The sequence below is a fragment of the Durio zibethinus genome, chromosome 24 (assembly GCF_047325235.1).
Source record: "Durio zibethinus cultivar Kanyao isolate XHJ-2024 chromosome 24, ASM4732523v1, whole genome shotgun sequence".
NCBI classification, from domain to species: domain Eukaryota; kingdom Viridiplantae; phylum Streptophyta; class Magnoliopsida; order Malvales; family Malvaceae; genus Durio; species Durio zibethinus.
The window spans coordinates 16438643-16582821 of record NC_143185.1 but is presented as its reverse complement, the minus strand read 5'-3'; the positions used below and the strand labels follow the sequence as shown (position 1 = coordinate 16582821).

The following is a 144179-nucleotide window of genomic DNA, read 5'->3' as shown; positions in this document are numbered from 1 at the left end:
TTCTTTTGTTAAGCTTTTTTTTACCAAACATGTATTTCATTATACGGCTCACATGACACACTGATTGAGGATGAACAAATCTGTAGTTCTATGAGATCCATGAAAAATTCTTAGAAGAAATATGTCATAGAGCAAATATCTTGATGTAGAACTGTATGATATGATTAATGCAAAAAAGAAAAAAAATGAAACAAAATTGAGTTAGTGTGAGGATATGGTTTAAGAAAAAAATATTTTTTATTTTTTAGTGTTTTTTTTTTTTGTTTTGAGATTTTTTTGTTTTATTTTGTTTTGTATTATACACAACTTTTATTCTTAAGTATTTCCTACTAGAAGGTGGATGAGACTTTACATAAGGCTGGTTTTTTAGGCGTATTATTTGCTTGGTTTGGATTGACAGGGTTTAAAGGTTCTCAAATTATTCCTCACTGTCGTCCATGTTGGACTAGTAAGGCACCTCGATCCTCACCCATTACAGCCTACGAACGAAAAAGGTTCAATTTGAGTGAAAGTATTTCGCTTGCTATTGCGGAGGTTATCACATGAGGGCTTAGGTACTTTACTTTCTCCTATAAAGGACGGAGCCCAGGTATAGAGCTCATCCATGAGATATACCGTGTCATTGTATGCAAATATATCCTAATTTATTGAGAGTAATATATACAAAGAAAAAACATAAAAGGCATAGTAAAAGAAATGTGTGTGAATTTTTTTGCTTTTTATTTTCGATTTGTTTTGTTCTTTTTTTTTACCTTTTTTACTAAAAATGAAAAATAAAAATTTAAGAAATTGATTAAAACTGTTTAAATTAAAATTTAAGGATAACAAGTAGTTAATTTTGGCCTGACTCTCAAAAACAAAAAACGTCCCAAACGGAGTCGTCAAGTTGTCATAACGGTTTTGTGTCTACCCAACGAATTTGAAAATGAAATAAAAAATAACGGAGTTGCCACCAATCTTTTTTTGGCTAGGTGCGATTGGACACCTACTAAAACATATCCTTTTAATAAAGTTTTAAAATTAATTAAAATTTATTAAAAAGATAATTTTACGATCTATGAAACAATCTGTGTTCGGGAGTCGGTTACGCGTAGAGAAAGATTAGCACCCCCACAGTGCCCGTTAAAAACGGTACCAATTAACAACGTGTTATCCTTTGATTTTGATAAAAATAGTCTAATTTTCGGTGTTCGAAAAATAATTTCTTTGATTTTTTATTTATTAGAAAAAAATTTTTATTGTTAAGAAAAATAAATTAAAACCTTTTCATTGAAATAATTCTTAAAATTTTCTAGTACGTTGGTAACATTAGAAGAACTTTTTCTCACTTAGAGATTTTTTAGGCATCGCTTCTCGGAATACTTTAGAATTTCATCCTCGGAGGCTCAAATTTACTTTTCGTAAAAACTGTCATGCATGCAATGCAAAATGTTACCATGTTGATGCATACATTTTATTCTCCTTTGTTAAAAATTTTATTAATTATTTTATTAATATTTATTTTTAATTAAAATTTTGAAGAAAAAAGAATTTAATTATATTGAAGATTTTCTATAAATATTTCAATGCACTGGTAAAATTTTACAAAAAATCTTCTAACCTAGGGATTTCTTAAAGCATCCCTACTCGAAATACTTTTAGAATCCCATCATCGGATAAAATTTCTTTTCTTCTCATTTTTATTACTTATTTTAATTTATTAATCAATTTTTATTTATAAAAAAAAAATTTTATTGTATTGAAAAATTTTTTATAAATACTTCAATACACTAGTAGTATTTAAAAAAATCTTCTCACTTAGAGATTTCGTAGGCATCACTATTCGAAATACTTTTGAATCTCATCGTTGGATAAAAATTTATTTTTCCTACATTTTTTATTAGTTTAGTATTATTATTAAATTTATTTTTATTTTCTTTAAAGTTTATTTTTAAAAGATTAACAAAATTATAAAAAAAAAACTACATATTTCATCATTTAATCTAACAAATATAAATATTTTAATATGCATAAATATTAATAAAATAATATAAAAAATTCAAAAAATTTTTTTTTTTACCTGAACCAAACTGATCAACGGTTGATCAACGCGGATCCGATCGGCTCGACGATATGGGTACGATTTGACTGTTCGAGTACGGTTCGACTGTTCGGGTGTGGTTCAGCTCGATCTGGGCACAATTTGGTTGGTTCAGCTGTTCGATACCGATTCGGCTCGGTCTGGTTTGGCGTCAACTGTTTGGGGTGGTCCGATTCGATTTTAGTGATTCAGACGGACTAGTCAGGGGCTGAAGGAGATGCAGGTCTGGGTCAGGTGCGCGGACCTTGGGTCGGGTCACGGGTTGACGTGCGGATCATCAGAGGTTAAAACAACGTTGTTTTGGGCGTTTATTGAAACGACGTCATTTTGGTTATTGACAGCTTATATAAAAGCCTAAATTTTTTTTCAGTCTTTTCTTCCCCCTTCTCCTAAAAAAAATGCCCTTTCTCCCTCTTTTTTTTTCAGGCTGACCTGGGGCCTGTGACCACCGTCATCGGTGTCGAAAAATTTTAAAATTTTCCAAAATGTTTCCATCAACACTCTAAACACAAATCCAACCTTTTTTTCACCAAAAAAAGTCTCAAATTCCTCAGATCTCTACTTTTGAAGTTTCGATCAAACATTTTTTTTCTTTTTTTTTTGAAACTAACTTTGTTATTTTTCTTTTATGCAGGAACTCTCGGCGTTGGGTTTCCCGTTCCAAGGGACTGAGTTTTTTTTGTATTTTTTTTGTTTTTTTTGGCAGAAAGATCATTTTTCTTTTCGCAGGGTTCTTTCTCCTCTTGTTTCCCATCCCCCTATTTTTGTTCTGCCAGGAGCTCTAGTTATAGAGCTCAGTAATGAATGACATAAGGCTCGGCATGGGGTGCAAGCACGAGCCCCATGCTGCCTTTATTTGGTTCTATCTTATTTGACAGTAAGGGTAATGGATAAGATATGGATAGTAGGGTAAGGGGGATAGGTGGTAAGGTATGGTGGTAGTGGTGCCGGGGAAGACACCACTACCATCCCTTATTTTTCTGTTCTGTTTGTTTTTTTGTTTTATTTTTTTTGGTATTTTTTTATATTTTGTATTTAATAATATTATTTTTTTTTTCAGACAAATTTGATGTCCACAATGCAAATACAAGTGACTTTTTTCATAATGCAAATGCCAATGTTTCTTTCATGTAAATACCCTTACAAATACTTTTCCTATGATGTAGATGTAATGATGTAAATGCAAATGTCTTTCTTATAATATAAATGTGAATGCCTTGGTTATGCTGCAAATGATGTAAATATGAATGTCTTTCTTATGATACATATGCAAGTGATGTAACTACATATGTCTTTTTCATGATGTAGATACGAAAATTGAATGTCTTTCTCATAATGCACATGCAAGTATGAATGCAAATGATACAAATGCGAATGTCTTTTTTTATTTTTGATGTTTTTTGTAGTATGCAGATCAAATGTTTTTTTCATGATGTAAATGTGAATGCAAATGCAAATGATGTAAATGTGAATACTTTTTTTTTTTGTTTTTCTTGAAGGATCTCTATTCAAATTTTTTATGCTTACTTTTTACCAAAAATGATCTTAGTATTATGTATAAAATGCTCAAATAATCTCTAAACTTTTCTAAAATGATTACAAAATTGCCTCACATAACATACTTTCGTAATCAATGAGAACAGTTAAAAATTCATAACTTTTGAATATTTTAAAATTTGAAATTTTCTATTTAAAATGCTTATGGATGGGGTAATCAGTAATTCAATTTGTTTCACTAATGGGTAGATCTTAAAAAAGGCTTAATAAGGGTTGCAAGGGTTTTTCTTGGGCTTACTAAAAATATAATTTTTCTAAAACCATTTTCCTTTATTCAAAATGTGATATTTCAATGTATGTAAAAACTAGCCATTATTTTTCGAAAAAGATTTAGGAAGAGAAAAAAAAGGATTTTTTATTTCACTGTTTAATAAAATGCTAAATCTTTAATGGGTATTGATCTTTCAAAAGGTTTTGCATCGAGACTTTCTATTCTAGATAAAACTTTGAAAATTCTAAAATTCTTTTGGGCCCTTAAAAATGGCTCTAACTCTAAACTCCCTTTTTGGATTTTCACTTTAGAGCTATATTTTTTAACAATGAAGACCTTGATAAAATCTTGCCAAATAATAACAAGTATATAGCTCTTCAATTCAATCCACATTTGATTAAAATATATTTTTTAAGATATGTAATGTAGGCCAAGGTTTAGGGTTCTGAAATAATGGATAAATAAGCTTAAAATATGTTATTCGGGGTAGTTAGGCATAAAATATGAAGTAGTCTCTGGATAAAAAGTCATGTGTCCTTTTTTTTTGCTTTTTTTTTTTTAGAAACATTTAACTTAAACTTTAGCATTCTACTTTCTTGAATTCTATCTTCTTTTGAGTTAGGATTTTAACTGAAGCTTTATTCACTTTTTACCTCAGATTCTCATATCCGAGGTGCATGTCTTTCTTTCTTTGCCCTTTTTTCTTTGAAAACATTTAACTTCAATTATAGCATTCTAATTTCTTAAATTGAAGCTTTGTTCACCTTTTGCCTCAGACTTTTATCTCTGATATACATGTCTTTCTTTCTTTACTTTTTTTTTTTGAAAGATTTGACTTCATCTTTAGCATTTTACTTTCTTGAATTTTTGAGATTCTAACTAAAGCCGTATTCACTTTTTGCTTTAGATTTTTATCTTTAAGGTGCATATTAGATGCTTTCAATATTCAATACTTTTCTTGAAGTTAGGCTTTTAAAGATATCCTTATTTTACCCCCAATGTAAAAGATGATCTTTGGTCGGGGTTCATTTTGAAACAAAAAATTTAATAAGCTTAAATAGGTAGCAAATTGATAATTTTTCTATATGTGAAGAATAGAGAAAGATGACCATTCATAATTTCAAATATGATCACTTAATTAGAAGAGCAAATTATTTGAAGAATAAGATAAAAGGTTTTTTTTTATCTTTTCCTTTATTTTTCATGTTATAACTATTAATTGTTTTTACGTGATTGATGCCCTATCTTATTTTTCACTCAAAGTTCTTATGACAATGAAAATCAGATTGCATAAGATGTTTCAAATTTGATTGCACAGTTTGAAAAGGCTTATGTGGTTCTAAATTGTTTGACATTTTTTGGTAAAATGAGAGGAAAAGGTATTAAGGCATGAAACAAATTATCTTAGGTGAAAGGAAATTTTGCTTCTTTTATTCAATGTGCCTTAAAACGTGAAACAATGGCTACTTGAGAAAAAAAATTCAGGCATTTTTTCATGTCTAGGGCTATTAAAAGAGTTTAGATAGTTCAGTCATATTGACAAAATTTAGACATACATTAAATTACTAATTAAAAATTTGAAAGAATATCTTACTTGGTTTTCTAAATTCATAATGAATTTTTAAAATTGACATTTTTGTTCATTGCCCACAAAAAGATTATTATCTCAATATTATCAAATGATGACAAAGTTCGCAAGTTGAAGTTTATGCCCTTTAAAAGATTATGACTAGTGATTGAAATTATTCAAAAAGATTGAAATATATAAGTAGTCAAAGAAAGGTGTGAAGGTATTAGATGAGTTTATTTTTAATAGTAATCACCAATTACTTTAAAATTATCGTCGTTTAAAAAAAACATATATTTTCCTTTGAAAAGGCCTATTTTTTTCAATTTTTTTTTGAATCTTGAAAACCACATATATGGGTTTTATTCTCAAACAATTGCGAATCAATTTTTTAAACTTATGTCACACGAAAGTTCAAAAACAATATTTACAAATAAATAAAAATCCAAAAATTAAAAGTCATTCTTTTTTTTTAGGGCATTTCTCTTTTTATGACTTGTAGGTCTTTATTCAAATTCAACAAATTTTTTATTTTTTACTTTTCTTTTAAAAAACTTAAAATTTTAAAACTAAAAAGGAATTAAAAATTTTCAATGTTAACAAATTTATGAGATAATATGATGTACCATATCCATTTATTCAATGCAAACATTCAGGTCTAATTCAAATTTCACATTCTTAATAGTGCTCTCAATATGATATACAAGCTTAAAAAAAGTCATCTACTTAGTGTTTTAGCTTTAGAATCTTGACCCTCAATTTCACCATTATCAATTATCAAAGTTGCCAACCAGCTTTTTAAATTTTACAGGATTTGCATCAATCAAAGATTGAACCATATATTTGAAAACAATGCAATTTTTTATGGAATGTTCTTTGACCCTATCATGATATTCACATTTAATATTAGGATCATACTTTTTTAGGTAAGGAGCTTTTCTAAACTTTGCAGAGATAAAAAAAATCATATGACTACTGACAAGAAATGAAAAAAGCTTTGTGTAAGATATTGGAAGCAAATGGTATTTTTGACTCTATTTCTGTTATGGCTTTATGGATGTTTTGAGTTGATCTTTCATTTTGTGAATACCTATGGTGAAAGATTTTGGGAAAGGGACATTTGAACATAAGGATGAAATGGTTAATGAAAGCCATTAGCATGAGGTGTCAAATTGTAAAAAGGTTGGGAAAGGTGTGGTAACCAATGACCATCCACTAGATTTTTATGTATCATGTTGAGATTTTCTTGATTTTGCCCTTCAATGATTATTTCTTGAGCATGTTCACAAAAAATACCTCAATTCCTTTCATTATGAATCTTTGCACTGACATATATGATTTTTCCCTTTTTTTATCCCGTCTTTGATTCTACTTATAGTAAATAGTATATCTATAAATTCTAAAAAGGCATTACCAATCATCCTATCATAGTAAGGAGAAGGAAGAATATTCGTAAATAAAAAATTTAGTTCCCTATTAGTGAGAGGTGGTTGTATTTGTGACACTACCTTTTTCCATCTAGCATCATATTCTTTGTAGCTTTCATTAAAGCTTCTTTTCATGTTTTGAAGGGTTAATCGATCTAGGGTTATCTCTAACATGTGGTGGTATCACTTCAAAAATGGCTAAGATAAATCCCTTCAAGTACGAATTTAGCCTCTTTCCAAACTATAGTACTAATTAACAGCTATCCCTATTAAACTTTCTTGAAAGATATGAATAAGTAATTATTCATTATAGGCATACCCAACTATATTGTTACAGTATTGAGTCAAATATATCTTAGGGCATCCATTTTCATCATATTTCTCAAATATCAAAATCTTGAACATTGTAAAGATAACGAGGATATGAACTAAGCTAAGCTCATTGGCATCAATATTCTTAAAGACATCATATTTTTCTACCGTCCCAAGTTTTTTTTCTAGTAGATTGTACTTGTTTTTCAATTTAGTGTTTCAACCAGTTCTGACACCCCTTTCAACTTTTCCTATTCTTTAGAATCATCTAGGTTGGGAATTATAATGGGATAATAGAGGGTAGCCTTGGAATTGACATTTATTTGGACTGGGGATGGTCTAGTACTAGTATAATTGTAAGCTACTAGTCTACTGGTAATGCTTATGTAGTATGAGGTTATGAGCATAAGGATGTGTGAACCCAAATGGGTACAATGGTTCCTTAATAACAACTTTTTCTCTTATCTTAGATGTTTCAGTAATTTTCTTTCTTTCTGAAAGCCTTAATAATATCTGTTTCAAACCCATTAGTTGTCTTTCAATATTTTGTGGTATTTTCATAACTTTTCCCCTCATATTTTCTTGAACCTGTTAAATCCTTTTTATTCTAGTCATTTGATCTTTCATGTTGTGAATAAAACTAAACTGACTCAAAAAATGTAGCAAGAAATCAGCATCATTAAACCCTTCTTCTTCGAAAGGAACAAGATTAACCCTATTTTTCATGACGATGAATATGCCTAACATGATCATAGATACATGAGTGGTGCCAAAACACTATTAAGATTCACAGATGCTTGGATGATGAACATTTGCATACATACGATGTTTAAGTAACAAAAATTATACCACCTATGTAAATATGTATGTAATGGGATGCAACATCATATTACAATGGTAGTGAGATGTATTCACATGAAATGCAATCTGTACAATGCACATTTTATAGAATCATATCATTTATGAATCTACTTGCATGAAATACGATGATATACCACATGAGTAATGAGAGGCATGTATGTGATAAATGAAACATACTTATATGAAATGCATTAACATATTTTATGCATGGGATACAATGTATGTACAATGCAATCCAATAAAATTGACACGAACATTTAGGTATAAGATGAAATGCATTTTCTATTTTTTTTATAATGCAAAACATGATGAAAATAACCATAAAAAAGATTAAATGAACTGCAAGGGATAAAATTAAAAATCACAACTCTTTTTTTTTTTTAACCTACAAATGCAAATCTTGAACAAACACTAAACCAATCGAATAATATGCCTCAAAGAAAATATATTGGATGGTTCTTTTTATCTTTTGTTATCTTTTTTTTTCTTTTCATTTTTTTTATTCTTCTTATACCTATTACTTATTTTCATACCATTCCTTGACTTCTTAAGACAACTTACTAAAAGAAAGTCTTATTTGTGACTCTTGAAATCTCTTAAAAATCTCATTGATAGACTATCTAAGATGAACATTTTTTATGCTTTATATCCAAAATGATGATGTAACAAACTTGAAAAACACGAAAAACTTAGTAAAAATTAGTAAAGACTTTTAAATGCAATGCAAAAAAGTAAATTAATGTTTTTTTTCTTTTCATTTTTTGCAAGCCCACCAAATAAAATGATCAGTTTCAAAACTTCCTTAAAAAAAAAAAGATCTGGGAACACAAACTAAATACAAAATAACTTGATTCTAAATTCAAAAGAAAATTTTAGTTGAAATAAAAGGATAAAATCTATCTTTTCTTTATATTTTTGCTTTTTATTAGTCAAAGAAAGAAATTAAGAAAACCTTTTTTTTTGGTTTTTGCTTTTTTTTTCTTAGAAGAAAATTAATAATAAAAATAATAATCAAAGAAAACATTTCCTACAAAAAAATAAAAACATAAGATTACCAATACTTCAAGAAAATTTTCTTTTTTTTATACTTTTGCTTTTTATTCGATCAATAAATAAAGAAATAATAAAAAACCCTTTTTTAAAATTTTATTTTTGTATTTTTGTTTGTTGGAAAATACTAAAAAATCTTTTTTTTAAAAAAATATTTTTTGAAGATATAAATTTTGAATAAGAATTAGTCGAATCGAACTCTATGTCAATTTATTAAAAGAATATTTTCTCTTATTTCTCTTTTTTTCTTTTTTTTTTTCAAAATTTTATTTTTATTTGCACTATTCTACACCTAAATAAAGATTGTATTGGGATGCTCCTCTCATGCTTTATTCCGGGTAATGTCTACGAAATGTTTAGCATAGTTCTACCTAGGGTTGGCACTTATGATTTACTAGATGCTTAGTTTGGATTTAATCGTATCTAACAGGCTCTCAAATTATTCCTCACTGTTGTCAATGCAAGACTAGTAAGGCACCCTGATCCTCATCCATTTTAGATTTTAGATTGAAAGAGTTCAATCTGAATATGAGTATTTTACTTGTCATTATGGAGGTTATCATCTCATGAGAGCATAAGTATTTTACTCTCTCATAAAAAGGTTAGAGCCTAAGTATAGAGTTCATGCATAATATGAATGTGTCTGGTATGAATGAGGGAATAAGGTATTATAATCCTTATTCTAGGTGCCTTATAATAACGTTAATAATAAATACCAAAAATCAAATAAATGGAAAATTAATAAAAAAAATGACATGGTTGAAATGAAATGCAAAATTTTTTTGTTTGTATTCCTTTTATTATTATTATTGTTATTATTATTAGTATCATTAAAAAAAACAAAATTAAGATTAAAGAAATTAAAGTTAAATACCAATTAAGGCCATTAAACCAAAAATGAAGATAACACATTATTAACCTTTGGCTTGGCTCTTTAAAAAAATAATATCTCCAGTAGAGTCGTCAAGTTATCGTAACGGTTTTTTAGGTTCGTTACATGAATTTAAAAATGAAAAAGAGTCGTCACTAATCTTTTTTGGCTAGGTGTAATTGGTCACCTATTAAACTTTATTATTTTAATAAAATTTTAAAGTTAATTAAAACCTTATTAGGAAGATAATTTTTTAGATCTACGAAAATAGCTCGGGTTCAAGAGTTGGTTATGCATGGGAAAAGCTTAGCACCCCATAGTACCTTTTTAAAATGGTATCAATTAATTATGTGTTATCTTTTAATTTGACAAAAAAAATCTTAATTTTGATATTTAAAATTAATTTTTTTTAAATTTTTTATTGTAATAAAACATATTTTAATTTTAATTTTAATTTTGGTCAAAATAAATAAAAACCTTGTTTATTGAAATATTCTCGAAAATATTACAATATTTTGGCAATATCAAAAGGAATTTTCTCACTTAAGGATTTTTTAAGAATTATTATTCAGAATTCTTAAAAATTCTATTCTCGAAAGTTCATTTTTATCTTTAATATTATATTTATAATGTATATAACAAAATATGATAACTATAATTTAATCCTAATAATATATAAAAAAATTCATTTCTTATTCTATTTATTAAAATAAGCGAGAAATTTTTATCAAAAATTTTTCTAAATACTTCAATACATTGATAGTATTTTAAATAAATTTTTTTACTTAGAGATTCTTAAAGAATCACTACTCAAAATTCTTTAGGATCTCATCCTTAGAGGTTTCATTTACTTTTATAATCGGTATATAAAAAAATAATGCATATGGATTAATTTGCGATGCTATAGAATGAAAGTTCATTTTTAAAAATGAAAAATAAACGAAAATTGTTTTATATTGAGAGTCATTTTAAATATTCTAATTCTTTGATAATATTTTTAGAAAAAATTTTTTACTTAGAGAATTATCAAGAATCACTATTTGGACTTCTCAAAGTCCTATTATCGAAAATTTTCATTTAATTTATCTTTTATTTATTTAAAAAAAAATTTATTATTATTTTATAATTTTTTAATTAAAAATAAATAAAAAAATATTTTTTATTGAATATATTTCTAAATACTCCAATACGTTGATAGTATTTTAGAAAAAAATATTATCACCTAAAGATTTTTAAAGAATTATTACTCAAAATTCTTTAATATTTCATCATCAAAAATATTTTCATTTATTTACTAATATTTCACAATAAAATTTTACACTAATATAATTTCTCATAAATAAATTTATTTCTTAAAAATGTATATTTTTCATTTGTTCATGTGTACACTTTTTAGATACTAACTTATATTAACAAACATTGAAACAAATAAATATAGGCATAGCCCAAAAAAAAAACATATCTAATTTAAACCTTTGAATCTAGGCCAAAACAACTTGATCACGGGTCTGACCCTTTTTTTCTTCTTTTTTTTTTTTTTTTGAAAGCTATAAAATACTTGTTTTTTTTTTTTTTTTTTATCTAATTCATTTCTCCTCTTTCATAAAATAATTTTTTTTTCTCTTTTCTCTTTCAGGAAAATCAAACCTAGTTCCTAGCTTCAGCCGTCGCGCTGCCACCTACTCCACCGTCGGTGGTATATTATATACATAGCTACATATATACCTATATAAATATATATAAATAGTATAATATAGGTACATATATAGGTATATATATATATAGAGGTATATATAGGTATATCTATACCTATATATATTTACTAAATTATGACTAATTTAATTTGTGTGGTGTTTGAAAGCCTTTTATCTAACCAGAATTTGACAAAAAAAATTTCCTTCAGATTTGACAAAGTTTAATGGTTTGGTTGAGTTGTAAGCTTCAAACTACATTTTTTTTAGTAAATTTTGTATAGGTACCATATTGGTGTATTTGCTAATACCCTTATGCTTGAATATGTTTGCCTGCATACATATGAGTTAATCATATCATGTAAAAGAATATGCTTTAATGGTGTAATATGACAATATTTTTATATTTCAATGATATTGTTATCCACTCTCTAATTTTGTTTATTGTACAAATTGATTGTTTACTATAAATTACTTTAAAAAAATTATAAATACAATTGTGAATATAAATTCTCATAGTCTATAAATTACCTATATATATTTATAAAAATATAATTTTGATTTTTTTAATTAATTTTTTTTATAGAATTATGTGCATAATTTGATCCAAAGAGGGAAAATATGCATTATTGGTTAGTTATTTAGAAGTCAGAAATCATAACTTTGAATTGAGTTGAATTTGTGTTTATTAATTTTTTGGCATTTTAAAAATCTGATTTTGTATGATTTTTTGTTAGGATTGATGTCATAATTTGAATTAATGACTTTATTTTATATGCTTCTATTTTTAAAATTAAATAATTAAATAAGTCTTTCAACCGTTTTATCTTAATTTAAATAAAATAAAATTTATTTCAAAATTCACACTCTTCAAATATTATTTATAACATTTAAAATTTAAATATCTTTTATATTAAATTCCTATATATGTTCATTTCCAATCTTCTTTCTTATTAATGCACCTAGTCAATTAATAATTTAATTTTAAAAATATTTGACATTTTAAAAATTATTCTTATTAAAAAATTTTAACCGTTTATGTTAATTTAAATAAAATAAAATTTATTTTAAAATCCATTTTTTAAAAAAATTATAATAAAAAATATTCTGTGCTTTGCACGGATTAAAAAACCTTGTGATCAATAAAATAGATAGTCATACGAAATTCAAGCTACTAATACTATATAACTATTCGATATTTTTCCTAGCAAAACCTAGAAAAAAAAATATTAAAATAAAACATTAAATTATAAAAGCTGAATTAGTTGCAACCAGGTTGGTTGCTTTGGGAAGAACGATGACGATTGTTACGAGTTTGCGACGACAAGAAGGAACAAAAATTCAACCGTCATAACAGTTTTTGTTGGCGATGATAATGATATTGTCAAATTTTTATTAATGAAAAATTTCTATGCAATACATTGAGACATTAAGTAAATAATTTTTTTTTTATTGAGAACATAATTTATATAGCAATTTCTTTTATAATCAATCTAAATTCTTTAAATCTTTTCTTCCTTTACATTGTCGTAAATAAAAATGACGATTGAAAATTGAAAATACAGTTTAACTAGCTAGTGTCTTCGCGTTGCTGCTGTTTAACAATAAAAATAATTAAAAATATTAAAACAAATTTTTATATACTGTTTCATTAACTTGTGAAATATTAAATTTTTTAAAAATAAATATAAAAATTTATCATGAACAATAAAAAAAATTAAAATGGATCGAGAATTTTACAACATAAATCAATAAATTTATAATCAAATTCTTTCCATATTTTTTGAATTTGTAAATTAAGTCTTTTAATTAATGGGTTCTAAAAAAATTATAAATTAGTGAGTATATTTATTAATAAATAAAAAAAGTTTAAATAAAAATAATAAAAAAATACTTATAAATTGATTAATGATTTTTTAGAGAAATAAAATTTGGATGAAAATTGAAAAATAAAAAATGAGTAATTTTTTTAAAAGTTTTTTTTTTTTATAAAGACTTGAAAAATCAATAACATTAAATAGTTGATAGAAAAATATTTAGATAAGAAAGAGAAACAAATTTCATTATTTTTGGGTTTAATGAATTAAACTTTTCATTTCCTTTTCATTCAATGAATGGATTAATTGTGATAATAAGATAAAAAAAATTGATAATTATTAGAATTAAATATTTGTTATTTTGAACATTTTCTTGAACAATTTTAGAGTTTTAATTTACAAATTAAAAGGTCAAATTAATTTGTAGAATTATCCAATCAAATAAATAAAAATTTTTTTAAAACAATAAAAAAATAATTTATTTATGAAGTTCACGTGTGTCGTCTTTTTAAAAAATTGTAACTTCAAATAAAATTATGTTAAATAATTTAAAAAAAAAAGGAAAGAAAATACAGCAAGAGCAGGAGCAGGTGGGTGACCAACCTTAAATATGAGCATGGTATAACCAGTCTTCAGTTTGATCTAAACTCGTAACACTGCGAACTCTCCGCCTTTGCTGCTGCTCTCTCCATCTCTCAACCAATGGCAGTTGCCGCCAACTCGCTTGTGTCTTTCACTCACGGCTCTCTGAGTCAACCCAGAAGACTCTCCCAAACTCTTCCTTCCCCATCTCTTTCTTTGCCAGGATCTCGTTCACTCTCTCTAAAACTCACCCACCGGTCCAACTCAGCCCTTCATTGCTCTTTAAATGGACCCGAAAGCACAGATAAGAGCACACCAATTGAAAAAAGTAAACTTTTTTTCCCCTTTTTTCACTTTTTTGAAATCTTTATGTTCTAATGAAATCTGGTTTGTTTATTTTTTCTTGATTGTTTCAGGGTACCCAGCTTTTCCTACTGTGATTGACATAAATCAGATAAGAGAGATTTTACCACACAGGTGAACTAAACTCTCTAGTTTTAGTTTATTATTTTTTTTGCTTTTCTTTTGCTTGTTTCTGTTATATGTTTATTGGGTTTTTTTTGTTTTTTTGGGTGAAGGTTTCCATTTTTATTAGTGGATAGAGTGATAGAATATAACCCAGGGGTATCAGCTGTTGGTATAAAGAATGTGACTATAAATGACAACTTTTTTCCTGGCCACTTCCCTGAGAGGCCTATAATGCCTGGTGTTCTCATGGTTGAGGTAAATGAATTTCCTTTCACTTATCTTTTTCTATTTTAATGATTGGCAATTTAATCATTTTGTTTATCATTTAAATTCTGCTAATTTTGATTTTATGGATGTTTTATTGCAAGCATAGTTTCTTTATCGAGGATGTCAAATGTAGGATTATATCAGTATGTATGAAATTATGTGGTTTTATCCGATGACTTTTTGGTTATCAATCTAATTAAAGGAGGTGTAGGGCTGCTACTGCTTCGTGATTACCTAAATTGTGGGAAATAGAAACCCTCTTAGAAAAGCGAAAGTATAATTGTTGAGATGGTCTGGTAGTAATATGGTGAAGAATAATAAATATTTCCGGCACTCTAAGCTGGAGGTTGAACTAGATATCTTGCAGAAGTTTACCTCAATTATGGAACCAGGACATCTGAGTTAGAAGAAAATTATGGTTATCATGAGAAATTAAGTTTTGTTATTTGTTTTGTTCTGACCCTAGTTCAGCAGTTCATGTAGCACATGCCAACTAGTTTAGGATTAAGGCTTAGCATGGTCTGAGTAGCCTGAATAAGAAGTGACAAAGTTTCTGGATTTTTAAATTAACAACAAATGCTTAGCCAAGGTGACAAAGCTGGAGTTATCCAGTGACCTGATCGATATGGACTCCTTAGCCAAGGTGAACTCCAAGTGAGACATTGTGGCGATGTCTCTCTTTCGAATGGGGCTAGACGGGAGATTGTTGGGCACTTGACTTAGCCTATGTGGGTCCAGCCCCATGGACATAAATTGGTTCAAGTGATAAGCCCTTTGTGTTTGTTTCTTCTAGTGGCCATGATTGTGTTACATAGCAAGATCTAATGATCAAGGTGGAAGGCATGTAAAGATTTCTTGCTTTTCCATTCAATAGTCTGATATCTTGCATTCTTTATTTTTCTCATTACTGCATGCAATATCTGTTGATTTATCTTTTTCGGTTGATTTGATTATCTTGAATTAATTGTTCTGTGATTATTATTGGCTAGAGTTTTGTTGTCTGTTATTTGTGGGTATTTTGTTGTTTTATTACCTGGGGTCCAACAACTTGAAAGCCATTATCAATTTATCACACACTAACTCAATGTTTCCTTCACATCCATCAACAAAAATTTGTACATGTTCTATTGCCTATTTTTGTTTAATCTTCTAAACATAGTTGGTTTTGTCCTACATTGACCATTAAAAATATAGCCAACAAAAGAATAAAGTACTCTTTAAGTCATGTCTGCTATTATGTCCCTTTCCTTATTAAAACAAAAAACTATGCGTAGGCACCAAAGTTGTGTGCTTGATCAAAGTTGCCTCAACTGAAAGGGGTGAAACACTTTAGTTGATTAGCCTTTTGCATTAATGCCTAGGTACATGCCTTGGAAACACTGGTTATTACCCATAAGGCCTGATCCTAGGTTTTGTCTTATGATGCTGAATTGCATTTTCTCTCCAAGTTTTGGCTTAAATCCTTCTTGTATCCCATTTTCCATATCTTTTTTTTCAACCCTGTACTCTGCTATCTTATTCCACCTAAAATTGAAATTATGTTCTTACTTGTACAAGATGCAGTCATACTCTCATTGCTAGTTTGGCAAGTTTTGCCAGTTCACTCTTTCATCTGTAGTTATTAGCAGCACATCATACTTAAAATTATCAATTTCATCCTTTATTAGTTGGTTGCAGTCTTGCAGAATTCCTTCCCCTAATTGCTACTTTACACATGCTTTTAGACGTTAAGGATCCATATGTCATTTCCTTAGTATTTAATATACTCAATGAACATAGGCTTGACTAGATAGATTTGTCACAGAATCAGCTGCCAAGTCTTTTTCACCCCTAAGTTTCCATTGCTTTTTCTTTTGGCCAATCCTAAGTTGTTATTGTTAGCTGACATGGATTTTTGTAAAATATGTTACCAAGAATATTATTCTGTTAATATATTTTGATTCCTTTGTTATTCAATACATCATTTTTATGTTGAAAACTAAGGTTAATTTAATTCAGCTCTTTCTTCCACATGTTTACAAAGATGTGGCAAGATTTTATGCTGTTTGAGATCTTTCTTTACCATCACGTTTCTTCATGTAAACTTCTCACTCTTCTATGTTCTATGTGTCATTTGCATTTACAACCTTTGATCATCCTATGATGGTTTGTCTCTGAAAACACCAAGTTTTTTTGCAGTCTTTGCACAAAAATCCCAAGATAACCCCTAGTTGCTGTATTTTTTTTTCCTATTATAAGATAGACCATGCTGCTGGCACATTTTATATGTTATATTGGAGCTGGACATCTGGTTTTTCTGTTTTTAAAACTAGTTGACTGTTCGATTCAGCAAACAAGCAAATTTTATACTTTTGGCACCTGGTAATTGGATTTTTCTTTCTTTTGGATAAATGGTAATTGGAGTAAGACTGACCAAGTTTTGACACATTTGAGTATTTGCACTGTTCTATTCCATCTGTGCATGGTAGCTAGTCCTTTTACTTGAATGATAATGCGAAGGAACTAAGAATAATATTTTTCATTACTTGCTGATTGCCTTTTCTACATTCACTTAGTTCCTGATTTGTTAGGGTGTTATAGTATAATCTCATTTCAGGAGATTTATGCTTTGTACAGTTCAAGAATATTTATTTCCAAACTAACATTAAATTGGCTTGATTTGACGGGTCTGTTACTTTGCCCCTTTGTTTTAGTCTAGGTTTGTGATATGATCTTTAACCAATGCTGGATATCTTCTTTCATTCTTCTGTTTATCATGTAAAATTTGCTGTTCTATATTTGTAAGGCAAAGTTTTCATCATTATCTAAGCCTCTAAGCCTCCTTTGCCAGTGCTACTTATTTTCATCAAGTCATCTTTATAGGTGCTTAAGGTACGCTTTACCTTATAGCATTCTTTATTCTGAATAATATTTGTATATGAAGGGAAAAAATGATTGCAATTAGAGAAACTACTTGGAGTATGGACAAGCATGCTGATAGAGATGATTTTGATGCCTTCTATTATTATTGGCTGATTCCATGATCCAAATGATACTGGGATGTCAATCCAATAGAGTAGAAAATAGATGAATGCTTTCGTGGCACTCATCATCTGTGATTCAGTAGACCTTGAACTTCATTTCTTCTCGGTTTTCTTCTTTCTATGTCCATCTCATGTTTTGGTGGCCTAAAGGTAGGCCGGTTGATGTTGCCATAAGGATGCGCCCTAGGCCTTCGTTACCAAAACACTGTCATCTCTTGCTGCAAGAGGTACCAATAGAAGCAAATTGCTAAAAAGTGTTTGGTATTTAGATCATCAATTTCCTAAATACTACACTGATCATTGCATCTTTACTATTAGTAGGTACTAATAGAAGTATTTGCTTGGTCCAGGCAATGGCACAAGTTGGAGGTGTGGTTATGCTGCAACCTGAAGTGGGAGGTTCTCGGGAAAATTTCTTTTTCGCTGGAGTTGACAAAGTGAGGTTTAGGAAACCAGTAATTGCAGGAGATACTTTGGTTATGAGGATGACACTTATCAAGCTGCAGAAGCGGTTTGGAATAGCAAAGATGGAAGGGAAAGCATACGTTGGAGGTGACTTGGTATGTGAGGGTGAGTTCCTGATGGCTACTGGTAGTGGTTGATAGTCTCAGTATTTTATCCTATGTTTCCTCCAATTTCCTGTGAAGTCATGAGACACGTTGCACCTGAGGCTTTTGTACTGTATGCATCCATTGCTAGAGAAGTTTTTGTTGTTCTTTCTGACAACCTTTTAGTAAGTTATTGTGTACTTTTGCAGACAAAAAAAAAAGGTTTCTTGAAGTTTCTTCTATCAATTCATGTAGACTGCATTCAGTTAGCAATTTCCAATAAAAGGAGGTTTAATAATTAAAAGAGAACATTTGTTCCTGTGATTTGGAAGTGTAAAATAAAAAAAAAAAAAGGAAAAAATTAAGCAAGGAAAAGATATTGCAGGGACCTTTTGGATACACTTTTTGCTAGGGCTACTTGCAAAGGTCAGTTAATTTCATTATGAATGAACTCTTAGGCAGGTTGTTTCACGAGGACTAGGAACAGGTTTTACTGAATAAAAAACTTGCTGTAATTTAAAGAGTGTAAAGCAATCAGATAAGCGGAGATGAGGGAGAAATAAATGGCTGACCCTTTTATTTATCAAAATTTGCTCCCTATGCTTTGTTTCTCTCCTGCATTGTCTCAAATTCTCCCCCAGTTTATTATAGTTTCTTGAAATTCAATGAAGTTAGCCAGCAGTTCCCTGTCAAGTATGGACCTTCTCTAGAAGGAAAATGCACTTTTAGAATCTCCAAACCAGCATTTACTAATGGAATAGTCTTCCTGTGTTTTCATTCATAAAAATTTTCTTCCAATGAACATTTTGTTAATCTTTTGAGTGCAAACCTTGTGAACAAAGCAAGATGTGTTGAAATTGAAAAGGGGTTATTATTGATGTCTGGGTGTTTTTTTTTTGGCTCCCAATAATGTGGCTGATGAGTGCATATTACCTTTAGTTTGCACACAATCTGTAGTGGGACTCGGTGGTAGGAAAGGCTGTCCTTTATGCAGCCATCGAGGCCCCTTGTCTATCTTATGCTTTTAAGTTGGTAGGAAACATCAATTATTACACCTCTTATTTCATGGAATCACTTGCTCTACGAGCATACACTTGTTTGCATGTGTGGATTTGCCCATCTTTGCATAAGTGAAGACCCTATTGCTAAAAAATTGGTCACTAATATTTGTGTGGACAAACTTAGTGTCTTTTGAGTAAGTCAACAAAACTCGCGTGTCAGTAGAGTACCAGATTTTGGTTAAGAGTACAAATCCTGACCACCTCAAATACAAAAAGAAAAAAAAAAAAAAACTTTTGAGCAAGAGAGATGCTAATTGCTTAGAAACTGGTAATATCTGCAATGGAATCAGCTCTTCTTTTGATAAAAAATACATGAGGGTTTTAAGGTTTAGGCAATGCATTATACTGCCCGTTAAGCAAATTAAGCTGATAAATCATAGTTCCATGCTTCTGTTGCTTTGAACAGTTGAAGATATGTTGATTAGAAGATCGAAAACTATCATGTAGTATATATTGTGAATCTTTGATTAGTTCTGGTGAAAGTTATAGTATCAGATATCCAGCTTCATCATCTTGGACCCCAGAATTTGATTTTTTTTCATGTAGTTCGTAATGGAAGAAAGCCATATAGGTTTTAGAAAGAAACTTGAGCATAAACTCTTCAGGGATAAAAATTTGCTGGAAATCTCTCTATGGTGGAAAAAAGGTTTTACCACTCATTTCTCTGATGAAGTCTAGCAAGAATAGTTTTACCTCCTGTATTCTTTAAATCCTCAATGCTTTTTTAAAACTCATATTACTGTTTTGCCTTCATTTTTATTCAACCGTGAAAGAAAGATGGGACAATACAAACATTTTTTTCCCATAATTTTTGCTTTGTCATCCCAAATTTTCACCTACATGCTGAATTACTGGACAATTTTTGTTCCACTTCCTTGTTAACAACTAGTACCAAACAAAGTTGATTTCCAGATACAGAAACTCCTGAAGGTAGAAGTACTCCTGCAAAAGAAAACTAGATTAAAATAAACCAGATTAATTAATTAGCAATGAATGAAGGCAATGAAATTACAAAAGTTAATCATTTTAAAATTATTAAGTTGATAAAGTTACTAGCAGCTACGAAGGTAAAAGGATCGAAAAGTGAATAGCGAGATGATTTTTTTTTTTTTTGTTGCTAATTTGGTTTACAAAAGGAAATAAAATATTTTAAATTATGGCATTGATAATTTTTGTTGTAAAAAAAATTAAATTATAAAATAGCAATTATTGTATTGATAAATTGTTATCACATACAAAATTTCCTGATTTTATATCCTTAAAGCCTTATGCAGCTGCCACGAAGTCAGGGATGATTGGATAGAACACCAAACATAATTGGCAGATCAAAACAAACACTTTTTCTTTTCATTTTTCTTGTCTTGTTCCACACTATGAACTAGATTGATCGAAACTTCGAATAGAGCTTTCAAGACCGACAGCTTATATTTATATTCTATTTTTATTATAATGAAATATAACTTATAATTTGTATATTAAAGAAAAAAAATAGCATCCAAGCAATCTCACTTTGATCGGCCAAATTAATCATGTAGGGCAATTTTTAATTTTTTTTAAAGAAAAAAATCTCTATCATTGAAATATTTTATTAATTATCAAGAATAATACTAATGGAAAATCGAAAGCTCTCAATTGGATTCCAGGACTCCTCAGTGATCGTTGGTGAGAATGGGACGGCTACAGTTCTGGAACTTCCCCAACTGGCAAAGTCTGTTGCTCCATTCCCCCAATAAATTAATAATATGGATTTTCTTTTATTTGAAGAATTAAAATTGATAGGTGATAACATTCAATTTTTAATTTTAATCATTTTCCAAACAAGGTCTAAAATTGATCTTGCTGCACAAATATGGCACTAAACGAGAAAAAAAAAAAGAGATTTCAATAAAAAACTTTTCGGCCATATCATTTCAAATGAACAAGTTTAAATAATTTTTTTTTTATCTTGTGATAATAGTGTATGATGGCTTTAGCAATTTTTATATAAAAAAGTTGTATTTTAAAAATAAAAAAATTATAAATATTAAAATCTGAAATTTAAATTTATTTTTTTAAGAATGATTGTATAAATTAATTAAATTAAAATTAAAATTCATATTTGTAGCAATTAAAAAAAAATCAGATTCGTTTTATCCTTGAATTATTATGAATTGGGGAAAATAAATGACTGTTTGAGAACGATTGGCTTAGCCAGAAACCAAGGAAGTGAATTGATGAAATAGGTGTGAGGCATGTTTTTAATTTGCGAGCGGAAATTAATTTCCTTATATCAAATGTACAAGTGCGCCCTAACAGTTTGGAAAACAAGAAATAAACAACAGATCAAAAGCATGAATAAATGCCAAAACATTAGCAAAAGTGAAAAGATCATCTTGTTCCCAAAATTAAATTTTTAATGTGTATGTTTTGGTCTTAGAATAATTTTAAAGTTATTAATATCATATTAGATAATGTTTTAGTTTTTTTTTTAAATATGGTACATATCAATAACAGTTGTTTTGGTATGTTATTTTAAATTTTTTTATTTAGTACAAACATGTTTATAAACGTATATAAATTTGTACATTATAATATTATTAATAATCTATAAAATAAATATGAAATATATTAAAAAATCAAGTAAATAAGTTTAAAAGCATAAAAAATAGTATCATAAAATTTTCATAATATTTTCAAACATTTAATCTGATCATATGATATTTAAATACGTTTTATTTTTTGTATAAATATTAAGATAAAAAAAAAGAGATGAAAAAAATTAACCAAGATTTTATGATTGTTAAATTTTACAAAAGGAATATAATTGTTTTCTTGAAAAAAAAATTGAAATACTTATAAACTTTTGTTTGAAAAAATAAAGTATAAAAAATTTAAAATAAAAAATAAATAAACTCAACTTTTAAATGTTATTTTATCAATTATTTTTATTTTTATTTGATTAAAAATAATTAAATAACAAAAAATAAATTAAAAATTACAAAATATATTTCACATTCACGTATCAGCTGAAACATGATATTTCATCAAAATTTAATGAAACAGGCCAAAATTAATAAAAACAATTAGTATTACCTAATATCAAATTCGATATAAAAAATCATCTTTAAATATATCATATTTTGAAATAAGTGAAACGTATCGACCAGTAAGATTGATACCAAGATGAAATTAACAACTATGTTAGATTCACCCCACCCCCTAATTATTTTATCTTTTCAAATACATCTTTTTTAATTCACCCTTTTTTTTTCTTGCTAGAGGCGTGCATGTTCAATTACTATCATTAACGTTCCATTAATATATCACTTCATAATAAAATTAACTAATTTTTAATTTATTTAAAATCATTAAATATAACACACTAATTTATAATAATTAAATATAACTCATACTCATTCGTAAGATCTTTTTTTTTGTTTCACATATACTTTTTATTAACTGTCAATAACTCTGATCATATCACTATTTATCGTCACATAAGATAAAAAAATGTATAAATATAAGATTCTGAAACTTTCTTTCTTAAGCTTCTTACACACTTTTTGCATCTTACTTTTTTCCTCCAACAGTGAAGCTAACGATGACACTGGCAACTAGAGCATTGGCCGAAACCAGTCTTTAGAGAGAGGCTCTAGGCTAAAGAAAGGGGGGAACGCAGAAGAAATAAGAACAAAAAGAAATAAAAAATAAAAAGAAATTGGGTCAAATCATACTTGTATACTACAACTTGACCCAATCCATAATCTTGCCAAGCCAAATTCTTGTTGAGCCTAATAGTGTGTTTGTTGCATTTTGGCTTATGTCTTTGGGCTTCAATTTACTGAGTATAATTTTCTTTTTTTTTTAAATTTATTATTATTATTATTATTATTGTTATTATTATTATTATCGTAGTCATGTGTAGCCTTTTTTTCATGAACATATATTTACATGTCAAAATATAAGAAAAGTACATGTTCTAAAGATGAAATAATTTTTGGTGAAAATTTGTATGTTTATGGTTGAAATTATAGTGTTTATTTGCAAGTAAAGAAATTATTATTATTTTGAAAAGACGTAGATGTGATGATATTTTTAAGTAAAACATAATTTTTGAGATTTTGACTAAATATTAGAAAAAATCCAAATAATATTTTTATTAAAGAATGTCATTTTCATTTTTAATTAAAAATAAATTACGAGAATTTCTTAAATAAAGATTAAATTTTTTAGAAATTTAGCTTAAATATTGTGGAATCAAAGAGATTTTTCCAACAAAAAAATAAATAATTTTTTTAACATTAAATATTTTTTTAATAGAAAGAGATAAAATTAAAGATTCATAAGATGAATTAAATTTGTCATTTATATCCTTTAATTTGTATTTGCATTATTTATTTGCTTTATGTTACATTACTTGTATTTTTTATTGTTAAAAGAAATATAAAGTAATAAATGATAACTTTGAAATTTTATTTTTTTAGAAATAAAAATTAGTATTTTTAAGAAACTAATTCTTGAGACCTTATCTAAATATTGAAAGATTTATCCATAATTATTCTTTATAAAAGAATATAATGTCAAATTTTAAGAGTTATTATGAGAATTTCAAGTTAAAAAATATTTTTCAAAATTCTCCCTAAATATGAGAAAATTTGAAAATGTTTTTGAAATTAAAGATTTTTATTTTTTCCCAAACAAAATGATTCAAAAAATAACAAAAAGAATTTTGCAAAAATAAATAACATTGAAGGAATTATTTTAAATATTAAAATTAAGATATATTTTTTTAAAATTTTAAAAAATAACATATAATTAATTAATATAGTTTTTAAAATGAAAATTGTGATATACTAATTTTTTTCACACTCATACTCATATATATGAACCTGACATTGTTTTTTTGTAAATAAAAAATTATCTTTTTAATAAATTTTAATTAATTTTAAAATTTTATTAAAAAATAAAATTTTTAGATAACTAATTACCTTTAACCAAAAAAAAAATAATAATAATGATTCCTTTTCTTTAAAAAATTTTGTCAAGCTATACAAAAACACTTATGACACGGAGTGAACAATGATTAACATTTGACATGGCAAATGAATGATGCTTAAGTATGATACCTGACAAGACAAATGAATGACACTTACATGGCAGTGTCTGTGTGGCACAACATTAGAAATAGGGATGAAAATATATATAAACTAGACAATATCTCAAGTGTTATTGCGGTTTTTAATTTTTTTTATTTTCCATACTATTACTTTCGTGGACTTTTGTCATGACATAAAATGAATTATTGAAAGTAAAAAATAATTCATATAATTATCTATTTGTAATATCAAATAATTCATATAAATCCTTGTAAAACTATCAATATAATAATAAAACTTTTTCTTTGCAAAACTTAAATATACAATCAAAGCATTAATTCATTATACAATCCAAACATTAATTCATTCTCATGGCAAAGCACCATAAACATTTTCGTCATAATCAACACATAATAGCATCTTGAGCTTAATAATTCAATAATTTTCAAAACATATACATAGTTACCAACTTAATAAACATTGCGTGTCCATTCCAAAACCTGAGCTTTTACACTTAAAGACAGTTCCTAGCATTAGATGCTTTACATATACATATTGGGTATTAAATCCCAACCAATATTGAAACCATTAAAGAAAAGAAAAAGAGAGATATCCACAAAGAAAAACATGAGCTTTATGAATTCTTCCTCATCAAACATCAAACATGGGAAAGATCAAAACATGTAGCATTGCTCTTTAATTCTATATGATTTCCTAGGCAACCAAACAAAAAACCAACAAAGATATAAAATAAAAATCAATAGCTTTTACATAACATAAAAACAAACTGATTCATTATCGTTTTCTTACAACGTAAGATTTTGGTCATAAATTTAACAAAGCATAGGAAAAGGATATATTTAGCATATAACTTCTTAATCTGTAATAACATTTCTTAACAATTGTTTAAATAGCATAAGACAAACTGAAATAAAAACATATAAGTTTCCTAAATGAAAACATCAACCCAATAGAAGGACTAACCAAAGGGCTGTGCAAAAACAACAATTTAGCATAACATGGACCATAGCATTGTTTAGTATCAGGAAACAAAACTAATTTATATGCTGTCAAAAATTTTAAAGATCTCAAACTTATTCCAATATAGTTCTATATAAGGAATTCATTTCTTATAGAGAAGCACCTGGTTTTTTTGTTGTTAGATAGCAGATAGCTTTTGCAACGGCAAAATCAATATCTATAAACATTAGCATTCAATTGAAAGAAAATTTTAAAATATGAGATTTGACAATAACATCTTCATATTTTCTTTCTAAATCACTAAGTGTCAGAGTCAACTATAGATTTAAAAACACATGGCATTGATAGCGTAATTAATTTTCTTTTTTACAAATCTATAGTTCATATTATCATAAGAACAATAATCATCACTATGTATGGTTTGAAAGTAAGGAAATGTTGTCCTAAACAAATGCATTGCATAATAGTTGAAGTACACTAAGTTTTGTCTTTTGAAAGAAAGGATTGAAAATAAAATATGTAACAATTTCAATAATTATGAAAAGAATATAAATTTGAATTGATATGCAAGGAGAGACAATTACATGTTCGTTTAAAAGAAATAAGCTACAAGCAGTTCTAAAAAGTGTGAGACATATTTCATAATCAAAATCAATATTAATATCTCTACAAAAGTCATTAAATGTATAAAGTAAATGGATTGAAGAGACGCTTACCTAACACTTGGAATATATAGATTTAATCCAATATGTTTGGTGTCCATTACATTTGTGGGAAACACATATACATCAAGAACAATGTGCCATTAGCCATTCAAAAGGAAAAAAAAATAATGTTTTTTTATCAACAGCAGTTTAATTTTTTATTCACTTTTATGGCTTAATTCAGAGATGACAGTATACATGCAAAATACTTTAATAACTACTATAAAAATTAGGTATTAGTTTCTTAACTATGCTAAATTTCAAATGTTAGATGCAAAGGTGAATTAATCACCAAAATCTGTATAGTTTTTGATAAATGCAGAATGAATGATATAACATAAAACATACGCTTATTCATGGAGGTTAAATGTAAGTTTATCATCCTATGTACCAAATATAATATAAAAAAAACCCTTAGTTAAACTAACAAACCACACACAGTCAGACACTCTTAGGAGTTATCTATTTATCTATAACCTCAGATCTTCCAATTAAACTTGAATAAGAAATCATATTCTTATTAGATGAGATATCATTGTTTTATTAAAAAACAACATAAATAGGAAACAAGGCAGATATTTGCTGTAAATGATAGTTAAGCCTAAGCCAGTTTTTCATTAGAATGATAATTCAACCTCAGCCAGTATTTAGCTATCAAAATGATAGTTAAATCTAAGTCATTGTTTACTCCTGGCTAAACAAAAGAAGGATTAGAATAACAGTAAAAAAATTACAAAAGTATTCTTTCAAGAATAACATAAAGAAAAAAAAGATTATAAAGGAAAAACAAAGAGGAAGAAAGGAATATATAAATGAACATATGAAAGAAAAATACCACAAAAATGCTAATTGATGGATCAATATATTGAAAGGAAAAACTATAGTTCTATATTAAACAATCTATATTAAATGAGCATGATACCTTCATCGAATTGAATTCTGTTACAGGAGTTACATTGGATCTAGCTAATGACTTCCTACGGCACAAATACAAATAACAGTTTTAAAACTTTGCAATGGACAAACATGAATTGTTGAAACAACCAACATTATTAGACTACAGTCTGCAGCCTTAGGAATATAAGGATAATACCACGGAAGTCTAAACAACTCAATTTTAATTATAATTAATCCAGAATAGAAGAAACCCATTATGAAATTAACAAACTAGGACAAAAAATCACATTCTAATCGAATTTGAACATTTCCGACATGGTATACAGCCAAGGAAATAAAAAATAAATAAATAAATGGGAAGAAATAATGGAGCCTTACAAATATACTTTGAAAAAGGAAGATAAAAAAATAGATCTGACCTTTTGTGTTTATGCGAAAATATTTACTCTGCAATAGAAAGAGAAAATAAAATGAGAAACAATATATAAAAGAAAAGAAAATGAGAAAAGAAAGTTAATCGAAGGAAAAAACAATTAAATGAATTGAATGATACAAAGCATAACAATATATTTTAGTTTTTAAAAGGAGAAAATCATTTTCTCTTACAAATTACACAACAAATATAAACTTTTAAAGAATAAAAGTAAACTTACTTATGCGATTCAATCGCTATAACTAAATCTGAGATCTCAAATTCTTTTTGGGTTTTCCTTCGGCTTGAATTGATTTTGTCGGCATTTGCATAATAATTGCAAAATCTTCCCTTGTTTAGTTCTTCCAAAGGGCATGAGCTCTTCATTTAAAAAAAAAAAAAAAGAAAAAAAAAAGGACTCTTCCAATGGTTTGCTTTTTGGAAAAAAAAAAAAAAACGATTCAGATGAAAACTAGAAAATAATCATACTTTCTTGTAAGTGATGAGAAAGAAATGGATGGAATATTAATTGGCAAAGAAACAAATGGGTTGAATTTTTTCTTGGGCATTTAATATCTTAATCAAAATAAGTTTTTTAAATTGGTATATTTAAACATGGTCTGGAAAGAAGGATGATTGGGAAGAGGATCAGAGAGGCGAGGAGCCATTTGTATTTTCAATATTATTGCAAAAACGTCCCCTTGATCATTTCTTTCAAAAGCCCAGAATCTTTCATTTTTACACACAAAGGTTAAAAACTCTCTAGATGATATTTTAATTGAAAAAAAAGAAAGAAAATAAATGCACATTAAATATACGGGTAGACGAAAAGAGAAATGGGATCATGGATGGGCTTGACACACGTAATAAAATATGAGATGAAGCTGACATTGGATAGCTGTAGATGGCAAATGGGTTGACGTGGACCTTATGTGACATTGTCCACTAGTCATAATTTTATGTATTACACAAAAAAAAAAAAAAAAAAAAGGTATTTTAACTAACTTCAAAGTGGCATTGCAAAAAAAAAAAAAACAATCTAACTTTAAAGAATGCCGTTAATGTACTTGTTAACAAAATCTTTAATAGATAAGTAATGAGCTATTAGTTCGTCGATTTTGAAATTAAAAATCTTGAATTCAAATCTTAATTACTATAAAAAAAAATAAGAATTTCATAATAGATATCATTTGTTTTTAAATTTCCTATGAAAATCATTTCAGTAAAGTTCCCAAATGATTTGACATTGAAAACGTCAATTGCACGAGAAAATTCGTAAATTTGACCTATGTAACTATTTTAAGCCTTAATTTCTGGTTAAGACAGGGTAGCCGTTGTGGTAGTAATAGTAGTGAGAGCTTGGTCTAAACAGTTCTCTTGTTTAGTATGCTATCAGGTCAATTTTTTTTGAAGTTCCTATCACCAATGACAAGAATCGTTTGCTTTAATTGTGCTTTTGCCAACAAATTTGAACAATTTAAATATGGTAATTGCATAACACGGTAGCGTTATTTAGTGGTTCGAGAACCAAGATGATGTCTCAGGATAACGGACGTCTTGAATTTGACTCTTCCCACTAAACGCTCTTGAAGATTTACTCCATCCATGTGACATGGGAAAAGTATATAAAAAAAAAATCTAATAATTGCATAATCTAGTAATGACTTTTTTTTTTTTTTTTGACAAGGGCTTTTCAAAGTTAATTTAGCTCAAAGAACACGTGTACGTGGCAACATAATTCTCTATTAGGGTTTAAAAATTGAGAGTAAAGCTGTAAGGTAGGTTACAATAAATGCTTAAAAGATTTGGTATCACATCCTTAATTTGTCTTCCAATATTGGTTTTTATTTGGCTTTTAAAAGAGAGCCAAATTTGTTTTTAATCCTTTTGCATACTGATTTTAGAGTTTTGAAAAAAATAATTTTGGAAAACCAATAAGAAATAATTTATATAAAACCAAAATTTGTTTGACATTAAAATGTTAAAGAAAAACCAATATATTTATTGAGTCTTGAGCTAAATAAATGGGGGGTAATTACGGGTGGATATTCAAATAAAGAAATGTTAAAGACTGTTTAAAATGATATTTATAAAAATATTTTATAAGTAATATTTTATCGCTTCTTGAATTTGGTTATGTACTTTTTTCCATCAAATTGATTATGTATTTAAGAACTAGAAACATTATTATTTTTTATGAAGAAACATTATTATTTTCAAACCAATAAAAAAGAACAGTTAAGAGAAAGACTAGCATAAAGTATAGATGTGGTAAAGTAAACTCAAATATGAAAGCACGTTCAAAAAACTCAAATCTAAACTTGATCAATCTCAAATTTATCAGAAAGATAAACTTAAATTTGAAGAAATTTGAATTTAAAATTATTTAAAATTGAAATATCCTGAAAAAAAATAATTTCAATTTGAGATTGATCTAATCTATATTCAAAACAATTTAAAATTTAATATTAATTAAAAATAATAATTATGAATTTTAATTAAAAATTTTTGACAACGGAGCTTGACATGAACTCAAGGCAATGCAATCCAAAAAGAATTCTTGTATGGAATCAATAGAAATTCAAAATAGCTCCAACTTTAAATGTCCCAAACAAAAAAAGAAAAAAAATTCAAATCCGTGACTTGAACGTAGGATGAAACCGACCCAAATCCACACATTTTCCACATACAACAGCAAATGAGAGTAAATAAATAAAATAAAGAAAACAAAAGAGCAAGAGAAAGCGTAAGGCGGACTTCATTGGGACCCTGTTCCCGCAAGCAACGGCCTAGATTCTCTCTCCCTCCCAATTCCCATCTCGTTTATCTTGTCTCCCCCTCCCTCCATCGCCTTTCCTTCCATTTCCACTCTCTCTTCCTTTCTTCTCTGAAAAATCACTACAGAGGCACAGCATAAAATACCCAAAGAAAAAAAAAAAAAAGGAAGAAAGCTAAGCCAATTATATAGAACACCATGTTGCTAGGGAAACGTTCACGCCATCCGATCGAGAGGACGACAAGCATGACAGGTATCACCGTTGATGTCTCCAACATAAAGGATGCCCAAGAACCAATTATATCCGATCCTCTCCCTTAAAACCCTTTGCGTGAATTCCAAAACGGAAACTTTGGTTACGATCAACGTTTGTTGGCCATGGTGTCCCAAAGAGACCCAGCTTCTGGAAGATCAGATTCTCCTAACCATGTTGTCGAAACTTCTCCTTTTTGCACTCGTGTTGCCTTTGTAAACGCCGCTTAGCTCCTGGTCGTGACATATATATATGTATAGGTATTTTTCCCTTTTTCTTATTATTTCTCTTAACTTCTAGATTGCTGTTCTTTTTTTTTCCTCTCAAAAAAGTCTTGTTTAAGCCCAATTTGAATCTTTGTTTTTTTAGACTATTTGTCATTGAATTTCATAGGATTTTTTCTTTTAATTTTTTCCAAAAAGATTTTGAAAGACCATATATATATATAAATAATTTAGCTAAGAAAAAAAGGGATCTAGAAGTTATAGAATTATTATTAAGAGAAGAAGGATCAAGTGCATTAATATTTTAAAATTGATTGGGTCGAATTTATACAATAATATTGCAGGAGGGATACAGCGTTTTGTAGTCTAGAGTGCAGGGAACAGCTGACGAAGCAATACGAAAGAAAAGAAAAATTGAACGTTGTAGCTGAAAAGAAAGAAGACGGCCATTCATCTTCAATCACCACCTCCTAGCAAAGCTTCTACTAAAACCGAGCCTGTGGCTGCTCCTCCAGCTTTGAAGTTGATCATCAGGATTCAGGAGGTGTAATCGAAAACCCAAACCCATCGGCCAACAAATAAATTAATAAATAAATAATGCAACTCGACCGTCTTTCGTCATCGTTTGTGCTCCTAGGCTCCATTATTAAAGCCCACTAATGTTTCACAGTATTATAAAAGATGATGATGATGAAAATAATATTATGAATCTGTAATATTGGGTTAAAAAAATTAAATATATTAAAAAACAAAAATATAGTGGGTGCGTATATATGAGTGTGTGGATGCTGCTGCAAATGGGCAAAGTTCTGAGCTTGAGTTCAGCATTTATGATTCCAATTCCAATTTTAACCTCTCTCCAAGGTCTAGAAGCTTTTCCTTTTCTACTTTCCTTTTTACTACACTACAAGTTCATTATGATCATGACAGCTTCCACTATACATTCACCCAATCAATTATTAATGTGGCAAAGAAGTAGATCATTACAAGAAATTTTATTTTTAAAGTTTAGATTAATTGGTATAAAATTTACAATTTTTTTTGCCACAGTAAACGGTTTTATGTTGTAAAAATATGACAATATAATCCTAACTTAAATGGACGGACCAAATTTGAACTTGTATTTTAAAAGTATCAACAATACTTTATTCAATTCGGTCGTATCCATTTAGATACATCTAATTAAACCTTAATAATAAAAAATGTATTTTGTGAGAAAATAAAATGAAAATTTTATAAAATATTTTAACTTTGGATTTTTTTAATCAAATTAGAAAGTATGATAATAAATTGCATCCATTAAAAAAATAATGGTAAATTTGTTCTAAAATTTGATCTATCATTCTAAATAGAATGATAAATTTAAACCTTTCTAATTATAATGCAATGAACATGCAAAAATCTTTAAAATCTGATTGTGAAAATTTTAAATTCTTCTATAGGATGATTTCAAATAAACTTGTACCTTAAAGAGTTTGAAAATAGTTGAGAATACATAGTTCTAGTGTTCCAAAAATTGAGGTAGTCGGAAATGTATTTATCCTAGCTATTTGAAGCATTGATTCCTTGTGGCCTTGCTTTTACATTTTTCTTCTATCGATTAGAAAACCCTTATGAATAAATGTCAGAACGGTTTTGAGATTACTAGATGAATTTTAAAACAAATGGAATTGTTACTATTTTTTTTGGCTAATTATGATTGACCATCTATTAAAATTTTATTTTTTTAATAAAATTTTAAAATTAATTAAATTTTATTAAAAAATAATTTTTGGGTTTACGAAAATAGTTTGGATTCGAGAATTGATTATGTGTGGAAAAAGATTAATACTTCCACAATGCCCATTAAAAAATAGTATCAATTAATTATGTGTTATCTTTTAATTTAAAAAAAAAATCTTATTTTTTGTTTTAAAAACAATTCTCTTGATTGCCTTTATTAACTTATTTTCATTTCTACTTTTGTTATTTCATCTCGTTTTCCTTTTTACAGATTTTTTCTTTATTATTATTATTTTATTTTTTAAAAGACTAATCCATTTTATTTAAGAAAAATAAATTAGAATCTTGTCATCGAAAAAAACTCTTAAAATATTTCAATGTTTTGGAACATTGAAATAATTTTTCTCACTTAGGGATTTTTTAAGAATCGCTACTCAAATTTCTTTAAAATTTCATTCTCAAAGACTTGTATCTATTTTTCAAAAATTAAATAATATGCAGGCAATGTAAAATGTTTAAATATTGATGCACATATTGTATTTTTTCTTTGAAAAATTTTTATTATTTTTTTATTACACACATTTTTTTAGAAGAAAATAGAAATTTTTATTATATTGAAAATTTTTATAAATATTCAAATACGTTGGTAGTATTTAAAAAAAAAAACATTTTCTCACTTAGAGATTTTTTAGGAATCGCTACTCGAAATACTTTAGAATCTTATAATCGAATAAAATTATCTTTTCCTTCATTTTTTATTATTTTTATTTTATAGAAAATTTTTTTTTTATTGTATTGAAAACCTTTTATAAATACTTCAATATGCTAGTAGTATTTAAAAAAAAAAATTTACCTAGAGATTTCTTAGGTGTCGCTACTCGAAATACCTTAAAATCTCATCGTCAGATAAATATTTCTTTTCTTACATTTTTATAATTATTTTATTTATTTTATTTGTCATTTTTATTTTATTTTTAAAGAAAAATTTTATTTTAATTTTTTAATGGAATTTAAAATTATCAAAAATCTAAACTTTATTTTTATTAGAAAAATTATTTTGGAACATATATAAAAAAATACTTAAAAAATAATAGTAAAAAGAAAAAAAGTAAATAAATAAAAAATACAAAAAAAATTGAACCAAACCAGTCAACAATCTAATCAATGTTCCAGAGCAGTTTGCGAGTAATTCAACAATCTGAAATAGTTTTTCAAGCGATTCAGATTGGTTTTTTAAAAGTTCAGTATTGGTTCAATTAGATCGGTCTAAGCTGAAGGAGAAAACAGGTCATCAGGTTGAATACGCTAACCATGGGTTGGATCGAGGGCATACGTACAAATCCTGAGCCCCTAAATGACATCATTTTGGACTTTTTTTTTATAAAAGATAAACTTTTTTTAAAAAATCATTTCATCCTTCTTTTTCTAAAAAAAAAAAACAAAATCTCACAAATCTTTAAAGACATTTAGCCACCTTTTTCAGAAATTGACTGGTGGCCATCGCTAAAAGGTTCGTCCCGATTCTTCATTTCAATTTTCAATCTCTGCTTTGCCTAAAAACCAACCCAAAAGCCTAGATCTAAGTTTGAACCCACAGTTTCAACACCAAAAACAACCCCTTCCACCACTCCAATTGTTGCCATTTCAAACTATATCCCTCACCTACTCTTAACCTTCTTCCTCACCTAAAAATCTAGCCTCAAAACTCCTCAAAATCACCTAATTTGAAAAGCTTTCTTTTTTTCGATTCAAAATTTTCTATGTTAATTTTTTTTTTGGTTTTGTGGCGTTGTGGTTCCCTTGTTAGAGATGTGGTTAAATTTTTTGTGTTCTTTTTCTTTGGTTTTTTCTTTGTTGGCAGTGGGTGATTCGACTAGAAGTGGGTGAGTAAGAAAGATGGTGATGGTAATGGCTTAAATGAAGAGACTATTTAGTACAAAAGGGTTTTGGTTGTTATGGCAGTGGATTGGGGTTCGAATGGTTTCGGTTGGTAAAGGTCTGTGAAGGTAATATTGGGTTGAATGGTGGTGGTTGAAATGGAACTTGGTGTGATAGGTGTGGGTGAAAGGTTAGTTGTGGTGTTGTAGATTACTAGGTAATTTTTAGTGATAAGAGTTTGGCTAAGGGTACTTTGGTGAGCTTATGGTGAACAAGTGAAAGCTTTTCTGATGAATGATAGGGATGATGATTTTTCACATAGTTTTTGTGTTAATGGTGGGTTTAATGGCTAGAGCTTCTGTGAAAAAAAATTTTTATGTATTTTTTTGCTTTGTGTTTCTAGGGAGAAGGTCAAGTATGATAACAAATAAGGATGACAGTAGGATTTTTTTTTCGATGAAAAGAGAGTTGCCAAATGCCTAGTAATGATAGAAGACTTAAAGATTTTTTTTTCTTCAACCTTTCCCTTTTATTTTGCTGTGAATTCCTTCCAAATATCAAGACTAGTTTGCTACTAATAATTTGGCTTGTTGTGGTTGCTTGTTGCTTTTGCAACATTGATGGTAGGGTAGTGGAGAAGTGGTTATTGCACCTGAGAAGTTTGCCCTCACATGGCATGAATTGCTAGTCACTAATTTTTGTTGTTTTCTATTTTTTTTCTTTTTTTTCTTTTTTTTTATAATTTTTCAATTAATGATAATAAAAACTAAAAATTAGATTAAGCTTCTAGGAAATGAATGTGGGCTTACTAGTTTTTAGGTTTCTAAGCCCATATTATGATTTAATCTAAGGCTGAATTGGCTCTTCAAATTTGAGACTTTACATTTTGCTTTTAGACTTTAGGCTTTTAAGGCCTATACGAAGGCCTATGCGACCTAGTTGACCTAAATGGAATTGGATTGGGTTTTGATCCATGCAAAATAAAATGAAATAAAAAATAATAACAATAAAAAAAATTAAAAATTGACTAATCCGAAACAAGTCTGAACAAACTCAATTCGATTTAACACTTAAGTTAGCTCAAATAAAAAAATGTAAATTATTCATAAAAATTGAATAAATTTGAAATGACCCAGATAAAATTGGGTGTCTACAATCAATACACACATCATAACTCCCACACCTATATAGCAAGAACAACACATTCATCCTTGGTGAATTCTTTTCCCTTACATTTTTCATATAATTAATTCTTTACGACTAGTCTATACCTCACAAAGCTTATTTTCCTGCAACTGACTCAAAAAAATTGTGAAAAAATTGGACTTCGACAGGAATTTTAGTTAGTAAAGATTCTGAATCAGCTTTACTTAATCAATTACCTATATAAAAGAGACAGTTATTTTTTACCATTGTCTTTTTTGTACATATATAAATTTAACCTTATTAAAATTAAAAATTCATTATTTTATCGACATATCAATTGTGATTTGAGAGAAATTTTTTTATATTTTGATTTTTTTTTTACCATAAATATGCCATTTTATTTTGTTAAACTGTTGTGGCCCCTCCTTTATAAATTATACTTTTTACATTATTCCATCCATGATGTAATCACGTCTCAATATAGAGGATACTTTTGTTAGATTTTATTTGATTTTAACTTTCATGAACTCATTCAATATATGAGGATCCTTATGCAAGCTGAAACATCTACAATCACTAGCAAACTTTAAGGAAAACAAAAGGTTCCAATTTATTGTTGGCTTATTCTTCATTTTAAAATTAATTTCGTTTCTCTTACATAAAGATGACAGCCATATTCCAAATTTGTTAATACTAAACTTGAAAAAAAAAAAGAACTTGAGATTATCCAAATTAACCTAAAAGCATTTAAATTTGAAATAATTCAAATTCAAAATAATCTAATTTGAGATTTACCTGATTAACATCTGTAAAACCAAAATTTAATATTAAAAAATATAATTTATTTACTAACTTTTTTGAATTTGAATCCGATCCAAATTCGAGATACTTAAGATTGAAACGATCTAAATTTGACATGATCCAAACTGTTGATATGCCTTATCCAATCTCAAACTGAATTTTGTCTCCACAAAATTGTTATAAAAGGTGCTTTGTGAATTGTGATTTGAAACACAAAAAACTAAAAAAAGGAAAATAAAAGAAAAAGAGAGAAAATAGAAGAAAAAATAGTAATTAATGATGGAATATAATAAAATAATAATAAATTTTCATGTTCATTATGTTTCATTATCAAATGTTTTCAGTATATTTTTAATGTTTAGTCTTTTTGGAATAGGCAAAAACTAATGGAATGTTCTCAATATATTTTCAATGTTTAGTATTTTTTAGAATAGGCAAGAACCAAGGAATCTGTGATATAGCTCAACTAGCTAGAGGTTATTATTACTAATAAAAATGAAAGGGATCCATTCCAAAGGATTTTTTTTTTTTAGTGATTATTGTATTGATGTGGGTTATTGTGTTGCTTTGGGACCCTTCGACATTGATGGAAAGGTCCTAAAGGGCCTAATGATTTGATCTCCCAAATTGCCTTTTCCTTTTTTACATATGGTTTCTTTACAATATATAGAATATTATATTTTTTTTCTTTGTTTATTATGCATGTATGAGTTTGACCTATTCATTAAAAAATAATTCTTTTTTATTACATAAAATCTTTTTTTGCTCGCACACTACAATATCTCAACCTTAATTTTTTGAATTAAAATGTCTAATTCTAAGGTTTTGGGGTATATATATAAATTCCTTAAAAGCATATAACATTATTACCCTTAACTATTTATTTGAATATAATTTGTTTACTTTGATTAATTTCTATAAATACGTAATTTTGTCAAAGACAATTTGATCTTGTTCAATTTTTATTTTGGTTAGAATGTATCAATTTAGAGTGATTCAAATATTGTAATTTGATTGGACTTATTTTGACTTCATATTAAATATTTAGGATAATTTTGCATGGACTAAAACCCTGTCTAATTCAAATTTAGGTCAATTGGGCCTAACAGAAATCCCAAAATTCAATTGTAGGCACAAAGATAAGTTTAAAACCTAAGCCCAATAAAGTCCTATTAATTTTTTTAAGCACCAAAGTTTTTTAAATTAGATTAATAAATGAGATGAAAAATGAATATAAAAGAAAAAAATCATAGCAAAGTTAAGCTTGGTAACCGATATTCTTTTCATCCAAAAATTTCTTCCTCCTAATTCTCCTTTTATTGCTAGCCTTTTGGTTTTTCCCCTTCATTTTACTCACTTCATTTTTAACTCAATTTTATCAAACCTTTATCATTTTCCCTACACCCTAAAATTAGCAAGCTCTATTATCCCAAAAGTCAACAATCATTGTCGCAACAAACCTCCAAAAACCTCAATCAAACCAACTCAATTTGCTAGACTTCAAGTACAGGCATTTCAAATTCTCTTACAAGATAAAAGCCTTAGATAATTTTCATAACGGAAAAAGCTATTTTTTAGAAAAAGAACACAAAAAAGAAGCAAAATACTATTTAATTGAATAGCCCATTCCTTAGCTTTCACAACACCACCTAAAACTCACCACCACCAATACCTATCACCAAAAATCATCCCACCATCCACCATTGCAACCACCATCTTTAAGGCATCCAAACCTCAGCACAAAACACTTAAACTTAGCTAAAATTCTAACTGCATCCTTAAATCGTGACCAATAACCATCGTAGCCAACACACATGATCATTTCCCTAACCAAAAATCACCTAGCCACCTACCAAAAACCCATATTAGAAAAAAAGACCATAAAAGAAGTAACAAAACCATAATAAACAACAAGAAATAACCACAATCCAAGAGTAACTCAAATAATTTCAAAACAAGAGATATGAGATGCTTTAGTTTTAGAGTTTTTTTTTTTGTTTGCTAAAAAGGTAGAGGTGAGCAAAGGAAATAAGAAAAAAAAAGAATAAAAGTAAGTGGTTCAACTGAAGCAATGGAAAAAGAGAGTTGTTCAATGAAGAAAAAAAAAAGAAAGAGGAGTAAAAAATGGAGAAAAAAGAAGAAGAAGAGAATAGAAGAGAAAAAAAAGCTTAGGCTTGGTTTGATGCACGGGAAAGAAAACAAAGAAAGAAAGTAAGAAAGAAAAATAAGAAAAAAAATGAGGAAGAAAAAAAATAAGAAAAAGAAAGGAAGAAAAATGACAAAGGGGTGAATGGTTTTTTTATAAGAAAAATAAATACATAAAAAAAGGAAAAGGAAAAAAAAAAGGTCAAACTAACCTAATCCATTATACTCTTACTCTGACCTGACCTACAATCTGGCCAAGCTTATATTTCAAGTTCGGTGGTCTGTTTATTGGACTTGTGTATTTCTTGACATTGAGCTCCAACTTATTATGTATAATTTGTCAGCTTTTAAACTCTACTATCATTATTATCATGTGTAGTTATTTTTTTTATAAACATATAATCATATCAAAATATAAAAGAACACATGTCTTGGATGTGAAATAACTTTTACATAAAAATTTAAATTTTTTGGGTTGAAATTGTAGTATATATTTATAAATGAAGAAATTAATATTATTATTATTTTGAAGAATATGAAGGTGATGATATTTTTAAATAAAAATATGATTTTGGAATCCCTACCTAAATATTAAAGAGAATTCAGATAATTATTTTTTTAAAAAATTATTTTAATTTAAAATATATATATGAATTTCTCCAATAAAAATTATTTTTTAATTCCACCTAGATATTTAAAAATTTAAAAATATAAATAATAAATAAAAACAAATATTTTTTAATACCAAAAAATGCCATTGCTATTGTGAATAAATTTTTTTAAAAAAAATATATAATTACTTGCTTTATTTAATTTATGTTTGTATTGTCACATGCATTTCATGTATTAATAATAAATGTGAAATAGTAAAGTAATAATTTCAAAAAAATTCTTTTCAAAAAAATGGAATAATATTTCAAAAAATGATTTTAGAACCTTACTTAGATATTAAAGGGAATTCAAGTAATATTTTACTAAGAGACATTATTTTCTTTTTTACCAAAAAATAATTATGAGAATTTCTTAAATGAAGGATTAATTTCTTAAATTCCACCTAGATGTTGAGAAATTAAAGAAAATTTTTCAACATAAAGAATAATAATAATAATAACAATAACAAATAATAGTAAAATAGAATTTCTTTTATCAGTAAATATTTTTTAAATAAATGTTAAAAAATTAAATATTTATAAAATAAATTAAATTGCTCATTTGCATATTTTAATTTATGTTTGCATCCAATATTTGTATCATGTTACATTGCTTGTATTTTATCATTGTCAAAAAATAAAGTAATAAATGTGATTTTGAAAGGTTTTTTAGAAATAAAAAACTAATATTTTTAGGTAAAAATAAATTTTGGGACTGGTTGCACTTAAATTTTAGTATTTTATCATACCTTTTAGGGTATTTTCTACTGAATATTTGCTTATTCGTTAAGAATTTATGACAGAAATACTTTTAATCTGTTAAATATTCAATATATAGGTAAAAGTATGGAAAAAGTGAAACTATGTAGTTTTGGAGTCATTTTGAGTGCATTTTAGTATAAAAATTCACCATTTGGCCAAACTTATGTGAAGCTTGCTTAAATGCCATGTCTGGAAAATTTTTTTTAACTTTACTTCATTACTTCCTTTGCTTATTTGAGCTTTAGTGAATTTTCATTCAAGTTTTATTATTTTACTTGATTAATTAGTCTATTTTTTAGCTCATTAACTTTTTGTCACCTTTGTAGTAAAATTACATGAGCTAAATAGGAGGCAATGCAATATGTGCGATTTTGAAACTTATAATTGAGCTAAAAATTTTTAGATTCTTACAAAAATGACTTAAAAATTAAAAGACTTCTAATTAGTTGGAAATTAAAGATCAATTATAAGATGATTAGTGTCCAAATTTGAAAATAAGGGACAACTCCTAACCGTTGAATGCACTTGGTGAAATTAAGATAGAGTTGGCACCAAGCTTGGATTCAGAGAAGAAAGCCAATGGACAATTGTTTAGTTGGCAATTTGGATGTCTCTTATTGGTCATAATTTTTAATTTTTTGAAGTTTAAAAAATTAAGGGAGGAAAGCTTGAAAAGAACTGAAAAGAAGATAGTAAACTATGAAGCTTATGAAGCAAGCTTTGATGACATAAAAATATTCTAGCTTATGTGGCATCTTGGTTGGTATTTTTCTATAATTTGATTAGTTGGAACATATCATCCTTGGCTTATAAAGAGGAGTAATGTCTAGTCAAATAAGGGGAGTTAATTTAGAAGTAAGATTTTATGATTTTTCATATCTTATATTTCTTGTTCATTTTCTCTCTAAGTAATTTTCTTCTTTTTTTAGAAGGATATTCGGAGAGAAAATCTTTTAATTTTCTCACAAAATTTATTTTTTCTGTACTTAAATTTTATGCATTTTAAGTGTCTTGCAATGTAATTTTATTTTCTTTAAGTTTCCTTACACATTTACATGTTTTTCCTTTACAATTTCAATGCTATTTGACAAATTCTATTTCTAAGCAGTGTTTGGTTTTTATAGTTTTTCTCCTTAAATTCTTACTTTTTTTGCTTCAAAATTTTTTTGAATACTTTTAATTCATAGGACTTTTAGATTTGAAAATTTTTACTATCAAATTCCTTCTATATATTTTTCTAAAAATCTTAGAAGTTTTGATTGATAAACTAGTAACACATATAGCAACAAGTGGTGACAGCACTTATGGAATCTTCTTTCCTAACTTGGCAATCGATCCATTCTTTCCTTGATTTGTGCTTGTTAATTTACTTGTTTACCTACTTTGTTTCAATTCTCTACACTTAATTTACTGTTTCTAATTCCTATTTGGCTGATTTACTTTTGCTTGCCTTATTTTTACATTTTCAACATTTAAATTTTGTTAAAATTTATTAAGCTTGATTTTGCATTTTTTTACTTTATTTTTTTTATTTGCTTTTTTTATTCACATGTTTATTTAAGTTTTTGTATCTAAGATTATGCTTTTTTGCATTCTAGAAGCGTAAATTTATATTAAAGTTCAACTTATTTTAATTTTCAACATTAGATCTAGGTTTCAATTTTAATGTTATTTACATTTCTTGCATTTTTTTTAACACTTTAAATTCCTTTGCATTTTAATTCATGTTAAGCTACTGTTTTTGCATTTAAATTCTTGTTCTAGGTTAGATCCATTTAGATTTAAGTTGTAATTACATTTCAAGTTCATTAGTTATTTAAGTTTAATTTTTGATTGTATTTTACGTTCATGACTTTTACTTACTGTTTTATTTTGATGTAAGCTTTTATGTTTCATGTTGATTAGTTTAGGAATGCTTTCATTTATTATTTGATTCATTTTATGCATTTAAGTTACTATTTTGTTATTACTTACATGTTATGTTTTTCTTACATATACTTAGTTTAGTTTTAGTTTATGAACTTTATTTTTTTTTATTGTGCTTTATTTTTGTGTTTAGCTTAGTAAATCCTACACTTTTCGAGAGAATTAACTATGTAAGGGTATGTTGATAATAGGTACTTAGATTAAGTTATCTTCACTAATCCTCGAGGGACAACATTTGACTTTTGTCACTATTATTATTTGATATGATCTGTATACTTGTAAAATTATTAATCAAGTTTTTTACGCTACTACCATGGATTAGGTTGTTAAGATTTTCTTTAGTCTAATGTCGTGCATTGATATGTTTATTTATAAATTAATTCACCTTTTAGTGTATATATTCTAAGCTAGTTACTAATATGGCTTTTATTTGGTTTTCTGAGTTGTACATACACCTAATTTTTCTTGTTGCCTTAGCTTTTTAGTTGTACATAATTAGGTTTTTTCTATGCATTTTCTTTTAATTTACAGTAACTTTAGAGTAAAGATTAATGTGGATAGTTTTAGTATACATAACTATTATGTTTTTGTTTAGGTTTTACTTTACTTTCTATCTAAGAGTTTAATCTATATGAGGTAGTCGAACACTATGAAGATCATGCTAGAAATTATTGTTCTAATGATTAGTTAGTACAATAGCCATATGATGAAAAAAAAATCAAACGAAAGTCAACCTTTAAAATTTTATCCATAAAAATAGACTCTCTAACGAATGAAATAAAAGACTTTTAAAGCTAAGAGTAATCTTAAGCCTAATTTAGTCTATAAAATTTTAAGCCAATATGATATTGGTCAAGTGCATAGTGGAGACTGCTATAGTGATAGGTGTACCCTTAATCAACAATTTCAATCTTACTTAAACACCTACACTAGTCAAATTTTGAAAGTTTTTTCTAAACACATGTAGGATATTAGTTTATAGCATTCCTCTAGTTATCACCTAAGTACATCTCAACTTATCCTATCGAGCATTTATTTTCACAATAGCTTCCACCAATTTAATACTATTTACCATCACCATAATTCTTTTAACTGTCGCATTATGTTCTACCACAACAAAAAATTTTATTACAATACGATTCATCTTTGCAACATTTTTCATCTACACAATAATCATCGAATCCTTTTTCATAAGAAAAGAACCCATCTCATGAGGAAACGTTCATTGAATGTCTCAAAACTCAAGCAAAACTTCTTTAAACCTAAAAGGCATTCACTAAGAACATTGGACTACTTGATCAAAATGTACATACTCTAAATACTTACTTTCAAGTATCTTTATATGGTAATATAGAGTGAAAATTGAGTTAGGTAGATAAGGATGAATGTGCATTAAAAGATGATTTGAGAAAAATATAAGTAATGTGGTTTGATTATGATGACATTGACCTTATTGTGGTAGAAATGTTACATTTTATAATGTTGTGAAGGAAGAGATAATAGAGGTAAAGAGCAAGTTTATGGTCAGTGAAGTTGATGATAATGGATCATTTAAGAAAGTTAAGCAAGAGGAATGCATTCAAGAAGAAGTTGAGCTTGATATTTCACTCATACAATTTTTTGAATTCTTAAAGATTACTTACTTGATTATTTAGAGAAACATAAGGTAGATAGATGGATTAATAAGGTAAACTTACTAGATAGATCACTTAAGCTCTTAGATACATTTCTTTTTGAATCTAGCATCGAGTTTTAAGGATAAGGAGAAATTTATTAGTAAATAACTTACTTGTCTGGTAGTTTTTTCATTTTATGATCTTATGCTCGAAGCTATAAACATCTCATTTTTTGTGCTTTTTAAAGATAGACCATCCATAAAAAAAAAAAGTAAATAATAAGTATTTTGGTGAAGATGGATCAATTTCTTACATTGATTGCAATAAGATTTTAGCAGTGATCTTATTAAAAAAGAAATTGGGCCACATATATACCTATATCAGTTTCTCTATTATTTGAGAATCTATTGTGTAATGATTTAAAAATGCATGTGATCGAAAACTCATTGTTTAACACCATTGATGAGCCTAGTGAAAAGGATGAAGATGAAATAAAGAAAATTTTGAAAGAAATGTCAAAAGTTGATAATGTAGAGAATTTGAATGATGATGATGATGTTATAAAGGGATTCTCTACTTATTTAAAAATTTCTCTAACTTTCAATTTTTGACTTGATACCTTTGACTTTTCATCTTTTTTGCTCACTCAATTTATACCATTTAAGGAAGAGTCTTTCATTGTAGAACCAAAACATTTATTCTTCATGGTGGTACCTAACTCATTGTTATTGAAGCAAATGACCACTTTTATTAGTACATAGTGTAATATGCTTAGATTATTTATAAAAGTGGGATACAAATCTACCTTTAAGCACCAGAGTCATTTATAGGTAACAATTGTATATTTGGTGCTAAGAAAGAGAATGAAATGGGTAGATGCCAGAACTAAGTGTGATGTGATTATTTTACACCAATGAAAGTCAAGCTAGTTACTTTAAACAAGCGTTTCTTTAAAGGCAACCTAAGTTTACATTTCATGTTTTATTTATTTACTTATTTTATTTATTTGCTTATATTTTCTTGTACGTATTGATGTTTGTTCTTTTGTAGGTGAATAAAAGCTTAAAATTAGGAGCACAGTGTTTGGCTTTAGATTTCATGCATTTAGCCATCATGCTTACAAAATGATACGGGAATTCTTTTGTTCCTCTTATGTGCTTTATTTTTCTTTTACTTATACATTGAAGATAATGTGTTTTTTAAGTTTAGGGTTATAGAAAAATTGCTTAAAATTTTTTTTATTTTTATTTTTTTTGCATTTTCCTCAAGTTTTACCTTAAAATTGATTTGATTTGTTATAGCTTGAATCATTATTGTGCTTTTTTTTGTTGGTTCTTTATAAAGCTAATGATAGGTAGAGATTATGAATGAATATAGCTTTAGAAAAATATTAAATACTGTGTGAAATATGAGATGATGCTAGGTTTAGTGACTTTTTTAATATGAGTTTTCATTTGTAAGTTAATACTTTGATAATTAAATTACATTTTTATATAACGATTGACTATATGAGCAAGAGACATTTTTTTATTGGTTTTTAAAGTTGGATTTCATGTTTTTAATTTTGTTTTGATCATCCCTTTAAGTGAAATCCTAAAGGACACATGATTAGAAAAATGATATAGGTCATCTTTGAATTGATTGAGCCTTTCAAGCTTACCTTGATATAATTCTTTCATAGTCACCTTTTTAGAGCCTAATGATACTTTTCTTTGATATAAAATCACATTATAAACCCAAGCTCCTTTTTTGTGTGCCAAAATAAGGAATTTTTCTAGTTACAACCCGTGCATATCTGTTGTCAGCTCATGCTTTTTTTTTTGTTCATGTAAAAGTCAAACTTTCTTCATGCAAGAGTGGTTATTTGTTTTCTCTTCCTTTCATGTTTACATGTGGAAACTTAAGTGTCTTCCATCCAATAATGGCCATCCCTTGCATTGTCAAGTAAATGATATAATAACCTAAAATTAGGTGAAAAATTAAATTTAATAGTTAAGAATCAAGCAAAAGTAATCAAGTAAATGATATAATTGATCAAATAAGTTTATGATAATTCTAAAAAAAATAAAATTATCAAGGGACGAATCAGTTTTTGAAGAGGGATGATGTGGTAACTAGGCGTGCATTGATTGGGCACCTAAATGTGTTAATTATATTGGTCAAGTACAGGGACATAACAAAAATGTCAAGGATTATTATTGAGGTTTTAGGTGTCAAGTTATTTCCATCTTTTTTACCAGGGATTCTCTTCTTAGATTTTCAAGATATATTTTTTTTATTTTTAAGCTAAAAATCTTTTTTACACAATACCCCACTTAGTTTTCTATATATTTACCCTTTTTAAAATTAAAAATTTACACTATTGGCATATCAAATACTAACTCTTATTATTTTCAACAAACTCAACAAAAAGATAATATTTTAATGGATTTGATTAATAGGTATTTATAAACGTTGATTAAGAATATTTTGTTTATAAAAATTTAAAGTAAATTTCATCTATAGTATTAAACCTTTTATTTTAGTTCTACCTTAATCCATAACATTCAATTGTTCCATTTAAATCTCTAATCTCTTTAAGTTAGTCTCATTGTGATCCTTCAATTAAATATTCTGTTAAAATTAACAAATTATCCATGTGGGATGGCATGTATTGCTTGCATGAAATTTCTTATACTATAAAAGTCTTGTTCAAATAAATTTAACATCTTTTTTATTTTGAAAAAAAGGTAACATTTTTTCTCATTGTCAAAATTAAAAAAACAAACCCCACAAACTCTTTGTCTAATCTTTCTTTATCACGCATTTCATTCTTAAAAAGCAAAAAAAAAAAAAAATCCTAAACACTATGAACCATAGTCAAATAAACCAAAAGACTTTTTAATGTTATTAGGGAGATTCAAATAAAAAAGTTTAAGCCTTAACAACGCAAAGCCCATTAACAAAAAAAAAAAGGTATGTAGTTGTTGTCTTGCTTTTTTATTTATTCTAATGTTTAGGATTTTAGGTTTATTCTTTATTTATGTGAAATTTTTATTTAATTTGGTTCTTATAACATGATTTTTGTTGTCTCATTTATTTAGAATTATTTGAAATTGTAGTTTTGATTATCATTTTTCTTAATTCATATTGATTTCATCATTTGCTTATGTGTTCGCTTTATAGAATTGTTTTATTCAAAGTGGTTATTAGTTTATTTTACACTTACATATGGTTGTTAAGTTCAAAATTTTTTGAGGTCATTGGTGATAATAATTGATTTGAAAGTTAGTCAAATTCCAAGATTAAAATTAAGCAACTAAGTGAAAAAGATAGTAATAATGATATTCAAGATTTACGACAACCTTTAGTTGAGGCTAGAGCGATAAGTAGACTTAAGAAATGAATAGAGTTTAGTGATTTTAATGGGGATATTAGGAATGAGTATGAAAGTAGTGATTTTGAGAATGACAATAGAGATTTTGAAAATGTAGACTTTGAATAGAATGTGGTTCATTAAGAAGTAGGAAAAAAGAATGAAAAAGTTAAAAATGAGATTAATTATAAGTTTAGATCTCATATTGATCACAAGATAATTGATGAAGAATTGAATAATAGTAATTATCAAATTTTAATTTTTGATTTTTGATTTTTGATTTGAAGTTAATGTTGGGATTAGGGGTGTTATTGGTAATGGACAAAATATAATAAGTGAAAAAATGAACCTTTTAGAGATGTAAATGTAAGAGATTTAGATAGTAATGAACTTGGGGTAGATGATATTGTCATGTACAGAACATAGCCATTATTGAACAATTTTTCAGATTATACTCCAAGTGATGAGTTTCATAGCTTTTCAAATTATAGTGATGAGGGAAAAAAAAACTTTCTTGAGTTTCAACCTTTGATAGACATGAAAGCCCTACAACTTGGAGTTGGAATATTGTTTAGATCATTGTGAGAGTTTAAAAAAAGCTGAAGGCAGTATTTATTAGTAAAAAAGTATAATATAATATAGTATAGAAATAAAAAAAAATGATAAGACAAGAGTTAGGATAAAATGTAAGGTTGGATGTTCTTGAGAGATTTATGCTACTTCTTTGAAAAATTAAAAATCAATTCAAGTTAAAACATATAATCTCACACAAAGTTGTAGTAAGGATTTTGAAAATAAGTATATAACTGTAAAATTAATAAAATAGAACATTACATGGAGAGGTTTACATTACAATCATGGTGGTTTTTACCTACGTTTATGGTTACTGTTAAGGTTAAAACAGGTAACACAATGGGCAAAACTAAGACCTTTTAGGGCAAAAACAAATGCATTGAATATAATTGAAGGTTTTGAGAAGGAATAATATACTAAACTAGGTGATTATTGTGCAGAGATAAGAAGAAGTAATAGTGGCTCAATAACAGTTTTGGAATTAGATAATTTATTTTTTCAAAGAATGTTTGTTTGCCTTTAAACCTACAATGATGGCTTTCCAAATGGATGTAGACCTATTATAAGTATTAATGCATGCTTTTTAAAAGGTAAATATGAAGGTTATATTCTAACTGCAGTTGATATTGATACAAATGATTACATTTATCATATATATATATATTGTTGTAGAGGTAAAATCAAAAGAGACATAGCTTTGGTTTTCAGATATACTAGCTAAAAAGTTGAAAATAGTTAATTCTCATTCATGAACATTTATGTCTAACAAGTAAAACGTATTACTTATACCTTTTTCATTTCTTGATTTATTACTTTATTGTTTCACAATATACTATATGTTTGATTACTATTATACTTTTTTATTTTGTATATTTTAACCAATAGGATTTAATCCCATAAATGGATTGCCTTTTTCCTAATGCTAAACACCAATATTATGTGAGGCATATATACACAAACTATAAAAAAAATCACAAAGGTTTAGCTATAAAAGATTGTTTATGGAATGCTATTAGAAGCACTTAACCTTAGGATTTTGAAAAGAAGATGCAAGTGCTTTTAGTAACTAGTGAATTTGCTTATGCATTGTTAAAGGCCATCTATTATGATCTCACACTGATCCCAAAATAATTAGTGATGAATTGAATGATAGTGATTACCAAATTTCATATTTTAATTTTTTATTTGAAGTAAATGTTGGGATTGGGGGTGTTATTAGTAATAGACAAAGTGAAAAAAATGGATCCTCTGGAGATGTAAATGTTAGACACTTAAGTAGCAATGAAGTTGGGTGGATGATATCGGTGTTGATCAAGTATGGAATATAGCCACTATTGAGTAATTTTCATATTATACTCCAAATGATAAGCTTCATAGCCTTTTTAGATAATAGTGATGATGGAGGAAAAAAAAAAACCTTTGTTGAGCTTCAAACTTGACAAACATGAAAGCCCTATAATTTGGAGTTAGAATGTTGTTTAGATCATTGAAAAAGTTTTAAGAAAGCTATGAGGCAAATTTCAATAGTAAAAAAGTATAGTATAGAAATAAAAAATAATGATAAGATAATAGTTAGGATAAAGTATAAGGTTGGATGTCCTTAGAAGATTTATGCTACTTATTTAAAACATAAAAGATCAATTCAAATAAGAACATATAATCCCACACATAGTTGTAGTAAGGATTTTGAAAATAAATATATAACTATAAAATGGTTAACAAAACATTACATGAAAAAGTTTATGTTAGACTTATGTTGGTATTTAACAACTTTTATAACTACTATTAAGACTGAAATAGGTTACACAATGGCCAAGACGAAGGCCTTTAGGGCAAAGAAAAATAAATTGAATATAATTAAAGGTAATAAGAAAGAACAACATGCTAAGTTAGGTTACTATTGTGCTAAGATAATAAGTAACAGTGGTTTGGCAACAGTTTTGGAATTAGATAATTTATTTTTAAAAAAAATGTTTATTTGCTTTTAATTTTGCAAGGATGACTTTTCAAATGGCTATAGACTTATTATAAATATTGATGCATTCTTTTTAAAAGGTAAATGTGAAGATTATATTTCAGTTACAATTGATATTGATGCAAATGATTGCATCTATCCTATAGCATATTTTGTTGTAGAGGTAAAATCAAAGGAGACATGATCTTGGTTTTTAGATATACTACTTAAGAAGTTGGAAAGAGTTTTTCAGACAATGACATTTATGTCTAATAGGCAAAATGTATTACTTTCATCTTTTTTATTTTTTAATTTATCACTTTATTATTTCACAATATATTGTATGTTTGATTACTATTATACTTTTTGATGTTTTGATTCCGTATATTTTGACTAATAGGGTTTAATTCCATTAGTGGATAGCTTTTTTCCAAATGTTGAACATTGATATTGTGTAAGGTATATGTACACAAACTATAAAAATAACCACAAAGGTTTAGCTTTAAATGATTGTTTATAGAATGTTGCTAAAAGCACAAATCCTTAAGATTTTGAAAAGAAGACATAAGTGCTATTAGCAACTGGTGAATCTGCTCATACATGGTTAAAGGCCATCCTTCGTGAATGTTAGTCTAAAGCATTTTTCAAGGAATTTTCTAAGCGATATGTAATTGAATAATCTATTTTAGTGCTTTAATATGTGTATCTTAGACGCTTGAGATAAATCAATTTTAACTATAATGAAAATGATTAGATGCAAGTTAATGAGGATTTTTGGCAAAAAAGAAAAAGTAAAGAAATGGACACAGCCTATTTGTCCTAAGATACATAAGAAGTTAGAGAAGGTTAAAGCTAAAAATAGATGTTGTTGGTCAATTCCTTCAGGTAGTCTATAATATCAACTTGTTTGCCCACGTGGGCAATTTGTTATTGATTTAGAAAGGAAGACTTGCATTTATCAGAGGTGGCAATTGATTGGAATCCTATATCCACATACATGCTCAACAAATTTTAACAAACATGATAAATTAAAAAACTTTGTCCATGAGTGCTATAGTGTTGAAACTTATAAGAATACATACAGTGAAGTCATTAAATCTATTAATGATAAAGATATGTGGCTAGACTCTAAGCATAATATTATGCATCTTCCATTAGTAGTTAGGTAAAAAAAGGGTAAGCAATTAAAAAAAAAGTTTAGAGGTAGATGAATCACAAGATTCAATTAAAATAAGAAGGTTTAGGATGCAAATGACATATGATAATTGTGGACAAATTGATCATAATAAATTAACATGTGAAAGTAGAGCTAGACTAAAGGATAGTTATAATTTGGATAATGCCAACATAATTGAAATGCAAAGAGAACAGTTATTAGTAAGTGACAAATTGTATTATTTAAATTTTATGTTTATTTAATTGAAAGTATAATAAATGTTGGTCATTTTAATAAAAAGAAGTTAGGAGAAATGTAGAACTAAGTTAGTGCACAATAACAACATTTCACAACGAACTTCTTTCATCAACTTTAACTTAACATCAAAACTAAATACCACTAATTGGCCATCATTCTATATCATCATAAATAGAACAAGCAACACAAGGAGATACTTTATCTAGGCAAGCATTTGTTATTAAATGGATGTCAAATGTAGGTTTTTCTTTCATATTTTGATAATAATAAAATAACCTTACATGCTACTAAATAGATAACTTTTTTAAAATATTTATAAAATATTAGTCAAACTCCTTAAAAAAGTATGACAAAGGCCATACCTCATGCATCAAGTTTCATATTCGTTCAAATATATCAATTTCACATTGAAAAACTATAAATTTCTTTATATTTGAACATTTTGAGTCTTTTACAAAGTACATTTTACGAGATATATATTATTTTTTTATATTTAGATACCAATACCAAATCATAAACCTATAAACTCTAGAAAAAAGAGTAGGTCTTAAGGAAAGAGTAGGGATAATACTAAAGGTAGGGATACTTAATAACTACTTTTCCATCTTTTTGAGTACCCACTTATGTTGTTGTTTCAACCTCCCAAACGCTTATCATGACTGCCACTACAACCTCTTGATTATCTACTACTACTACTTCTTCAACAATTCAAGAAACTGATGATGTCAAAGATTAACAAGTTACTCTAAAAGTTAGAAATTGAAGTAAGGGAAAAGGAAATGTTTATTTGTTTCAAGATATAGAAATGATGCTGCATAGCTTATTTGCTTTTGGGTTTAAGATTTTTTTTTTAGTGTTGATTTAAACATATTATTTTGTGAATTATGATTTGTCTCTTATGGCTTGATTTTAGTCTTTTAGAATTTGTACGTCAAAGATGTATTTTTGGATTATTACATATACATAGGTTTTACATACACATCATGAAAGAATATATGAAAAAATAATTCATATTATTTTGAGTGTTGATTTTAGAATTTTACATGTTTCAATTTAGATTGTTAATTTTTGTTCACAAGAATCGGTGCTACGTAGATTTCATTATCATAAAGATAAATACACTTGCATAAAAAAAAAGATAAATACACTAATTCTTAAATCAACAAGATTGTACATAATCTTTCTAATGTTATGAGACAATATTAATAATAAATGCATTACTTTTCACATTTTGTAGCCAATATAAAATAGGTAAATAACTATTTCACGACATAAAAAACACCGTGCCTAAAATGAAAGTTATAAGTTTTACAATAGTAATATAAAATAGTAATTTTTACGAATACCTTTTACTTATTCTCTAAATATTCAACTCTCCCTCAATCACAAAAAATGAAGTCACATAAGTGCACTGTGATATGAGAAAGGACCTTGATTGCTACACCATGACTAACAATGGACACGAGTCCTTCAAATATAAAAGGTTTCACTCCTTCATATGCTGGCAGGTTGCCACTAGTTGCTAGCAAGTCATGGCCCTTAGATTTCATCCACTAAATGTCTTCAATATCAAAATTATTAAAATCATCTCAAAACATACTGGAAAGAATTATATTTTCAAATGTTTTATCCTAAAATGATAAACAATCAGTCACACATAAAAAAAAGCTCAAAAACCTAGCACTGGCAATAGATATAAATAAAAATCTACGTGCATCATTGCCACATGAATAAAAAAAAGAAAAAAGAATTATCATGTGCTTCGGTGTTGGAATGGAATTGAAAAAAGGATAAGAGAATTTGAAACTAACAATTATCACGATTTTTTAGAATGAAAGGCATGATGAAGAAAGATTAGACAAAGTCTGTAGGTTTATTTTTTTTAATTTTGACAATGAGTAAAAAAAAGTTATTTTTTTCAAAATAAAAAAATGTTAGATTTATTTAGACAAAATTTTTACTGCTATACGGGATCCTATGTAAGCAACACATGTCATCCCATTTAAAACAATTAGATGTCATCTATATGAATAATCTGTTTGTTTTAATAGAGTATTTAATTAAAGGATCACAATGTAACTAATTTAAAAAGGTCAAGGATTCAAATGAAACAATTGAGAGGTTAAAGATTAAAGTGGAAACAAAATAAAAGTTTGGGACAATAGGTGGGATTTACCCAAAACTTAATAAAAAAATGATTTGCTTAACTAATAGATCTCTATAGACATTGATTAAATATAGTTATAATTATTTAAGAAAATTTGTTTCAATTTAATGCACTACTTTCACTAAATTTAAGAATAAATAATGGATTAATTATATTTTTTTTAAATATCATCTTAACTAGTTGGTGTCACTAGGCACTCATTAACATTTCTCATAAATAAAATACTATTTAAAAAAATACATTTCATACATTTATCAATTTTTATGACATGCAATATTATCATTTTTCTTGATAGATGTGATAATAGAATGAGATAGCCAAATTATAATATATAAACTTAAAAAATTAGGCCCAGACTTCTCTCTTATTGGAACACTGATAAAGGAAGTGTTAACAAGGTTTCAACAATTTTGCAATGTTAGGATTGTCCATACTATAAGAGAAAACAACAAAGTAGCACATTGTCTTGCTAAACTAGGGATAGGTTTGCATGAAAGTATTACCTAGGTAAAGGTCTATCCTATTCAAGTCCAATATATTGTTAACTTTAATGTAAACCATATTTCATGAATGAAAGTATTTCTTTCTAGCGAAAAAAATGTAATTAATGTATTTGTTTTTTAATTTAATAAAACAATGGATTAAATGTAAAAAAATTTTCTTATAATTGAAAATATAAGTACATACTACAAATATACTTAACCAAACTAGTTCTTATAATTGCATAAATCAATTAACAAGAAAATGGTATATAAAGAAAATGAATCAAAAGTTGGGGCAAAGCAGCAAGTAAAACTTAAATATAATTAACTCATTGTGATTTTAACTTTTTCATTTTACTATTAAGATAATGTTTTCTTAACATACCTTTGCTTGAACTTCAAGATATGAGTGACAATTGTCGAGTGGAGTGAGTTTTTTTTTTAATTTAAGTTTGAATCATCAAGGTTCAAATTGTTTTTGATTTAAGTCAAGTTGAATTTAGTTTGAGTTGTTTTGGTATTGAATCATTTTCAATCTCGAGGTACTCAAATTAGTTAAGGTGATGTTTTTGTGGTAAATATTTGATAAAACTGTATCTAAATTTGCTAAGAGTATTCATTAATGCAAATCTACATTCGATGAATTAGTTCATACTTCATATTGTGGCAGAATTTCCCTCATCACCTAGTATTATGAATTTGTGATACAATATCAAAGAGTTTATGCTTCAACCGTAAAATAATTATTAAAGAGACGATGCTTCAATCTTTCAATTGTTATTTGCCACATCCCTTACTAACTCGCAACAATGGGGCAAAACCTACTTGATTTTGTTTCAAAAAGCAAAAAAATGAAAAACCTTATGGGCAAATTTCAAAAAGAAAATGATGGGCCATGCTCTAATCCATATCAATTGCACAACAAAAGAAAGATAGGAATAAGGTAGACTTTGCCCATGGATTTGGAAGATTGATATAAATTGGATCCGTCTACTACTTGCTTTAATCCAATTTTTTATTTAGTGTTCAATCGTAACATTAATAAACTATTAAGAATTCAATTTTTTCATAAAGAAAATATGCAATAGAGGAAAGAATTATAAGTGCTGAGATTTAACTTTTAAATTTACTAAATATCTTTTTTTTTTAAATATAACCGCATGAATCAATTGGTTACATCCTGAGTACAAATTCAACTTCTTTGGTATTTACACTAGTTCAACATTGAAACAAAGTTGTTGTTGTATCATTTCTTTTCAATAAAAATAAAAGGGAATATGAATTTTTCTTTGAAGATAAGATAAAACTTTCAAGTGCCATTACATTATTAAAGTAATGTAATTTTGTCCAACAATTAAACCATTTAATTACAAATAAGTAATATGAATATAATAAATGAAAAATTTGTAAGTACTTATTTATTTAGCATTTCTCATATTATTATTGTCTTATCTACCACATGAGTGCCTATCTCTATATAATTCATACTTTTCTATTATTTTTGCTCAAGTGAATTAAGTCATATGTTTAATTTTGGATACGATATTGCCAACTAAGCTTTGGCATAGTGGCGTTCAGAGTTTAAAAACGGTGCTTGCTAGGTCTTTTATTTAGGTCAAAGACATGAGTTTAAAAATATATTAAAAATTTCAAAAACAAATTTTGGACATAGTATTCAAGGTTCTGTTTGGGTGCGGACATAGATTCAAATGTAGATTTAAAATTTTTTAAAAATAAATAATATTTTAAAGGAGCATTTGGTTTGCGAACTCTTAGATTCTAAGGGAAAGTATGATCCATGAAAAGATGTGATTCCAAAGGAAATGTGATTTTTTATGGCATCTCATTTTTATATTCCATTGTTTGGTTAGGGAAAATCTAAGATTACTTAATCATTTATTTTTACAATAATATCCTTAACTACATAACAAAAACAATAATTTGTCAAATAAAAATAATTGACAAATAATGCGTTTCAAATTGTAGAAATACAATATTTGACTGGCCAATTATAAAAAAAAAAAAAGGATTAGTCATCAATTATTACGTTAATTTCATGTAGTAATTAATTATACACATGTTTAAAAAAAAATTACAGTGAATAATTATTGTGTTTAACTTCAAAGAAACGTAATAATTGATTAATTTTAAAAAGGTATAATGTATAATTATTGCATTTTTCTTCAAACAAATGCAATATTTGATTGTTTTAAATAAACTATAATGATTAATTACTATGTTTTTGTAGTATTTGCATAGGTGGTAAAGAACCAGAGATACATGGTTCCCATAGGCAAGTGTCGAGTGCTATGATGGATAATGCTAATTAGACTTCAAAATATTTTGCAAGGGACAAAAATGTCATTTTAAGTTAACATTAAATATTGCATTTCTTTGAGAAAATAATAACCAATATTGCATATCAAAGCCTTCAAACATAATATTTGAGTGAAAAAAAAATTTAAAATTTATAAGTTGCCAAATACTATGTTTTTGTTCAAAGAAATACAATAAATAATAACAAATATTGTGTTTCAAACTTAGCAAACATAAGATTCAAATGGGAAAATGGGTAGAAAATTAACAAGTTGTTAAATACTGCGCATTTGTTTAAAGAAACATAATAAATAATCATAATTATTGTGTTTCAAAACCTACAAATGCAGTATCTGAGTGAAAAACTAAAAAAAAAAATTATAGACAAAAGTAATGACAATTACTAGGTTTGGTTCCATAGAAACTTTGTATTTGACATTAAAAAAAAAGACTCAAATACTACATTAAATTTTCTAGCAAATGTAGTATTTTGTGATATTTGTTTTCAATTCAATTGTTTGCAAAATAAATAAATAAATAAATTTCATTACCATATTTTGATTTTCAAAAGGGTAAAATAGAAAAAAGTAATTTTTTATTTAAGTCAAATGTAGGACAAAAGTAACTTTCCTCTCGGAATCTTAAAAATCACAGGAAGATATGAGTTTTTAATTTCAAAACTTTGGGTACTGTTGGAAACCTAAGATTACTCCCAGAAATCAGATAGCCTCAAACCAAATGTAAGAATTTGAATACCTAACAGCAGTATTCTAGGGAAAATTTTCATATTCTTTCAAACCAAAATGCCTCCTAAAAAATTAAATAAGTTTAGACTTTTAGCAAAAAAAAAAGACAAAGTTTGACAGAACAATAATTGTAAATATTTAATTTTTTTCAAACAAATAAAATTGAATTTGAATTGCATCTATTTAAGCATCTATTGATTGATTTAGTTTTGTTTGACTTATCAAGCTAGATTGCATGAACTAAAATTCAATTATGTCAAGTCAAAAGTCATTTAGGCCAATGTTTGGCAATTGGGCTTAGGTCCTAAATTTCAATGTAATAGTAAGGCCCAACTCATGCATTTACATTCGAATTTTATTAAGTAAATAACTTTATTAATTTAAAAAATCATTAAAAATAAAAAAATTTAAAATAAGAAAAAAAAAAGGTCAGTGGCAGCGAATGCCATACACAGCACTAGCAACCCACGAGCCACCACTTTTGCTTACAACCCCTTCCTTCTAGGTATAACACGTGACTCTCTTTCCTCATTTAGCCATAGTAGATAATGCCACCTTTTTAAGAAACTTAGCCAACATTAAAATGGAAAAAATCATAATCATAGCCTAGGACTTTGTATAACCACCTTTACAATGAGAAATCCGACCATTGGAAAGGATACTAATGGTGTCTTGGACACCTACAAACCCAAAAACGTAGCATTTGACATCCCATCTTGGTTCCATAAATGGAGCCTTCAAGAATATAAACGAACACGGAGAAAAAAAAGGGGGAAACCTCTGCCAAAAAATCAAAAGCTTGTCTAGCCTAAACCAAAACAAAAAACCAAACACAAAAACCAATATGCACATCCTTTAGAATGAGGAACCAATACAAAACTAATAATAATAATAAATTGAAAATAAAAAACACAAAAAAGAATATTTTTAATTTTTTTTTAAACTGAGGGGTTTCGACTTAGACCTAAGATTTTTGGTTTATTTTTAAGTGAAAAGGAGGCTGGAGGTAGGAAAAGGATGACGAGGATAGCTTTTTGGTGTTTTTTAAGGAATTTTCAGTGATTGAAAATGGCGGTAGGTGATGGTGACAATGAACGACAAAAGACAACTATTTTTTGGGTTTAAAATCATCGATAAGGGAAGCTATAAAGGTTTTTTTTTTTTAAAAGAAAGAGGTGAAAATTTTTTTAAAAAAAGTTAGATTTTATAACCTAAAAAATAGGAGAAATGGTGCGTTTTGGACATAAAGCATCCATGCATTAGCTCAACCCAATAACCAATCCGACCAAACACAACAACTTATACCTCTCTCAACCTGCAAATCGATCTAAGTGAACCAGATCAAACCATTCCAATTCATTGAAATCCCCTAAAGAATCACTCATAAATCACTAAACCTCCACTAAACTAGCCTAAATCATTGAAATCAACCAATTCAAGTAAAATTTTTGTATTTTTTACTTTTTTTAATTAGTGTTTTTAGTATTTTTGTAATTTTTTTCAAGTTATTTATTTTCTTATTTATGCATGTTTAAAATTCTAAATCCTTAAAATAAGTATCTATTCTTTTTTTTTAAAAAAAAATTGAGAACAATATAGTTTTTAATAGAAATAAAATATAAAATTTTCTTTAAAAAAAATTGATAATTTTAAACTCCATCATTAAAAAAAAAAAAAAAAATTTATTTGATAATGAAATTATAAGGAAATCCTCATAGTAATTCTTATAAAATTTTTATGTGAGAAATTTTTTTTAAAATGCAACTGGCATAGTGAAATATTTATAAAATATTTTCAACATGGAAAATTCCTTTTTATTCTATTAAAAAATTGTGCAAAAAGTGAGAAAAAATAAACAAATAAAAAAAAGAAAATTAATAAACAAATTTTTCTAAAATGGGACTAATAATTATAAAAAAAATATTAATAAGATGAAAATAAAATAAAAAAAATACATAAATAAAGGCATGAATATTATGTTTCATTATTGTGAATATCATTCAATCATAGAAAAATAAATACAAACCTCCAAGAATGGAATTCTATAGAAATTTGAATAGTGAGTTCTAAAAAATTATTAAGTGAGAAAAATTCTTTCAATTTTTTGAAACATTTAAAAATCTTTCAATAATAAGGTTTTAATTTATTTTTTCAAATAAAAAAGAGAATTTAACTCTTTTAATAATAACAATAATAATAATAATAATAATAATAATAATAATAATAAAGAGAAAATTTAGTAAAAAAAGAAATAATAAAAAATGAATATTAAAAAAACCAAATTTATGAAAAAAAGTAAAAAAATTTTTTAAATACCAAAATTAAGACTTTTTTGTCAAAATAAAAAGATAACCCATAATTAATTAATATTGTTTTAAAACGGATATCATGAGGATGCTAATCTTTTTCGTAATCGTATTCTTAAACTCAAATTATTTTTGTAGATCTCAAAATTATCTCTTTGATAAAATTTTAATTAATTTTAAAAGTTTATTAAAAATATATGTTTTAAGATATGTACAATCGTATCTAGTCAAAAAATATTGATGGTAACTTTTAATTTTTTTTAGAAATTTATCTAGCAGTACCAAAACCAACTATCATGACAATAACTATATGATCATATTCATAGGTATAGATATGGTGCTTTGCTTGGTTAGAGAGGAAACAAAAGGGGAAACAAAATAGATAAAAGGAAACCATAATTGGATGGAAGGATGTTATTCCCTAATATTACAGTTGTAGTTCTAGAAATATTTTTGGGCATCATCGGACTGCCTTGGTGATCCACACTGTGTAGGGCCGCTTCTAGCCCAAACAAATCCCCCAATGGAGGGGGCCTGGAAACTGTGTAAAAAATGAGAAAAACAAAATTAGAAAATTAATTTATTTGGAGATGCGGGGTATCGATCCCCGTACCTCTCGCATGCTAAGCGAGCGCTCTACCATCTGAGCTACATCCCCGTTGTTGACAAAATATTTAATTAATTTATATATTAAATTTTAATGACAACATCTTTCTTCGTGTCTTTGGAAATGATCGGGTGGACTACAAAAATAGAAAGTAGCTCATCAGACATGGAAAAAGGTCAAATCAACGTTAATCTTTATCACAGCATGAGAATCACTAAAGATATTCTTTGCTAATTTCCTTTCATTTGTTTCTATTTTGTAAATATTGTATTTTTATTTTATCAATTAGTAAATATTATTATTATGTTTTGAATTTGAGATTTAACTTAATTATTATATAATCATTTTTAAAAGCATATTTAATAGGTTTAAATTTTAAAGTTTTGCATCTAAAACGCTTTTTTCTATTTTCATATTATAGTTTTTTTATTAAAAAATTATCATTTTTTTGATGAAATGAAAGTTTTAGATTATAAAAAAAAAAAAGAAAAAAGAAAAACAACACTCCCAAATTTCATAGACATTATATATCTCAGCCATCATAGAATATCAACAATCAAGTTGAAACTTTTGATATCCCTGGGCACTTTGACGTTGCTTTTCTCTCCTTTTGGGCAATGGATTCTCTTTATCATTCTCATAGCTGGAAACTTACAAACAAGTTAACGAGGAAAAAAAAAATTGATGGCTATTAAATGAATTGATTTACTATAATGTTTCACTGTTTATGGTTTTAAAATAATTGAGGTTTTACGACACTGCTGGACAAGATTAAGTTTTGTGAAACCTGAGTTAAAACAAAGAGCCAATCGAACTAGCATTAGCGGGTAACATGATAGGAAACATATCGCATGTGAAAAGGCAGCAAAAACACAAATTGACCACCATCCGTGACTAATAATGCTGAGTTATTGCTCGAAGAACCCCCTCCACCCCCAACATTTTTGCAACATTGCATGTGATACATTAGAAAGCACCCTCAAAAATAATTTTTGTATGCAGCTTTTCATTCCTTATTAACATTGATCAAGGGCTTCTTTTCTCATCCGATTGGTCTCCCAGCACAATGATGTACTCTTAATGTGTAGTCCAACATCATCTTTATCATGCTGGCTAACCATCAACATTAGTAACTATAGCCAAAACAAGGCTCACTACAGTGGCACACACTCATGCCTTACTCCTCAGAAAACACATTTGCTAGGACTACGAGGACTTTAGCAACTGTAAAATGGGCAATCATTCATCCACGTCTTAGCCTCTTTTTGGTATAAAGAGATAAAAACTGATGGCAGAAGACCCACGTGAACCAAGGAAGATTGGTGCTTCTAAAAATCAGATGAGGTGTATTATTGTCTGAAGCAGACGAGATTTGGCATGATCAAACTCTGTACCAACTTACAAAGTATTCAGCATGAGATCCTTGGTTTTCAACATCAATCCAAGGGTAAAATGTATGAGGGACCACTGTCCTTCATTGAAAAGTGCCTAATTGCAGAACCCAATTATCAGATCAATTCACAACTTGTGGACCACAATGTGGCCATTATGTGTCCTCCTTTGCCATAGTGTTAAGACCTCACCACATGTCTAGCACTGACTGAAAGGTGAAAGGCGGGGACCATATTCAAATAGACTTTCCCTTTTATTTTTGGCTAAAAAGACTGACCCTTTCAATGATACTACCCTTAAAACGCATGCATCAATCAAACAATTAGAAATGGCATTTTTCAATTCAAAGCGATTCATTTATCCCATCAAAACTAGTTAATGATGAGATTTGATGAAGTTTGATGTAGCATATTACCCAAGAAAACTGAGGTGATGGTCTTTTCAATTTCCAATACTTAAAATCAGAGAAATCAGAGAAATAGCCAAGCAGCGGCAAGGCTGAGCTATCACAATTACAAATTAAAGATGGTGCATTAAACACATTTATGAACCTTCATATTATCATATCTATTTCCACAAAAGAGGTGCTTGCTCAAGAATGAGCTACATCAAGGAGCTACAACATGAGCACCATCCGAAAAGAGAGAAAAAAACATAATATACCATCATAAACCATAACACAGCCATTAAAATCTGTGACAACATAAACCACAGCTTTTATGAAAGAGAAAGGGAAAATGGTCCTAAAGTTCTAAGAACCAAAGCTTGTTCCACATTTCTCTCCTCAACTTCACTTGTATTCCAAAATCATGTTGTTTTCAGGCGCCAAGCCAATGCAGGCCCTCAGTATGTTCTCCAGCATTGCACGCTGCTTTGACAGTGCGTTTACCACTGGTGTGTCTGGTGGAACCTATTGTTACCAAAAGAATGTCATTATTAATCATCTCTATTAGATGCTATTAACATGAAGGAGCAAAAATGATTCTCGTGATTCCCATGATTCTATTCACATTCCTCCATTAAAGTTGACATAAAGTTTATATAACTTTAATTCAATTCTGTCCCCTCTCACCGGACAATTCATGTGAAATAGACAGAAGCAGCTTTAGATAAAATCATTGATGGTCACATGAAATATATCAGAAAGAGGCACCGTAAAAATTTGCAATTCCTTGTTTCCCACTTAGCTAGACACAGTTTCAGTCACCATTTAGTTGAAGATGGTAATTTAGTTGTGTTACTGCTGAAGCTGTCCCCTCCCCCCATTTTTTTATTTTGGTTTTTACTTCAGTCAACTTCAAAGAAATAAGAAAGTGTTCTATTTAGTTGGCCAGAGTAATAGGAAAAGACAAAAGGATCTTTTGGACTCACAAGAGGCGCCTTGGTGAGGTAACTGAGGATAGTAGCCACAGGGTGGAAAGAGTGGAACTTGCCCTGCAAAATGAAAGTTCATATCAATACTTTGCATCTAAAATTAATGCTCAACCGAGAAGATTTTATAAAGTTAATCGCATGAGAATATTAGTTTGGAGCTTTAGAGTAATTAAAAAGAAAAAGGAAACAAGAACATACCTCTCCTTCAGCTTTGAGCTGGATCCTGGTGCTAAGCTCAGCAAGGAGAACCAAATCTAGGATGATAGGAGCAGCCAACAGGGAGTCCTCGCATGTGTTATGCAACACAATGGTGTTCTTGCCTCCCATGAATATCTCTGATGTGTACTCATCCATGGCTCTCTTGCTATCTCCTACATACGGCACATACTACAACACAAAAAAGACACAGTGCACATTTAAGACCAGAGAAAAGCCTTGGGTGGCATGTGCAAAAACAGGCAGAGATGGGTAAACTTATTACCTTGATGACCACAACATGGTCAGGATGTTCACCAGGCTCATAGAGGATTCCATTGCTTGAGACCATGTCATCAACAACATTGCTCTTGGAGATCTCCTTGGAGCGGAAGGTTTGGGGAGCTGATAGATTCATGCCATCATTGTTTCCCAGATGGTTGTAGCTCACTATTGATGTTGGCTGTTAATTTATAATCACCATCAATGTCATATTATTATCTTTATTGAAAGATAAGAGATCAAACCACATAAAGTTCCTATTTCAATTATTTTGGTACCTTTTGCCTACTTTACAAATTATGGTGATAGTGCCATAAAGTTCAAAGATTTGTACCTTGATACCGGCACCAACAAGGAAATCCACTAGGACAGATTTCATCTTGGTCTGGCCACTCTTAAAGTCATCTCCTCCAATTAGACAGTTCCTCTGAATAGCCAAATCAATTAACCCTGGATATAACAACAGTTAAAAGCCTAATTATTCATTCCTAATTAAAGGGTTATTACATTTACTAATTGCATTTCAAAAAATTAATTAGAAAGATAGGTCAGTTCAATTAAGAACCTGGAACAAAGGTGTTTTGTGGGCTTCCATTGATGAAGGGAACATTTTCAAGAACACAAGCGATAGCGTACAAAGTGGAAGGAGAAATCTCTGATTCATTCTTCTCCAAAGAACCCAAGAGGCTCTCCATGGTGTCGTTTAGCCCCACAATGACATTGCTGTACCTCTCGGTGTTTGCAGTCCAGAGTACAACAACCTTGTCCACCTTGTTTTTCTCCTTGAAGTCCCTTATCAACATAAACAAATGTTAAAATCAGCTACTTTTATACTACCAGAACATACTCTTTTCAGCGCAACAAAATTCTTTGGAAGTTGGAATTGATTATACCTAATATCTTTGATGATTTGCTGAACTTGTTCTTTCTTGGTCCCCTTGATGACGTTATTGGCACGTTCACCTTGGTTGGCAGCAATGAAATCAGGATCGTAGATTCCAGGGAGTGGGACCATGGATTCCATGTAGGGCCTAAGCTGCTTTTGCAGATCAATGTCGAAGACCTTGGCCCTAACCATTGCATCAGCTAGGTTCATGTCACTTATGTCCCATCCTCCAAACACGACGTCCTCTGGGTTCACCTGTATTTATTTATTTAGTTCTGTTTGTCTTTATTATCTTTAACAAGCAACAAGTTAAGAAATTAAAATTCTCTGATTAAAACGAAATCCCGGTTCATGTATGGTTATACCATAGGGAGAAGGCTCTTAAATGGAGCATAAATCTCCTCTCCATTGTAAGACCCAACTCGGATTGTTGATGCTTGAGTGAGTGAACCAAAGTAATTAGGTTGTTGCACCTTGTCCTTGGTGGGCCAGGAGATTCCCCTGAGAATATCCATTACCCATATCTCAAAAATGAGTAAACAATAAAAAAAAAAAAATTCAACAACCAAAATTAATCAGAATAAAGGAAAATAGAACTCACTCTCGATTGGCAATAACAGCACCAGTCAGGGTTGAACCATTGTTTCCTCCCCATCCCACAAGCATCACCCTAGAACATAAAAGATAATGAAAATTTTAAAACAAGCCAAGAAAAGAAAAACCTAAAAACAAACCCCAGAGATACAAAAGAAATGCTGGGAATTTTTTTTTGGCCAATAGAAATGATGGGAAGTTTAGATTCTAACCCTAGTTTAGGGACATGGATATCAGTCTTGAATTCATATTTGACAGTCTTAGGTTTGACAACCCATTGATAGGTTCCATTCATGTTCTCATGAACAAGCTCAGTAGTCTCATAGTTGTACACCGACTGAATTTCATTGTCTGTGTACTTAACATTTGGACCCTCTACCTTAAAGCTCTCAATAAACATTTTTGCCAATGTTTTTCTTAAAAAAACCCCAAAAAAAATAAAACAGCTGAGAACAGCGATGAAACCCAAACTAAAGAAACAGCCCTTCTTTTTTTTTTAAGGTTTTACAAAATTTTGTGCTCCGAGTATAGGCACTTGGTGGTGCATTTATAAAGGAGATGACATACACGTGGCGTTATGTCAATGGTGATGTCCCACGTTTAAATTTTATTATTGGTCTTGGTTTCAAGTGAAGCTACGCCATGCATCGGTCTTTTTTTCGGGAGGCACGTGTGAGGTGGAGATTTCATCTGTGACACTTTTGATGCACTTTACACGTGGCGTGATCAAGTGAAGGAAAAGTTTTAGGAGTTTTGATGCGTGGGGTCCATGCCCTTAAAAAAGAACTGGAAGGAAATGGAAATGAGAAACTGCGACTCGTGAAATTTACGGGTTTTAGTTTTACCGATGGATGCGTACGTTACATATAACGTGGCAAAACGAGGAGGATTTTACCCATGGATGCCAGAAGACTTGGAGGATGATGAAAGGTTGGTGTTGGTCACGCGCTTGTTTTAGGTGTGATGTTCTTCTCAACCGTCAAGTGGGTCCATTCGGAACCGTTTGAACTATCGGTGCATTCTTGTTTTTTCCATGTGGGGCCAGAGTGGGAAGTTAAAAGGCCTTTTGGGTGAAAAGAAACGCCTTTTACTAAAACTTTCAGGCAAAAATTAATACAGATTGAAGACCGAAGTTGACGAATACTAAACGTTTATCCGAATGGATATGATTCTCAAAGATGAAAATAATAGAAGCCATGCTTTACGTGGCATGTTAAAAGGTCAGAATCATCAATCATGCTTTTGTTTATCCAAAGGACAAGAGTGGTCCGTCAGTGAAGAGCCATCCACCACTAGATTGCTGTGTGGTAATGTGAACACCATGAGCATGAGTGGCCATTCTTGGACGAAAGGTGTCCCCAGCAACCTCTGCTAGGTGTACATGCATGCTAGCCCCTACACCCCAGAGAGAGAGGGAAAGCCAAGGCCAACCTCATCTCCTCCAACAACGTGCAGGTTAACCCATTTTTTCCTCTTTAAAATTTTCTAGTCGACTTCTGAATCATTGTGGGGGCAGAAATTGATTTCATAGTGGTCCATAGGCATCGGTAAAAACGACCCCACCTTGTTTAAAGGAACTCCAGGATAATCACATGAATGGTTTTGCTGTTCTTTTACTTTTTCCTGCAAAACTTACACTACACCTGCGTTTAAATTCTTATTTTGTTATATTATTATTATTTGCTACCTGTTTTGATGCTCACCACCAATCAGCAATCACTTGATCAAAAACCTTGAAACTTCTAGTAGAAACTATACAGTACAATAATAGCACAACTATTTTGATACTAATTATCAATGCAGATTTATCAAAAGCCCAGTAGAATTTCTCAAAAAAAAAAAAAAACCAAGTATAATTAATTTTGGGAAAATAATCTTAATTAACACAGTAAGTAGGCTTTTAATTAAACAACAAAAAGAGTTCCTCACCTTACCAACTAAATTAATCTTAATAGATATGATCTATGATCAAGATCAGAGTTAACTTTATCTTATCCCACAAATTTCACATTTTATTTTTGAAAATCCAATCTAAAAGTAAACAATTCAAATTGAAATCTAAATTTATTGAGCACCCTCTTGAAATTTTGGTTACGAACATATTACCAATTCTCGTCGTGTGTTTCAATCCCAACATCTTGCTTTATAGGAGAAAGATAATATTATAACTTTCACTAGATTTTTGCCTCTGCGAAGCCGAGGTTGGTTTTTTTTTTTTTTCAAATTTTATTTTTAATATAGTTATTATTTTTTATAAAAATATATTTATTATTTATATTAAACTAATAAATATATTTTTTATAATAATTTTCACGAGAGATTACTTTTAATATATTTTATAAATTTATAGTAATTTAATATGTAGTTAAGTTTTTATGTAATTAATTTAATATATAATTTAATAGGCTATTATAGTAATTTTCATAAAATGTCACATATCAAATTTTCATGAAATAATAGTAAGAGTATTTTAATAATTTTATATATAGTTAATTTTATATTTTATTAAAATTTAATATGTAATTTAATAAAGACGTCATAATAATATTGGCTAATTGTTATAAGAGGAGCGTTCTCATAATTGCGGTAAGAAAGGTAATATAGTAATTATAGCCAATCATGGTTGTAGCCAATCATGGTAGAAGGATATTTTTATAATTATGGTAAGAAAGATATTATAGTAACTTTGATAAATTATGTTAGAAAGATTATTTTCATAATTATGATAAGAGAGAATTATAATGATTTTGGATGATTAAGGAGGGTTATTATAGTAAATTTGGATATGTTAGTTACTAATGAATTAATTAGAGGGATATTATAATAATTTTCCTATTAGATTGCTTTTATATATTGTATAGATTTATTTAATTATAATAATATAATATGTAATTAAGTTTTATGTAATTTTCATGAAACAATGGTAGGGGTATTTAGTAATTTAACATGTAGCTAATTTTATATTATGATAAATTTTAATATATAATTTAATAAGAGTATTGTAGTAAATTTCAAACCAAATGCCAATATCATTCTGTAATTATGGTAGGTGGATCAGTATAATAATTTTGATTAATTATGATAAAAAAGACATTTTCATAATTATGATAAAAGAAGTATTATAATAATTTTGATTAATTATGGTAAAAAAGGGCATTATAATCATTTAAATTAATTATGGGAATGGAGGTATTATTGTATTTTTGGATATGTAAAAAATTATATAGTAAATTTCCAAAGGGATTACTTTTAATTACGGGTAATTATAAACACAAATCATTTTTTCTTTTCACTTTTTTTTTCAATCATTTCTAAATGAAATTACTTAATTACCTTTTTCATTTCTTTTCACACCCTTCAACTTTTAAGTGATTTGCAAATCCGAAAACTCTTGAAACCTTCCAAATTTGCATATTCCAAAACTTTAAAAAGTTTTTGAATTTATTTATTTGGAAGTTTAAAAACATTTGTAGGATTTTTTTCTCAAATATTTTTGCGGATATGAAAAATTGGATAAATTATTTAACTTACAAAAAATGCATTTCCAAAAACTTTTAAACTTGAGATGAGAAAGGTAAATTAGTAATTTCACTTAAAAAATTTTGAAAAAAAATGTTGGATATGAAGATAAAAAAGGTGATGCATTTAGAAGCTCTCTTTATTATAGTTAACCAATTATGATAAAAATAGCATTTATATAATTATGATAGGCAGCGAAATTTTAATGGATTATGAAAGTAGGATATTATTATATTTCTAAACATGTGTCAAACAATGGTGAAATAATTAGAAGGATAATATAATAATTTTTAGGGGAATTTTTTTAATTATATTGTATAGAAGTAAAGATATTTAAGTAGATTGAAACACTTGGGGGGGGGGGGGAGCGTTTAATTTTATATTTTTTTAATAATTAATTTTAATATATTCAAGTAATAAGAGAGATAAGTTAAAAAATATATATATCTTTAATCTTAGATCTTAGACTTATTAAAATTAATAATTAAAAAATGTAAAATTAAAAATTTTTATATTGATATAAGTTCATATACATGCAGGCTTCCCATTATTTTCTTGCCTAAAGAAAATAAGCCCTAGCCTTCTTTAGTTCCATTATTATTCTTGTTTACAAATGCTCAAAATAAAGCTTAACATGGGAAAGAATAAAGAATAAACAATCAGGATCTAGATCCTACAATATACGACAAATCATTTTACATAAATCTAAATAAAACAATTCATCAATTCTAAACTATCAATAATGTATTTGTAAACAAGATAACCATAAATTGACAAAGGCACCAACTTTCCACAAAAATCAGTGTGAAACTGTGAATGAAGTGTCAACAATCTTCAAAAGAAGTGACCCATTAGACAAACTTTTCAAAAAGCTCATGGAAGTTTATGCAGTATGGTCCACGACAGTGCATGGATAATTGTGCATTTTTTGCTTTGTTTTTGGCTACTTTTCCACAAACTTTGGGTGTGTGACGAACTTGACGGAAAAGAGCAATAGTGGAAATGAATAATGTGAATTCATCTTGTCCTTTTCCTCTAGTCATTTGCCCTGTTGTTCATCATGATATGATTTAGATTGCAATTCCAGGGCACTTTGTTTTAATTTATAATCAATCTATAGATTACTTCTACGTTCTTCGATAAAAATTGATATGTATTAAACAATTTTATGAATTATTTTTTTATATTGGACATTATCACAGATTAAATTTTGATTATAATTTAATTAAAATTTTAATATTTTATCAATAAATAATACAATGATTTGTATTTTATCAATTACATTATCGATTTTTTTTTAATTTTAATTGTAAAAGATTTTGAGTTACAAGTGATGTCGAAACCTTCTCCATCTCATAGCTTAAGATTTCACTTAGATTTATTTTTGGATTTGAACTTGAAGTTTCTAAAATGAAGTTTAAATCGGTGATATAAGAGAAAAGGCTAAAATATTAAAAAAAAAAGAAAGTTGCATTATTTTTTAAAATAAGTTTTTATATTTTTATTTTATTTAAATAAATTTTTATTTTTTTATTTATGTCTTAATAAATTTTTATTTTAAATAAAATATTAATTTATATTAGGAGTTTACTTATATATAAATTAAAAATTAATGACTTATTTAAATACACATTAAAAGTTAAAGGATTACTTGGGTTTAAATTGATGTAAAATTTTAGTTAAATATAATAAAAATAAAAAATTATTTAAATAAAACGATAAAATTAAAACTTTTTTTTACTATTTTAGTCAAAAGAAAATATATCAAAATTAATACAAATTTCTGGCATCTAATCTAGAACAAAAAGTAGAAATTTTCTTCTAAGTCAAGAGTCAACTTATGTTCCGATCAATCAAATTGTCATTGAAAATTTAAACCATCTGAAACTAGCACAAGGACATCTTGAAAAATCCAGTAAATTCAGCAAACAATGATAAGGAAAGCTCTGGCATTTTTCATAGAACTTTTATTTAGGCTCCAAACGCCAACAATTAAAGGGCCTTTTTCTAGCATAAATAAATTGAAGCATGTGATTTGTAAGAAGAAAATTTGGTGGTTGAAACACGTCCATATTAACACATTTTCTGGACCCCATTTTTTTTACTTTAAAATAAATTTTGTCCCACAAAATATAAGATTATACAATTTATTTACGCTTTCACAAGCGAAGATGTCTCCCTGCCTTAGTCTCTGACAAGACAGAATAATCCAGGCGCTCTGAAAACACTGGCCAAGAAAACTCCACAAATTGATTACTTTTCCTGTAACTTGATGGAATAGTTAAAGGTGACTGTGACTCTACCCATCTACCATTATCATTCATTTAAAATTTAATATAAAAATTATGTTTCTTTTACATGATTTCAGTAGAATCTTCTTAGAAGACTCATGATGATTATCGTATAAAAACAAAAATGATATTTCATTGTGTTATGCATAGGCTGTAATAGACTCAAATTAAATTTACATAATATAAGATTTAAATTCGATTTAATTTCAAATTTTAAAATTTTTATATTTAAATTTGATTTATAATTTAATTAAATTGCTCTTTGTAAAGTTATGATAGAGTGCAGTTTACTATTATCAGCGTTCACGTTCGGTTGAAATACGGTGTCGAGGCCCATGCTTTTCTAAATTTTGTGCCTGAAAATTGATCCTATGGCTTAATTTGGGGCAACTGACGAGTAACTCTGGGCCAATTAGAAATTGTTAGATGTCCGGAACTCGTGGCAAAACAGAACTCTAATTGGGCCAGGGTGACCTCCCATTTTCCCGAACAGAAAGCCCAAGGATAACAAATTTCAACGCCCATTATTTATCTTTGAGCTTATTTTTTACACATCGGTATTTAAATTGATTAGAATAACATTTTTTTTAAAATTTTATCATTTTATTTAAATAAACATTTATATCTTTATTACATTCAAATAAACTCTTAATTGTTAATTTATATCCAAATGAGCTATTAATCTTTAATTTATATTTAAATAAACCCTTAACATAAAACATTATGCATGTAAGATATTAGTTTTTCATGATCACAATTATTTGAAGTAAAATCTTTTTTTATGTAAAGAGTTAATTTTTACTGGATTAAAGATAATCAGAAAAAAATTGCAATAATTTCATTAAAATAAAACTTACTTGGATATAAATAAAAAGATAAAATTTATACGGATATAATAAAAAAATAAAAACTTAATTAAAAAAGTGAAATAATTTAAATTTAAAAAAATATTTTAGCCTTTTAAATTTCACGAATGCTATTAGGATGTTGCTACATATTTATTATTTTTTATATAAATTTATTGATTTTTATAAATATATCCTAACGAAACATGTGGTCGCCTTTTAATCTTGTTAGAAATCATTATTAATAAGTAGGATATTGTTTTCTTTACTTTTTTTTTTTTTTCATTGTAGTAGATCTTATATCTAGGGAAATATTAAAGTGCCTATAATGTATTAATTTCTTTCTAAATTTGATGAAAATAGTATATTAAATAAAAAAAATTTTTAACTAAAAACAAAAGTTTAATTAAATGTTAACTTGTATTCTAAACTCCTATTAAAATATATCCTTTATTATATTTGCTTTTGAATAAACAAATTCACCAATTCAAAGAATAAAAATAAAAATTGCCCGTGAACTGGAAAAACATGAAGACAAAAGGAAAAGACAAAAATCATAGTAGGTAGGGAGTAGAAAAAGTCACTTCCCACTTGTGCTTAATTGATCAAGCCTCTCTTAGAGGGTGCCAATTTGAGTAAAATTATTAGGTTTGAATTACGAAAATAGAAGAAAAAAGGAAAAATTCGGATGATTTAACCTTAATGGTTCACCCACTATTCTTGAATTATTCTTAACAAAATATTTTTTTTATACTTTTGAATAATATCTTCGGACAATTTAGCATACTACTTCAAATGTCAAGAAGTAGTACCAACTCTAGCTTACGTTTTCCACGAAATTATATACTAGGCCGGCTTCTGGATGAGCCACGCAAAGGCAATGCCTTAGGATGGACAAAAAAAAAAAATCAGATTCCCATATGATTTTTGGATTTTCTCATGGATTGATTTCATTATAGACTAGAAATTAAATTTTAGATAAGTTTGTAGTACCAAATTTCACCAACTACAAACAAAAAACACTAGAGAAAATTTTTTTATCGATACCCATCTGTTAATTTGTTTCTTTCTATTTTATTTATGGAAATATAATGAAAACAAAATACAATTAGAAGTCCACTAAATAAGAAATTTGAGGTTGTTGTGGCTTATTGTTTGGATTTTTTCAAAATAAGTACGTGTAAAATATAAAAGTAAAATTACGTATTTGTATTATATTTATTTTGTGTTAAATATTTATAAAATATTAAATTTTCGTGTTATAATTGATGTTACACATTAAATATAAAATATATTTTTTAATTTTTATTTAAATTCATGTTTAATTTTAAATAAAATTTTAAATTATATTATTTTAATATAATTATTTTAATATAATTTTTATATTGTACCATTATATTTTATATAAAGTTATCAGTTCTAAAGACGGCTAGAGCTATTATTTATTTTAGGCAATTAAGATTTTAATTATACTCTTAGATTTTTGTCATTTTAAGTTTGCTTTAGGTTAAAATAATAATTTCAATGGAACTTATGTCTTCCCTGAGGTTGAACTTTGGCTATCGTGCAATTTCAATGTGGATTATGTGCCGGCTTAATCAATACTTATAATGGCAAATACAGGTAAAGTTTATAAGGAATATAATAATTTAATTTCAAATGGGTTAGTTTGATAAACCAATCCAGACAAAAAACAAGTGTCTAAATTATTATTTAAAAAAAAAATTGAAGTAGATAAATTATTTAGTCCCTCAAGTCAAGATAAGATGTGTAATATCTCACAGCAGATGATCACTGATAAAATTTAAACCAAAAATTTTTTCGTCAAAGAAAACGAATCTAATCGATTGAATCAATCACTTATTGTTAATTGTCTAAATTATTTAAGATTACTAAATACAGACAAGAAAAATGAGGAATTGCTAGGCCATCCAAGGCAAAACAATGTGCATTCCTAAGAGAATCCAACAAGCAGACAAGCAAAAGCCACTTGGTTTCGTGCAGCTTTGCTGCAATTTTCCTTTGCCTTTGATTGAACAAATAAATTTCGGCCCAACAAATATACTTTATTTTTTGGTATGCAAACGGCTGGATGAACTGTTAACGGGAAAGGAGCAAATTACAGTATAGATTGTTTCTGGCCTTTACCTGGATGTGATTTTTTACTTTGGGTACAAAAAAATTGACTCGATCACTGGAATGTCGTCAAACCCAAATCCCAACAAATTGAACACTTTTGATCTAGAGCTGTGATCTTTCACATATTAGGCAAAGAGACACAATGTTTGCATAAAACATTACTTTTGGAAACGGCACGATTTTGGAATAAAAAGCACATACTAACATGAGATTTTTGGTTTATAAGTTTTCATGAATCCACATATAGAAATATATATATTATTTCAAAATAACTTCTCAATCTATGATTCTTGTCATAGCTTTCCACTCAAACAAATTTTTTATTCCATTTACACAAACTTTCTCTCTCATAGTATGTAATATTAATCTTTACATACCAAGTCTTATATTCTAGAACCCTTTGTTTTATTTTAACTAAAATAACAACAAAATTTTAAATTTTATTATTTTATTTAGATAAATTTTTATATTTATATTGTATTCAAATAAATCTTTACTCTTTTAATGTATATTTAAATAAGCATTTAGATTTTTAATTTGTATCTAAATAATTTTTTAATATTTATTTTATACTTAAATAAATCATTAATGTAAATAAAATTTTTATTTAAAATGAGGATTTAGATACAAATAAAAAAATAATGACTTACTTGGCTATAAAAACATGTAAAAACTTATTTAAAAAATAATTTTTTGTAATATATTAGCCTTTAACCTTTACGTTTTTTTTGTTTTAAGAAAACCTATACATTTAACCCTACATGTGTTCATCTTTTTCCTCATTTTTTCCACGTAACAAATTTGAAACGAAAAGGGAAAGTTAGGCTCAATGACTCTCATGAATAATATATTAAAAAAAATAGATTAGGTTTGGTGACCAAATGCAATCGTGAAAAGCAGCTGAAGCAACTAGCAATCAAAGACGAAACGACCTAACAAAGCCAAGGACGACGACTTTATGCCGAAACATTATTTAACGCTAAATCCTAAAGCGAATAGGTCCAAAGATAAAAAAAAGGCGTTTAATTGTGTATAAATAAATCAGCTGTCTTTAATGACCTTGAGCTCGAACATCTTCATTTAGAGCTCACTCCATCTCAAATCTACCTCCTCCTTCCTCAATCCTCACCTTCTTTTCTCAAACAGCCGTCAGCGAGTTCGGGGCCAACCCCGCATATTTGACAGAATTTGCCTTATTAGACTGCAGGAAGTTTGCAGCTAAAGCTTACGAGCCGTGATACAAGCACATTCATATGGAGATTCCCATGCAAGTGAATCTGAACACGAGCAAAATGGTTTCAACGACATCAAAATTCGTGTTCAGGCAAAAGCCTTATAATAAGGTTAAAGCTATATCATGTAGGGTTGATAATTTAGCTATGCAAAGAGCAAAGACCAACTTTTATAAAGTTCTTTCTCTCGATTCTGAGAATGTGGGTTTAGATGAAATAAAGAAGGCTTATAGAAGAATGGTTCTTCAATACCACCCCGATGTTTGCCCTCCTTCAGCCAAAGAAGAATCCACAAAGCGATTTCTTGAGCTTCAAATGGCTTACGAGACACTTTCGGATCCAATTTCTCGTGAAATGTATGATTATGAGTTGGGTTTGGTTAATCCAATGGGGTATGGAGTTGTTGACTGTTTGATGGAGGAAAGAAGATCAAAATTTCCAAGAGATGTTTGGGAAAAACAACTCGACGGACTAAAGAAACGATCTCATGTTAGAATGCAAAGGATGAAATATAGGTCCATGTAGAAATTAATAATGAATTTTGCTTTTCTTTTTATCATTCTTGTATTAATTATATTGTTCATATATATATATATTAATTGTCATGATTTTGTTAATCTTCATTTTCTTTACCTCCCTATATATACACCATCCACCTGCATAGAACAAATTATTTAAATGTTAATTTATTTTGCGAGGGAAATAAATTATGTAGTAGCTGGTTAAAACTTAAAAGTAAAAGGACTTGCTTCTTTTTCTTCCATAATAAAATATTCTATGCTTTTTGCAATAGTATAGAGTATAGATTCACGATCTCTCATTTCAATTTAATTTTCTTAAGAATGTTGTTTGAATTGTTAAAACCAACTCAACTTTGACAAATATTTTTAATAAAACCATAATATTATAAAATTTTAAAAATAAAATTTGTAGAATTTGAAGTTTAAATTAAAAAAAAATAGAATTTTAATTTAATCTAGCATTTTAAAAAATAATGATCAAAGTTAATTTCGTTTGAAAAAAAAAAAACAAAAAGGGGTAAATAGAGTAATATATTCAAAATTTAGTGTTGACCGTCATATTACACCTTTTCTAACCGATGCATTTTATACTTGATACTTGGCAATTGATAGTCCAAGCTAGCTCCCTTAATTTTCTGCATCAATCCCCTGGAAAAGGTTGGGCTTGGTTGTTCCAACTAGCAACTCTATTATGGCATGGCTAGGCCTGGCTTTCTGTTTACCTCCTAAATTGGAAGTTTTAACTCGTTATTTTGTGCTGCAGCTTATGGTTTTTTTGTTTTACCTTCTAGCTTTTTTATGAAGGCCTACCTATAGCCCATGTAAAGTTGATTTCTGCCATCCATAGGAACCAAGATATACCATGAGAACAAAGTATCTAGAAAGATGGAATTACCTGTTCATCTATAGTTTTTTTATTTAAAGAAATGGATTCGAACTGTACTTTTTGAGTAGAGATATATACACTTATAATTTGAACCAAATGTTCGGATGCATTATATATAATTTTTTTTAAAAAATAAATCTCAATTAAAACTTTTTTAATATATATAATATTGTGTTACATAATAAAAGGTAATTTTATCTTGCCTAATGAATCTTGTTTCTCTATCTTCTCAAGGTTCGAATCTCAAACTTTCAAATTGAGTTATGAGCTCTTAATTATGGGCTATCGTCTTGAGGACAAAAAGTTCCCAACCAATTATCAAATAATAAAAACCATGGCAACCAAGGCTGGTTGGTGCCAAGTTGCCCAAAACATGAAAGCTTGTGACCTTGCTTATCCTTAAATTAAAGTGATCTCAATATCTTGTGTTCATCGTCATAGTCGACAAAAAAAAAAACTCTAACAACAAGAAGCAATAACAAAATTATAAATGTCAACAGAATAGTTATTGTCATAAACTGTCTCTTTTTCTTCATTTCAACCAAAAAGAGATAATGTGTTTTAACATAGGATACGAGATCAAGAAGGAAAAGCAAGCTCGAACGAAGGAATATGATTGAGAGGAGGAAAGCAAAGGACTGTTATTGAAAGAACTTGAGAGTTGGAAGTGGGAGAGAGAGATATTCAATCGAGAAGATGCCTAGTCTTCAGCTAATCCCTCTAATTCCAACCATTGATTTCTTCATCAATTCTATTAGTGTTACTATCCTTTCAATCTTATTGCATGTGATAAGAAGATATTATATTGACCTACAAAATTGCCTGTTCTTATCCAAAAGAAAAGAAAAGGAAAAGAGTAGAAAATTGCACATCTTGCGGATGTGAGATTTTTTTTGCGAGCAACAAGATTCAATTTAATGATTATTATTATATATCTTTCTTTTTTTATTTTTATTTGAATCTGTTATAATTTAAATGTGGAAATAAAAGTACACTTCTCCACCAATAAGCCTCGCAGACTATTGGCAATTATTATATATCTTTCATGTTAAGAAAGGGCAGAGATTTAACAATCATGAAAATAGAAAATTCGGATTACATACATGTAAAAGCCAAGGTGAATTAATATAGTATGGGAGTTTAATCTTTGCTATTCTTTGTTTCACTTTTCAGTGATAGAGGAAAGAAGAAGAAAAAAGAAAATCAACTAAGTTCTCACTACCGAATTTGTCTATGTAGCTTTAATTATCAAATGCATCCTCACAACTATCTTTAGATGCATCAGATTGTATTCAACAATGTTGAATTTCAATCTCTATATTTTTGTTTTACGGGCTAAAAATGGAAAAAAAAAAGAAAAAAAAGAAAAGGCATTTGATACTCAATCTTGCAAGTATCCATAGGTTAAGAGGAATCAAGTTTAGGCATGATACTAACACTTTACATAATCTTTGTTTGATTGATAATTTAAATCTCAAAATCTACTCAAATATATTTATCCTAAATTTTAGGTTGATCTAAAATATAAGTGAAATTCTTTTGAGTTTAACCAAATTAAAGAATTTTTATACATAATGATAAAATTCGACATGCTAACGGAGCAGATTCAATAGAAACAGATAATGATTGAGCTCCTAAGGAAACCTGGAGCAGTTCAATAGATGGTACAGAATTTATCATGCGGAACTTCACTTGATTAATTCAAACTTATAGATAATCGGAATTTTGCAATTAATGAATAGTCCACAAAAAAGGGTGTCCCAAGTTCTCATAATTTTTTTATTAAATTCATCTAATTAATAAGCAAGGAAAGACCCTCTTAAGCATGCATGTCATATTCGCATTGAAGAGGAACCCTTTACAGGACCCTCGCCAATCTGAAACACATTTGAAAATTCCAATTAAGTTTGCAATCTCCTTTTATCTTTTGTTCTTCCTCTCATCCGAAATCTGCCTTCTTTTCTGATCTTATCGGAGCACTGAATGTGAATGCTTGAGCAAGTTGTTAAGTGGCTGGCTTCCTTGGGTTTTGCACAGGAGATTTTTTACTCTTTCTGTCATCTGCTTCAATAACAATGCTTAAATAATTAATTACTGACAAATTAACATGTGATTAAGATAGCTATTATTTAGTGGTAAAACCTTTCGCAAACTTCCCCTTGAGTAGGGTACTGTTCTTTGATGTCCGCTAGAAGTTGGGGGAGATTTCCTGCTGGTTTCTTCCCTGCATATCAATTTTCCTGCACTCCTTCTACTTCGTGCCGTTATTGTGGGGTTGCTGTGCCAAGTACTGCCATTCAAGATGCTAGGGAGGCTTGATTCCTAACATCATAAAAACCCATAGCTTTAAATTCTGAAACAGAAGTTATCAACATAAAAGTTAATGAAATTGATGCTGGAATTCATTACTGAATGTTTCAGGACATACCAAAAGGAGCACAGTTGCACAATGCTTTAGAACCTCCAAATTCATTCGAACATCATCCAGGCTCCTGTTTAAGGAAATTATTATAGATAAAACCATGATTATGATCATTTCCTTCCGTTATTTTTTTTTCTCATTTGTTCAACAACATATTCCCCACATGGATTCAGGTATCTAACACAAAAAGATTCCCATACCTGTGCTTTTGCTGCCCAAGCCCAAAGTAAGTAGCTAAGCTCGCCATCTGCATGAAGGGTTGGACAAATTTGTGAACATTATTACAGGAGAGAATATTCAATCTCAATCTCAAAGAAATTGAGATTCTAGGGGTGTAACAAAGATTTTATTATGTCTAAAAATTGCCTCAATTTCTGATAAGAGCCATAAATTATTCTTAGAAATGTGAATTTTACCTTCATATTTCCAGCTCTTCTGCCAAACTTCTCAGTCAGGATTACTAAAGAATCAATGATCCCAACAGATAAAGGAGCAGGCCTACCAATCTCAGCAAAGGCCTCCTTAATGCGCACACAATCAAATCTCTGAATGTTATGGCCCGCCCAAATCCTACCATTCAAAAGGCTGAATATTTTGTCAGCAACTTCCTCAAATTCTGGTGCATTTGCAACAGCTCCCCTAGTAATCCCATCACATCGACCAGACCTCAATGCAACAGCAGACAAGTCCTTAGGCCTTATCAGGGTGCTAAAACTCTCCAGCTCAACGAGCTTCCTTGGACAAACCACAATTGCTCCAAACTCCAATATCCAGAACCTTTGGCCAGCTCTGTTGGGTACTGTAGTTTCTGAATCAAAAAACACAATTTCTGCCGCCCCTTCTTGGCATGGAATAAAATCCTCCATTTCAAGTTACTAGTTTTAGGTTCAAGTTTTTTGGTATTATTCATTGGCATTATAATCATGGTATAAATGGGGAAGGAAGATGGGAAGGAAAGGGAGGTAATGCATGACTGGAAGAAGAGAATTCTTGGTATTAGAGATTGATTGTCTTGTGGTTCAAGTCCATAGTTTTAGGCTTTGGATGAAGGGTTCCTTAGCTTCTTAGGGATGCCTTAATGCAAGGAAATACCTGCTAGGCAGGAATATTATGGCTAAAAAGGGAAAGGGTTGCTTTTCCTTGATTATGTTACCATCTAGCTTTTTCTCTTGGAACAGAAACCTTAGCCTGAAACCTTCTGGAAAAGTTCCAGCTTTGTCTCCTATTGATAGACTAGAATTACATTCATTTAGCAAGTATGGCCAGAGAAACTCTCGTTGAGCCTTAATGTCGTTTTACGATTCAACCTTTCTTCCAATTACCATTCTGCCAGATAAACCTAAATAAACAAGATACTATCTTTATGTTGGAACATATGAAGCAAACTTGTTTGGAAGGGGAATTGATTCCTTGGAGCCCTAGATCTAGCTACCGTAGAAAGAAATATTCCTTGGGAACATTCTGAACTCAAGAATGGCGAATTATAAGAACAGTATATAATATGGAAAGTAAACATATACTACGCTAACATTACTGTTTTTTATAACAAATTGAAGGCAAATGAAAAACGAGTTACAAAAAGGAAAGCCGTGGTAAAGGTTTTTCCATAGCTCTTTTTGCCATAAACCTAATGACTTCATAACGGGCCTATCAAACACAATAATGACAAATGAGCATGTAATAATATTTCCTTTCTCAAACCCGTGGGGATTCGGCCTCTGGAAGGAAAATGCAGGACAATCATAGAAGAGAATAAATGAACCTAGAAAAGCCAGAATTTTATGCAATAAACTTATTACAAAAAATAACAAGTTCAAATCCCAAAATAAAGTACAACGATTACAATATGCTGCATGATAATTCATCTGTGTTAAACAGGGACAGCAGGCCTCAGGGTGATAAGTGCTTTATTAATTCTCTCAAAAGCAGCTTGTAAGGTGGTAAGGGATGCTGCATAGGATATGCGAATGCAGCTATCATCCCCAAATGCATCTCCAGGGACTAGTGCAACCTGTAAGTCATTAGAAACAGTATTTGATGTTTGATCTTCAATGTCAAACAGAATATTCAGGCAGTTCCAAAAATATTGATTAACACAGCCTAACCCTTCTCAATCACTTTAAAAAGAAAGGTCCTGACAGTATTCAATGAAGCATACCTGAGCCTTGTCCAGGAGGTATCGACAAAGTGATTCTGAATTTTCAATTTTACCAAAACCTTCAGCTTCTATTCCGTAGTAAGAACTGAAATCAATGAAGAGATAAAAAGCTCCCTGCAAACCAGAAGTAGTGCAAGCAAGAAGTATGTTAATTGAAAAGCTACAATATCAAAACATTGAAGAAAATGACAAATACATAAACCAGCTTTGTTCATAAATAAATCGGGTTTAAGTATGTTAATTGAAAAGCTAAAATATCAAAACATTGAAGAAAATGTGATATGCATAAACCAGAATTTTTCATAAATAAATCAGGTTTATGTTTACCCAGTAAGTGATTTTATGCCAAGACTGGTGTACCTGAGGTTCTGACATCTTAACACCTTCCAATTCCCCAAAGCTTTTAACCAAGAAATCTCGCCGTTCCCTGAATGCTTTCACCATGGTGGAAACTGCTTCCCCACCAGCATAGCCCAGGCCTAATGCAGCAACTCCTGCTTTTTGTGCTATACTACTAGCTCCTGAAGTGACCTAGAAAATAAAAACCAAATTGAGGTTAGTTTTCTGCATATTGATTCAACTAATGAAACTACACATTTAACAAAGAAATTAATGTGTTGATATGCATAACATACATAAGTGCATTAATAGATATATCAGCCTATTGGCATTAATTGACATATTGGTATTCCATTGCCTTAATTATATGGGATCAACAATTTGAATCCTTCTTAATATATCAGTTTCAATTAGTTAGACATATGCAAATGTTTAGAAGTGCCCATCTACTAGCACAGTCAACTCAAGCTTACTCCTTTAATAACCATTGTTCTTTCCTTCAGCACTTGATCATTATGTTAGTTAATGGCACCAATTTTGAGGTTTTCCAAACACAAGCAATTTCAGTTTTCCAAACACTGCAGCCCGTTGGTTCAACTTTAAGTACAAGCAGAATGAACCAAACTAAAGTGTGCATAGGGTAAAATTTTTTCAAACCTCTTCAGCAGCTTGAGTAATATCAAAAGTACAAACATTGACTAACTTGAACAAGTATCAGAATTATGAGGTTCAAAAAGCTTCTAACTGGAGATGATTAAATGTCTCTAAACTTTTTATGCGTAAATAACTGTGCAAGTGCCATGTTCTAAAATATACAGCGAGCCTTAACAAGGAAATTGACAACTATATCCCAAATTGTTCATTCTTGTGAAAAACATTGAAAATTACCACAATAGTTTAACTTTCAGTATGATGCAAGAACCAAATTAAAATTGATGTAGGTACGATTAGTTTAAAACTCTTTAGAGCCAGGCAGTAATACCAAAAGTAAAATGTTGACTAGCTTCTTCAAGTATGGGAGGTTCAAAGAAGGCTACTAGGAAATGAAAAAAAAAAATACCAAAATGGTATGAGCCCCAATAAACAACATTAGTGTAAGCATATTCAGATACTTGACCGTATATGTCAGAGATTAGTATTGTCCGCATCTGTAGTCCTCAACTGTATACCACAGCCAACCCAACAAAAAGTGCCATGTCGTCTGATCATTCTATATATCAGACTAGCAACAAAATCCATTTGATCTCCAAGAAAAGTTATTCCCAGAGTTCATAGCTTTTAAAACGAATCTTATTATAGTCAATAGCATTACTGCACTAATGCATACCAGATGCCAGTTTGCTCAACAGAATATGAAAGTGATGGGTATAATGAAACATACCTGACTCTGGATTTTATTACATGCTGCAACAAAGTGCTTAGGTCCGGCAATATATCCGAGTCGCCAACCAGTCATTGCAAAAGCCTACATATGTCACCTTCAAAATGTCAATGCTCAAAATGACCACCAAATGAATTATACCAAAGTTAAGCATGGAAAATTAATCAATTATGTGGAAGGGAATACTTAACCTAGGTTTAAATGAAATTGAATTACCTTGGAAAAGCCATTGACAGTTAGAGTCCGCTCCCACATGCCTGGCAATGATGCAAAGCTCGTGTGAGTTGCCGGTGCATAAATTATATGTTCGTATATTTCATCAGATAGCACCTGAATAAGTCAATAACAGATCACTCAGTGTTTGAATATCAGTATAGGCTATGTCTGAGAGTTCAGGCTAAGTAATAGTACCAAGAGCCTGGGATGCTTTGCTACAATTTCTGCAATTGTTTCAAGCAGTTTCTTAGGGTAAACAGATCCGGTTGGGTTGGATGGAGAACATAGAATCAACAGTCTTGACTTTGCAGTGATTTTAGACTCAAGGAGCTTTGGATCCAATAGAAAATTTTTAGAGACGAGTGTCGGAAGAATAACAGGTGTTGCATCAGCCAGCCTTGCCATTTCTGGGTAACTTACCCAATATGGAGAAGGAATTATTACCTGAAATAAGTTATGTGCTCATAATTAAACCACCTCTTATCGCTCTACTTAAAAACACCGGAAGCATAATTATGATTACGTAAATAACGTTCCTTGCAGACATATACATTTGGAAGGAATATCTAACACCATAAACAGGAAATGACATTCTAGCATGCAGGAAAATATCATAATATTTATAATTTTATAATATTTTCTTCTTTATAGTTTTCAACATTCCTGACAAAGCTAGGCTAATATTTGTTTTGTTTCATGCCAAGTATTTCAAATCCGTAAGGCATTTCTTATTGACTAAATTTGTAGACTAGCAACTTGAAATTAAATATGTGTGGCTGTAACTGAAACTTTTGATAGCATAATCAATGGATACAAAGTGGTACATCAGTAATTTCTTATTTGAGACCTGGTACTGTAATCAATTTAATAGATTAACAAACATATCCATACATTCTTGTAAAAGGAAAATGTGGTTTTGAATAATGCAAAGAAATTGAGATAACAATGGTTAAGTTTCTGTAATCAATTTAATAGATTAACAAACATATCCATACATTCTTGTAAAAGGAAAATGTGGTTTTAAATAATGCAAAGAAATTGAGATAACAATGGTTAAGTTTGGAAACATGAACTTCGTGGGGTATTTGAATTTGGTTAACTCTGAAAATTATACTGATGGATGCAGTCAGTGTATGAAAAACTAAGATCTAAAGTAAATGGAGCCTTCGAAATTCTCATACGAGAATAGATTTTTCAAACTCACTTCCAAATCCAATTCACTATATATCAAAATCGCTGATATTTGAATCTATCCTTTTCTCACATATTGAAAAATTCTATTAGCATAATTTGCCTAACAAATTAAATTCAAATACGTACTTTCCTATTCATGTTCCAAAACAAAACATATATCCATTTCTTCCTCAGCACAAGCTCAACTGAAAGGACAAATAAGTCATGCTTAGCATTTGTGTCCGAATTTTATTCTTGTTCTGATGCTACAATGAATTCAATGGAAAGGATTCCAGATTCCAAAGAATATTCACTCAATTCAAAGGTAAATACCGTCATTACTAGAAAGTCCCTAGTTCTATGAACTTCTATGATTTGATCAAAGATAGTAAGAAAGACAGCAAGATAAGTGGATATAGCTCAGCATCAGGTGAAAGATGGAAATAGATCTATAACATTAACTTCCAACTAGGTAAAAGAGGTGGCAGGGGAGGATTTTTTAAAGCATATCCACAGCTTTTCTATGGTAAAGATTGTTAAATAGAAAAACTTCACCTCATCCCCAGGAGAACAAACTGCAAGAACTGCTTGAAGGATACTCTGCTTAGCACCATTACTGACCAAAATTTGATCAGGTGTATATGAGATTCCATTCTCCTCTGCAACATATTAAAAGGAAATAAGTAAAAAAGAACTAGAAAAAACATGAGAAACCCTTCCTCATCCTACCTCAAAGGTAAACAAGCATCAAATTTTACACTTTTTAAATCAGGAAAGTACTCGCATAGCATATACATTTACCTTTTAGCTTATGACAAATTGCCATACGAAGTTCCATCGTACCTGCATTGGGAGTGTACCTTGTGTAACCTTCACGAATTGCATTTATCCCAGCCTTATTTTTCACAAAATGACAAAATATAATAAATTAAAATACTTCTTAGAAGAACAGCCTCTTAAACTAAAAGATGACATACTGGCCAAAAACAAACAAACCTAAAAGATGACACAACTTAAACAGAGAAAATGACAACAGGGACCCAATGGATTAGAAAAAGAAAAGCACCTCTGCTATAACAGCTGGCGTATCAAAATCAGGCTCTCCGGCAGCCAATCGAATAACAGGGACACCAGCTTGTGCTAGAGCAGTTGCATGATCAGTTATAGCCATTGTCTTTGATGGCTTCACAGAGTTAACTCTGGGGCTCAGAGAGATATCAACTTTCACTTGGTCATAGCTGCTACTATCTGCCTTTGACATTGCACTTGTTCTAGATGACTGGTGTCTAGAAATCTCAACAGATCTGCCAAGATGTACATACAACTAGACAATGATATTCTCTTATATATCTGGTGTTCCTTTCTCCCTTTGGGAGATTTTTGGCAATTAGACTTTGAGACTAGTTTTCTATAACTTTCAGGCAAACTAAAAATGCTTGCAGAATATGTACGGCCTTTCTTCAATCTTTAAATTGATAGATAGCATTGCTTGGGAAAGTTTTTTAAATTAAAATAGTTATACAACTACAAAGAATCAGTTGAAGACATGAGGTAAACTAAAAATACGGATGTTTCTCTTTACATTTACATAAAATGAAGATATTACATGAAATCATTTCCATAACAATTTGTCCGTACATATTGGCAACCTATTCTTTTAACTGCTGAAAAGCCAATAATTGTAGAAAGGGTCTAGACTAACATCAAGCAGAGAACATATCCTATATTAATTGCCAGCTGCAACTCAAAAGGTTCATCCATATTTTACCATATTATGACAAAGGATTTTGACATAGCTAATGCACATGAAAAAAACAGCCTAAACCAAATCAAAGTAGACATAACACTTTCATAATTCAAACCTAAGGCTATCTGGTTTACAGCGACTTTATCTTTACAGTCAAAGAAGCAAAAAAAACCAATTCTACCATGAAACTTAACTAATTTAAATGATCCAACTGATGACCCAGAAACAAATTTATGGTCTTTCTTCAATGAACTGAATAGATAGATTAAAGATTTCGTTAAAAGCAATAACAACCCAAAATTTGTCCCCAAGAACCGAATAAAAAACAAGAGCTAGAAATAATAAAAAGCCCGAAAGAAACTTACTTGAAGCAGAGATTGGTATGAGAAGAAGGGAAAGAAACGGAAACAGAGGCCTTGGAGGCGGAATTCGATCCCAAAAATTGGGAGCTGAAACCAACACGGGAAATGATTGTTTCAGTATGAAGAAAATTTGCCATTTGGATGAAGAGAATTATTAAAGCAAAAACACTGGTTTTGGCGTAACGTTGGACCTTGTTCTTTTCTCAGTCACATAAATAAAAGCAAACCAAAAACAATTATAGGAAAGGAAGAAAAATAAGTGCAAGGGAGTTGGTGGGATGCAGGACAATCGAGAGGGGTTGTTGGAGCCTGGAGGTGTTAATAGTTTTTTTTTTTTTAAATGTTGGAAGGTGAGGTGTTTTAAGTTTTATCCTGGAATTTGAACCCTTCCAATTTGCATCAATGATGGTGATTGGAGAATTAAGATAGCTGGGTAGGTGGAATACTAGTTGGACCAGCCACGGCCGAAGGGTACCTTAGTCCTAACCTTTAGCCCAAAGGAGGTTGAGACACAGTGGAAAGGGAGGTTGAGAATTGGACCAAGTTGGACCAGTAGGGAAGTGCCAACCTAATTTTGGCGTTGCTTCTTGCTGAATTGGACCAGTTATCACTCATCAGCATGTTCATCACCTAACACTTTGGTGGCTTTTTTATAATTCATGCTGTTAGTGTTTGAATTGAACACTGACAATAAAGTGTATTACACTCTTCTAATAGATTATGTAACTGTCTATACTAGAAAATAGCATGTTTTTATTCTTTTACAAATAAAAAAAAAAGGGTTAAATTTTTTATTTTTTTTTTCAACAGTTTTTTTATTCTATAAATTTTGTCAATATTAGAAATATGAAGTTACTTAAATTAAATAGAGTTTTTTTCCTCTTCGTAAGCAACTTTTATTGCTTGAATCAAATTGATCCACACCTTTTTTGGATGGTATTTTAAGTAAAAGTGTGTATGGAACAAATAAAAAATTTGACCTCGAGTTACAAGAATTTTAAGGGTTCAAGTTTCGTATCTTCAGAAACCCAAATTTCAGGTCAATTAAAATGAAAAAACCTTTATTGCTTATAACAATGTAGAATAATCTTGAGATCAGTAGCAATTCCCAAACAGAAAACTACACTTAATAAGACTTGCACATGAGTTTCAATTCTTTCTCTTTGCATTGAGACAAAATCTCATTTGCCGATTTTACAGGGTTTTTTCAATGTAAAATACCAACAGATTCTATCCGCCGGAAATCTACGAGATTTTAAGAAAACATCAATTTGTTATGATTGAGAATTTCTCCATTTTCATTCATCTGTCACGAAAATGAGCTACACTGGGCTTATTCCTGAATTAGGAGGGACAAAACTTTAGCAACAACAAATGCCATCACTACATTTTTATGGGTTAGACAAACATAGCCCCTTCTTTACAAAGCTCCATTAATATCCAAGGTCCAAGTTCTATGAAAAGTAGCAAAATCTTAAATTTAAAGTACGAGTGTGTCACTTGGGGGTTAGCTGGGCAAGTTGAAGAAATCACTATGTATTCTCTTTTTATAAAAGAAAGGAAACCACTAATGAGGTAGTAAACATGAGTATTACTTCTACAAGCTTCGGCCTGCCATAAATTGAATCGACTAGGGATAAAATAGAGAGCACAAAAAGTTGACCTAGCAAACCTCTGCTCTGTCGTCTTTACTCCTTAAAACCTGCCCAAATTCAGCAATTCATCCGACCAGAAAGGACACCAAAAGAATTGTTGAAATGAGGTTTAAGAACGCAAAAGAAGGAAATATAAAGACAGTAAAAGGACCAAAACAACCAATGTTACTTGCTTCAGTTTATTACTTCTAAATGCTTTTAGTTTATAGTGAACCACCATTCAAAGAAGCAGCCTTTAATCTACATTGATACTTTGTTCTTTATCAATTGTAAATTTACCAAATTAAATAAGTTCTTAAGCATGTTTTACAGCTACCACCTACTTACGTTCTGGAACATGACTGACATCAACACCAAGACTAGTAGCAGAATACTTTGGTTAACTGCATGTCTCTAGGAATGTTACAGGAAGCTTTGTTTGATGGCTCGACCATGGACTTAGTTAAGAATTCTTCCCTTAACCTTTCTCAGAAGTTCATAAGTATGTCTCATGTGTCATATTTCACAGAAGGCACTAGCCCCACCTTCTATCACAAACTTATAGTAACATCTAATTGCTAAAATTTATAATGATCATCTTTACTCTTAACACAGAATGAGCTAACACTTTCCCATTGATCGCATTAAGTGCTCTCAGACTAATTCTATGTATATATGGCACTTGAGAGTCATTTGGCAATGAGAAAACTCCCATACATCCTCTTGCATCTACTAAGAAGATTTGATTCCAGTTCCTACTTCTCACTCTCTGCTTTCTACTTCCTACTTCTATCATCCAATTTCCTACCCGCTCTATACTTCCAACTCAACATTTCCCACCTTTAAAAATAGATTATTAATTCAAGGGTAAATGGCCCATTAGAAACCTTATAACAGCCATATTGGTTCATATGCAGTATCCCAATACCAATACTTACATGTACCATCACATTTTAGAGAAAGAAAATACCATCATAATCTGGTGATTTGGATGTGAGGGGAAATAGTATCTTTTTTTTTTCCCCTTTTTGCCAGAAGGGAAAATTGTATCTCAAATGGTGGTTTCTAAGAGACTTGGCTGTTTATTGTTATGAACCAAAATAAAAGATGATGGATGTATCAGAAGTTTCAACACAACATCAAGTAAAAATATAAGACAATACCTCGTAAAATAGGCATATAATGACAACTAGGTAGAGAACATACTTTTGCAGAATCCAATATTATATTGATGAAAAACACAGACAATGTTAGCATATCATTTAATCTCATTGGTAAAAATAACAGGAAATTCTAGATAAAAATTTTCAGTCATATTCAAGGAGTCAAGAAACCTCTTAGACCACTTAAGAGAATAAGGGAGAAAAGAGAGAGAGAAAATAAACACTGCTTTAATGAATCACCTCCTAGATAGTTTGCCAGCTATGTGGAAAGCTAAGATATTTCACCTACAGGCTGAAGCATTATACGAATCAATATAAGCATACAGCCTCCTTAGCAACCAAAAAATGCAGTACAATTTGGTTCAACCAAAAAATGCAGTACAATTTGGTTCTATCCATATAAAGAGACATTAAAGTCTGTTTCAAACAAAAAAAAATGAAGTCTATAAAGTTTGTGGAATTCATTTGAAATCTATGATTTGCTATGTTAACATCCAAACCATTGATTTCAGAATCCTATGTGAATAAACGCCACTAAATAAGCCACCTCATCCATGATAGCATCATAGGACACAACAAAGCATAAAAGTTCATAGACGGACAGTTGGAAATAGAATTGCATCCATTATGACCACAATGTATCTCAAGCAATATCATCATTTCCATAAATAATCTATAGGAACTAGATTTTAACTGAACAAAATTGAGATATTGTAACAAAATACTAATGATTAACAAGTCAATGGAGAATAACTCAAACCCTGGTACAGGACGCATCAAAATCATCGGACACAACACGTGCAATCCAATTACTCAAAGTCCTCTTAATCTCTGAGTGATTGACATATGCTAACTCATACATACTACACAAATTGATCACCATAGCCTCATTCACTGCCATGGTAGTCACCATTTCAAGTGCATTCTCCAGTACCTTAATCGAATCAGACAAATCCCTCAAATACATCAAACAAAGCGCCTTATTATTAATCGCAACAACATCTGTGTTATTCCTTTCAATACACTCCTCGTATTCCCTCACTGCAGAAACATAATCTTTGCCCACCAAATAAACCAAGGCCTTGTTTCTATTCACTAGATTCCTAAATTTAACCTCACTCAAAAAAGAATAGCCATCATTCTTCCCTTCATTTAACATTGTCTCTACACGGTTAAATGACCCCTTTGCCCCTTTAAGATCCCCAATCTGCATCTGAATATACCCTAATTTGGAAACTAAAACTGGATCTAAATAATCACGATTAATCAAATCCTTAATCAAATCTAAACACACATTGAATTCCTTAGCCCCCAAATGATGGCCAATTAAACAATTTAGAACAAAATTTTCCCTTCTTTTCCAAATGTTGACAGACTCCTCTAAATTATTGCATTCTTTTTCTTTTATTTTCTGACAAATAAAATTAAGCAAAAGATAAAACCGATCTAACCCTTCTTGGCGGTTCCCAAGCTTAATCGGAAGTTGGGCTTGGATGAACCGCAGAGAAAAGGGGACCATTGAACCAGAGCGGTTCGGGTAAAGTTGAGGGTAGGTTTCGTATTTGTAATGGTGGCTGTTGAAGTCGTGGAGAGAGTCGAGTTCGTTTGAAGCGTCGGTGAAGCGGCGTAATTTTGAGAGGGCGAGGACGTTGTAGGAAAGGTAGATGAGGTTGTCGTGGGGGTTGGTTAGGAGGTTGAGGGAACGGGCTAGGGAAACTTTGTCGAGGATGGAACGCCAGGAGCCGCGCGTAGCGAGGTCTTGGAGAGTAGCAAGCCCGTGTACTAGGTCGTTGAGAGATCCGAATTGGTTCGTAAGAGGGTCGGTGGTCGGGAAGGGTTCGTCCATGGTGACGATGAGGCATGCGGCGTTGAGCATATGCGAGGAAACTATGTTTTAACGTTTCACCCGTTCGTTACTCGTTTTTATTTGTTTTTTCTATTTTTCTTTTTTGCAAATTGGCTAAAAATTTTTAACTAATGATATTGGGGAAAAAAAAATGTAAATTATACACACCGAATTTGAAATGTTCTCTATAATGTTTTTTCATAGTTTTACTTAATTTTAAGTTTTTAAGAATCAAGTGATTATAGTAAGAAGTGTAAATAATCAAGTAATATGAGGCTTGGTAAATCTTTTATCACTTATTTCTTTTATTGGTAAATTTATTTAGATTTTAAACATTTTAAATATATTCAAATTTTTAGGTTAAATTATAAAAATGGTTCATCTATAATTTTTTTTACCAATTTGAGATTTAAAAAATAAAATTACCAGTTTGTTACGTAAAAAAAATAAAACTATTAATTTGATATTTTAATCTTCATTTAATCATTTACTTTGATATCTTAGATTAACATCAATAATTAATTTATCGACATTACATGAATATTCAATAATATTTTAACATGTGTAAAAAAAATTAATCACCACATCATCAATTATCTTGTCAACGTTAAAAGAAAAACTTTTTAAAATTTTTAAGAATTTGAAATATTTTAAAAATTATAAAAAATAAAAAGTAAAATATTTGTAAAATAAAAGAAAAAAGAAAACTTAACAAATTTTTAAAAATCTGAAAATTTTAATAGAAATCCAAAAAATAAAAAATTTTTGAAAAAATAAAAAAATTAAAATTTTCATAAAATTAAAATTTCATAAAAAAACTTTAAAAAATAAAATTCTAAAATTTTATGAAAAACTCTAAAAATTTTGCAAAAATTGTAAAAATATTTGAAACATTTTTGAAAATTTCTCATTTTTTGAAACTTACAATTTGACTTATATATATATATATTTGAATTTTTAATATTTTTTAAATTTTTTTGGATTTTTTTGAAATTTTAAAATTTCAAAGTTTCAAAGTTTTATAATTTTTTATAATTTTAAAATTTTCAAAAATTTTAAAAATTTTTAAAAATTATTTTAAAATTTTAAAACTTTTTAAAAAAATTTTTAGAGTTTTTTTATTGTCAAAATTTTCAAAAAATCTTAGATTTTTTATTTTCAATTTTTAAAATTTTTGTGAATCTTTTTTTCATTTTAAGAAAATGTTTTATTAAATTTTTTCAATATTTTATTAATTTTCTTAGATTTTTTTTACTTTTAAATTTTCATAAATTTTTTATTTTTTATTTTAAAAAATATTTCATATGTTTTTTTAAAAATGTAAAAATTTTAAATTTTTTTAATACTGTCAATTAATAACGTGACATTGATTAACTTTTTACATATATCAATATCTCGTTGAATGTTTATATCGTGTCAATAAGCTTATTAAACAGTATTAGTGTGAGGGTGGATTTGAATTCCACCAAAATCTGTGTGGTGCCGTTGGCAAGCTTTTCTGTCCACTCGTGCTGGAATTTACTGTTTGGATATAGAGTTTCAGTGCAATTAAGATGTTTTCAACGCACTTAAGCTAAAAATGGACTGGACCTATAAGAGTCTAGTGAGAAATTTTTGATCCCACTGCACTCTCCATTTCCAAAAATAATCATGCTCTCCCAAATTTTTTTCCTTTTTACCCTTGAAACTGTACTGGAAGGTAAAAAATTCCTTATCACTTTAACTTTTTTTTTCATTTTTTTATTTAAAAGATTTTAAATAATTTTATTAATTTAATATAAATAAATAAGATTTTATAATTATGTAATAAACTAATTAACAATTAAATATTTTTATCTTATCCATTTTTATTATTTTTTAATTTTTTATAAATAAAATTATTATTTAATATAAAATATTTTAATATTTTTAATAATTTATTAATTTAAAAATATCTAATATATTATAAATTTATTATATTCAAGTTTCAATCTAATGCTTTAATGATTATTTTAATTCAACTCACTATTACTACTATTTTTGTATCTAAACACATATCACACCACTAATTTTATTATAACTGTTAAATATCCAATCTCACTACTATAGTAATTAATCCCATTGTCATTATAATTTTCAATTTGATCTAAATCAATTTCATTGCCCAACCAATAGATATTAAAGTGGATAACAAAATAAAATTAAAGTATGAAACTGATAATTTTATTTTTTTAACGATTAAATACATATTTGTCCTTTAACTTTGTATTTTTATCACATTGATACTTAAATAAATTTTTTTGTCACATTAGTACTTAAATGTTCGAGTTCGTTATCACGTTGGTATCTAAGACTAATACTGTTAGTCAATTTTAATGACGTAATATGAATATCCAATAACATGTTGACATGTATCAAAAAGTTCAATCAGTATCACGTTATCAATGTCATGTCATGCGCACTTTATATTTAAAAGAAAATTTTTAAAAATTTTAAAAATTTTTAAAAAAATATTAATACTTTTTAAAATTTATAAAAATTTTAGAAAATTACAAAAATTTCTCAAAAATTTCTTAAAAATATTAAAATTTTTTAAAATTTTAAAAAAAATTTAAAAATTCTTTTAAAGTTCTAAGAATTTTATAAAATTTCTAAGAAAATTTTAAAAACTTATAAAAATTCAAAATAATTCCAAAATTTTTTTAAAATTTTGAAAAATTTTTAAATTTTTTTAAAAATCAAACTTTTTTTTAAATTTCTTCAAAATTTTGAAAAATTCTAAAAAATTTAAAGCAATTCTAAAAAATTCTAAAAATTTTTGAAAAATTAAAAAATTTATAAAAAAAGTTTAAAAATATGAAATATTTTTAAAAATTATAAAATTATCATAATTAAGAGAATTTTAAAAATTATGAAAATTTTAAAAAAAATGAAAAAATTAAAATTTTATAACAATTAAATTTTCTGAAAGTTTAAAAAAATCACAAAAACTTAAAAAACTGAAAACAACAAAAAATCTAAAAACTTTAAATTCTTTAAAATTAAAAAAATCTAAAAATATATAAAAAAATTTGAAATTGTAAGATTAAAAAATATGTAAAAATTTTAAAAAAAATTTTAAAAATTATTATATTTTTTCAAAAAAGTTTTTGTTTTTGATTTTAGTTTTTTTGAGTTTTTGTTAGTTTCTTTTAATTTTAACAAATTTTTAAATTTTATTAAATTGACCATTTTTTATTTTTTTTGAATTTTTTGGATTTTTTTTTTAAATTTGAAAACTTTTTAAATTTCCTTAATTCCTTTTGAAATTTTAAAATTTTTTAGAATCTTTTTAAAATTTTCAAAATTTTTAAACTTTTGAAAAGGGCATTCAGGTCGAGATGATAAATTGGTTGAATGTGATAGAATGCACTCTTAATATCATCAGAAAATATTAAACCGAAATAAAGTCTGAAAATATCTCCAACCGTAAGTTCTAACAATTGCTTGTCCTGGTAATATACTTTAAGGATATATAATGGATTTACTACTCAGTACTACTTCACAATTTTCTTTTAGTCACACTTATAAGAAAAAAATTTCTCTCATTAAGATTATTAATGAATTACCACCCCTCAAATTAATAATATATAAGAGCTATTACAATAGGAACATATTGGATTTGCCAGAATAATCAATAATTATCTAAAACAAACTCAATTATAGAGTCTGGTTGGTTTTTGAGGAAGTAATAGTTTGCAAATTCACCTGTTGTTCTTTCTTTTTCATGCTTCCTTCTTACTAATAAATCATATATAATAGGTTTATTCTCAAACTTTTCCTTCAATTTCATTATTATTATTATTATTATTATTATTACCAAATACAGTGTTAAAAACAATACCAAATCGACTAGTCTTTATTTATTAATTCTTTTGGCGAAACTCGGTTTAACTACATATATTTTGAACAGAAAATAACACTTGTTCTTTAAATTGATTTACACCATTTAACTAATGATAGAATGACAAAGATCCAACGCGGATGAGATGTTGGGTCAAAAAATCATAAAAAAAAAAAAAAAATTACCCAAAAAATTTCATAAGGAATCTAAACAACTTTAATTCGAAATGAAAATGATGGAATGCAAAGATCCCAAATGATTGAGGATCACAAAGTCATAAAAAAGGGATTCCTACTACAACATGTAATTTTTCGTTTAAATCAAGGTAAAATATACTATTGATCATTAAATTATACTCATATTTTTTTAAAGTAATTACTTAATTATTAAATCTTTTGATTTAATTATCAAAATTTAAGTAAATATTTTTATAATCGTTTAATTATTAATCTCTAATGATATGTTGAAATAATAATGACCCTGAATACATCATGTCGCTATGAAAAATTACACACTTAAAATCATCCAAAAATAAGATTAGACTCAAATAAAGCTTGAAGTCATGGAAACTTCGTATAAAATTAGGTCAACCCTAGGCTCTAATATGTGAAATGCTTATAAGATGTACGTAATTTGAGTTGATTTCATTAAGATCGAGGGAGATCTAAATTCAAATTGAAAATTTTGATTTAGAAATGTTGAAAACAAACCTTGAGATGTTTCCACATTTCGCCTTCGTCTGCAAGGAAAAAAGCAAAAGTATGTTCAGCTGAATAACAAATTAATAAATAGAAGAAAAACATGGAAGGATTTGGAAAGAATTTGCAAAGATACTTCCTTCACATTTAGTCAAATGTTAAACCTAACGCGGTTTTGAGTTTATATATATATATATATATATATATATATATATATATATATGTTTACGATCAACTCCATTTTGATTCCAATCTAAAAAGTCCAACAATATAAACCCAAAAAAAGTCATCAAAGGCCACTTGTGCTTTTTTCTTTTTTTATCATAAACTTACATGAAATTTCTTAAAGTCTAGAAAATCTTTAGTTTTTAAAAAATTGATATTTGAGATTTTTAATTGTAATTAAGGGTGTAAATGAATTAAGTTATTTGTGAGCTATTCTTATTTAATTAGAAAAAAATTCAAGTTAGAATCGAGTTTTTAAATCTAATTTCAAGTTTTGTATTTTCGAATTCGAGTGAATATATATCAATTCAATTTGACTCAATCACATTCTTTAAGTGTAATATAATTTTAAATAATATTTTTTATTTTTTATTTTATATATTTCATTTTTCTTGTTTTAGGACCTACAAGAATTTGAGATCTTTAATTTGAATTTTGAATTTTAATACAATAATTTGTCTTGGAAAATATTTAGAAAATCCTATATTAAAAACAATTGAGCAAAAAATTGAAAACTAAAACCGGTAAGTAGATGCGATTTGGTAATTGACTAAGTATTAAAATTTGTTAAATAAGTATTCCTTGTAATTGTTTTACCAATTATTAATCTACTTTTTGAACTATACAAATTTATTAGTTTTGAATTTGTTTTCAATTAGAATACAGTAATTTTTAGCAAAAAAAAAAAATTTCACAAACTTCAAATACTTTCACTAAAGTTTTGGTTTTTTTTTTTTTTTTTCTTTCTTTATTGATTATTAATGTTTTATCATGCTATAGTTAAAATGTAGTATATAGATCATAAATGAAGAAGACATAATCTTGCTTTTGCATCATGAAATTTTTTTGAATTATTATTTAAAATATTGATAATGAAGTTCATTAAATTTACAAGAAAGTTTATATGTTTTTAAAATATATTTTAAATAAATATTTTTAGATACATACTTGTAGAATTAAAAGTTTATTTGCACATCTAATTGTTTTCCGGGTGCGTTTACTTTTGCATATCATAACTTAGTATTATTTTCCATTTACAAGCGTTTGAATCCAATCCAATGGACATTAATAGTTATATTTCAGTTAGTAACCACTGTAGTTAAAATGCCTAGCTCATGTAATTTGATACTAATTATTCAAGATTATTATACACTGTTGAATTCCATTGTTTTATACAAATTGTCATATTCCGAGATTTTTTTTTTTTTTGGGTCAGAGTCACATGACAATGACTTTGACCTGGTCTCCATTTCCATTAAAAAGAAAAGGAAAAGACCTTGTCTGATCTTGTATAAAATTCATCAAATATATAAAAGGCACAAATGACATCGCTCAACATGCTATTTTCTTTGCAGAAGAAGGTTGATTGGAGCAAAGTGGAAATTAACAATGACCCAATTTGCTGTTGACTGAGTTTGGTTTTGGGTGACTTCATAAAAGTTGAAACCTTAACTTTTAAAGGTATGGCTTTGCTTTCAGAACGCACAAATAGAGTAATATTGCTTTTGTATTTATTAGGAATTATGGCTTTCTTAAATGGTTGGGATGTTCAGGCTAGGATCCGCCGGTACAAATGGGAAGTGAAGTACGATTACAGGTCCCTTGATTGTTTAAAGTAACTGGTTCTAACCATCCATCAATGGCCAGACTCCAAGTTCGACAATCAGAGCCCAGCAAAATGATAAAATCATTGTTAGGCTCACCAACAGTTTGTTAACAAAGATTGTTGCCGGAGCTTACTCGGTTGACAACTGATATTTGTAAGTGGTTCCTGTCAAAATTGGACACTAAGTCACTCCTTGTGTGCCATCAAATCAGGGTGTTCCGATCTGTTATCAATCAAAAAGACAACTTCAGAAGTGTTCTGGTGGATTGCTTTAAGAAGGAAAATATGAAGATTAAGTGAAAGTATACCTGTCGAAATCCATGCCAGTGAATTGCAACATTCTCTGTTAACAAACTGTTGGTGAGCTCAACAATGATCGTACCATTTTGCTGGGCTTTGATTGTAGGTCCTGGAGTTTGGCCATTGATGGTTATAACCAGTTTCTTTAAACGATCGGGGAACCTGTACGCAGTACTTCACTTCCCATTTATACCGGCGAATCCTAGCCTCAACAACTGAACCATTTAATAAAGCTATAATTCCTAATAAATACTAAAGATTATATTGTAGTAATTGTTCAATCCTCTGCTCTTGCAAGTGTTTGCTAAAAGATTCTTTAAATGATTTCCAGTCACTCTTGATCCATGAAAGAGGAAGGTTCAACTGCTCTAGTTTAACTACTCCCATTTGAGACACTGGTGTTTGCAATGCCGCAAACCCGACTGCTCCCCTTTCAGGTTGGTAGTAGTCCCTGGAAAAAACCATGAAAATCGCCAATTTGACTTTTCTATCAGCCCTTAGCTTCCAAAGTGAAGTAATTCTCTTGCCTTTCCACTTCACACCCACTCAACTTGCCTTGTTTGTAATAAGATTATAAACTGGTTCAAATTTTTTCTGTTACTAAATCTGAATGCAAATTATGTTGTGCAGGGCCATAATATGACAGTTGCTGAAGCCGATGGGCATTATGTTGAGCCATTTGTTTAAGAACTTATTCATTTACTTAGGGAAGACATACGCAGTCCTAGTCAAAGCCGATCAGGATCCTACAAGAAATTATTGGATTACCTCTAATATTGTTAGTCGACCAGCGCCAAACACTCCTCCTGCTCTAGGCATTTTTAATTACTCTCCAAATCTTTCAAGGAGATCTCCAACAATTCCTCCCGCTGCCCCTGTCTGGAACAACACCCGCCCTCAAATGGCGCAGAGTCAGGCCATTAAAGCTCGCCAAGGTTATGTACTCACTCCTCGTTCACTCTCAGACGGACTTACTTTTTCTCAATGCACAAAACAGGATAAATGGAAACGTCCACTGGTCTATCAACAATGCCTCTTACGCACTTCCTCACACATCTTATCTATTGCAATCAGCGAAAATTTCACCCATGCCTTCGATCAAAACCCACCTCCTGGTGAATACGATTTTTTGAACCATGGTATCTTCGAGGTGCAAGAAAACAAAAATGCTACATCAAGCAATGGGATTTACAGTATGAACTTCAACTCGACTGTGGATATTATACTTCAGAATGCAAACACAATGAATCCAAATAAAAGTGAGACGCATCCCTGGCATCCTCATGGACATGGTTTCTGGGTTTTGGGCCAAGGAGAAGGAAAGTTCGATATGTTCAATTATCCAAAGAAGTGCAGTTTGGTGAACCCAATTATGAAGAACACAATGCCCGTACATCCTTATGGCTGGACAGATAATGAGTTTTAAAGCTGACAACCCAGGAGCCTGGGCATTATTCCGTTGCCATATAGAATCCCATTTGATTTCTATATGGGTGTGGGCATGGGCGTGGTATTTGCAGGAGGGATTGAGAAGGTGGGAAAATTACCGTAGTTTATTATGGGCTGTGGTGAAACTCAACGTCTCTGCAGGCCTTAATAAATATCCTGCAAACTTTCCTCATTGAGAGTTTTGTAGATTCAAAAATTCAAATCTGATCAATGCAAGTTTGTCAAATTGTCTAACAAGAGTTGTATACTCAAATTTTGTATCAACAAGGGATAAGGATTTAAGCTCAAGATCAATTACCGTGAAAGTTGATTGAAAGTTAACCCTGATCTGAGAGAATTTTTTGTTCAATTTTCAGCAATTAACAAAAAGGCTGACTACTAAAAAAAGAGGGTTCCAATTGGATATTTTTATCACCCTTTGGAGTACTCAAACTCATTTCAAATGATGAAACTGGGACACCAATTCGAAGCACTGGATTTTGTATTTTTCTAGTTTATTATTTGAGCTTCTTGGTTTCTTTAGATGATGAACAACAATTTCTTTCATAAGAATACAATCTTAACCTTTTGAATAGAAAAAAATATGAACTAACTATTGGATAAACTGTTCAATGTTAATTTAGATAAACTGTTCAATGTTATTTTGTATACGTTTAAACCGTGCGATAGACAGTTTTTTTATTATATTTTTTATAATTTTAATTTTTATAATTTTTATATTATTTTAATAAAATAATATATATTCTAATTTTTATTTATAAAAAATAATTTATCATATTTTAATCTTAAAATTTTTATTTTAAAACATATATATTTATATTTATAATCTGTTTGATTTATGATAAAAAAAATGAAAAAAAATATCTAAAATATTTTATTCATAAATTATGAATTATCACAAGTGATAGACAAAACCGTTTGATTTATAAATTATTTTATAGTATTCTTTGAAATATTAAAAGTATATAACTATAAATTCTAAACTAACAATGATGATATATTATAGAGTTAATAGCATTCGTAATTCTTAAATTTTGACTTAAATTTTACTTTGATCCATACATTTTAAAAAGTTTTAATTGGATTCTTAATTTGTCAAAGTTGTCATATTTTAATTTTTTTCATCTATGAAATCGTTTAAATTGAAGGCAAATACTAGCTGGTACCATGTGATGATATCAACTAACACCTCACATGGCAAATGAGGGACCCAATAGAATTCTCACAAAGTTTAGGGACCAAAGACAAAACTATCTCAAAATTTTATATATTTCATACATGTGTTATAAAAATATTATATTTATATTTATATTTGCATATTTTTTTCTTATTATATAATTTATTAGATAGATTTTTATTTTAGATAGAAAATAGATATTCAAAACTTAAAATTAAGTTAAAATTTCCAAATTCTATTTTTAAAAATTTAATACATTTTAAAACAAAAAATTTTTTTACTAAAAATATTGTTTTACTCCTAAGTCATATTATTTTCTATCCAAAAAAATTATTTTTTAAAATATTAAATATCTTTTATTTTTTCTTTTTAAATATATTTTATAAAATACATTTTATAAAAAAGAAAAAATTAAAAAAATTTAATTATATTTTTTATTTTATATGAATATAAAGTTTTTATATTTTTGAATAAGTTAATAGATCTTTTTTTGAAAATGATCTAAAAAATTTTACATAATATTTTAACATAATGTAAAGTTTTTATTTAATTTTTTAAACTGATATAAAAATTTATGCTTAATTTTTTAAAATGATATGAAATTTTAACAAAAATACTTTGAAATTTTTAACTTAATTTTAATCTTTAAAAATTTATTTTCTATTAAAAATATTATTTTATTGATAAATCATATCATAATAAAAATTAAAAAAATTTAAATTATAATATTTTATAAAATATATTTGAAATATATAAAAATTAATTTTTCTTGAATTATGTTTATCTTTTTCCTTCATTTATTTTTTATAAAATATATTTGAAAAAGGAAAATAAAATATATTTACTATTTTAAAAAATATATTTTATGGATAGAAAATAATATTTTTATTATGATTTATGAATAAAATAATATTTTTAATAAAAATATTTTTCATTTTTAAATTATATTTAATTTTTATAATTTTAAATTTATAAAATATATATGAAATTTATAAAATTTTTAAGATAGTTTCATCTTTAATCCCTAATGTTTGAGAGAATTATATTGTGGTCCCTTATCTACTATGTAAGATGCTAGCTGACATTATTATTATGTGGTGTCAACAGGCATTTGTCATCAATTTAGACAATTATATAGACAAGATGATTAAAATAAAAATACTTTGGGCAATTAGGGATCCGATTAGAATTTTTTAAGTTTAAGGACCAAAATAAAATTTAAGTTAAAGTTTAGAGATTACGGATGCTATTAACTCTATATTATACAATCAAGTTGGATATCTTTTGAATAATTTATCTTAAAATAGAAAAAAAAATATTTCTATGATTGATACCTCATAAATTGACCTAAAACAAATATTTACAAATCGAATTAAGTAATGTGATAGCATTTTTCCTCTAGAAATGATAGTACTTATTTTATCATAACCAAATTATATGAGCTTAAGAACTAATTCATAATAAATCAAATTGTTTATAAAATATATGAAAAATTAATTTGTGATCTATGCGATATACAGAATAATTTTACCTGTATAATATTTTCAAAAATAATCACGTTGAAAAGCAATACATTAATTAAAATTTCAAAACATATAAAATGGTTTTAATACATTATATCCAAATTTTATATTATAAAATTTTGCTTTCTCTAAATATTTAAAAAAGTTTCAAACATCATTAAAGTTATTGTTGAATTAATAGTTTTGTAATATATATTGAAATTAACTATCACTTAAACCTTTTATTACTTATCTTATTCTTAAAAAATTGAAATCAAAGTTTTTGAGCTACTGCTAAAATTTTTGTACCGGTTAGGATTTAATAGATTTTAAACTTCAAATATTTTCTTTAACGAAGTTTAAGTAGTGTTCTACACCCTTAACATACACCTCTTTTCATGCATTCTAAAATCAATAAATTTACACATTTACAAAAAGTAAACACTAAATAATTTTATTGACTTAGAGTATTTAAATGAATCGGTATCTATTAATTTTTATATAAGTTTGATAATAGTTTATTGTAATTCATTTTGATACCTTATTCCGAATGATTTATTGACTTGATTTTTTCAACTCTTTTTCATTTTTTATATTTTGTAACTTATTTGATTTAAATTGTGTAAATATCCATGTTGAAATCTTTAAATTTAAAAAGATATATATATATATATATATATACATAGTTAGTCAAATCTAAATCAAATAATATAAACTTTCAAATTTTGTATTAGAATTTAATCTAGGCAAAAAACAGGAAATTAAGTTCTTAACTAACAAATAATAAAAATATTGATATACTGTTAAAAAAATAAATAAGAGAAAATAAATAATGAAAAGGATTTTGGCTTTGAGAGGTAAAAACACTTTTTTAAAGGCAATTGTGCCTATAAAATATAACAAGATCTCAAACTTTTCAATCAGAAGTAGTAAAAATAATTATACTAAAAAATTTATTTATAATAAATGAACAAACATAAATTTCTATTCAAATGGTTATGATCTTTTGTATAATCGTGACCTTTATGAATAATAATCTAGTTATATTCAAATAATTATGACCATTTATATATAATAACTGTTTTTGTTCAAACATATTATTTAAAATATGAATACAAAATTAATTTTATTCATTAATAATTAAATCTTTCTATCTAATGTGGGATGCACCACATTCTAAACTTTTAACAATCCTCTACTAGTTTGAAATATTGGTGCTTAATCTTTAACATTTCAAACAAATAAATATTATGAATACAAGAAGGTATTTCTCAATTTAAATCTTCAATTAGCATATATATCTTAGAATTCTAACGAAGTTAATGGTGTTCACAGATTAAACCTCAACTCTTAGTATTAAAATTAAAGATATAACACATATAACACTTATTTATTCTTTTATTAGAGGTTTATAACCGCTTTGCACTATTATGATTATGTGCTTATTCTATTCATAAATATTTATAAGAGAGATTCCAATTCTTCTTGTTGAAGTGGCACTACTTTAATGTTTTTATAGATAGAGTTTCTATTATATCTCCATTACTTTAGACATTTAAATAATAAACTCCATTAAGAGTGTAAAAATCCTATCCTTCCTATGCAATGGATCACTCTAGTTTCTAAAATTTGAATGAATTTTTTTAGTGCTTAACAGACACATAACAATAACTTATTTTTACCTATTAAACTTTGTAATTAGATGTTACTAATTCAAAGTTGGGTTTCCATTATTAGTGTCTTATAGTAAATGTTTAAATCTATTCTACTTGTAGTACTACTAACAAAATATCTTGGAATTCAATTTTCTTTTATGGTAATTACTCTAATTTGAGATTGAGTCTCTAATATAATCATTTCAAGCTAATATATCCAAACTTTTTATTTTACATATCATTTATATGCTCTAGACATTGTTATCTCATTCTTTTCATTTTAAGAAATATATGGTATTGGTTGTGGCCACAACTCTATACTCATTAATATAAAATTTCAATCATTCTATTTCTACATGTTTATCTATTTTAATACAATTATTCTTCTAGTATAATTGGATAAACTAAATGGATAGACCAAATAATTTTAGTCTTTTTAAGATATATAAATACTTTTTTTTATGATTTTACTTTAATAATTTTACTAAACTTATTAGCTTATATAATTTGCTTATAAAATTATACTAAAATCTTATAACACTGTGGTGGCAATTTTATTTCTTTTAATTCTTATCACTTCCACTGTTTGCAAATATACATTCTTTTATAAAGAATGTCTCATTCAATTATCAAGATATCATATATACTTAACCAAGTTACCATTTCATTTATCTTTTCACTATTTGGTAGATCTTTTTTTTTTTTTTTAAGTAGAAGGCCTCCAAGTTCACCTTTAGTAAAAGATAACTAGCAAATATTCTATATCTTAATTTTTTTTCTCATAATAGTTCCAAAACTTTTATTTAAACTCAATATGAGAGTATACATCAATAAAAATGATGTCAAATATAATCACTTTTAATTTTTTTTTTAGTGTACTTATGCTTTCTATAATCTCTTTTTAAGACTTTCATGCTAACTCATGGAAACTTATGAATCTATTTCATCATGGATAGCATTCACCAATTCATTACCATGAACAAAACCATGTCTATCACCCAAATGGGTCAAATAGCATTCATCTTGCTATTTTATTATTTTTTTTAAATTCACAAAATCTTTGAATCACTCATGGCTTTCAAAGTAAATATAATTTTATACTTTCACTATATCTCAAAACTAAATTCATAAGATGTAGATTATTTATACAAGTCATAATTATTATCAAATAAAATTAAATAAATATCACTTTTATGCAAAGACTATTGAGAAAAACTATTTGTGTATTGTTTATAAATAAATAATTTTCAAACTTATCAAAAGCACTATTAATTTAAGAGTCATACCACATTTTCCATAGATAATTTATTTAGTGATCAATTCCAAGGATTAAGGCTTCTGTAAGCGAATATCGTTATCAAATCCACACATTAAGGGTGCATAACTAGTACACATCCTTGCCATGAAATTATAAAATCCATGGAGATTTGTGCATTTTCCTTTTTTTAATTAATATATGCACAATAATTTCAAATATCCTTACAATTATTTATAATCTCTATTTGCATTAAAACAAATTTTATTTAAATTGTTTTAATTGCAAACCATGTTTTTTTTTTCTTGGCATTCCAAAATAAAACTTTTCAAATCTATAAAACATGGCTAATAAAAAATTGGTGGATTGCCTTCAAATTATCAGTAATTAGTAATAGCCTTTAATGCTATTAATAATGTGCCTTTTTCATTTAAACTTGAATAGCACATTTAACTCAATTTGTTAGCCAAACTTTAGGTTTGAAATAGCAATATAAAATTTCACAAGTAAATCATTATAGTATATTCACCCTATTAATTTCATACTACTATTAGCCACAATTTTGAAAAATCCATTTCCAGTGAATCTTTTGGAATGCACAATTAATAAATTTCTAAAGCCCAAGTAATATGAAAAACAATCATGAAATTGGATTCATGCAACAATATCAAACAATGATTAATGACATATTGATTTTGAATAAAAATTAAAGAAAAGCTTATCTAACATCACTGTAGAGAATTATTTCTCCTTGTCCATAATTATTTCGAGAATTCAAATTTCACCAATGCATTTTTAAATTTCTTTCTCTTGCATCTCCATATATACAAAATATAAAATTTTTTTCATAATTACTTTTAAATTGTTAGAAAAAATAAATATGAGAATAGAAATAATAGAAAAAGAATTTTGGTTTTGAAGGATAAAAAGTATTTTCTTAAAGGCAATTATGCCTATAGGCTATAACAAAACCTCAAACTCTCCAATCAAAAGTAGTAAAAATGATTATATTGAAATATCTATTTATAATAAACGAACTGATATAAACTTTTATTCAAATTACTATGATCTTTTATATAATCATGACCTTTATGAACAATAATCTATTTATATTTAAATAATTATGACTATTTGTTATATAACAATTGTTTCTATTCAAATATAATAGTCATAACATATAGATCTATGGACATATCGCTGGATATGGATTAAAGGAATCACACCAATCTTTTTTGTTTAGGTGTGATTGGTCACTTAACTGAATTTATCCCATTTTAAAGAAGAATCCTAAGCTTGACTTAGTTATCTTTAAATAGTAGATTCTAATCTACAAAACCATATTTAGATTTGGGAGTGCAGTTATGTGTGAGAAAGGTTATAGCACTCTTACAACACCCATTCAAAAAATGGTATCAATTTGATTTCAAATTATCCAAGCTATAAAGTTTATTTGTAATTTTACCAAATAATTTACTTATTGAAAATTGAAATTAAAATTACTCTAATAATTTAGTAGTAATTTAAGATAATTTTTTCACATCAGGAGTATTCATGACTAGTGTCCCACTTTGAAAAGACTCCGTTATCAAATTAATTAAATAAACTTTTTTTGTGGAAACAATTTATTTTTAGAAATATCTTCCAATATGTTAGTAAGATTTTCTATCAAAGATTATCCTCAAATATGTTGGTAGGATTGAAATTCTATTTGTTTGTGAAAATAATTTATTTCCAGAAATAACTTTCAATATGTTGGTAAGATCTTCCATCAAGAATTATCCTCCAATATCTTGGTAGGATTTTAAAAAATATTTTTTCCATGAAAACTTATTAAGTCTTCAAATAATTTGGTAAGACTTAATTTAAGATTTAAATCATCCAGTTTGACAAGATTAAAAAAAAATTTTGAAAATCATTTTCTTTAATTTTAAGAAAAAAATTAAAATAAGCAAAAATTATCATACGAATAATACCATGCAATAATAATATAATATATCATGCAGTTATTATCATACAATTAAGATAAAGTATCATGCAATTAATTACAATAAAAAATTATATATATGAAAATAAAAAAACTATAAATAATTTTACCACATTTCTTTTTTCTCATATTTAATCTAATTACTTAATTAAAATAATAAAAAAAATAAAAAAGGAAAAAAATAAAATAAAATAAAAAAAGAAAAAGGAAAACCCATGCTATGGGTTGGGTCGCCAACGGGTAAAGGCGCAGATCCATGTAGGTTTACGTGGGTTAGCTCATTACCAAAACGGCATTGTTTGTTGTTGTGTATAAAAGCCAAAAATTCAGTATTTTCTTCATAACACTATTTCTCCTTTTCTCTCTAAAACAAATCTCTTTGCCTTCTCTTTAAATATTCAACCTAAAAACTCAAATTCCCCCAATTTTTTACCAAATACGCAGATTATGTTGTCGAAAAATTCAATTGATCGTAAAAAAAATCAACCTTTTTACAAAAAAATAGAATGAATTTAGAACCCAACCACCATAAAGCCCCTTCGACCGTCGTAAGCTTTATTGAAAAATTCAAGTATTCATTGGAAATTCATATTCAACCCAAAAAAACATAGTTTTTCCTAGAAATTCAAATTAAATCTAGAAATTCAAGCCAAAAAACAATCCTTTAAACAAATCTCAAAATTTATAATCATTCATAATCAAAACCAAAAATTTAAAAGTTCAAAAAAAAAAAAACTCCAAACTCACAAAAAAAAATGAATAAATGCTTTTATTCATCCTTTAAGGGTAGAAACTTAAATATTTTTTTTTTTAAAAAAAACCTAACCAAAATCCTAAAAACTCCCAAATTCAAAAGAACCGAGGGCCAAAATTTTGAATTCAATCCCAAAAACCTTTCAATCATGTCCCTAGAAACCAAGAACAAACCTAGAGAAAAAAAAATTTTAAGCTTCAATCAAATTTTCCCCTTTTTTGTGTGTGTGCTTTGGTGTGTGATTTTTTTATGTCTTCTTTGTTTGATAGGAATTTAATCTCTTTTTATTTGAAAAAATTCGATTAATTGATTTCACAAATTTGATTTTTGGGTGATTTGATTTCTTGTAACTTTCCTTTTTCATAGAGATTAGGATTCCAAAAATTATTCAATCATAAAATCCATTAATCCGTAATGATTCAATATCTAGATTTGATACCCAAATTTCAAACATGTTTTTTCTCTCTTCTTTTATTTTTCCTTTTTTTTTTTTTTACTTTTGATTTTTTTTTACTTTTGACTTTTGGACTTTTGAAAAATAACATTAAACCAAAAATAAGATCAAATTCAATCAAATTAAACTTAAAATTAAATTTTTTCTTATTAGGCCTAAAGTTTCACAATCGAACCCACTTTATGGTTGAAACCCGTTTTTGATTCCGAAAAAATTTTCGGAAAAAATGGGATGTACAATAATTATTTAAAATATGAATAAAATTAATATAAAAATTAATTTTATTCGTCAATAATTAAATCTTTTTATTCAATGTGGGATGTACTACATTTTAAATTATCAACATATACATATTATTTAAACATTTTTTTAAATTAAGTTCTTTTATTCATATTGAAATATTAGAAATATCCATCATAAACCCAGAACTTTCTCTACATAGTAAATGTCTTTTGTTAATGTCAAACCCATCCTTAATACACTATGCTGCTTCATTTTTTTTTTCCTGAGATTGTGCTAGATTAAGCATTCATCAAATTGTTCTATATATCCATATTTTACCATCTTGCACAATTGGTCTTAGCATGAGAGTGCCTTCTCCTTCTGCAGACTGTTGGTGATGGTTAATGCGTTTTCTTTTACAATAATCTTCTTACATCCCAACTGATATGTCACTTCCAAGGCTTTGACAACTGCCAAAGCTTTTACAACAACAACCTTAACCGTCAGTTTAATTTTTGTTGCTACCACTCCGATTACCTAACCTATAATATGATCCAAGTTACAATGACACCTATTCACCCTTGTTTACGTTGATAGTCAAGTGCACAATCAAAGTTAACTTTGAAGTGAGTTCTTGGTGGAGCCTTCCATTTAACTTGACTCTTGATGATTCGATCACTTTGTGCTAGCCTTACATTTTGGTATTCTTCCAAGAAATTCTTTGCATTTTGAAATATGCTGGCCTTACTCGACCCTTGATTGTATTTAACCTCCATGTTTCGTGCATTCCACAAGGATCAAATTTTCATTATGAATAGCTCAAATTATTTAGATATTATCAGTTCATAATATATTGTTGAAATGGACATACCTTCACTTAGTGATCTTTATCAATTACTGAACAAAATATTAAAAAAAAAGTTAGAAGACGTGTCAAAAAGAAAAAACGAATTAAAAAAAAGGTTATAAAGAAAAAACAAAAAGTAATATAACTTTGAACGAAATTTAACACATTGTAAAAATTGAAATAGCACATACTATTTATAGGCTTAAAAGTGTAGGATAATTCTTGAATGACTATTATGATGTATAGATAATTTTTAACTATTTAAATTTAAATGTGTTATATATTTGAAAAAGTTATTTGAATTTTAAATATAGTACATACTTGAAAAAATGAATTAAGAGATAAAATTTGTTTGATTTAAATAGGATAAAGTGTATAAGGATTAAAAAACTTGGATAAAGTTAATCTCTATAATCTTGAAATATTAAATAACTATTTGGATGGTAGTTTTGAAATATTTAAAAATTGATTAGATAAAATTATTTTGGAAATAATTTAAATTTAGGAATAATTTACATGATCTTATATGTTAAAAATACAGATTATCCATGTAGGCATCCGTGTGGCATACCTTATTAGACATACATGTATGTGGTAATATAATATATATGCAAAAAGTAAAAAATAATATTTCTTGATAACAGGTTAAACTTAGGAAAAAAAATCATCAAGAATAAGAAAAATACAATTTTAAGAAAAAATATATTCTAATAAGTTATAATTTAATATAAATTTACTAAAAAATAAATGAATTTTAATAAATATTTATGAACATACCATCACTTTGTGATAAATGATCAAAACTCCAAAACAAAATATGAAACAAAAAGTTAGTAAATGAGTATTAAAATAAAATTGAATTAAAATAAATATTAGTTTTTTATAAGAATAAAATTATAAAAGTAACAGTATCCCTTTCAAAGAAAAGTTATAAATTGAAAAAAAAAATAGTGTAATGCATACCATTTATAAGTTTATTGTTGTATAGATAGTTTTCAAATTAATAAATATATTTTGAATTTAAAAAAATATAATTAATGATATTTATCTTTTTAAATTTTAAAACGTTTAAAAAATAAATAAATATAAAAAAATTATAAAGGTAAAAATAACCAATTTAGAGATTTTAAATTTTAAAAAATAGAAATATCTAAATAACAAATGAAATATGAATTAATAAGATTAACTTTAAATTTTCAAGTTTATATTATAATTTACTTTTTATTTTAAATGGGTAATTTTATCTATTTAATTATTTTGAATTTAAATTAACGGAAAGAAATGTTAATAATGTGAAACCAACATTTACAAATTTAAAATCAAGACTTCCAATAAAAAGATATAGCTAAAATTGAAATAATACTTGTAATAGAAAATAATAGAGACTTAATTATAGATAATATGATAAATTTTATTTTATATGAATTTGTTTTCCATTTAAATTTTAAAAGTTTTGGATAACTAAATAATTTTTTGATAAATAGTTTAAAATTAACAAATAGCGTATGTGTTATTATAACAAAAAAGTTTAGGAATTTCCCTAATGTCAAAAAGAGAAACTATCCACATAAGTGTGTGCATCAATAAACCTTATCTCATAACTATATATTCTATAATATAATATTATATATGATTAATTAGATATAATTATTTTGTAAATAATATAAATTTAGGAATAATTTATATGATCCTATATATATAAAATATAGATTATCCAATAGGCATCCACGTGGCATACCTTATCAAGTATACATATATGTTGTAATATAATATATATATGATGTGAAAAGTAAAAAAAAATAAAAAATTTCTAGATAATAAGTTAAAATTAGGAAAAAATCCCCAAGAAGAAACAATACAGTTTTAAGAAAAAAGATATTTTAATAAGTTATACTTTAATATAAATTTCTTGAAAAACAAAAGAATTTTAATAAATATCTATGAACATACCATCTTTTTGTGATAAATTATCAAAATTTCTAGACAAAATATGAAAGAAAAAGTTAGTAAATGAACATTAAAAGAAAAATGAATTGAATTAAATATTAGTTTTTTATAAGAATAAAATTATAAAAGTAGTAGTATACCTTTCAAAGAAAAGTAAATTGAAAAAAAAATAATGGTGTAATACATACCATTTATAGGTTTATTACTATAGAGATAATTTTCAAATTGATAAGTATATTTTGAATTTAAAACAAATAATAATTGATATTTATCTTTTTAAAATTTAAAACGTTTAAAAGGTAAATGAATATAAAAAAAATTTATGAAGGTAAAATATCCATTGGGAGATTTTAAAATTTAAAAAACAAATATGTTTAAATAACTAATGAAATCTGAATTAAATAAGATTAAATTTAAATTTTTATATTTATATTACATTTTACTTTTTAAATGAATAATTTTATCTATTTAATTATTTTAAATTTAAATTGATCGAAATAAATGTGTCATAACGATTTTGAAATCACTAGACGTAAAATTTTAGAAAATAAAAAAAATATGGAGAGTTGCGACAAATCCTTTTTTTTATAGGTGTGATTAGCCATCTAAAATTTTTATACTTTTAATAAAATAATAAAATAGATTTAAAATTTATCAAAAAATAATTTTTGATCTACGAAAACAAAGTTGGATTTGGTAGTATGATTACTCGTAGGAAAAGATTAACATTTTACAATGCCCATTTAAAATCGATACTAATTAATCATGTGTCATTTCTTGGTATTGGATAAAAATGGTTTTAATTTGAACTTTGATAATAATCCCCTTCACTTTTTTTTTTGAAAAAAAAATCAATTTTATTAGTCCTTTATTTAGGAATATTGTCAAAATCTTTAGGTTTAAAGAATTACCTTAAAATTCTCTAACATTTAAGCAAAATTTAAAGATAGTTCTTTTCACCTAAGATTTATTACAACACTCCTTAAAAATGAAAATAAAATTCTTTGTAGGAAATAATTATTGGTGACTTTTCAACATCTAGGCAGACTACCAGAATTATTTCCTTCGAAATGTTATCTTTTTTTATTTTATAGTTCCACATTTTAAATTATGTTTTTTAAAAAAGAACATTTTTATACGAAAAAGCTAATAATGGTACAATTAGCTAACAAATAATAATTAAAGGTATAAACATGCGAAACGAGTGCAAACAATAATGAATATATGCATGTATGCCAATGAATGCTACACATGATGATGAAATGTGCTTTTGAAATTGGGTCCTTAGATATAATGAGACCACCTTAACTTCCCAATATCTATATAAAGTTTAGATATGACTATTTATATTTAAAAGCCTATTTTTAGCAATATATTTTTCTTTACTCTTTTGTTTAATATCATTATTATTTCGAGTTAAAGTATCGTATGAAGAACTTAATGAAATAAATTTTCTAAATACATCATCTTCTAGGTGACATTAGGGAACAAACTACTTCATATGAGATTTTTATATGAATCCTTAGAATTTTGTGATGATTTTGAGGTATGGGCATAGATCATGGTTTTTAGGGTCTCATTTTAGGGTTTTGGGGTTTTAAGGTTTTGAAGTTTTAGATTTTAGGGTTTCACGTATTTTAAGGTTTTGACATTTTAAGTTTTAAGGTTTTGAGTTTTTGGGTTTCAAAATTTTAGGGTTTCATGGTTTTGGGTTTTAGAGTTTCAGGTTTAAGGTTTTAGAATTTTTTTCTATGAGAAAAATGGGAACTGTTGATAACTCGAACTTCTTCAATTATTTCTAACATTTAGGTAGACTTTTGAAACAAGTTCGGTTTTCGTAATTCTTCTTTTTCCTTAATAGTTTTATTTTGATACAACATGAAGCAAATAAGTTATGCAAATGAAAGCTAGAAATTAAAATAGCCAATCTAATCAATTTTATTGCATATTTTACTTATTACCATTTCATTTCTAAAAATTAAAAGTGAAATAAATTTGATTTGTTATTTAATTTACTTGTGAAAATTTCTATTTTATATTTTAATTTAATTTAACTTAACTTAATTTTTTAATTTTTGATTATTTAATTCTCCAACATTTAAGTGGAATTAATTTTTTTAAAACATGATATTAAATTCCTTCTAACATTTAGGCAGAGTTTTCAAGATTATTTTTTCACCTAAAATATCATTTTATCTTTGTTTCCATAAAAATATTTTTTTAAAGAAAATTGTTTTTCAATCATAAAGTTATTATCTTTCACTTTTACTCAATATTAATTTTTATTTTTACTAATCATCCATAAGCAAATTAATTTGCAAAAATGTATTTGCATTTTTATTATTTACTACAACCATTATTATTATTATTATTATTATTATTATTATTATTATTATTATTATTATTATTATTATTATTATTCACAAGTGAAAAAACAATGTTAACAAACATAAACAATGACTAAGGGCTCATGAAAATAAATGAACAAAAAAAAAAAAGAAATATACCCTAAATGGAGCTTTTAGAATTGAACCCAAAACACCAACAAAGGGTTCAAGGTTGGTAACCCAACTCCAAGAGGTAGGTCATGAGTTGGGTCTGGGTCAAAGGAACAAGTAGGCCGTATAACGTCAAGCTGGGTTCGATGGGCATGGCTTGGACTTTAGGTTGGTTTGACCTTTTTTTTCTTTTTTTTTTTATAAAACACACTATAAATGTAAAAAAAAATTAATTCATTTCATCCTCATTTTCTACAAAAAAAAATCCATCATTTTTTTTTAAAAAAAAACAAACCTAAGAGCTCTCTAGGCCTCCAAATTCTAGCTAGAGAATCGTCATTGTTGCCACATTTTTGTAATCGATGTTGTCATCAATCAATGGCCTTTTCTTCCTAAATCTGAGCTGCAGCTTTCTCTCTTTGTCCACTTCACAAATCCAACCTTCATTTTTCACAAATCAGTCTCTATGCTTCTAAATCTAAGCCAAAAGCCAAAAATTTCAAACCTCATAAAATTCATCATTCATCGTCTAATCTCTCTAAAACCAATTTTTTTTCTCTTTTTGTTTTCCCTTTTCACCATCTTTACTCGTCCAAAAAATTGCATTCATGATTCAGCCTGAATTGCCACAGTCGTCTTACCTTATGCTGCCACTACCACCATGGTTTCTAACCTTTTCTTCTTCTCTTTATTCTCCATATTTCCAACCAAGACATAAAGCCTCTTTCAAAAACCTTCTTCAATCGAAACTCTCTTTGGTTTTTTTTTTTTTGTTTATTACTGTTGGGTTCCTCACCAATCTAGTGAGGACTATGATTTTTTTTTTGTGGTTTTTGGAACAAAAGGTAAAAAAAGATTTTTTTTTTTAAAGTTTTTGTTTGGGGTACCGTTAGTGGCTTTTTGCTGGTAGTTTGGGAGGTTGTAAAGGTGAGGGTGGCTTGGGAGCATGCCAAGTGGGGATGGTTTGGGCAATTGGGTGTTGGTGAGGGTAAGGTCTTGATATTAATAGTGGATGAATGGTTAAAAGGACTAGTTGAAATGGTTTAAGCTCTCAGGTGTTGGTAGTTTTCTGGTTTAGTGATGGGGCGATAGTGGTAAAACTCCTAGCTGTTTGGTGTAAGGTAAAACAAGAGTAGGTATTTTGATTACTTATTGTTGTTTATAGTCTCAAGGGAAAGGTCCGATATGGGATTTGATTTTACAAGTTTTTAGTGCTTGGTTGATGGCCATAAAAGTTATGGTAGTGACTTGTGTGATGGTATTAGGCTTGGTAACGGTGGTTTAAGTGGGGTGGTCTTAGATTGGGATTTGGTTGAATGTATATGGCTTTTTTTTTTTTAGGATGTTGAAGGTTAGGGGTGGTGAGTGCCGAATGGAATGGTACTCAAATTCTTTCTAGTTCTTGTGCTTAGTCCTTTTTTTTTATTATTATGAATTCTCTTAGGATTTTTATAGGAAACCCCAAAAGTTTTTCACACTTTTACCAGTGAATTCAATTTCTTTGGAAAAGGAGATTGAGGTTTTTGGTTTGGTTTTGAAGTAATGGCCATTGTCATAACATATAGATATGAGGGATCTATCGCTAGACATTGACTTTAGGAATCGCCATCAATCTTTTTTTTTTGTTTAGGTGCGATTGATCACCTAAGGAATCTATCATTTCAAGAAACACCTAAGCTTGACTAAAGGTCCCTAAAAGAATAGGTTCAGATCTATCAACTAGAACAGGATTCGAGAGTTCGGTTACGTGTGAGAAAAATTATAGCACCCTCACAATGCCCATTGAAAGATGGTACCAGCTTAAATTCGTGTTATCCAATAAGCTTTAAAAATTTTACCAAGTAATTAATTATTGAAAATTATTCTTAATTAACTCCAATACTTTTGGCAAAAAATTAAAAAAATCCCCTCACCTTAAGAGTATGCAAGAAAACTACTATTTCACTTACAGAAACTCCGTCATCGGATTATTTAACATTAAAAAAATTTCAAGAAAGAAAAGAAGAAAAAGAATAAAATAAAAAGGAATAATGATTTAACTCTTGATATAAATCCTTTTCTTTTCATAAAAAAAAAAAAAAAAAAACTCATTGCTTTTGTATAAGAAAAATTGATATTTTTAACTTTTTCTTAAAATGTTTTTCTTGATAATTTTTATTTTTAAGAAAAATTGGTACTTCTAATTTTTCCTCAAAATGTTTTTTTTCTAAAAATTTTAATTTCAAGAAAAATTGATACTTTTAACTTTTCCTCAAAATACTTTTTGAAAATATTTATTTTAGAAAATTTACTTTCAAGAAAAATTGATACTTTCAACTTTTTCTCAAAATTTTTTTTTAAAATTTTAATTTTGAGAAAAATTGATACTTTCAACTTTTTCCTAAAAATATATTTTTTAAATCTTTTTATCTTCAAAGGAAATTGATACTTTCAACTTTTCCCTAAAAATATATTTTTTAAATCTTTTTATTTTCAAAGGAAATTGATACTTTCAACTTTCCCCAAAATAATTTTTTTTGGAAATTTTTATTTTAGAAACTTTATTTTTAAGGAAAATTGATACTTTCAACTTTTTCCTAAAAATATTTTTTTTAGAATTTTATTTTTAAGAAAATTGATACTTTTATTTTCAAAAGAAATTGATACTTTCAACTTTCCCCGAAATACTTTTTTTTGAAAATTTTTATTTTAGAAACTTTATTTTAAAAGAAAATTGATACTTTCAACTTTTTCCTAAAAATATTTTTTTAGAATTTTATTTTTAAGAAAAATTGATACTTTCAACTTTTTCTCAAAAATATTTTTAAAATTTTTTTATTTTCAGAGAAATTGATACTTCAACTTTCCCTAAAAAAATATTTTTGTTTAAAAAATTTTTATTTTCAAGAAAAGTTGATACTTTCAACTTTTCCTTAAAAATATTTTTTTTTGGAATTTTTATTTTAGGAAAATTATTTAAAAAAAAATAAAATAAAATAAAAAAAAAAGCAAGGAATACCAAATAATTCTAATTTAGAAATAATAATAATAATTAATAAAAAAAAAACCTTAAGGCGGCTCGGCTCAGCGGCTGGAATCAGCTCGATTTGAGAGACAGAATACGGCTCAAAGGTGCAACTCGACAGGAAACGACTCGGCTCAGCTCAGCGGCATGGGTTGGTTGGCAATTGGGTCAGACACAGGTCAACGCTTGGGTCGGGTCAAACCAAACAAAAACATACAGATCCTCTGGGCTGATTTAACTCCAAAACGACGTCGTCTTGAACAAGTATAAAAGGTAAAAAATCTCGTTTTTTGCCAAATGCTTCTCCCCTTCCTCTCTCTTCCCCTTAATTTTTTCTCCCTCTCTCTAAACTCGCGAAGAACATCGATGGGATTCTCACCGACTGTTGGATTTTTTGTCAAAAACTGGGTATTTCATCAGAAAAGTAATCGCAAAACTTAAATATCTTCAAAAAATTTCACCGGATTCTGAAAATTTTCCAAAAATTTTTCAGAAAAAAACTCCAAAAAAATTCAAAAAATTCTAAACTGCCTCTAAACATTTTTTGCTTTTGTTTCACCTCTCTGTTGCGTTTTCCCCTTGTCCTTGAGTTCTGTTTCAATATCTTTTTATAGGGATTGATCAAAAATTTTTTTTATCAATCCCAATTCCATCTGGAATTAAAATTTAAACTTTGAATCTAATCCCAACTCTGTCAACTCCCAAATTCACGTCCAAATCCACTTCCACCACTTTTTTTTATTATTTTTAATTAATCTAATCATTATCTCCTAATTAATCAAGAAAAGATAAAATCAATCAAAAAATAATAATAATATAAATAATAATATAAGAGTAAATAATAATAATAAATAATAAATGAAAAAAAACAATAATAAAAAAATAAAAAATAATGATAATAAAAATAAAATAAAAAACAAAATAATAATAAATAAATAAATGGGCCCATCTTGCCCATTTGGATCATGCCTAATTGATCCCGGTCTGGATCAAATTGGGTGTCTATAGCTACCTTTCTTTGCACTTTTTTTGTGAAACAGGAATTGTGCAAAGACATAGACACCTATTCAAGACTCAACTTGACACTTTTTTTGCCTTCTTTTTGTTTTGTTGTTTTTTTTTTTTGTTAAGATTTTGATCAAAGCTCACTTAAACAGAGACTCAACGACTTTGAAAAAATAAACAAAGCTCCTCTAATCAGAGGCTCAACGACTTTTGAGAAAAATAAACAAAGCTCCTCTAAACAGAGGCTCCACAACTTTTAAAGAAATAAACAAAGCTCTTCTAAGCAAAAGCTCAATAACTTTTGAAGAAATAAATGCTCCTATAAATAGAGGCTCCACAACTTTTAAAGAAATAAATGCTCCTCTAAACAGAGACAACCATAACTTTGAAAAATAAATTAATGCTCTTTGGCAATCATGTCTTGAGGAGTCAAAGATCGTGTTTGAAGGAATTTCAAGAGATTATGCCTAAGGGTCTTATAAATCGATCCTGATACCGAGAGATATCTTTTTCAAGGATTAAAATCTTACCTCACAAGCTTTTTCTTGAATTTGAAACTTTTACATCAGAAAATCTTCATATCTATTTTCTCCACATGGGATCTTAGAATACCCTTATTTTTTGAATTTATGCACTATGCTTTTTTAAATGCAATATATGCTATGCGAAATGCAATGCATGCAAAATTCAATGCATGCTATGCTGGCTAATTAATTCCCATTCAGTTGTGGTACTCAAGTTTCTCAAGCTTTTTTTTTTGCCCTCGAACCCTTTATTCTTTAAAGACTAAATCAGCATAGCTCTCAATCATTTTTCATTTAATTCTTATATTCTTTTTGCTAGAAATCCCTTTTCAAATTCAATGTCCTTATCAGGAACTGAACATCTCAAATTTGCACTTACCACTCTCGACCTTTTCAATGTAATGTAGAAATCTTTCATGTTATTATTCATTTATCAATCATTATTTCAATCTCAAAAAATAAGAATGCATTCACACATTTCTTCCATTGCAAGGTATGGATGAGAAAAGAATAAGAATGATTAGGAAATAGTCAATAGAAGAGACACACAAAAAATGAAGTAGAATGTCTTTTATTAGCAAAAATGTTGGCAGACTTTGGCCGAGAAAGAATTACAAAAATAAGTATAGGGAGACAATGCCCAAAAATAAATAATCGAACAATCATGTTAACACATCTCGAAGTCTTTTTCAAAAAACTCAACCACCCGATGACCTTAACAACTTAGAGCTCCTCATAATTTGCTAGCCTTCATGCCAAGGAATTTTTAGATTTGATGCTGTATTCTTCTTATCTAAATTATCTTTTCAAGTTTTCAACTTAGATAAACCCCCTATGACTTAAACAGTCCTCTTAGGATTTTCGCCTTGAGTCTTTTTTTTTATTTTTTTTCTTTTTTTTCAAGCATAGTACTTTTTCACAGCATCAAAATTTAGGATAGGGCAAATGATTTCCATCCATCTCAGCCAATATCAACGTTCTACCCGAGAAAACCCGTTTCACCACATATGACCCTTCCTAATTCAGAGTCCATTTTCTTTTATTATCGTGCTGGGTTGGGAGAATTATTTTCAAGACCAACTCTCCTTATCGAGAACAATGAAGTTAAACTTTTTTATCATGAGCCCTCATCATTCTTTTTTGATATAGCTGACCATGGCACAATGCAGCCAACCTCTTTTTCTCAATGAAATTCAACTGTTCATAGCGCTCTCGAATCCATTTAGCCTCTTTTAGTTCAACTTTCTTCAGAACCTTCAAAGATGGGATCTCTACCTCTACTGGCAATACAGCTTCCATCCCATAAATAAAAAAAAATGAAGTTGCCCCAGTAAAGGTGCGCACTAACATTCGATATGCATGCAGTGCAAATGGTAACTTCTCATGTCAATCTTTATAGGTTTCGATCATCTTTTCAAGATTTGTTTTTATATTTTTATTAGCTGCCTCAACTATCTCATTCATTTTCGGACGATATAACACTGAGTTATGATGTTTTATCTTGTATTGAGACATATTTCTAGCATCATCTTGCTATTCAGATTCTTAGTATTGTCTGAAATGATTCTTTTTAAAAGTTTATATCTGTAAATGATCTCTCTTTTTATGAACTTGTAAACCACAGATCATGTTACATTTACATATAATGCTGCCTCCATCTATTTCGTGAAGTAATCTATCATCATAAAAATAAATATATGCCCATTAGAAGCTTTTGGGATAATAGGATCAATGACATCCATGCCCCACATTGAGAATGGCTAGGGTGGTGCCAAACATGTAAAATAGATGACAGAGCATGGATCTTGTCAGCATAGATCTGGCATTTATGGCATTTACAAGCATAGTCAATGTAATCACTTTTCATTGTAAACCAATAGTACCATACTCTCATGATCTATCTCACCATCATATGTCTATTGGCATGTGTCTTACATATTTCATCATACATATTTTCAATGATTTTTTTTACCTCAGCTTTACTTACGCAACTCAGCAATACTTGATTATGGCTTCTTTTGTATAAAACATCCCTATCTAGAAAAAAGCTTATAGCTAATCTTTGGATGATCCTTTTTATCATTTTTCGTTGCTTAGACTGGATATTGCTGATTCTTAATGTACTGTAATATATCATAATACCAGGGCTTTCCATCCTCTTTTTTTTTACATTAGAGCAGTGACCTGGTATATCTTTGACATCTAACTTAATAAGCTGAATGTCAGTATTATTACTAATTCAATTCATTACAGCCAGAGTAGCCAAGGCATCAGCTATCAAATTTTTTTCTCGAGGTAAATGATCAAACTGAACATCTTCAAACTAATTTATCAACTCTAAAATATACTTGTGATATGGAATGAGTTTTGAATCTCTCGTCTCTCACTCTTCTTTCAATTGATATATAACTAGAGCTGAGTCCCCAAACACTTTTAATGCTTTAACTTTTTTATCTATAGTAGCTTGTAAACCCATGACACATGTCTTATATTCAGTGACGTTATTTGTGTAACTAAAATTTAACCTCACTGTTATAAGGTAGTATTGTTCTTCTGAAAAAATCAAAATTGCCTCAATTCCATATCCCAAGGCATTGGCAGCTATATCGAAATACATCTTCCAACACTTCTCTTCATGTTTCCCTTTCTCTAATTGAGAAACAGTCATTAGATCTTCATCAAAAAACTCAAATCTCATTGGTTCATATTTTTCAACAGCATAATCTGTAAAAAATTTAACTATAGCATTCTCTTTTATTACCTTTTGGCTTACATATATGATATCATATTCTGAAAGCATTACTTGCTACCTAGTAATTCTTCCAGACAAAAAAGGTTTATCAAAGATGTATTTAATTGGATCCAATTTTGTTATAAGCCAGATGGTGTGATAGAGCATGTATTATCTGAGTCTTTTAGCAATCCAACCTAATGCACAACACATTTTCTCCCAAAAAGAATACTTGGACTCATATTCAGTGAATTTTTACTTAGATAATAAATAGTTTTCTCTTTTCGATCATATTCATCTTGCTACCTCAGCACACATTCCATCGAATTCTCACACACTATCAGATATAAAATTAAAAGTTTTCTTAAAATAGGTGGTACCAACACTGAAAGATTTGATAAGTATTGCTTAATTTAATCAAAAGCCACTTGACATTCTTCGTTCCATTCTTTAGGATTATTCTTACGGAGAAGCTTAAAATGGGATCACATTTATAAGTAAGTTGAGATATAAACCATGAAATATAGTTCAATCTTTCCAGAAAACCTTGAACTTCTTTTAGTGTACTCGGAGGTGACAAATTTTGAATGGCTCATATTTTATCTGGATCAATTTCAATCATTTTTTCACTGACCACAAAGCTTAGTAACTTCTCTGACTTTATCTTGAAGGTGCACTTGGCTAGGTTCAACATGAGTTAGAATTTTTTCAACTTTTCAAATAACTTTTTGAGGTTGATGACATGATCTTCATTTTCATGAGATTTTATAATCATATCGTCCACATACATCTCAATCTTTCTATGCATCATGTCATGAAAGAGCATCACCATGGCTTTTTGGTACGTTATCCCAGCATTCTTTAACCCAAAAAGTATGACTTGTAGCAAAAGGTTCCCTACATGGCTATGAAAGTAATCTTTTCCATATCGTCTGCAGTCATTTTTATTTAATTATATCTTGAGAATCCATCCATAAAAGAGAACAGTGAATGCTTAGTTGTGTTATCTACTAGTGTATCGATATGAGGTAAAGAAAAGTTATCCTTTATGCTAGCCTTATTCAAGTCACAATAGTCTACACACATCCTAACTTTTCTATTTTTCTTAGAAACTGGTACTATATTGGCCACCCATTTTGGATACTTAGCCACTTGTAAAAAATCTGTACAAATTACTTTTTCACCTCTTCTTTGATTTTTAGTAGCATTTTAGGCTTTATTTACCTCAATTTTTGTTAGATTGGCTTAAATTCTAGCTTTAAAGGCAGTCTGTGCTCTACTATCTCCGTATTTAACCCTGACATATCTTGGTAAGACTAAGCAAATATATCTACAAATTCTTAAAGTAAATCTTCCAAGCATTGCTTATCTCTCAACGAAAGTGAAGTGCCAATTCTGACTTCTTTCTTATTCTTTTCATTTCTTAGATTCACCAAGTCAGTTATCTCTTAATGAGGCTAAATTGGCTTACTTTCTTGTTCAATCAATCTCATTAGGTCCAGAGGTATAACATACTCTTCATAATCATCTTCATTATCAAGTTCATCAGTGTTAATTGAATTTTTAAAACTAACCTCTTGATTTTTATCTTAATTATCTTCTTGTTCATTTAAAGACCTAAAATTGAATAAAATGAGATATGTTGGTAAGATGTGTTTAGAAAAATAGAAAATATGGCAATAATAAAGGCATAAGAAGAAATGAATGAAAAATGCATCCTTTCTAATCTTTATTAAAATAATAAAAGATAAATGGTCCAAACAAGAAAGATTATCCCAATGCCTTGGGCAATAGCTATTGGGATGTACAATTACATTGAATTAGTTTCAAGGGTAAAAAGTATTTCAATAGTACTCTAATTGTACAGCTAATAATCTGACAGACAAGGGTGGACTCACCCTTCTTATTCAAGCCCTGTTTCATCTTCAATAACATAGATAGTCAACTAAGTGAATGCCTCTTCCATACTTTTTTTTGCATTTGGGTATATGAATCCTTCAAGCTTGAAAATCTCATACAAGTACGAAATGATCATTAGTCTTGTTATTTTACTTCTTAGTCTTCTTTTGATCTTCCATTCTTTTACTTTATAGCCTAGGCCTAGCCTTTCACTATTGTTCACCACTGTGGGGGCTCTTTTATTCCATGTAAGTTCTTACTCAATCTTACTCCTAGATACCAACCCTTATTAATGACTTGGCACATCACTATCTTTGAAAAGGGTTGACTTTTAAATCTTCACCCACAGAGTTAACAAACTCAAAAGATCGATAAAAACATTCTATTACTTTTTCTGCGACTCCACATATAGAACATTTAAAGGTTGGGTAACTAGCATGTCTTCATCTGTAAATACCACTACCAAATAACCTTTTATATTAAACTTATCTTTTGGTGTAGGGTTGAAAGAACAGCCCTTGTCATGTGAATCCATGGCTTTTTCAATAGATAGCTGTAAGACAGAGAGATATCCATCACTTGAAACTTCACATTAAAAGTGCACAGCCTAATTTACAAGGGCATCTCGATATCTTCTAAGACTTTCTGTCTGATCCCATCAAAAGCTTACATGACCATTTGACTATATTTTATATGAGAGTAGTCGATAGCTAGCCTTGCCAAAGTTGACATAGGCATGACATTAATAGTAGAGCCATTATCAATAAGGACCTTAGCTATGATATGGCTCTTGCACTTGACCATGATATGTAGAGCTTTAGTACTTCCCTTTCCCTCTGGGAGAATCTCATCATCACTGAATGATATATAATTTCGTATGATTAGATTTTCAGCTAAATGGTTCACATACTCAACAAACACATTATACGCTATATATGTCTGGCTTTCAACAGAGTATTTTGATATGGTTCTGAGTTTAACAGCAATGATAATAATAAGATCTGTGCTGGCATTTTGTTCAACTATTCAACAACTGAATATTCACTATGTTTTACCAACTTTAAAAATTTATAAGCTTCTTTTTCTGACACTAACTTTAGACGATCTTTCTAAGGTTCTACTTCGAGGTTATTTCACTCTTTTTCTACCTTGGCTTTCTCTCTTCTAGCCTTCTCTAATATTTCTAGAATGTAGCATCTTCCACCAGTGATATTAGAGGCGTTAGTCTTAGAAGCATTCTGTTCTTACCCTTGAACTACTGTATCGTAATCATATTTTTAAGGTATAGCTTTACCATCTTTATATGATAATGAAGTCAAAATTTTAAAAGTTATCGATAAGGGAATGAGTTTGTCTATGACTGACTTTGGCTTGTTCCCATAGTGAATTATTACCAAATTTAAAAATAGTTTTATAGGCTTATCAGTCATGGATACTTCAACACTCTTTGAGTCTTCTTCCTCTTCATAGACTTTCATCTTATATGAATCTAAGAGCTTTTGTACCTCTTGACAAAACTGCTCACAAGCTTCGATAGAGTGACCAATTGGCCTACTAAGATATTTACAACTAGTGTCTGCTATATATGCCCCACAACAACAGTGTGGACTTATTATTGTATCATGTCAAATTTTCACAAAGCATCAAATAGATGACTAAGAGGTATCTTAATATCTATCATTTTTCTTTTCAAATGACGCTCATATTTTTCACTCAGAGCATTCACATTGTGATTAGGTAAAAGATTACCACTAACGTTTAATGCAGTTACCCCTCTTGTATCGAAGTTAATTATCTCATCCTTAATCAACAGTTACACTTTATGTTTCAAAGTAGTACAATTTTTGATAAAATAACCAGCAATCCTATAGTAATAGTCACAATGAACCGTGAGAACATACCACTAAGGGTAAGACGACTTGAGTGACTCTAATTTACTAAGAGCAATCAGATGACTATTATAAAGCTCACGATATAACTTTATATAAGTCATGAAAATTAGGTCAAATACAGGCTTTTAGTGAGTATTTCATTGCTCTCCTAATCCACCAATTAGGTTAGCTGAACGAGTCTGAAGTCTAGAGATAGATTGGGTATTAGGACTGTATGTGGTATTTTGAGGCTTAAAAGAGGGTTGATAGGGGTAAGCGGAAATATCATTCATGGCAGGATAATATAAAGAGTATCCTTGTGATGGGTAGGGTTGCTAACCTTTGAATTATTACCTATCAAAGCACACAGCTTGAGCTTAGTCTTTTTTTTCTTTAGGGCTCTTTTACTTGATGCCTCATCTCCTTCTAACTTATCATTCTTGATGGCACTCTTAATAATTTCTTTCGAAATCACTATGTCGATAAAATTTTTGGTTGCATTCCCTATCATTTTTTCATAATAAAAAGATTTCAGAGTGCTGACAAACAGCACTGTAATTTTTTTCAGTTAAAGAAGGTTATACTTGAAAAGCTACATCTCTTCATCTCTGAGCATATTCCTTAAATGACTAATTTGCCTTTTTTTTTAGGTTCTGTAAAGATAAACGATCAGGAGCCAGATTCATAATATGTCGATATTGACTCATAAAGTCATGGGCCATATCACTCCAAGAATGGTTACGGGTTCTGTCTAGTTGGACATACCACCTAGCAGTGGAGCCTGTAAGGCTATCTTAAAAAACATGCATTAATAATTTTTCATTATGTGCATGAGCTACCATCTTCCGACAGTACATGGTGATATGAATCTTTGGGCACTTTGTACCATCATATTTTTTAAATTTTGATACTTTAAACTTTAGTGGAATGACCACATCTAGGACTAAGTACAGCCCAGCAGCATCGATTGAACCATAATACCTAATTCTTTCTATAGCTCGTAGCCTTTGTTTAAGCATACTAATCTTCAAATCTTTTTGAGATTCCACCATCTTTGTCTTTTCTTTCTTTTTCTTTTTCAAGTCATCTAGATCAGGGACCTAGATTGGTTCTACTACCTTTTTAGTAAAGACCGAATTAACATAGCTATGGTAATGCCTAGGGTTTGACGCTGATGGTATTTCAAGGTATACATGATATGTGAACTGCTATGGTGGTATATCCTGTGTGGACTGAGCTTGCAGTGGACTAAAACCTGAAGGATATAGAGGGTCAACCACTTCTTGTGATGAAGGGCCCTGTTGGCTTGTATTCTTTTCAATATTTTTTTTGTTTAACTTATTAAGAGCATCCAGAATCTTACTCAACTCATTCTCAATCTTTTCCTGTGCTTTTCTTAATTTTTCAAATCGATAAGAGTTTTTTTACTCCATTTGTCTAGCTTTTGGCTCTTGTGTTATATCGGTGGGTGAGGTTCTTACTGGATGAAGCTATCCTTGAACCTTGAATATCATATCTTAAAATTAGCAAGTTTATATGACAATCTCATAGTTACTTTGTTAAATGTATTGAATGAAAATGCATGCATAAAAAGAACATTTGCCTTAAGACAGTGTTCAACTAAAATATTTCATTTATTTCAAAGAACTTTCATTTACATAGAATCTATCATCCTAGAATTATAACCATAAAATCATTTGATCTGTTCATACTGGGCTCTGACTTTTTTGATGAAGTTTAGGAGACGTCACTCATGTTCTCCTACTAGGGCCACCACTTGTTTCAATGCCTCTGCCACTTCTACTATCTTTCTTGCTTTACATACCTCTTTATAAATTTAGGTCGTTAAGTGCTCGATGTATTCTGTCTTCCTAGGTTTTCCCTTTTACCACACCAAACTTGGTATAATACCTCTCTATGCTCTCTAACTAATACAATAATGTAGTCTTTTTGTTCATTCAACTTCTGTCTCAACTTGTTTAGGTAGTTGTTCAACATATTATTCTCTGTCTGTACTTAGGTACTTTCTTTCTCTAATTCAGCATATTTTTGTTTTAATTGCTTATTTTCATCTGTCAACTCAGTGATTGTTATCTCTCTAGCTTTTACCCTCACACATAATCTTTTATGTTCTTAGTACAGCTTCGCTAGTTCTTTAACAGCTGTATCACATTCTCTTGTAATCTTGTAGATTTTAGCTTTTTATTTTTTAGCTCTATCTTTCCACTGATCTTTTTTTTCTTGAAGCCTCTGAATCTCTTACTTTAGCTTATCTTTTTCAGATTCGAATTCTTTTGTCACAAGCTCTAATTCTGATGGTGTCTCTTCATGCTTTTCTCTTATTGGCGATTGAAAACTTTCATAAGTGAATACCATTTTTTGTCTTCATCTTGCTCTCCAAACCAAGTACCCTTGAGTGACCTTATCAGTGAATGGTCTGAAACTTATTCTACGAGGATTTTTCTATGCTTTAATCACTTTATTCATCCTCTAAAATGCTTTTGACTCACTATAAGAAAAATTTTATTGATGAAGCTTATGTGTCATAGGGATGAACTGTTCTACCTTAAACTACATTCTCACTAGAAGTGGCACATAACTCGTTGCTCTTCATAAACCCAGAAGTGGGACCACAGTGTTATCTCCATACTAATATAGCATAGGTTCATGATCTATCCACGAAACTAATCATCTCACCTCAGTACTTGTCAGTTTTTATAAGAAAGCTATCCACTTTTTTTTAGACTTTTGTTCTGTCTATCCACTTTCGTAAAATTTTTTGATCAGAGCTTAATTATGAACATAAAGCTTCGAGAAAGCACTTTTTCTCCACTCGAAGTGGCTTTTCATCCATAAGTACAATAATTATATGCAGCCTATAAAACGCCCTTCATTCCGGTGATAGTAACTCAAAGATCTAATAGTCTTTGCTACTATTACCGTTGAAAGGTTACAACCATTGATCACACTTTCGAAGAAGTCAATCACTGCTATTTCAATATAACCCAAAACTTTTGAAAATATCACCATTTCGTATATGGCTAAGATAAATACGTCTAACCCTCGTTCTTCATCGACATGTTGCACTAAAAAATCATGAAAAAAACTTTAAAAGTAGGCAAATCTATTATTGTTTCTTCTTTGTATAAGAATCCACAACCTCTTTATCTATCCCCATGAGATGGGTCAAATCTTTACGAAATCTTAACTTATGTTTTTTAACATATATCTTTTCAGGAGCCTTGAGGTGTAGGCCCAACAAAGTCAAGTATTCTTCAATGGTTGGTGTCATATCAACTTCATTAAAGATGAAGCACTTGTATGTAGGATCCCAAAATTACGCAGCAGCTCTAATTAGTTGATTGTCGACATTTACTGCAATAAGGTGTGCTATATGCCCATGTCTTTGGCAAAACTCTTTTTATCTTGATGGATTTATCTTCTTCCATATATCAACTAAATCCTCTAGATTATTTTGTTTGAGAAAGATAGATGTCTTTGAAAACAAGGTAGAAGCATATTCGATTGGTAAATAGTCACTCATTTTTAGTTGAATTTTTCTAACTGGACCTTAACTACGTTGGGTGACTCATAAGGAGTTAATACAGACGAAAAGCAAACTAGTTATTCTATGAAGTCCATGTAAAATTGTTGCTAAAGACAGTCTTTCGGGCAAATGTTCTTTATGCAACTTTATGATATGAGTATGGACCATGTAAATATGAATAAGATAAGAGGTTAGTATATCAAATAAAGATAGATAAATAAAGAAATAACTGAATAAAATAAAATGTCACACACAATAAGAAAAATGAATCATATGCTTTTGATCAATTCTAAAAGGAATGAGATAGCTCTATCTATAGGTTAGGTATTTTTAAGTTTCACTATATGTGGTTCGAGGTTAAAGTCTAAAGGTTCCCAAATTGTTCCTTACATCATCGTCCATTACAGACTAGTAAGGCACCCCAATCTTCATCTATTATAGGCTACAAGCAGAAAAGGTTTAATTTGAGTGGGAGTATTTCGCTAGCTACTGTGGAGGCATTAAAACCTCACAAAAGCAACAGGTGCTTTACTCCCTCCTAGAGGGACGGAGCTCGGAAATAGAGCTCATGTTATGCACATGTATATGAATGATAAAATTAACAAAGTAAATAAATATGAATGAATAAAAAATTTATACAAAAGGTTTAATTTTATTAAGCTTTTGGATAACACAAATTTATTTGCTGGCCTAACTCTCAGAGTCTCTAGTGGAGTCGTCAAATTGTCATAACATATAGATCTGAGGGATCTATTGTTAGACATTGACTTTTGGAGTCGCCACTAATCTTTTTTTTTTGTTTAGGTGCGATTGGTCACCTAAGGAATTTATCCTTTCAAGAAACACCTAAGCTTGACTAAGGGTTCCTAAAAGAATAGGTTCAGGTCTATCAACCAGAACAGGGTTCGAGAGTTTAGTTACATGTGAGGAAGGTTATAGCACCCTCACAATGCCCATCGAAAGATGGTACTAGCTCAAATTCGTGTTATCCAATATGCCTTAAAATTTTTACCAAGTAATTAATTATTATAAATTATTCTTAATTAACTCTAATACTTTTGGTAGAAAATTAAGAAAATCTCCTCACCTCAAAAGTATGCAAGAAAACTACTATTTCACTTGCAGAGATTCCGTCGTCTGATTATTTAACATTAAAAAAATTTCAAGAAAGAAAAGAATAAAAAGAATAAAATAAAAAGGAATAATGATTCAACTCTTGATATAAATCATTTTCTTTTCATAAAAAAAGAAAAAAACTCATTGCTTTTGTACAAGAAAAATTGATACTTTCAACTTTTTCTTAAAATGTTTTTCTTGATAATTTTTATTTTTAAGGAAAATTGATACTTCCAACATTTCCTCAAAATGTTTTTTTTTCTAAAATTTTAATTTCAAGGAAAATTGATACTTTCAACTTTTTCTCAAAATACTTTTTGAAAAAATTTATTTTAAGAATTTTACTTTCAAGAAAAATTGATACTTTCAACTTTTTCCCCAAAATTTTTTTTTGAAATTTTAATTTTAAGAAAAATTGATAGTTTCAACTTTTTCCTAAAAATATATATTTTTTAATTTTTTTTATCTTTAAGGGAAATTGATACTTTCAACTTTTCCCAAAATGCTTTTTTTGAAAATTTTTATTTTAGAAACTTTATTTTTAAGAAAAATTGATACTTTCAACTTTTTTTCAAAAATATTTTTTAAACTTTTTTATTTTCAAGGAAATTGATACTTTCAACTTTTAAAAAAAAAAATATTTTTGTTTAAAAAATTTTTATTTTCAAGGAAAATTGATACTTTCAACTTTTTCTCAAAAAAATATTTTTTTTGAAAATTTTATTTTAGGAAAATTATTAAAAAATAAAATAAAAAAAAAATTAAAGAATACCAAATAATTCTAATTTAGAAATAATAATAATAATAATAACAATAATAATAATAAATAAAATAAAATAAAAACCTTAAGGAAGCTCAGCTTAGTGGCTGGAATCGGTTCGATTTTAGAGACAGAACAAGGCTCAAAGGTGCGGCTCAGCGGGAAACGGCTCAACTCAGTTCGGTTGCAGGGGTTGGCTGGCAATCGGGTCAGACATGGGTCAACGTTCAGGTCAGGTCAAACCAAACAAAAACGCACAGATCCTTTGAGCTGATTTAACGTCAAAATGACATCATCTTAAACAAGTATAAAAGGTAAAAAATCTCATTTTTTGCCGGATGTTTCTCATCTTTCTCTCTCTTCCCATCAGTTTTTTCTCTCTTTCTCTCTATCCGAAAAGAACATCGATGGGATTCTTATCGATTTTTGGGTTTTTCGTCGAAAACTAGGTATTTCGTTGAAAAAGTCACTGAAAAACTTAAATATTGTTGAAAAATTTCGTCGAATTCTAAAAAATTTTTAAAAATTTTTCAGAAAAAAAAACTCCAAACAAATTCTAAACTGCTTCTAAACACTTTTTGCTTATGTTCACCTCTCTGTTATGTTTTTTCTGTGTCCTTAGGTTCTATTTTAGCATCTATTTATAAGGATTGATCAAAAGAGTTCCTGATCAATCTCAATTTTATTTGGGATTAGGATTTAAACTTTGAATCTAATTTCAACTCTGTCAGCCTCCAAATTCACGTCCAAATCCACTTCCATCACTTTTTTTTTATTTTTAATTAATCTAATCATTATCTCCTAATTAAACAAGAAAAGATAAAATCAACAAAAAAAATAATAATAATATAAATAATAATATAATAGTAAATAATAAAAATAAATAATAAATGAAAAAACAATAATAAAAAATTAAAAAATAATAAAAATAATAAAAATAATAATAATAATAAATAAATAAATGGGTCCATTTGCCTATTTGGACCAAGCCTAATTGATCTGGGTCTAGATTAAATTGGGTGTCTACAGCCACTACAATTCTTGGTTGATAGGTTTAGATAAATCTTTTGCAATGATACTATAGGTAAAAATTGAGAGGGTAAAATAGATTAGTTGAAAATAGAGTTGACAATTTGGGAAGAAGAAAAAGCAATTTGGGGAGAAGAAAAAGTGAGGGGAAACTATTGTTATGGCAGCCAACCCTCTAATCTCTATTTTTTTTTTAAATTTAAATATGTGTTTGGCTTTTGGGCTAATAAAAACAAATGTGGACTTTTATTAACCTCTAGGCCTCCAAATTGAAACTGTACCTAAATTGGACTTTGAACTTGAAAATTCCAATGTAGATTTTTATTAGGTTCTCAGGCCTAATTGGCGTAAAACTAATTGATTGGCCCAAGCAAAATGATCTTGAATTTTTAATACGCAATCAATACGAGCCCAATCAAATCAAAATGTTCGAATTGTTTGAACATGTATATTCGAGCCAAAATCATAAGTTAAACACGATCGAACTATCTCGGATAAAATTAGATATCTATAAAATATTGATAATGTGAAACTAATACTTAAAATTTTAAAATCAAGACTTCTTATAAAAAGATATAGCTAAAATTGGGACAACATTTGTAGTAAAAAATAATAGAGACCTTTTTTTTTAAATAAAAAAATAGAAACTTAATTATAGATAATATGATAAATTTTTATTATATATATGAATTTGTCTTTCATTTAAATTTTGAAAGTGTGGGATAATTAAATAATTTTTAAATATATATTTTTATAAATAATTTAAAATTAAAAAAAAAATCTTATGTGTTATTATAAAAAAAAATAAAGAATTTTCTTATGTATTAAAAAGATAAATTGTTCATATAAATATTCGCGTCAATAAATTTTATTTGATAACTATATATATAATATCTTATAATATAATATTATATATGTGATGTATAATGTTACTTTTCAATTAATGTTTGGTCCATCTTGGGATAAACTTGCCCATGCTTCATGAAAATAGAAATCAATTCATGTGTGGTCCATCTTGGGGTAAACTTGCCAATGCCTGTCAAAATAGAAAAATGGGCCACAAGCCGTTCGATTTTCCCTGGTAGAAAGGCCTAGTAAGGTCACCGAAGATTAAAAACTAAACAGTAACCTGGATCAATGAATTGTACGGACATTACAAAGCCTGACCCTAAAGACCGAGACACAACTTAGCAAAGACTCGCTGCTCTGCCGGCTGGGTCAATTCCAAGGTTTAATTTCTATTTAAATTTAAAGGAAAAATGTATTAATAAGTTGATAAATAAATTTCAAAAAGGTTAATCGGGGCAAACCTTGTGTAGACGTGATAAACCTTCTTAAAATGAGTTTAGGATATAATTGGGATAATAATCGAGTAGGTTAAAACAATAGATTCCTCTGAAATCTACTCAATGGTACTCATTTACTTACATGCAACAGTTCACAAAGAGACAATTTGATTATCTCTTTTACAATTGTAAGCATCCATTTTTTTAATCCATTTCTACAGTACTGCCACAATACAACCACTGATCATCCAAACAGACACAAACTCTTTTTAGCGAATTTTTTAACTCAAAAAACAAAGAAAATTAGAAAACAGACTTAAAAAGCTTTGACTTATTTGACTAAAAACTAACAGTGAACCAACGGCAGGAAACAGAAGGCAAACCTGCGCTTCACTTCGCACACATCAGCGAAACCCTTCAATGACCATGGTGGTCTTCAATCCGCAGCATATGCGGCTTGACCTGAGTGGTGACGTGATTCACCTGGCTCAATCCACAACCACCTTGCTAGTCCGGAGCTTCACAAGCCGCAACAATTCCTGCTACCATCGACGTCTGATTTCCACTACCTAAAATCGCATCACTCACCGCTGCCGTGGGATGAACACGAGGAAACGGCAAGTAAATGCTATGCACTATAACATTCAAATTCCTTATCGCATCAGCAACCATAATCCTCAAATAGTTAATCCACATTGATTCTTCATAGTCCCTCCTCCCGCTGTCGTCGCCACCAAACTCTGCCCTCTATCCAGCGTCGTCAACGTGGTCCCACTGGAAGTCTCTCCAGATCCGCAATAGTCAAAAATTGGTTCGGCACGATATGGAACCTTACATTGTTGATGTACGAGTACGAACCGGAGAAATTTGACACGTCATCAAGAGCGAAGATCGTACTTGACTTTCATAGCGAGAGAACAGAGAAGCCGTTGTTTCTGAGCCGTAGGATGGCGTCTCGGAGCATGAATCGCATCAGAGCGACATTTTTTTGCTGAGGAAGTTCGTTATTTTGGCTACTGTCGTACAGGAAAGTGAAGTCATCCGTTCAATGTCACAAGAGAAAGGCGAGAGAGGTGAGATGTAGCCTTGGAGGCCGTGGATTATGATTAGGCCGTTGTTGAAGACGTCTGGATGAGTGATTTCAACTCCGCCGATAAAGATTTTGTAAATGGTGAAGTTTTTGTGGTTGTTGGCGATGGAGGTTACGGTTATGCAACGGCCGGAACAGAGAGTTTCGATTTTTGTGCCGAAGGGTAGTTTTCGGAGCTAATCGGCGGTGAACAGGCCGGGAACCATGTCTTCACGGAGGAGGGAAGGGATGGAGCAAGAAATGCATGTACGGATGGAGGAATCAGAGGGAGCAAAGATAGTTTAAGGACCGGACCAAGCGGTGGCGGTGGTGGAGTCACTGGAGAAGGAGGGAGCGGCGCTGGCTAGCTCGTTGAAGCCGAGGTGAGATTGGATTGGTGCAAGGAGTGAAGCATAGGAGAAGGTCGTGTGGTCCGGCAGGTCTTGAGGTGGTAGCGGCTTTGGTGAGATAGCGGAGAGTGGTGGTGCGGAGATAATGGAGGTGAGAGTTGGGTCGAGAGTGGAGTGGGATATTGAAAGGAAAAAGAAAGCAAGAGAGATCATGAAATTCAGAGAAACAATCGCCAATTCAGAGAAGGGAATTGATGAGAGAGATTGAGAGAGAGTGGAGAGGTATTTATAAGGAGAGGATCGAGTGAAGAGAGGTGGTTAGGGGCGGCGCGTGGAATGACCGTATGGGGGAATAAAGAGCCTGACCGTTTTGGGGGCGGGTTGCTGGGAATGTCCTTGAATCTTGATTTCTGTTATTTTTGGCGGGAAGGAGCGAAGAAATGAGAGAAACGGCTTTGGGTGCAGTTTGAGAATTACGGTTTGTTATTTTGATGACACTGGAGGAAGCTGATGATGAATGGATGGACGTTCGAGTAATATCATCAGACTAAAATCTAACGGTTATTAGGAGTGACAACGCTTTTAATTTCTTGAAGAATTCAATTCCACAAATCACACGTTTCAAAATTGCTAGGATGATCCCCAAAATACGTTCCCCTGTGTTGATTGTACGATAATGGAAAAGTTAGTTTAGATTTGATATACTTATATTATCTAAAATATTAAAATTTATATATTTGAATCTTGTTTTATTTAAAAATTAAAAATTATAATTTATATTGACATAAAAAATATTTTATAATTTTATTAAATTTATATATAATTATTATTAAAATTTTAAATTTTATTACTTTTATATAATTTTTTATATTACCTGCGTATTTTATTATTATATTGCATTTTAAATCATAGGATGAAATTCGAGTCATAACCATCAAATAGGGGTGAAATTAGGGTTGATAATGATATCCCTATCCATCGGGTTTTGTTCTGATTCGGTTGATTTTTTTTTAAATTAGATTTTGGATTGGATTTTTTTTTTAAATTAAATCAAAATCGAAATATAGATAAATCCACCTCCTCATGACTCGGAATATATAAAAAAACATTTTTTAATTATATATATTAATAAAATTATTATATAATATTTTAATCTAAGATATCAATTTAATAAAAATATTATATTTATGTATAATTAAGATATAATTTATATTAAAAATAATATTTTATAAAATATTATATTAAATTAAAATTATTAAATTAATTTTGAATCAAATTAAGTTGATTGTAATTTTATATATATAAATCGAATCAAATATAAAAATTGATATTTTAATTTTAAATTAAATTTAAATATTTATTTTATAAAATCAAATTGAATTTGGAACAAAAAATAACTCATTTCACCTCAATCTTTTGCCATCACCTAGTGAAATACATAAACCCTCCCTCAACAATATAAGAAAAAGGCACAAATCCCTTCTAGTTTGAAAATTTCACCTTATCCCTTTGACTGTTAAAAAATTAGTCAAACCGTTAGGCTTGTCAATCTCAATACTATGTCTGCTTTTTCTTTTATCTTAAACCCCTGCTAATGCTTTAATTTTCAATTTATCTTTAAGAAAAAATTCACGGAGAAACAAATAATTCAACAAACATTTTTTTTAGAATTTGGTCAGAAACCAAAAATAAGAGAATATTGTAAAACTAATTATTGACTAATTTCTAGCTTCACATTCCTTAGAGTATACAAGGGAATTGAAAGTTATCTCCAGTTCGATCCCTGTAATATAATCAAACTTTAATTATAAAAATTTCTAAAATTGAAACATTGAATCAAAATCTTAAAATATTAAGCAAATTAGGTAACAGCCCTTCGCTTCTCTCCATGGCAAAAGCTTCAACGAAGCTTCTGTTACCAGCCAAAGATGAAAAGATGGAGATTTACCTCTTTGTCCTCCACTCATAAACTGGTCGTTTTCTATTCAATTTCGTCATCATCATCAAAGTAGGGTTCTGAAATGGTGTTTATAAGGGTTGTTGTTGATTTTACTTTCCAGGTAGATCTTCAGGTTTTTGATTTTCCTCAAACCATATTTAATATTTCAAATTTCTCAAATTTTGCAGACAAAAATATGATATTCCATGGCAAGGTTGAATTAAGATTTGCATTCAACATTTCATATTTCGAGTTTGTAGCTGAAGTTAGTATTAACGAAAAGCAGATCAGTTTCTTATGCCCATCTCTTGTACGCTTAAGGATTGTAAACTATTTAATAATTAATTTTATAATGTTCCATTGGTATTTGTAATTTTTGATTAAATTTTGAAACTATTTGGTTGTCAAATTATAGTTTCTTGTGAATTTTCTCCAAGTTATGATAAATTAAAAATTAAAAAAAAAAAACAACAGAGGTTTAATAAGTAAAAAATTAAAATAATAAAAATGTTATTGAATTTTATAATTTTATTTAAATAAATTTTTAATTTTTAATTTACACTAAAATATATCTTTAAATTTAATTGGTAAAAAAATTTTAATTTTTAATTTTTAATTTGTATCTAAATAAACTATTAATATAAATCATTAAAAACTTATTTGAATGAAAATCAAAACATAACAATTTAGTTAGATATAATAAAAGAATAAAAATTTACTTTAAAAATAATAGTTCATAGGCTTTTTTTTAAATGTTTTTGGCCTAGGTAAAAAAAGGGGCTAACATCGCAAATTATGCGGATGTGGCATTGTTATTAACAAGACTAACGGTTTGACTAACTCTGTTACGGGTCAAAACGGGTAGAGCGACATTTTCAAATTAACGGGGTTTGTGACCTTTCCTAATTTATTGGGGTTCTATGTATTTCACCCCATCAAACAGCCTACACTTCAAAATCCAGCGTTATATATTTCTTTCGAGGAGATCTAAATACAGCCCACTTTTTTTGTAAATACGTCTTTTTTTTATAAAATTTTTTTTGTAAATGTAATTATTTAAAATTTTTTTTATAAGTTTTCGAATATTCGTTATTTTCAAAAAATTATAAGACTTCTCAGTAACACTTCTCAAAAATACGTTTTTGAGAGTGAAAAAGTGAAAATTTATGAAAAATCACAAAAAAAAAACTTTGTTAAAATTATTTATAAATTAATATAATAAAAAAAGTTATTATTAACAAATCATAAATTTTGAAATTAATAAGAAAATTACTTTTACTATTTTAATTTTTTTTAAAAAAAAATTTATGAGATTCTAATTAAATATTTTATCTTTTAATGTTACGAACTATCAAATCAATCAATATATAAAACCTAAAACTCATTAAAATTGTATACGTAATATTACTAAATATTACACAATTTTATCAAAATACAACAAAATCACTATTACTATGTCCTCAGCCTCTTACCAATTTAATAATTGGTAAGAAGGATGTTGAAAGAATTAGAACTAACTCGAAGTTAAAGATTTTTTTGGTTAGCATTACATGCATATGAATAAAAAAATAGTATAAGTAATATTACTGAATACTACATAATTTTATCAAAATCTAATATACTAATTGAAGAAACCTATTGTGATAAGTAAATTTTCTATAAGGAGTTTAGTTTAATTAAAACAATTATAAAATTTTAATAATCGATACAAAAATATTTATTAAAAAATAATAAATTTTAAATTTATAAAAAAATTATATTTGCTATTTTATCTTTAATTTAATTAGTGTCTCATAAGATATTATTCTTTCTCTAAAATAAAAATAGTAAAAATTATTTTTTATTAATTTTAAAATTTATAATTTTTTAATAATAATTTTTTATTACACTTATTTACAAATAATTTTAACAAAATTCCTTTTCTTGTAGGTTTTATAAAATTTCAATCCCGAAAATACATTTTCGAGAAGTGTTATGATTTTTTAAAAATACATTTTTGAGATGTGTTATAACTTTTCAAAGATAGATTTTTGAAAGTTATAAAATTTGTAAGATGAGTATTTTTATAATTTAACTTACAAAAAAATTTTAAAAAACAATAAGATGTATAGAGAAAAAATATAGGTGCATTTAGAATTTCCCATTTCATTTTCATCATCATATAATACCCAAATTGCCCCTTTTTTTCCTTGCCAACTGCTTTTACACATTCTTGAAAAGAAATTTCCACAACAAAAAATCATTCGCAACTAAAATAATAAAAGGTAAATTACATGAAATTATCTTGTGGTTCGAGATGAATTGAAAGTGACTCTTGAGATTTAAAAGTTGACATTTAATTACATTTTATTATTCTTTTGCCTAAAATTGTAATGTTTTTATTTTCTTTTCAAAACTTTTTTTGGTTGTTATTTTCTCTCTCCAACATTCTCCAATCTTCTCTCTAACTTATTTTAACCCAGCTAACACTAAGAACAAAACTTAGTTTCTAACAAAGCCCACCGTAGCCTCCACCAATCGCCTTCTACTTTATCGCTTGTGCACCACTCGTTGTTCATTGTGCTGCCAGTCAATCTTCTCCCTCTTCCTCTTTTGGTTTTTGTTTGAAAAACTCAAAAATTCTCAAAAAATTCAAATCAAAACCTATAGAAGCAAACCCTTACAAATGAGTTATTGTGGCTGTTATGTAGATTTATGATTGCTTTGTGGGTTTATTCGGTGTAGGTGATTCATGGTGAATTCAGGCTTTAGGGGTTTTTCTTGTGATTGTTGGGTTTGTTTTTGGGTTTCTTCAAGGTTATTTACTCTATTGATGGTTGTCTTTGGAAATTGTTGTGGCTATCGAATGGAAATTAGTTATTTGTTTGGTACTTGATTGATTGTTCTTAATTGCTTCTATGTTCTTTGATTGCTTCCTTTTGAAAGGCTTCTTGCTGCTTGTATTGCTTATGTCAATCATATTGGGATTGCTTGATCTGCTTACTGTTGGATTGCTTTGTTTATTGCCGAAGTGCCTCCTTATTGAATTACTGGTGATTTGCTGAAAAACTACTTTTGTGAGGAATGATCCATATCTAGAATAAACAAAAAAAAATTACTTTTGCATCCATATAAAAAATTCAACTAAAAAACTTATTATTCAATAAAAATGTCAAATTAAATATAAAAAACAAAATACCAAAATCAAATTTAACTTAAAAAAAATCACATCAAGTTGTAAGTCAAATCATATTAAAAAACTAACTTTGTTTACTTTGAATCAAAAAGATCACATAGCATATAGAGAACACCAAATTTAATTGCAATGTGAATTTCTAGTTTAAAACTAAAATGATTTTTTATCTGAGTTTAGATTTTTTTAGTTCTAGAGAGAGAAAAATGATGAACTTTTACATAAGAATGAAATGAGGAAAAAGCTGGGGTTCATACGACTTATGCCTTAATGAAATGTCAATGAATATTTTAGAGTGGTCATGTGTCACATTTTAAATTTCAAAAAAAAAATTCAAATTGTATTTAACTACAGAATATATATATATGTAATTTATCCAATAATAAAATATGTTGTGCATGAAAGAAAATCTTTTGCCTTGATCTTGTAACTTTAGATCCAACACTATGATATGATAAAAAAATATATAAAAAAAATAAAATCAATACCATTTAAAAATTTTAAAAATTCTTGTTATGAATTTCAAAAACAAAAGATATATTTGGTATTTAGCATGTCAATTCAAATTGTAATATGATAATTTTTATACTTTATACATATTAAACATGACACAAACATAAATATCTGCTTAAGATTTTTGTAAACTAATATTTTCGGACAATTTTTTTATAATCTAATTTTTGCACAAATTGAATGACTATTCAGTTTAATGTTCTTAGCTTGAATCTCTCAAATTAATAAATCCTAACATAATAGTAATTTTAAGGGATAAATTATACTGGTGGTGTTTGATATTTAAGAAAAATTTAGCTTCATCTTCATATTATCTTTCAATTCTCATGTTTTATTATGTGAATTGTTCCGCTAATTTCATCGATACCTTAGATGATAGAAACTCAAAAGAAAATATACACCTTTATCAGATTTGGAACATTGGGATGACGCACCATGTACGTATGCCATGTGGAATGTGTGGGATTTTCACACTTGCCATGTGGCACATACAACTTAATACAAAAGTGCTATGTGTTAATGCACGTGAAATTTTTTAATATATGTATAATTAATGATTTCGTATATTTGTATTATATAAAATATTAATAATTTATATATAATATTATATTTTATATGAAAATTTCGTATCAATATAAAAATACGAAATATATTTTTTAATTTTATTAAATTCATATATATTTTTTATTAAAATTTTAAATCATATCACTTTTATATTTTTTTATATAATTTTCATGTTGTATTATTGTATTATATTTTAGAGTACAAAATTAATTGCATGTAGCTATCAGTAGGTAATGTTCAAAATTTTCAAGTCAACATTTAAATTATTACAAAATAAAAAGTTTCAAATTGGCATTTAAAATGTTACAAAGTAAAATATCATAATTTGAAAGCAACTGCTAGAAATCATAATTTTAAGGAATCTAAAATATTGCATTTCCTGGATTTTAATTTCAGTATCGAAATTCAATTATTGATAATTTTAATTTAAAAAATTTTTTAAAAAAAAAGTAAAAAATGACAAGAACAATTTACATTGTTTAAAAAAGAATTTCAAAATGGATTTCCGTTTTCTCTTGCTAACAAGTAGATAGAATAACAACTAATGAAGTTTTAAAAACAAATAATTACCCCAATATTCATGTTTCAACATCTTGAATTTATAAATTAATTTCGAAAATTTTGATGTCATTATAATCAGATAAATATAAAAAACTCAAATATTTTGTAATAGATGTCAAGTGTTTCACATAAATTCTAACCTTATATTTTCTAATTTTATTATATAAACACAATAGACTTTTGGTTGCTTAACATTATATGAATTCTTAACTTTTGATTTTTTTTTTATTCGTAATCTTTAAAATCATTATTTGTTAAAATTTATTAAAAATCTTTGGTTTTCTAACATTTATGTTTTTTACTTTTAATTTTCTTAGGACTTATGGTTTTTCATCTTCTTTTTTAGAGACGATAGGGTTTTAAAATTTTTATGAGTTATGGTTTGTTTTTTTTTTTTAAGGATAAGGGGTTATATAAATGTATTTTAATATGAGTATTAAATTTTCTTTTCCTAATCAAGTGGTTTGTTTTTTATTGTGTTTGTTTTTTTATAATTTTATTTTTTAATCATGATCTATGATTTTTATTTGGCATTTTAAGTTTTTTTAGCTGATTGGTATACATTTTTAGTGTTTGTATTTTTATTTTATTTTTGTTATGATCATGATTTCTTCGTTTCAAGTTTGTCTTTTAGCTAATTGGATATGTTTGTTGATTGTAGGATGCTTATAATCAAAATACTAAATATCGTGTTAGCACAAAAATGATGGTGATTGATCAAAAGATATGTAAATAAATTTATTTTTGCTTTTATTTTCATTGCTTTGATTTATTTCATTGTTTTTGTATTTATGTAGAGATTTTAAATTCATGATATTCTTTGGAGTCGTATTGTACATCAATTAAAAAATAAAATTCAAGAAAGGGATTTATATTATCTCAAATTTTTTTATTGTAAAAAATAAAGATGATTATTAGATAATTGCTACAAATGATATGATTTATTTTATTACTAATATCATAATCAAATAGATGCTTGATGAAGGTATAAATATTTCACTATATGTTTTTTTTTTTTTTTTTGGTTTGTAGGTTATGATTGTTTTGATGAGGATTTAGCTTATATAAGTGTTTAATAGTTTTTTTATAATTTATTATGGATTTTGAGTTTTGGGGTTTTCTTAAAAATAATTTTTTATTTCAAAATTTTTTTTATTAAATGGTGTTGTTATTCGTATAAATATATTAATCTTCAAATTTCCAGTGATGAATTCATAAATTATGTACTGTTATGTCTTCAAAATTTTAGTTTTTTTTTTTTTATATGGGCAATATAGTAAGTGTGACAATTTATTTTTAAAATATAAACTTCCATTATTATTGAAAGTAAAATAGTATTTTATCATTTCCTTTTTTCTTTAGTGAAAAATTTATAAGTATTAGTTTGTGGGACAAGTTTATTTATGAATTTTAAGATACGCACTTAGTTTTAGAAAACAAACATCGAATTGTTATCCTTCTTTTATTGTTAAGAGTTCTCAAAATTAGTCAATGCATAAAGATTGCAAAATGAAATTTGAGTTATTATAGTTATTTCTTTGATAGCTAATAGTTATATTTTTTTTATGACATTTTCACTATTTTGTTGGTTCCTAATTTTTTCATTGTGGTAATAATTTGATTTATTTAAAAATTATAATTTTTGAATTAATAATTTCTTTGTTGATTTTATTATAAATTTATTTAAGCTTGTGGTAATATTTGGGTTATATTGTGTTTTTTTACGATAAATCTATTTACAAAATTAAACATTTCTTTTAATATTTTTAATCTAAAAGTTAAAACTATATGTAGACATCAAATTTGTTCGACTTTGATCAAATTTGCTATTTTTATTAAAGAATAAATAAGATAATAATAATATTATTAAATACAATAATAAAAATAAACAAAAATACAGAATACAAAAAATATAAAATACCAAAAAAATAAAAAATAGGGGATAGTAGTGGTGCTTTCCCCGGCACCACTGCCATCATGCCCTACTCTCCACCCCTCTGATCACCATACCCTACCCCCTCACAACTCTGATCACCCATCCTATTGGCTTCTAGCCCTACCACTGTCAGATCAAACAAAAACAATAAAAAGGGCATAGGGCTCGTGCTTGCACCCCATGTCGAGCCCTGTGCCACACACGGCTGAAACTCTATTTATGGAGCTCCTAGCTGAACCCAAAAAAAGGGAAGGAAGAAAGGAACCCTACGAAAAAAAACACATTCTGCCAAAAAAATGTAAAAAAAAAAAATAAAAGCTCAGTTTTCCCTGCAGGGAGGAACCTAGCATTGAGAGCCCCTGCACAAAAAAAAAAAAACAAAGTCAGTTTTAAAAAAAAAGTCAAAATACCTAAAAAAATGGTTTCACTAAAACTTTAAGAGCAGATCTAGGGAATTGGGGATTCTTTTTAGTGAAAAGAAGGTCAGATCTGTGTTCAGGGGGTCGAGAAGAGTTTGTGGATTTTTTTAGAATTTTTTGACATCGACAACGGCAGTCGGAGCTCACCACCGACAGGATCATGGCGGCCGTCATGGAGGATGACCATCGGCCCTAGTCGACCTAAAAAAAAAAGAGAAAAAAATGACATTTTTTTCTGAGGAAAAGGGGAGAATGACCGAAAAAAATTAGCACCATTTATATAAACTACCAAAACCAAAACGACGTCGTTTCAATAAATGCCCTAAACGACGTCATTTTAAGCACCCAGGATCCACGCGTCAACCTGTGACCTGACCCGAGGTCCACGCGTCAACCTATGACCTGACCCGGGGTCTACGCGTCAACCTGTGACCTGACCCGGGGTCCACGCATTCGACCCGCGACTCGCTTCTCCATCAGCCTTTGACCGGTCTGACTGAATCAGAACCGAACTTCTAAACCTGATTCGGATCGTAACCAAACTACTGAACGCGACTGAACCACCAAACCAAACTATTAAACTAGACTGAACCGTCGAACCGGTCGTTGATCGGACCGTTGACAGGTTCGATTTAGGTAAAAAAAAATTTTTTTAGAATTTTTTTTAGAATTTTTTTTGTTATTTTAATTATTATTCTTAATATTTATGCATGTTTAAATGTTTAAATTTAATAGAATAAATTTTTTTTGTTTTATAATAATAATTAATAAAAAAAATATAATAAACATTTTTGATAATTATATTAATTTTAGAATAAATCTTATAAAAAAATAAAAAAATAAATTTTTGTTCGACGATAAGATTCAAAGGTACTCCGAGTAGTAATACCTATGAAATCTCTAGATGAAAAGATTTTTTAAAATACTACCAGTATATTGAAATATTTATAAAAAGATTTTCAATACAATAAAAATTTTCTTTTTTTTATAAAATAATAATAATAAAATTAACTAATAAATTAAAATTAGGTAATAAAAAATGAGAAAAAAGGAAATTTTGTCCGATGATGAAATTTTAAAAATATTTCGAGTAGAGATGCTTTAAGAAATTCTTAGGCGAGAAGATTTTTTCTTAAATATTACCAGTGTATTGGAATATTTATAAAAAATCTTCAATTCAATAAAAATTCCTCTGTTTTTTATTTCTTTTAAATAAGAACAATAATAAAAATTAATAAAATTTCTAAAAATAAAAAATAAAATGTGTGTATGATATTATTATTTGCATTGCATGCATGATATAATTTTTATGAAAAGTAAATTCGAACCTCCGAGGATGAGATTCTTAGGTATTTTGAGAAGCAATGCCTAAGAAATCTCTATGTGAGAAATAGTTCTTTTAATATTACCAACGTACTAGAGTATTTTGAGAATTATTTCAATAAAAAAGGTTCTAATTTATTTTTCTCAAATAAAATTTGAATAATAAATTTTTTAAAACAAAACCAAACAAACCAATTCCCAAAAAAAATCAAGAAAATTATTTTTCCAAACACCGAGAATGAGACTATTTTTAATCAAAATCAAAAGATAACACGTAGTTAAGTGGTACCGTTTTTAAACGGGCATCGTGGGGGTGCTAATCTTTCCCCACGCGTAACCAACTCCCGAACCTAGACTGTTTCGAAGACCGTGAAATTATCTTTTCAATAAATTTTAATTAATTTTAAAATCTTATTAGAAGGATAAATTTAAATAAGTGGCCAATCGCACCTAGCCAAAAATGATTGGTGGCGACTCCATTTTTGGTTATTTTATTTTCGTTTCCAAATTCGTCGGGCGGACACAAAACCGTTATGACAGCTTGGCGACTTTATTGGGGAAGCTTTTTGTTTTCGAAAGTAAGGTCAAAATTAACTACTTGTTATCTCAAATTTTGATTTAAACAGCCTTAATCAATTTTTTAGATTTTTATTTTTCATTTTCAATAAAAAAGGTAAAAAAAAAGCAAAAATAAAAAGCAAAAAAATTCACACACATTTCTTTTACTATGCCTCTTATGTTTTATTTTTTGTATATATTAGTCTTAATAAATTAGGATATATTTGCACATAATGGCATGATGCATCTCATGCATGAGCTCTATACTCGGGCTCCATCCTTTATAGGAGGAAGTAAAGTACCTATGCCCTCGTGAGGTGATAACCTCCACAATGACAAGAGAAATACTTTCACTTGAATTGAACCCTTTTTGTTTATAGCTTGTAATGGGTGAAGATCGAGGTGCCTTACTAGTCTAATATGGACTACAATGAGGAGCAATTTGGGAACCTTTAGACTGTATCAATCTAAACCCAACATATAATAAGCCTAAAAAACTAGCCTTAGGTAGAGTCTCGTCCACCTTCTTGTAAAAAATACCTAAGAATAAAAGTTGTGTATAATACAAAATAAAATAAAACAAAAAATCTCAAAACTAAAAAACAAAAAATATTTTTTTCTTAAACCACATCTTCACACTAACTCAATTTTGTTTCATTTTCTTGTTCTTTTTTGCATTAATCATATCAT

At 28.4% G+C, this 144179-nt stretch overlaps 6 protein-coding genes, 1 long non-coding RNA gene, 1 other non-coding gene and 3 pseudogenes across 11 annotated transcripts; 4 read left to right on the top strand and 7 right to left on the bottom strand.

Moving 5' to 3' along the window:
- Positions 1-13980: 13980 nt before the first annotated feature.
- LOC111316953 (uncharacterized) lies at positions 13981-18641 on the top strand. Its single transcript, XM_022919204.2, has 4 exons — positions 13981-14354; positions 14443-14503; positions 14605-14749; positions 18135-18641. Exons 1-4 carry the CDS (start codon positions 14147-14149, stop codon positions 18384-18386), a joined length of 666 nt encoding a protein of 221 aa, XP_022774939.2. The 5' UTR covers positions 13981-14146; the 3' UTR covers positions 18387-18641.
- Positions 18642-24859: 6218 nt separating this feature from the next.
- On the bottom strand, positions 24860-28196 carry LOC149511991 (uncharacterized). The gene is made up of 2 exons (XR_016333267.1): positions 27704-28196; positions 24860-27497 (listed from the first exon to the last, which is right to left on the bottom strand). It is a non-coding gene; the product is annotated as an uncharacterized LOC149511991 (long non-coding RNA).
- Positions 28197-29875: 1679 nt separating this feature from the next.
- Positions 29876-31528, top strand: LOC111316406 (uncharacterized; annotated as a pseudogene).
- Positions 31529-59259: 27731 nt separating this feature from the next.
- Positions 59260-59332, bottom strand: TRNAA-AGC (transfer RNA alanine (anticodon AGC)). The gene has a single exon. It is a non-coding gene; the product is annotated as a tRNA-Ala (tRNA).
- A 1820-nt stretch (positions 59333-61152) lies between these two features.
- On the bottom strand, positions 61153-64527 carry LOC111316121 (inositol-3-phosphate synthase-like). The gene is made up of 10 exons (XM_022918132.2): positions 64217-64527; positions 64012-64080; positions 63776-63911; positions 63418-63665; positions 63090-63316; positions 62859-62974; positions 62529-62705; positions 62246-62434; positions 62045-62107; positions 61153-61583 (listed from the first exon to the last, which is right to left on the bottom strand). Exons 1-10 carry the CDS (start codon positions 64402-64404, stop codon positions 61464-61466), a joined length of 1533 nt encoding a protein of 510 aa, XP_022773867.1. The 5' UTR covers positions 64405-64527; the 3' UTR covers positions 61153-61463.
- A 9244-nt stretch (positions 64528-73771) lies between these two features.
- Positions 73772-74555, top strand: LOC111316404 (chaperone protein dnaJ 20, chloroplastic-like). The gene has a single exon (XM_022918365.2). It carries the CDS (start codon positions 74052-74054, stop codon positions 74553-74555), a length of 504 nt encoding a protein of 167 aa, XP_022774100.1. The 5' UTR covers positions 73772-74051.
- Positions 74556-77208: 2653 nt separating this feature from the next.
- On the bottom strand, positions 77209-79235 carry LOC111316951 (protein NEN4-like). The gene is made up of 5 exons (XM_022919203.2): positions 78276-79235; positions 78060-78106; positions 77866-77929; positions 77580-77759; positions 77209-77498 (listed from the first exon to the last, which is right to left on the bottom strand). The coding sequence occupies exons 1-5, from the start codon at positions 78723-78725 to the stop codon at positions 77406-77408; spliced, it is 834 nt and encodes a 277-aa protein (XP_022774938.2). The 5' UTR covers positions 78726-79235; the 3' UTR covers positions 77209-77405.
- Positions 79236-79374: 139 nt separating this feature from the next.
- On the bottom strand, positions 79375-85908 carry LOC111316949 (bifunctional aspartate aminotransferase and glutamate/aspartate-prephenate aminotransferase). 3 transcript variants are annotated; one of them, XM_089753379.1, is made up of 11 exons: positions 85427-85878; positions 85239-85322; positions 84193-84430; positions 83928-84021; positions 83682-83785; positions 82149-82397; positions 81954-82067; positions 81738-81821; positions 80378-80548; positions 80018-80131; positions 79617-79870 (listed from the first exon to the last, which is right to left on the bottom strand). In XM_089753379.1, exons 3-11 carry the CDS (start codon positions 84385-84387, stop codon positions 79730-79732), a joined length of 1266 nt encoding a protein of 421 aa, XP_089609505.1. In that variant the 5' UTR covers positions 84388-84430; positions 85239-85322; positions 85427-85878; the 3' UTR covers positions 79617-79729. The 3 variants fall into 3 exon arrangements, with proteins under 3 accessions (XP_089609503.1, XP_089609505.1, XP_089609504.1); XM_089753377.1 differs by having other exon boundaries at positions 79375-79870; positions 85239-85903; XM_089753378.1 differs by having other exon boundaries at positions 83970-84021; positions 85239-85908.
- A 660-nt stretch (positions 85909-86568) lies between these two features.
- On the bottom strand, positions 86569-89948 carry LOC111316950 (uncharacterized). The gene has a single exon (XM_089753380.1). The coding sequence runs from the start codon at positions 89906-89908 to the stop codon at positions 88787-88789; it is 1122 nt and encodes a 373-aa protein (XP_089609506.1). The 5' UTR covers positions 89909-89948; the 3' UTR covers positions 86569-88786.
- A 6927-nt stretch (positions 89949-96875) lies between these two features.
- On the top strand, positions 96876-98240 carry LOC111316120 (L-ascorbate oxidase-like; annotated as a pseudogene). The gene is made up of 2 exons (XR_016333242.1): positions 96876-97006; positions 97200-98240. The product of XR_016333242.1 is annotated as an L-ascorbate oxidase-like (transcript).
- Positions 98241-131232: 32992 nt separating this feature from the next.
- Positions 131233-132734, bottom strand: LOC111316403 (fasciclin-like arabinogalactan protein 21; annotated as a pseudogene).
- Between the last annotated feature and the right edge of the window lie 11445 nt (positions 132735-144179).

Bases quoted from the DNA above. Each gene is read 5' to 3' on its own strand.
- LOC111316950 (XM_089753380.1), bottom strand. From the start codon at position 89,908: ATGCTCAACGCCGCATGCCTCATCGTCACCATGGACGAACCCTTCCCG.
- LOC111316953 (XM_022919204.2), top strand. From the start codon at position 14,147: ATGGCAGTTGCCGCCAACTCGCTTGTGTCTTTCACTCACGGCTCTCTG. The intron at 14,504-14,604 runs GTGAACTAAACT...TTTTGGGTGAAG, and splicing joins AGAGAGATTTTACCACACAG to GTTTCCATTTTTATTAGTGG. The intron at 14,750-18,134 runs GTAAATGAATTT...TGCTTGGTCCAG, and splicing joins CTGGTGTTCTCATGGTTGAG to GCAATGGCACAAGTTGGAGG.
- LOC111316951 (XM_022919203.2), bottom strand. From the start codon at position 78,725: ATGGAGGATTTTATTCCATGCCAAGAAGGGGCGGCAGAAATTGTGTTT. The intron at 77,930-78,059 runs GTATGGGAATCT...TTCCTTAAACAG, and splicing joins CTTGGGCAGCAAAAGCACAG to GAGCCTGGATGATGTTCGAA. The intron at 77,760-77,865 runs GTATGTCCTGAA...TTATGATGTTAG, and splicing joins GTGCAACTGTGCTCCTTTTG to GAATCAAGCCTCCCTAGCAT.
- LOC111316949 (XM_089753377.1), bottom strand. From the start codon at position 85,372: ATGGCAAATTTTCTTCATACTGAAACAATCATTTCCCGTGTTGGTTTC. The intron at 81,822-81,953 runs GTAATTCAATTT...TGACATATGTAG, and splicing joins CTGTCAATGGCTTTTCCAAG to GCTTTTGCAATGACTGGTTG. The intron at 79,871-80,017 runs GTATGCTTCATT...AATGACTTACAG, and splicing joins ACCTCCTGGACAAGGCTCAG to GTTGCACTAGTCCCTGGAGA.
- LOC111316121 (XM_022918132.2), bottom strand. From the start codon at position 64,404: ATGTTTATTGAGAGCTTTAAGGTAGAGGGTCCAAATGTTAAGTACACA. The intron at 63,317-63,417 runs GTATAATCAATT...TATGTTGATAAG, and splicing joins CAAATCATCAAAGATATTAG to GGACTTCAAGGAGAAAAACA. The intron at 62,435-62,528 runs GTAATAAGTTTA...TTTGTGTTGTAG, and splicing joins ACCATGTTGTGGTCATCAAG to TATGTGCCGTATGTAGGAGA.
- LOC111316404 (XM_022918365.2), top strand. From the start codon at position 74,052: ATGGAGATTCCCATGCAAGTGAATCTGAACACGAGCAAAATGGTTTCA.